At 43.8% G+C, this 144179-nt stretch overlaps 1 protein-coding gene across 1 annotated transcript; it reads left to right on the top strand.

Annotated features, from left to right (window-relative positions):
* Positions 1 to 23821: 23821 nt before the first annotated feature.
* Positions 23822 to 92057, top strand: DOK2 (docking protein 2). Its single transcript, XM_077469802.1, has 5 exons — positions 23822 to 24336; positions 49957 to 50244; positions 83177 to 83279; positions 86513 to 86682; positions 90449 to 92057. Exons 1-5 carry the CDS (start codon positions 24274 to 24276, stop codon positions 91106 to 91108), a joined length of 1284 nt encoding a protein of 427 aa, XP_077325928.1. The 5' UTR covers positions 23822 to 24273; the 3' UTR covers positions 91109 to 92057.
* The last annotated feature ends 52122 nt before the right edge of the window (positions 92058 to 144179 follow it).

Here is a 144179-nt window from a genome sequence, read left to right as displayed (position 1 = left end):
CAAGAACTGCAAATCCTAATAATCCTGGGTGGGATTATTAAGGAAGATTCCAAACTGAAATATAGATAAACATTTTCTCTTTTAAAATATTTTATTGTTTTGAGTTAAATATAGTTCAGGTTTACAAAGAAAGATACCGTAATAACATTCTTGCATATATAAGGTAACAGGCAATTGTAATGCATCACATAGGTGATTATGTTATGAAAAGTAACACAATATATCTTAAATATTTATATCATATAAAGTGAATACAGAAAACAAGAATTATACAAATTAAAGGTAAAGTATAGGAGGTATGAGGATGGAATAAGTTTATTAAAGCGGAGGTCCACCCTAAAGTGGAGCTTCCGCTCATTGGAACCCTCCCCCCCTCCGGCGCCACAATTGGCACCTTTCAGGGGGGAGGGGGTGCAGGTACCTGTACAGTACAGGTATCTGCACCCACTTCCGGCATAGATTCTGCAGAAGCTACGCCCCTTTCCACAGAATCGACGCCCCTTTCCGAAGGTCCCCCGCTGCCTGCTGGGAAACACACGGATCCCAGAGACAGCGGGGACCATCCTTATTGCGCAGCGCGACTCACGCATGCGCAGTAGGGAACCGGGAAATGAAGCCGCAAGGCTCCACTTCCTGATTCCCATACCCAAGATGGCGGCGGCAGCACCCGAGAGACGATCGAGAGATCGGCTTCGGGTGCCGACATCGCGGGCGCGCTGGGCGGGTAGGTGTCATTATTTAAAAAGTCAGCAGCTGCAGTATTTGTAGCTCCTGGCTTTAAAAAAAAAAAAAAACGGCGGACTCCCGCTTTAAGAAGTGTGGGGAAAAGTAAGGTGCAGGAAAGTAAGTATAATAGAGAAAAGGAAGTAAGATAGTTGGGGGAGAATCAGAAGATAGTTCCAGGGCCAAGTTCCTACAATATGGCTTGGCTTCATTTGGAGATTAAATAAGTCTTTCCAGCTATTTTTAGTTAATCACACTTCAAGAAAGTCAAGTAGTAACTGAAGGGGGTAGTAACTGCACAGTGTTGGGGGTAAGGAGATAAGGGGGTGGGACATGGGGGAATTTCCAGAGAGAACCACTAATTAAAGGTAATAGGTATAGTTTATAGTAGCATTATAGGTTGTCCATATAATGTCTTCAAAGAAGAAATAATGAATGATCGAATCCTGGAGGTAGGAAATGCTCAAACCATGGTCTCCACAAGGCTTTATACTTCGATAAATTGTCAAGTAAGATTGCTTCGGTCTTTGCATGGATCATGAACTGAGTTATTCTGTTCTTAAATGACAAAATACAGAGTGAGTCAGATTTCCATGCTTTTGCTATGGTCCGTTTGGCTGCTGTGGTTATGAAGAGCATAAGTTTAAACTGGCGGTGTAATAAAATATTTGGTTTATCATTTAGGAGTGCCGTGGCTGGATCAGGAAGCAAAGGTATATTAAACATAGTGGAAAGCATCTTAAACACCTCCAACCAAAAGGATTCAACTATTTTACATTCCCACCATATGTGCATGTGTGTTCCCAATGCTGAACATCCTCGGAAGCATTGGGGCGGGTATTGTGGAGAAAACTTGGAGATTCTGGCAGGGACTAGGTACCATCTAGTGAGATCTTTGTAATTAGTTTAGAGAGCAACAATATTAGGTAATGCTGATTTGGTATTAGGCCATATTTGGGACCAGTTTATTTGTTCTGGTTGTAATTGAAGGTCTGTTTCCCATTTTTTGGTATAAGTCAGTGGGGATGAAGAGTTGTGTGAGAGTAGTTGAGTGTATATATCTGAGATGAGTCCTCTTCTATGAGGATCATTATTGCAAGCTTTTTCAAATTTGGTGAGATTAGGAGACGTCGAGTCTGAAGGGGTATTAGTAGACAGGAAATTTTTGATTTGTAGGTACTTAAACATTTCTGAGGGAGGGATATTACATGTTTCGCGGAGTATTGAAAAGGGTGTGATAACCCGGGTTTTATAGAAATGATATGCCCTTGTTAATCCTGCTTTTGACCAAGCTAGGATAGATGTTGGGGAAGACCAGACTGGGTAGAATGATGGGTTATGTAAGAACGAGAGGAGAGGATTGTGTGAAGATTGGAGGCCAAATCGAGTTTTCAGTCTATCTCAGATTGAAAGGCTGTGTTTGGTAATTGGATTAGTAAGCTTCCGACGTGATAGAGAAAGCCATAAAAGATTTGCTGTAAAAAAGAGGATCACAGTCGACCAATTCCAATTCCACCCATAGTGGAATTTCAGATGTAGCATGGTATTTAGTTAATTGTGACAGTTGTGCTGCATAATAGTATTTGGTAAAGTCTGGTACACCCAGACCCCCTCGGATTCTGAGGGAATACAGGGTAGGTTTAGGTAATTGAGGTTTGGCATTGCCCTAAATGTATTGTAAAGTTTTCCATTGTAAAATACGTAAGAAATGTGATGGGATAGCAATAGGAAGAACCCTAAATAGATATAACATTTTTGGAAGGATAGACATTTTTATCGCTGCACTCTTACTCATTTATGACAGAGGTAAATTTGACCAGTTGGAGGGGAGTTTAGAGAGTTGTGATAGCATTGGCGGGTAGTTTGTAGCATATGGATCCATTGGGTTAGAAGTAAAGACTCCCAAGTAGGATATAGAAATTGGTGACCATACAAATGTTAAGGAATTAATTAATTGGGTGTGAAGATCAGGAGGTAGTGAAATATTTAGGGCTTTTGATTTGTGTAGATTAACTGAGAGGCCTGATATTCGTTCAAATTTTGAGAGGATATCAAGAAGAGTTGGTGCTGATATTATAGGGGATGTTAAAAATATTAGGACATCGTCCGCAAACATGCATAATTTATGATGGTAGCCGCCAAGTTCTAGACCTTTAATTATGGTATAAGGTAGTGATCCATCTGAGGAAATGTGGACCAAATCCCCATCGGTTAAGAATAGAATGTAGATAAGGCCATGATAGGGAGTCAAATGCCTTTTGTATGTCTAATAAAAGGAAACATGTAGGAATACGGCGGGAACGTGCTATATGAGCTAGAATTGTGGCTTGGCGTATATTGTCACCTGCTTGTCTTGAGGGAATAAGCCCAGTTTGATCCTTATGTATCAAAGAACCAATTATAGGATTGAGTCTGGAAGAGAGAATCTTGGCTAAAATTTTGATATCAATGTTAAGGATAGATATTGGTCTGTAATTAGTCCAAGAAGTGTCATCCGTATTGGGCTTAGGGATCATGGAGATGGAGGCGGTGAGTGATTCCGTACGCAAATAGTGATCATTAAGAAGAAGGTTAAAGGCATCAACCATGAGGGGTGACAATAGTGAAGTAAATCGTTTGTAGTAAGTGGCTGATAAACCATCAACACCAGGGCGTTTGCGTACTTTAAGTGATTTAATGGCAGTTTGTATTTCTATCTCAGTAATAGGTTTCTCTAGTAAGTCTTGTTGAGTTTGAGAGAGTGAAGGAAGGTGAATCGTAGATAAGAGATTGTTTAGGTGTGATTGGTTTAACATTTTATTTTCTTTGTATAGTTCTGTTAGTTTTTTCTTGAATTTGTTAAGGATTTTCAGTGGGTTGCTAGTACAGATATCTTTAGCCACTTTTAGGCGGATAGGTTTCGGGGTGTAATTCGTCTTTCGTAGTGCTAAAGCTAGAAATGTAGTTGACTTGTTAGCTTGCATGTAAAAGGTGTGTTTAGTTTTCTCGGCTGATTCTATTAAAAAAGGTCAAGTTCTATGTGTGATTTATCAAATATCAAATCAAAGTGTAGCGCTTAACAGAGTGATGAATGATCTAATTAGTACATCATCATACAATTTAACCCAGACACCTTAAGTGTGAAATTTCTCAATAATATATAAACATAAAAATAAAATTACAAATTCGAAAAAACTATAAATGAATTAAAGTCTCTATATGAAAAATTGATCCAGTCCAAACGTGAAATACGGGTCACCATCCACCTTCTTAGATGAGACTAGCATGCAGACACCCTGTGATATTCCCGTCACCTTTAGAAATAAAGGCTTACCGGATATTATGGATCCAAACGAATATACATTCGAAGGATCATGCAGGCTTATACATTTAGAAACCAAGATCATAGATGTAAATTTTCAGGGAAGTAACAGGTCAGACTCCTCATGTGGTTGTCCCAACTAGTTGTTAAATCCACATCGGTACACTCCAGCTCAAAATGTTGAACTCTGACTCCCGCCTCACACGCCGCACATCACTGTCTCCCTTGGAAACCCCAGCAGAGAGCACAGCAGCACACTCACCACTTCCGGGTATGGACGTCTCTGCCCCACTTCTGCTCCGGGATTGGTCACGTTTTCAAGAAAAAATAGTATAATGAGTTATTGCTATTCATGTATTACACACGTAAATACTTGAAAGAAAAAAAAACAAAAACGAAAATTTCGGTGTACTGTGGCGTTATTAGTTAATTCTGGTGTATAAGCCGACCTTCTATGTGTGATTTATCATAATTTAGTTTATTATGTGGGGATGGTGAAGCTTGAAAAGTTTCAGAAGCTTTGTAAAATGCTTCCTCCAGGCGTGTATGAAGTTGTTGTTTTTGCTTACGTATATGAGATGCTTGACTAATACAGACCCCTCTAACATAGGTTTTGAGAGCTTCCCACTGAGTTAAAGGATCTGTATCAGAGGCCTTCTTGTGAGTAAGATAGTCTTTTATGGCTTCCTCCAAGTTTAATCTAAATGTAGAATTCACTAAGAGCCTGTCATTTATGCACCATATTTTATGATTGGGTTTCGGAATCAATGAGGAGAGAGTGGGTTATGGTCTGACCAAGTACAAGGTATAATATTGGAGTTCAGAATGAATGCAGAGGTGCTAACTGGAACAAAAAGATGATCTATACGGGACAATTGTTTATGAGGATGAGAGTAATGTGTATACTGTCTTCTTGCAAGATTATGTTCTCACCAGGTGTCAAGTAGTGAGTGTTGGTTCAGTAGTCTCTGATAGGAAAGTTTAGGTGTGGTATAAGGGGTTGGGGATTTGTCAAGGAATGATGGGTATATTGTTTGATTTGAGTCTCCTTCAATAATAAGGGTACCTTGTTTATGCAAATCAATCACTGAAAAAAGGTGAGAGAGGAATAGTAGAGGATTATTATTAGGAGCGTAATAGGAGACTATAGTAAATTCATTATCCAATAACAATCCAGATAAGATTAGGTATCTCCCTTCAGGGTCTTTGAGCTCTTTGGTGAGGGTGAATGGTGTCGTGCGGTGGAATGCTATTAGAACTCCCCTTTGTTTAGTATTGGCTGATGCTGTATAAACTTGTGGGTATTTACGGCTGAAATATTTCAGTGTGGACTGTGGGATAAAATGTGTCTCTTGTAGGCACACCATATGTGCCAATTGTTTGGAGAAAAATTTAAAGGCTTTAGTGCGCTTTGTAGGAGAGTTGAGACCTTGTACATTAAGCGTTAATATATTCAGGGAAGACATTATTGAAGATGGTTATTTCTCTGGTGCAGAAGTGTTAGGGAATGTAGATTTATTCTATGGAACAGAAATACGAAAGAGAAGTTCAGTAAGAGTTGTGCAGTATTGATATACACTAGTATAAAATGTGTTAAAGAGAGACAAAAAAAGAGGAAAAAAAAAATTTAGAAAAAAGAAAAAAGGGCGCTCCGAAGTAGAGCTAATATCTAAGGGGTGGTGATAAATCACCAACCAATAAATACAGATGTTCCAAAGAGCATCCAATCAATCTATAGGATATTTTAGCTTAAAATTATTCCGAACACAATTCGGCTAAATAAACCTTTGCAAATTATGTAAATTAACTATTCAGAAGAGAAAGAGAAAATTTAAAGAGGTCAGCCAGTAGACCTATTTAACAGCTAACCTCTAAGGATGTATGCAAACTATATGATTTAAAACAGGACGTCTAGGATGCAGCTGCAGGGTATATTCCTTAGGCAACTGGTTAGAGATCAGCTAAAGATAGATCCATGAGAGTAGATCTAATGAAAGCAACCGATCCTAGTAATATCATAACAGATATAACAATTTAAAAAGAATTCGTATGAGAGAAGTATCCTATTGGTTTAACAACTTTCAGACCGGACCATTTTGCTGGTAAATGACCAGAGGTCTTTTTACAATTTGGCACTGCACTGCTTTAACTGGTAATTGCGCGGTCATGCAATGTTGTACCCAAACAAAATTTGCGTCCTTTTCTTCCCACAAATAGAGCTTTCTTTTGATGGTATTTGATTGCCTCTGCGATTTTAATTTTTTGCGATATAAACGTAAAAAGACCGAAAATTTTGAAAAAAAATGATATTTTCTACTTTTTGTTATTAGAAAAATCCAATAAACTCAATTTTAGTCATACATTTAGGCCAAAATGTATTCAGCCACATGTCTTTGGTAAAAAAAAAGTCAATAATTGTATATTTATTGGTTTGCGCAAAAGTTGTCACATCTACAAACTAAGGTACGTTTTCTGGAATTTACGCAGCTTTTAGTTTACGACTGCCTATCTCATTTCTTGAGGTGCTAAAATGGCAGGGCAGTACAAAACCCCCCCAAATGACCCCATTTTGGAAAGTAGACCCCCTAAGGAAATTGATAAAAGGCATGTTGAGCCCATTGAATATTTTATTTTTTTGCCTCAAGCGATTGAATAATGACAAAAAAATTTTTTTTTTTTTTTTTTACACAAAGTTGTCACTAAATGATATATTGCTCACACATGCTATGGGCATATGTGAAATGACACCCCAAAATAAATTCTGCTGCTTCTCCTGAGTACGGGGATACCACATATGTGGGACTTTTTGGGAGCCTAGCCGCGTACGGGGCCCCGAAAACCAAGCACCGCCTTCAGGCTTTCTAAGGGCGTAAATTTTTGATTTCACTTCTCACTACCTATTACAGTTTTGAAGGCCATAAAATGCCAAGATGGCACAAAACCCCCACAAATGACCCCATTTTAGAAAGTAGACACCCCAAGCTATTTGCTGAGAGGCATGTTGAGTCCATGGAATATTTTATATTTTGCCACAAGTTGCGGGAAAATTACAAACTTTTTTTTTTTTTTTTCACAAAGTTGTCACTAAATGATATATTGCTCACGCATGCCATGGGCATATGTGAAATGACACCCCAAAATAAATTCTGCTGCTTCTCCTGAGTACGGGGATACCACATATGTGGGACTTTTTGGGAGCCTAGCCGCGTACGGGGCCCCGAAAACCAAGCACCGCCTTCAGGCTTTCTAAGGGCGTTACAGTTTTGAAGGCCATAAAATGCCAAGATGGCACAAACCCCCCCCAAATGACCCCATTTTGGAAAGTAGACACCCCTAAATTTAGGGGTACACTAGTGAGACTAGGTAATAAATGGCGGGTGCCCTGAAACTATAAAAAAATAACTAACCAACCAGCGTCACCTGTAACAGTTATTTGGTGATCACTGGTGAAAGGGTTAACTAGGGGGCAATCAGGGGGCTTTATGCGGTAGTATATGGGGGTCCCTGGCGCTATAAAAAGCTGCGGCGAACCTAAATACCTACCTGCCTAACTAGCGTCACCTGTGACACTAATACAGCGATCAGAAAAACGATCGCTTATTAGGCTGGGTTCACACTGGAGCGATGCGGGAACGCCACGAATCCGCGGCGGGTTCCCGCATCACATGCCTCCCGGCGGCAGTTCACACTGCCCTATGCGAACTGCTGGGAGTGTCAGTGAAATGTTAATGACACCCCCAGATCAGTTCGCATATCGCAGTGCGATCTGCAAACTCGGATCGCATGGTGTGAACACCCATGCGATCCGATTCTGCTGCGGACCAAAAAAAGGGTCCCGTGCGAGTTTGCGGCGGGTGCGGCGGGTGCGACACGAATTCAGCCATACTATCTGTATGGCTGAACTCGAATCGCACAGAGATCGGATGTGATTTGCACTGCAGTGCGGTGCGAATCACATCCGTTCTCATAAACCGCTGCAATGTGAACCCAGCCATAGTGACACTGGCGACGGGGGGTGATCACGGGGTTAAACCTTTATTGGGGGGGTTAGGGGGGTACCTTAGAACTAAAGGGGGCTAACCCTAACTGCCCTAACAGTTATTACAGTCACAAATGACACCCGCCGGGTGATCAGGGGGTTAAACCTTTATTAGGTAATAAATGGCGGGTGCCCTGAAACTATAAAAAAATAACGAACCAACCAGCGTCACCTGTAACAGTTATATGGTGATCACTGGTGAAAGGGTTAACTAGGGGGCAATCAGGGGGCTTTATGCGGTAGTATATGGGGGTCCCTGGCGCTATAAAAAGTTGCGGCGAACCTAAATACCTACCTGCCTAACTAGCGTCACCTGTGACACTAATACAGCGATCAGAAAAATGATCGCTTATTAGGCTGGGTTCACACTGGAGCGATGCGGGAACGCCACGAATCCGCGGCGGGTTCCCGCATCGCATGCCTCCCGGCGGCAGTTCACACTGCCCTATGCGAACTGCTGGGAGTGTCAGTGAAATGTTAATGACACCCCCAGATCAGTTCGCATATCGCAGTGCGATCTGCAAACTCGGATCGCATGGTGTGAACACCCATGCGATCCGATTCTGCTGCGGGCCAAAAAAAGGGTCCCGTGCGAATTTGCGGCGGGTGCGGCGAGTGCGATGCGAATTCAGCCATACTATCTGTATGGCTGAACTCGAATCGCACAGAGATCGGATGTGATTTGCACTGCAGTGCGGTGCGAATCACATTCGTTCTCATAAACCGCTGCAATGTGAACCCAGCCTTAGTGACACTGGCGACGGGGGGTGATCGCGGGGTTAAACCTTTATTGGGGGGGTTAGGGGGGTACATTAGAACTAAAGGGGGGCTAACCCTAACTGCCCTAACAGTTATTACAGTCACAAATGAGACCAATGCAAAAAAATAAAAAATGACATTGGTGTCACTGTGACTGGGGGGCAGGGGTAATTGGGGGGGTGATCGGGGGGGTGTGAGTGTGCCTGGCATGTTCTACTGTGTAGTGTCGTGTTGGTGCAACTCACCGATCCTCTCTCCTCGGTGTCGGAACGAAAAATACCGACACGGAGGAGAGATTACATCACTTCCTCTCCTGTGTTTACATTACAGGAGAGGAAGTGATGTCACGGAGCATTTTCATTCGTCGGGAGCGATCGCGAGGGGGTGGCCATGAATGAATGGCCGTCCCCTCGTCCGGGATCGCTCCCGAACGAATACCGACCGCCGCAGGCACCGGGCGGGGGCCCGATCGGGCCCCCGACCCGCGGGCAGGCAAGGACGTACATGTAAGCCCTTATGCCTGCCCGTGCCATTCTGTCGACGTACATCGTCGTGCGGCGGTCGGGAAGTGGTTAACAGGTAACATTGAATACTACATTGTATTACTACAAAGGTATAACATGTGGTATGGTTGAGAGAGAGTATTGTATCGATAGTAAGAAAAAAGAAGTGAATAAATAGGTATCACCCATTTAGAGTTCAGCTGTCTGTAATATCTTCTTCAGCAGGAGGTGACAAAGTAAAGCGTCCTCTTTTATGGGGGTTGAGTGGAGCCTGAGTTGCTTGAGGTTCCTGAAGATCTTGGAGCTGTGGGGGAGGTAAAGATGATAGTCGACGTTTGCATCCATCTGTAGTTGCAGTTGGAGTGGACAGGCGGAGGGCTTTAATTACATTGAGAAGATCTTCCGCTGATTTGCATGTGTATAGAGTACCTTTGTATGAAAAACGAAGAGAAAAAGGAAAGCCCCAGCGATATGATATGCGGTGGTATTGAAGAACTTGCAGGTGTGGTTTCATTTCCTTGCACTTGAGAAGTGTAATTTGAGACAGATCTTGGAAGATTTGAGATCTGTGCCCCTGAAAAATAAAGGTGTCTTTGTTTCTTGCTGCCTCCATAAGTTGCTCTTTGGTACTAAAATAATGCATTTTCAGTATAACATCTCTAGGTGCTCCGTCTGCTTTGCGTGAAGTTAGGGCTCTGTGTATTCTGTCCATTTCTAGATGTTCGATCGGTATTGATGGGACGAGTTCTTGGAAGAGTACTGTTACAGTCGATTGTAAATCTTTAATTTCCTCAGGGATACCACGTATTCGTAGGTTAGATCTTCTAGCTCTGTTCTCAAAGTCTTCAAGGTGGGTTTGGAGATTAGTGTAATCTGCTTTAACCACCTCAATACAGTGCAGTTACACCCCCTTCCTGACCAGACCAATTTTCAGCTTTCAGCGCTCTCACACTTTGAATGACAATTACTCAGTCATCCAACACTGTATCCATATGAAACTTGCGTCCTTTTTTTCACACAAATAGAGCTTTCTTTTAGTGGTATTTAATCACTAGTGGGTTTTTTATTTTTTGTGCTATAAATAAAATAAAACGTAAATTTTGTGAAAAAAATGCCTTTTTCTTTGTTTCTGTCATAAATTTTTGCTAATTAGTAATTTTTCTTCATAAATTTTGGCCAAAATTTATACTGCTACATATCTTTGGTAAAAATAACCCACATTAGTATATATTATTTGGTCTTTGTGAAAGTTATAGAGTCTACAATCTATGGTGCCAATCACTGAAAATTGATCACATCTGATCAGGCCTTCAGTACATCAGGTGTACCTAATTTCTTGAGACTCTAACTAGTCAGGAAAGTACAAATACCCCCCAAATGACCCCTTTTTACAAAGTAGACATCCCAAGGTATTAAGTAAGTAGCATGGTGAGTTTTTTTAAGTTGTCATTTTTTCCCACAATTCTTTGCAAAATGAAGATTTTTTATTTTTTTTAATTTTTTTTTACTAAATTGTCATATTATCAGGTTATTTCTCACACACAGCATATGCATACAACAAATTACACCCCAAAATACATTCTGCTACTCTTCCCGAGTACGGTGATACCACATGTGTGAGACTTTTACACAGCCTATCCACATACAGAGCACCAACATTGATGTAGTACCTTCAGACGTTCTACGAGCAAAAATGACGCATCTCATTTCTCAACCACCTATTACACTTTTGAAGTCCCTGGAGTACCAGGACAATGGAATTTCCCATAAAATGACCCCATTTTGGAAAGCAAACACCCCAACGTATAATCTGTGAGGCATAATGAGTCTTTTGAATGGTTAATTTTTTTCCAGAAGTTTTTGGAATATGTGGAAAAAATTTAAAACACATTTTTTTTTACACAAAATTGTCAATTTATAAGATATTTCTAACACATAGCATGTATATAGCAAAAATTACACCCCAAAATACATTCTGCTACTCTTCCCGAGTACGGCGATACCACGTGTGTGAGACTTTTACACAGCCTGGCCACATACAGAGCACTAACATTGATGTAGTACCTTCAGACGTTCTATGAGCAAAAATTACGCATCTCATTTCTCAACCACCTATTACACTTTTGAAGGCCCTGGAGTACCAGCACAATGGAATTTCCCATAAAATTACCCCATTTTGGAAAGCAAACACCCCAACGTATAATCTGTGAGGCATAATGAGTCTTTTGAACGGTTCATTTTTTTCCAGAAGTTTTTGGAATATGGGGAAAAAAATTAAAACGCATTTTTTTTTACACAAAATTGTCAATTTATAAGATATTTCTAACACATAACATGTATATAGCAAAAATTACACCCCAAAATACATTCTGCTACTCCTTCCGAGTATGGCGATACCACATGTGTAGGACTTTTACACAGCCTGGCCACATAGAGAGGCCGAACATTGAAGTAGTACGTTCAGGCGTTCTAGGAGCATAAATCACACATCTCATTTCATTCCTACCCATCACACTTTTGAAGGTCCTGGAGCACCAGGACAGTGAAATTACCCACAAAATAACCCCATTTTGGAAAGTAAACACCCCAACGTATATTCTATGAGACATGGGCTGCAAATAGGTACTCGGGTACTCTGATGGGCTGGAGATAGGTACTTGGGTACTCTGATGGCCTGGTGACAGGTACTCGGGTACTCTGATGGCCTGGTGACAGGTACTCGGGTACTCTGATGGCCTGGTGACAGGTACTCGGGTACTCTGATGGCCTGGTGACAGGTACTCGGGTACTCTGATGGCCTGGTGACAGGTACTCGGGTACTCTGATGGCCTGGTGACAGGTACTCAGGTACTCTGATGGCCTGTGACAAGTACTCAGGTACTCTGATGGCCTGGTGACAAGTACTCAGGTACTCTACTCTGATGGCCTGGTGACAAGTACTCAGGTACTCTGATGGCCTGGTGACAGGTACTCTGATGGTTTGGTGACTGGTATTTGGGTACTCTGAAGGGCGGTGACAGGTACTCATATGGACTGTGACAGGTACTCGGGTACTCAGATGAACTGTGACAGGTACTCTGATGGTTTGGTGACTGGTATTTGGGTACTCTGAAGGGCGGTGACAGGTACTCTGATGGTTTGGTGACTGGTATTTGGGTACTCTGAAGGGCGGTGACAGGTACTCATATGGACTGTGACAGGTACTCGGGTACTCAGATGAACTGTGACAGGTACTCGGGTACTCAGATGGACTGTGACAGGTACTCAGATGGGCTGTGACAGGTACTCGGTACTCTAATGGACTGTGACAGGTACTCGGTACTCTAATGGACTGTGACAGGTACTCGGTACTCTAATGGACTGTGACAGGTACTCGGGTACCCTGATGGACTGTGACAGGTACTCGGGTACCCTGATGGGCCGTGACAGGTACTCGGGTACCCTGATGTGCCGTGACAGGTACTCGGGTACTCTGATGTGCCGTGACAGGTACTCGGGTACTCTGATGTGCCGTGACAGGTACTCGGGTACTCTGATGGGCTGTGACAGGTACTCAAATACTCTGATGGACTGTGACAGGTACTCTGATGGACTGTGAGTGACAGGTACTATGAGGGGTGGTGACAGGTCCTCTTTATTGGGGGGGGGGCAATCAGTATGTTTGGTGTACACTGTATGCGGTAACAAGATGTTACCGCAATCTCCTCCTCACACACGATCGGTGTGTGAGGAGGAGAACCCGGTAACATCCCGTTACCGCGGTTTGTTTACATTTTAGTGATCGGCTGTGAAAGGATCACAGCCGATCACGTGGGTAAACAGCCGGCCAATGGCACCGGTCCCGGGGAACACGCCGCCACCGACGTGCACGCGCAGCGCGCTCGCGCGCATGCGCCGTGCACGTTCGGGGTGTGACCATCTGTGATCGGCCGTGATGAAGTCACGAATGGCGAATGGCTGTTCACCTCCTTCGGTGGCGAGCGTTGTGTCTCCGTGACACGCCGCCACCGAAGAAACAGGGATGCGCGCGCACGATCGCGCGCATCCCTGTTTAAACGGGAGGCCGTCATATGACGGCCTCCCGCCACAATAGGTGCGCCGCCTGGCCGTCATTTGACGGCCGGCAGTCAGCTACTAGTTAAGAGACTCCAATTCTTCTGTGTGAACTGAAGTAGTGATATCAAATTCATCCACCCTTTGTTCTAGGATTGAAGTATGGCAGCCCACTTCACGAATTTCAGGAGTCAATTTGTCTGTAATGGCATCTGAGTTGTTCTGTAATGCCTTGTGTAAGACCCTTTCAAATTGAGCCAGTAGGTCAGGGCCAATAGTGGAGTTTTGTGGAATAAGAGGGGTCATTCCTAAGGTAAAATCAGTCTCACTGCGCTGTGCTGAGGAGGGAAACCCATAGTGTTTCTGTGAGGCAGGCTGTGAGGATGCTGCCACCATTCTAAAAGTGTTTTTAGTCAGCGAGTCCTGTGACTTTACTTGCCTCAGTTTAGCTTTTCGCCCACTGTACATAGTTCCAAAATATGCCCACTTACTCTGGGGATAGATTATATACTATACTGTGTCTTTTCAGTCTGGTTTGACTCCGGGAAAAAGGATGTTGAGTCCCAGTCTGTACAGAGCTCTAAGCTGACATGTCTAGCTTATACGGCTCCGTGCATGCTCTCCTTAGATAAACATTTTTGAGAAATGGTAACATTGTGGCAACTGCATTTAAATTCTTTGAAAAATCAAGATCGTATTTTGGTGCAAAATTAGCTGACAAAATCTTCAAAACTAACACATTCGTATATAAAGTGAAAAAAAAAACGAAAGAAAAAAATATATATGTGAATCAAATGGTCTTCCTCAGGGGGTACTTATATTACTACAAACACAACGGAAAAAACATTTTTGTTTTTCATAACCCCCTGAGGAAGACCATTGGGGTTTTTTCCAGCATCTGACAGTATAACCATAACCAATTTTGTGGGTGGCATATTTTGATGCATATTCCCCATAACAAAAACTTTTTATGATACCATTTACTGTTCAATCTACTATCCAATCCAAGTTGTCTCATATCATGTAAACCGGAGCTCATGTTTTAAACTTTTGTATTGTGTAAATCATGTCCAAAGTTTTTTGTCAATAAAATCTATTTTTATGGAAAATTTCTCTTTTTGACTTACTTTTGCTGCTAAAAAAACGCATGGGGACACCTCAATGTGTTTTTTTGCAAGATTTGTTTTTTTTTAAATAATTATAGGAGAGATAGGAACCTTCATAAGGACAGACGATGGATATCAAGTAAGGGTTGGCATATTCTACCAATCAATGGAAAAAAAGACCACAGCCCATTAAGGCTATCAATCCATTGAGTCAACAGGATCTGGATGTGGATCTGGGGATCTGAAACAATCTCTTTTATTTTGACTTTGATGTTCCTTCTTCCCTGCTGAGGTAGGTGACTTGTGTGCAGAAGAAGATGAAACAGGTCTACTATCTGAAGTTTCTGGATTCTGTGATGGATCCATCAGATGTATGTCTTGAAAGGTGTTTTGTAATTCAATCGCAGATTGACTAGTATATTTGGAACTACAATATAAGAACCGGATTGAAGAGGGAAAGCACCATTGGTAGGTTATTTGATTTTGTTGTAGTATTTGAAGCAGAGGTTTCAAGGCCCGGTCTTTTATTAATTGTTAACTTTGACAGGTCAGCAAAGAGTTAATAACTGTGACCTTGGAAAATTAGAGACTCTTTTCCTCTTGCTGTAGGCAGAAGCTGTTCCTTTGTGCGATAACAATGAAATTTACCAATGATATCCAGCGGGGGGGCTTCTGGTTTTTTTTGGGGGTCAAAGCTCTATGAACTCCATTTCAAGGTGAACAACTGGAAAGGCCGGTTGTAATTCCTGAAATAGTGCTAACATTGAGGCCTGTAAATTTATCACAGATTCAGGAATACCTCTTATGTGTCAATTTGAGAGTCTTGCCTGGTCTTCATTATCCTCCAAACGGGTCTGCAGTATTACATTTCCATCTTTGAGATTTTCAATCTCTGCTGTATATTTCAAAGTATAGTTTTCCATGTCATCAACACGCGTTTCAAGTTCTGACACGCGATGGCCCAGTTCCCTAATTTCTTTAGTGAGGCTAGTAGTTATGTGGTCAGAGGTGCGCTTTAAGGCCTTTTGAAGCATTTTTTAAATTTGTTTTAACATTGCTGGGATTATATGTTCGCTCTGAGAGGAATCTTCCCCACACACAGAATCCCATTTGTCTTCTTCTGAATTGTTCTGTACTTGTGTGTTTGCCTTTAAGGCTCTCACACCGCTGCTTGAGGTAGCTGAGGGGAATGGCGGTGGTGCCATTTTAGCTATAGAATGGGCTGGTGCGTTTTTGCTGTTTCTCTTCCTCATATCCCGCAAGGATCACATTTAGCCATACAGCTGACTCTCTTAACTCAATGGGCACAGGTAGGTAATAGTTGTGTGCGGGTGACTGCTGATACACACACACACACACACACACACACACACACACATATAGATATATATATATAATTTATTTATTTATTTATATTAAGCGGGTAAAATAAGTATTGAACACATCACCATTTTTCTAGGTAAATACCTTTCTAAAGGTGCTATTGATAATAAATTTTCACCACATGTCGGTAACAACCCATGCAATCCATACATACAGAGAGACCATAACAAATAAGTTCAGAAAATAAATTATGTGTAATAAAATGGAATGACACAGGGAAAAGTTTTGAACACATGAAGAAAGGGAGGTGCAAAAAGGTATGGAAAGCCAAGACACCAGCTTAAATCTATTAGTAATTAGAAAGCAATCCTGCCTCTTGGCAGTGCAAATTAATATCAGCTGGTTCAGTTTCAACTGATGGCCTTTAAAAAGGTGTCTCAATACCAAGGTGTCACACAAGAAACATCTCATGATGGATAAAGGCAAAGAGCTCTATCAAGACCTTCACAACCTTATTGTTGCAAAACAAACTTTGACATTGGTTACAGAGAGATTTCTAAACTTCTGAATGTTCCAGTGAGCACTGTTGGGGCCATAATCCAGAAGTGGAAAGAACAGCATTTCACCATTTCACCATAAACCGGCCATGACCAGGTGCTCCTCACGCGATTTCTGACAGAGGAGTGAAAAAGAATTATCAGAAGAGTTGTCCAAGAGCCAAGGACCACTTGTGGAGAGCTTCAGAAAGACCTGGAATTTGCAGGTACTATTGTTTCAAAGAAAACAATAAGTGATGCACTCAACTGCCATGGCTTGTATGCACACTCACCATGCAAGACTCCGTTGCTGAAGAAAAAGTATGTTGAAGCTTGTTAACCACTTTCAGACCGGACCATTTTGCTGGTAAATGACCAGAGGTCTTTTTACACTTTGGCACTGCGCTGCTTTAACTGGTAATTGCGCGGTCATGCAATGTTGTACCCAAACAAAATTTGCGTCCTTTTCTTCCCACAAATAGAGCTTTCTTTTGATGGTATTTGATTGCCTCTGCGATTTTTATTTTTTGCGATATAAACGTAAAAAGACCGCAAATTTTGAAAAAAAATGATATTTTCTACTTTTTGTTATTAGAAAAATCCAATAAACTCAATTTTAGTCATACATTTAGGCCAAAATGTATTCAGCCACATGTCTTTGGTAAAAAAAAAGTCAATAATTGTATATTTATTGGTTTGCGCAAAAGTTGTCACATCTACAAACTAAGGTACGTTTTCTGGAATTTACGCAGCTTTTAGTTTACGACTGTCTATCTCATTTCTTGAGGTGCTAAAATGACAGGGCAGTACAAAACCCCCCCAAATGACCCCATTTTGGAAAGTAGACCCCCTAAGGAAATTGATAAGAGGCATGTTGAGCCCATTGAATATTTTATTTTTTTGCCTCAAGCGATTGAATAATGACAAAAAAAAAATTTTTTTTTTTTTTTTACACAAAGTTGTCACTAAATGATATATTGCTCACACATGCTATGGGCGTATGTGAAATGACACCCCAAAATAAATTCTGCTGCTTCTCCTGAGTACGGGGATACCACATATGTGGGACTTTTTGGGAGCCTAGCCGCGTACAGGGCCCCGAAAACCAAGCACCGCCTTCAGGCTTTCTAAGGGCGTAAATTTTTGATTTCACGCCTCACTACCTATTACAGTTTTGAAGGCCATAAAATGCCAAGATGGCACAAAACCCCCACAAATGACCCCATTTTAGAAAGTAGACACCCCAAGCTATTTGCTGAGAGGCATGTTGAGTCCATGGAATATTTTATATTTTGCCACAAGTTGCGGGAAAATTACAAACTTTTTTTTTTTTTTTTTTTTTTCACAAAGTTGTCACTAAATGATATATTGCTCATGCATGCCATGGGCATATGTGAAATGACACCCCAAAATAAATTCTGCTGCTTCTCCTGAGTACGGGGATACCACATATGTGGGACTTTTTGGGAGCCTAGCCGCGTACGGGGCCCCGAAAACCAAGCACCGCCTTCAGGCTTTCTAAGGGCGTAATTTTTTGAGTTCACTTCTCACTACCTATTACAGTTTTGAAGGCCATAAAATGCCAAGATGGCACAAAACCCCCACAAATGACCCCATTTTAGAAAGTAGACACCCCAAGCTATTTGCTGAGAGGCATGTTGAGTCCATGGAATATTTTATATTTTGCCACAAGTTGCGGGAAAATTACAAACTTTTTTTTTTTTTCACAAAGTTGTCACTAAATGATATATTGCTCACGCATGCCATGGGCATATGTGAAATGACACCCCAAAATAAATTCTGCTGCTTCTCCTGAGTACGGGGATACCACATATGTGGGACTTTTTGGGAGCCTAGCCGCGTACGGGGCCCCAAAAACCAAGCACCGCCTTCAGGCTTTCTAAGGGCGTTACAGTTTTGAAGGCCATAAAATGCCAAGATGGCACAAACCCCCCCCCCCCAAATGACCCCATTTTAGAAAGTAGACACCCCTAAATTTAGGGGTACACTAGTGAGACTAGGTAATAAATGGCGGGTGCCCTGAAACTATAAAAAAATAACTAACCAACCAGCGTCACCTGTAACAGTTATATGGTGATCACTGGTGAAAGGGTTAACTAGGGGGCAATCAGGGGGCTTTATGCGGTAGTATATGGGGGTCCCTGGCGCTATAAAAAGCTGCGGCGAACCTAAATACCTACCTGCCTAACTAGCGTCACCTGTGACACTAATACAGCGATCAGAAAAACGATCGCTTATTAGGCTGGGTTCACACTGGAGCGATGCGGGAACGCCACGAATGCGCGGCGGGTTCCCGCATCGCATGCCTCCCGGCGGCAGTTCACACTGCCCTATGCGAACTGCTGGGAGTGTCAGTGAAATGTTAATGACACCCCCAGATCAGTTCGCATATCGCAGTGCGATCTGCAAACTTGGATCGCATGGTGTGAACACCCATGCGATCCGATTCTGCTGCGGACCAAAAAAAGGGTCCCGTGCGAGTTTGCGGCGGGTGCGGCGGGTGCGACACGAATTCAGCCATACTATCTGTATAGCTGAACTCGAATCGCACAGAGATCGGATGTGATTTGCACTGCAGTGCGGTGCGAATCACATCCGTTCTCATAAACCGCTGCAATGTGAACCCAGCCTTAGTGACACTGGCGACGGGGGGTGATCACGGGGTTAAACCTTTATTGGGGGGGTTAGGGGGGTACCTTAGAACTAAAGGGGGCTAACCCTAACTGCCCTAACAGTTATTAGTCACAAATGACACCTGCCGGGTGATCAGGGGGTTAAACCTTTATTAGGTAATAAATGGCGGGTGCCCTGAAACTATAAAAAAATAACTAACCAACCAGCGTCACCTGTAACAGTTATATGGTGATCACTGGTGAAAGGGTTAACTAGGGGGCAATCAGGGGGCTTTATGCGGTAGTATATGGGGGTCCCTAGCGCTATAAAAAGCTGCGGCGAACCTAAATACCTACCTGCCTAACTAGCGTCACCTGTGACACTAATACGGCGATCAGAAAAATGATCGCTTATTAGGCTGGGTTCACACTGGAGCGATGCGGAAACGCCGCGAATCCGCGGCGGGTTCCCGCATCGCATGCCTCCCGGCGGCAGTTCACACTGCCCTATGCGAACTGCTGGGAGTGTCAGTGAAATGTTACTGACACCCCCAGATCAGTTCGCATATCGCAGTGCGATCTGCAAACTCGGATCGCATGGTGTGAACACCCATGCGATCCGATTCTGCTGCGGGCCAAAAAAAGGGTCCCGTGCGAATTTGCGGCGGGTGCGGCGGGTGTGGCGGGTGCGGCGGGTGCGGCGAATGGCTGAACTCGAATCGCACAGAGATCGGATGTGATTTGCACTGCAGTGCGGTGCGAATCACATTCGTTCTCATAAACCGCTGCAATGTGAACCCAGCCTTAGTGACACTGGCGACGGGGGGTGATCACGGGGTTAAACCTTTATTGGGGGGGTTAGGGGGGTACATTAGAACTAAAGGGGGCTAACCCTAACTGCCCTAACAGTTATTACAGTCACAAATGACACCAATGCAAAAAAAAAAAAAAAAAAAAAAAAAATGACATTGGTGTCACTGTGACTGGGGGGCAGGGGTAATTGGGGGGGTGATCGGGGGGTAAAGGGGGGGTGTGAGTGTGCCTGGCATGTTCTACTGTGTGTGGGATGTGTTGGTGCAACTCACTGATCCGCTCTCCTCCGTGTCGGAACGAAAAATACCGACACGGAGGAGAGAATACATCACTTCCTCTCCTGTGTTTACATTACAGGAGAGGAAGTGATGTCACCGGGGATTTCCATTCGTCGGGAGCGATCGCGAGGGGGTGGCCATGAATGAATGGCCGTCCCCTCGTCCGGGATCGCTCCCGAACGAAAACCGACCGCCGCAGGCACCGGGCGGGGGCCCGATCGGGCCCCCGACCCGCGGGAGGCAAAGCACGTACATGTACGTGCTTATGCCTGCCCGTGCCATTCTGCCGACGTACATCGGCGTGAGGCGGTCGGCAAGTGGTTAAAGTTTGCTGCACAACATTTAGACAAGCCTGTGAAATACTTGGAGAATATAGTCTGCTCAGATGAGACCAAAATTGAACTCTTTGGATGCCATAATACACACCATGTTTGGAGGTCAAATGGCACTGCACATCACCCCAAAAACACCCCCATACCAACAGTGTAGTTTGGAGTTGGGAACATCATGGTGTGAGGCTGTTTTTCAGCATACAGTACTGGCAAACTTCATGTCACTGAAGGAAGGATGATAGGAAAAATGTACCAAGACATTCTTGTTAAAGTGGTTGTAAACCCTTACAAACCACTTTGACCTACAGGTAAGCCTAGATTAAGGCTTACCTGTAGGTTCAAGAAATATCTCCCAAACCTATACGGTTTAGGAGATATTTGCCCGAAGACGGGCACCGCTGTCTACGGCGCATGCGCTGTAGACAGCGGCGCGCAGGCGCACTGAGCGTGGCATCCTCGATAACGAAGATGCCGCGCAATGCCGCGCATCTCGGCTCCCGTGCGCAAGCGCGGGAGTGACGTCATTGCGGCTTCGCCGAATGACAGCGTCGGAGCTGCGAGACCCACCGAGAAGATGGATGCGGCAGACTACAGGGGACAGCGGTGACTTCGCTGGCTCCTGTGTCAGGTAAGTGACACATAATGGGCTACTATGCGATGCATAGTAGTCCATTATGCTTTGCCTTTGCAGGGAATGAAAGAGGAAGTAAACTCATCAGGGTTTACTTCCTCTTTAAATCTGCTGCCATCTACCAGGATGATGAAGATGAAATGAGGGTGGACATTTCAGCAAGACAATGATCCCAAAGACAAAGCCAGGGAAACTCTCAATTGGTTTCAAAGAAAGAAGATAAAACTGCTAGAATGGCCCAGCCAATCAGCTGACTTGAATCCAAAAGAAAATCTATGGAAAGAACTAAAGATCAGAGTTCATAGAAGAGGCCCACTGAACCTTCAAGATTTGAAGTCTGTGTGGAAGAATGGTCAACAATCACACCTGAGCAATGCATGCGACTAGTTTCTCCATACAAAAGGAGTCTGGAAGTTTTTATTACCAACAATGGATTTTGTATGAAGTATTAAATACATTTCGGGTTATGATGTCTATACTTTTTCCCTGTTTCATTCCATTTTACTACACATAATTTTGGTTCCTTAGTACGTAACCTTCTGATCTCAGCTTCATAAAAGGTGGGGGTTGAGACTGCAAGGGCCGTGCCAGCAGGAGTTGCTGGGATGGATGTGTTTCTATGCCTGGTATGGTCAGTATAAAATACAAAAGCAGGGGGACTGTCAGGATTACGAGGTATTTTAGAAGAAAATAGAAGAAATACAAAGAGAACAGGATAATTTTTAACAGAAGTACATGATACAATATAAACATATCAGGAATATGAAATGTTTGGGTAACAAACACTTTAAAGTCTTTATGATAATTTCAAGTGATTGTAAGCTCTTTTTTTGTTTTTAATAACAAACATGTTATACTTACCTGCTCTGTGCAATTGTATTGCACAGAGCAGCCCGGATCCTCCTCTTCTCGAGTCCCCTGGCTCCTCCACTAAACTGAGAGCCCACCATAGCAAGCCAATGCCAATGGCTCCGACTGCTGTGTCTGAACCTATGTGTCTTGGGAGAGAGCCAAGAAAGAGATTCATCTTGTGCACATTGCTTGATTAAGATCGGGCTCAGGCAAGTATAAGGGGGGGTTAGCCTTAAGAACCACTTTATTTAATGAGATTAGATATAGTTTAAAGCTGAACTCTAGGATACCTAAATATTTCCAAGATACTTTCGCCATATGTATTCTCATTTGAATCTTGGTGTGCTTTGTGTATTTCTTCCACATCTGTGCAGTGATCCAAAATGTTTCTTTGTGCAGGAGCTTCCTGTAATAAAGACCGGTCCCTGCTACTGTTTCCCCTTGTGCAGGGAGACTGGTCCTGTATTTGCCCCTATTCTGTAGCTTTCTGCAGGCAGCCTGTAGTGGGTGGAGCCTGCTGGGTCCCTCCAACAGCTCTTCTCTCTGCTCAGGGTTTGTAAAGCACAGTGGGGAGGTCATTGCTATTTTTGCAAGGTAATATCAGAGATTGCAAAGGCATTGGTGCACACAACACACAACATAGATGTATGTATATCCTTTGTGGCTATTGACAAATATATATAACTGAAAGGTGTCAGCAGTTCAGCTTTCTTAAAGGAGAAGCACAGGCAATGCTTGTTTGGCTGCACTTCTATGGCCTGTTTTCTGCAGGCAATGGGCTGAAGGCAGCTGTCGGCTTACGTCACAGAGGCTCGGGAAAGAACTAAGCTTGGGAAAGATCACAACCATATGGTTGGAATCCGCTCACATCCCGAGATCAACACCTGGCCTAGCCTCTCAGCAAGAGCTGGGAGCCTGAACTGGCTGCCCCCTCCACAGTCCAGCAAGGCTGGTGCAAGGATTTTTGACACCCTAGGTGAAACCTAATTTTTCTGCCCCTCTTGGTTCCACCCCCTTTGCCCTGCCCATGTAAACCCCACCTTTTTAATGAGGCACCCATCAAATTCAGCCTACCAACGCCCATCAAATTCAGCCTACCAGTGCCCATCAAATTCAGCCTTATCAGTGCCCATCAAATGCAGCCTCACCAGCGCCCATAAATGCAGTCTACCAGTACCCATCAATAAATGTTTGCTTGCTTCCATTCATTCGGGAGTCAGGACTTACTGCGGAGAGAAGAGAGTCGGAACACCAGTGACGGCGCCCTAGGTGGCTGTCTAGTTTACCTAGTGGTAGCCTTGCATCCCAGTGCTCCAGTGAGTTGGGGGGGGGGGGAGAGAAGACAGCAGTGACTGGCAGTGACCATCTCTTTGCTCAGGGAGCCCTGAGAACCGAATGTTTGGCAGTTTTTGATTGCTCGGTTCTCAGAAGTGCAGTTAGTCCTTACGTCAAAGAGCTGGTCAGAGCTCTGAAAAGATCCTGGCCATATGTTCCTAAGACAGCTGCTCTCACCCCTTGCATAGCCCAGCACTCCAGTGAGCACTGGAGGGGCAGAGCAGAGAGCCGGTGACCAACAGTCATCAGCTCTCTGCTCACTGAACACTAAGAACTGAGCAATCAATGGTATTTGATTTCTCTGTTCTCAGTCTAAGAGCAGGCGGGGGACAGATGCAGCATTGAACTGATGCTGCATCTACCTAGGTAAGTATAATTCAAGAAAAAAAAAAAAAATTATTTTAAAGTAGGTCATGCAGACAGGTGCATCACCGCTATGCGGTGTTCACACAAGTGTCACCAGATCTACATATACACTGTATACACTGAAATCACAAGATGAGGCAGATGTCTGCAACACAGCAACACACTCAAATAGACTTTTTCTCTTATGACATGGTGAGTTTCACAGCGGAAGCGTGTTAAAGATAGGGAGGAACTGAGAACTGCAAGACAGAGGGAGAACAAACAAAAATATTGAAGGGTAGAGGAAAGCTACAAATGACAGAATGCAACATAGGAGACTGCAAAGAGAGACATAGAAAAAGACAGACCTTGTAAGACTGAGAGTTTCCAGGATCGATCATAGAGAGTGACAGAATAGCAGAATGTAGAGTACATAAAAGGCTCAGACAGATGTTGAAGGGGAAGTTGATGGCAGGGTGACGAGAGTGTTTCTGCGCATTACAAAGCTGTTATTTAAAAAAAAAAAGAGATGAAGGGTGAGGACGGTGTTTGGATCTGCGGAAGTTAACTTTTGCTTTAATGCAGAAGAAAGCGTTCATGGTTCAGAGATTGCAGAGAGTGTTTTTTAGGGATACTGCACGGCGTGCCGCCACCAGTACTGTAGCAGGATAGGGGGACTGCGTCCTACGTGGGCAGGTGCAAGACAAAGCCATGGAAGGGGGATTAGTAAAACAGGGCTCTCTGTATCTTCAACATCAACAACGCTTTGGAAAGGTAAGTGCAACAAAATAACTTTGTTACCCGTCTGTCCAAACTTCTGATTGTTAGGCCTCATTCACACAAGTGCTGAGGTCTGCAGACTGCGAATGGGCAGTCTCTTTACACATCTTAAGCATCCAGCCTATGTAAGTGTATGGGGATGCCAAGGGAACACAGACACCGCCGCTTGTCCCAGTTTGACAGGTGTGCAAGTGCTCTGAACACAGACAATCAAATTGGGGCAAGCAGCTGGATTCCAACTTGCACAAACAACCCATTCACAATCTATGGGCCTCAGCCCCCCGTGTGAATGAGGCTTTAGCCAATATATGTTTTTATCTTGAAGTCCAATTGAAGTCTTGCTTTTTATCTTCGTTATGTAGTCAGGCTTCATAACAAATAAAGGATATATATATATATATATATATATATATATATATATATATATATATATATATATATATTTTTTATTTTTTTATTTATTATTATCCCTTTCATGCCTTAGCCTATTTCTGACATTTGTTGCTTACACGTTCAAATTCCGTATTTTTTGCTAGAAAATTACTTATGACACGTACACACAATCGGAAATTCGGCCAGCAAAAGACCCGATGAGAGCTTTTCATCGGAATTTCTGCCAGCAAAAGATTGAGAGCATGTTCTCAATTTTTCCGACGGAAAAAGTTTTGATCGGAAATTCAGATCGTCTGTAGCAATTCCGACGCGCAAAATTCCTACGCATGCTCAGAAACAATTAGACACATGCTCGGAAGCATTGGACTTAATTTTCTTGGCTTGTCGTAGTGTTCTAAGTCACTGCGTTCTTGACTGTCGGAATTTGGTGTGACCGCGTGTAGGCAACACAAGCTTGAGCGGAATTCTGTCGGAAAAACCATCCAAGGCTTTTCCAACGAGAATTCCGATCGTGTGTATGTGGCATTAGAACCCCTAAACATTATATATTTTTTTAGCAGAAACCCTAGAGAATAAAATGGCAATCGTTGCAATATTTTATGTCACACTGTATTTGCGCAGCAGTCTTTCAAACGCAATTTTTTTAGAAAAAAAGACACTTTCATGAATTAGAAAAAACAAAACAGTAAAGTTAGCTTTGAAAGATGATGTTACGCCGAGTAAATAGATACCTACCATGTCATGCTTTGAAATTGTGCACATTTGTGGAATGGCGACAAACTACGGTGCCTAAAAATCTCCATAGGCGGCGCTTTAAAAAGAATTAACGGTTACCAGGTGAGAGTTACAGAGGAGGTCCAGTGCTAGAATTATTGCTTACACTCTGATGATTGAGGCGATACCTCACATCATCCCGGTATAACTCCTTAAAGCTGAGGCTGCATATGTGCATACAATCGGCACTAAGGGGTTAAACACCATGTTACCAAAAGTATTGGGACACCTGCCTTTACATGTACATGAACTTTAATCACTTCAGCCCCGGAAGATTTGGCTGCTCAATGACCAAGCTATTTTTTGCGATACGGCACTGCTGTACTTTAACTGACAATTGTGTGGTCGTGCGACATTGTACCCAAACAAAATTGATGTCCTTTTTTCCCCCACAAATAGAGCTTTCTTTTGGTGGTATTTGATCACCTCTGTAGTTTTTATTTTTTTGCGCTATAAACAAAAGAAAAGCCACAATTTTGAAAAAAACAGAACATCTTTTACTTTTTGCTATAATAAATATCCCACTTTTGTTTTAAAAAAATATTTTTTTCTTCAGTTTAGGCTGATATGTATTCTTCTACATATTTTTGGTAAAAAAAATCACAATAAGCGTATATTGATATTGGTTTGCACAAAAGTTATAACGTCTACAAAATAGGGGATAGTTTTATGGCATTTTTATTTTTTTACTAGTAATGGCGGCGATCTGCGATTTTTATCAGGGCTGCGATATTGCGGCGGACAAATTGGATACTTTTGACACATTTTTGGAACCTTTGACAATTATACAGCGATCAGTGCTATAAAAATGCACTGATTACTGTATAAATGTTACCGGCAGGGAAGGGGTTAACACTAGGGGGCGATCAAGGCGTTAACTGTTCCCTCACTGTGTTCTAACTGAAGGGGGGATGGGACTTACTAGGGGAGATGACAAATCGCTGTTCATACTTTGTATGAACACATGTTAAGCCTCTTCTTCCCCGAAAGAACCATGATCTGTGTGATTGCGTCTCCCGAATTCCCGGGCATGATCGGTGCAGCAGGGATAAGCTGTGATCATGATCTCCTTTGTATAGATTTTTAGCTGACAGCTGCTTTTCGTTCTCTTCCTCCCGCTGCTGACGGCTAAAAAGCTATACAGGGAGATCGGTGATCACAGCTGTCCCTCCAGCCGCAGCGATCATTCCCAGCTGCACCCTGTGTGTTCCTTCTCCGCCCCCCTCGTCCCAGACAGCCGCTGCGTACTGCGGACACCATTTGATGGCCGGACTCTATACGGCAGAACACCGGCTCCCCTCCTCTCCTGCCAGCTGTGGGGGGAACTAGTAATAGGACACAGTGAGCGAGATCACTCCTGTGCCCTGTGATTTCTGGTGCTCAGTTTATGAATGAACAGGAGCCTATATCTCCTGTTCATTCATCTTTAGTGCTGAGAAAGGGACTGGGGAATCTGTGTCCTCAGTCCCTTTGTCTGTCTTAAATGGGAGAAGTCAGGGTTCTCTTTAGACCCCTGAAATCTCACCAAAGCCCCCCCAAAAATATTGTAAAAAAATTCTAAAAAATTAAAAAGTGTGAAAAAATAAAATAAACTACTGACACCACTCTGCCCTACCAACACTGTCCACTGCCCCAACCCCCTCCACCCAAAAAGCATTGTGAAAAAAAAATTAAAAACAAATGAAATTGTAAAAAAATCTATTATTAAAAATAAAAAAAAACGACTGACACCGTCCATTGGTACATACCACCCCGACCCCCTTCACCAGAAGCACTGCGAAATAATATTGAGAAAGTGATTTAAAAAATATTTTGCTGTGGGGGGGAGGGGTGTGGCTGGGCGTTTGTGGGCGACCTCCTTGAAATTAGTTTTTGCAGGTTGGGATGTCTGCAGTAATTTACATTTTGTGCAATGCATGAATTGCCACTTTCACACACATATATACAGAACCTTAGGAATTGCACATGATTGGCTTTATTATAGAATAGGCGTCAGGTCTTATTGCACATGTTTTCTGTGACAACATTTGGAGGTAAAATACATGTGAATATGATGATTTTCATTTTTTACCAATTTCTGTCTATATTGCGCTACAGCATCCAGTCACATTCAAACTTTTGATCAAAGTCAAAAATGATTTTGTAGCATACATTTGAGCCTCGGTTCACATATATGCGATGTTGGAAATGCAGCGAATCCTGTGCATTTCCCACACTACATTGAAATCGCATGACATTCGCGTGATCTGTGAAAACAGCTTGCAAAATGCAGTGCGATTGCCTGAATTGTCTATACCCATGCAATATGATCTGAGCAGGAATGCTGTGCGATTCCTGTCTAAATCACATGCAGTTCCCCGCACCGCACCAGTGTGAACCTAGGCTCAATCTGATCCTTGTGATAAAACACACATCATTTCTTTAGGCTGCCCATACATTATACAATTTCCTTGTACAATTTTCCTTTAGATTTACCAAATCCATATAATATGGAGCTCAAACCTAAACACTTTTAATTTGTATTCAATCAGGCAGGTCCTTGCACTACTTAGTTGAAGGTAAATCTAAAGGAATTTGAATGAAAACATTGTATAATGTATGGCCAGCTTTACACATGTAGGTAAATGAGACCTGCTGTTCACCTCTCTGTTTTTGAAAAGGCATCTCCAGCAATATCTATCAGTCTAGGCTTCAATGTGGTTCAATTAGTAAGCAAGTAAGGCCTACTTACTAAGGATGGCCATACACAGCACAAATTTCTTTCCATTGCAGGAAAGAATTTCACAGACAGTGTTGGCAGGGGAACCCGAATGTCAGCAATAGCAAAGCTATAGCAGCCACTGGCGATAAGTGCAAGGGAATCCGGCAAGCTGGTTGTACCCAAATTGATCGATTGATCAACATGGTAATTCAGTCTGCCCATTAACGGTTTGAATCTCGGATGGGTTCTGCAAGAACCGTGTATGGTCGGCCTTAGCTTTGCTGACTTCTACTGGCCAATCATGTGCAAGAAAAAATCGTGTTTTTTTATTTATCTTGCATGCAATAAGTATTCTTTGCAAAGTAAACTTTTACCACACTTACCAAAACAAAAGTTAAAATGTCCTTGCAAAGTGAAAATTGACTATGCAAAGTGACAGACTTTATTCCGTTAGTAAATCAGCCACAAATGTCTTTGTGACTTGAATTTATAGTAGTCTCTAAGTAGTAACCACAGAGATTGAGGCACACATGTATCTATATAGATATATTTATATAGACATAGTTATCTATCTATCTATCTATCTATATATATAGATCTATCTATCTATCTATCTATCTATCTATCTATCTATCTATCTATATATATATATATATATATATGTGTAGATATATATATATTTATATATATATATTAAGTTACAGGTGCTTCAGTGTATCTTGTTCAGAATTCTTTTAACTGCTTCAGCGCCGGAAGATTTGGCTGCTGAATGACAAGGCAATTTTTTGCAATTCGGCAATGCGTAGTTTTAACCACAACTGCACGGTTGAGCTTTCTTTTGGTGGTATTTGATCCTCTCTGCGTTTTTTTTTTTTTGCGTTAAAAACAAAAAAATGCCACAATTTTGAAAAAAACACCGATATGTATACTACATATTTCTGGTAATAAAAAATCGCAATAAGCGTATATTGATTGGTTTGCGCAAAAGTTATAGCATCTAAAAAATAGGGGATAGATTTATAGCATTTTTATTATTATTATTTTTTTTTACTAGTAATGGTGGCGATCTGCGATTTTTATTGGGACTGTGACATTATGATGGACACATTGGACACTTTTGACACATTTTTGGGACCAGTGGCATTTATACAGCGATCAGTGCTATAAAAATGCACTGATTACTGTAAAAATGTCACTGGCAGGGAAGGAGTTAACACTAGGGGGCAATCAAGTGGTTAACTGTGTTCCCTCTCTGTTTTCTAACTGAAGAGGGGAGGGGACTGTCTAGGAGGATGTCTCTTCTCCCCTCAGAGAACCGGAATCTGTGTGTTTACACACACAGATCCCGGTTCTCGGTGTGTAACGGAGCACAGTGCATATCGTGCCCACGGGGCACTCGCATTGGCTCTGGGGGCGAGCAGCATGGTCACTGTTGGGGATCTATTATTGCTTGTGGGGATCTGTTGTTTGCATGGGGGGTGTCTTATGGTGCTTGTAGGGATCTACTGTTGAGGGAGAGGTCTATTGTTGCTGGCTGCTGGAAGGTCTATTAATGCCGACCGCTGGGAGATCTGCTTATGCTGCTGGGGGAGGTCTAATGTTGCTGGGGTGGATCTTTTGTTGCTGAGGGTGGTATTTTGTTGCGGATGGTCCATTTCTCCTGTGTGGGGGGTCTATTGTTGTGTGGAGAACGATTGTTGCTGGGGGGGAGGGGGGGCTATTGTTGCTGGGGTCGAGATCATTGATGCTGGGGGAGTCTACTGTTGTGTGAGGGATCTTTTGTTGCTGGAGTGGGGTCTATTATTGGTGCAAGGGGAATCTATTGTTGCTTGGGAGGATCTAATATTACTGGGGTGGGGTCTATTGTTGCTGGATCCAGTGCATCTATTTGTACTGCTTTTCTTGTTATTAGACAAGAACTAATTCCATACAAATTATTTAGCAAATGATACTTGGGGCAGTACTGGGAGGTGGGTCGGGGTTGGAATCAAGGGGTGGTGCTTGGGGGGTGGGTAGGGGGCGGAGAAAGGGGTGTGGCATTGCTTGGGGGTGAGTAGGGGGCGGAGACAAAGGGGGTGGCAGTGCAAGTTACAGGTACTTTAGTGTATCTTCAGAATTCTTTAAAACCAAGTTGAAGTCATGATAATTGTGATAAATCATCAGGGGTGTGTAGGAGCAGGTACCCCCCACATGCTTGAACATTATCTAATCTTTTCTATTAACCTTCCTGTTGATCTTTTGGTGAGTGGGGGATTCTACCCAATGACCACAAATGTAAGGAGCATTCTTGCTACTAACCATCACACTAATGTACTAGTAGATATGGTAATTATTAGCAGGGGTTCCTTGAGCTCAGAAAGGTTTTATTTTTAGAATAAGATTTGTATTCATTTTGTGGTGCATGAAGAACCCGGAAAGTTAATTCAAGAGTTCCTCTGTGTTAAAAAGGTTGAGAAATGCTGTTCTACGGCATGTGACAGCATGATGCTCAAAATACACACATAACTTCCCTTTAGTGTTGTTTGTAGATATGAAATGAGACTAGGAACCAAAAAAATAGAGTTGCCAGGAGTTTGGTGTAATAAATTCACAAATAAACCAAGTTTTGACTTTGACAACTTTTTCTGTTTCAATCACATTTATTGATTTTTCAACAAAAGACGAGATACAAAACCAACTGTAATATCATCCCAGATAGCAAACAATTGAGCTGTAAGTTTAAAAGTGACTTGCTAAACTTTTCCTAGACTTGTCAGGCTTCACAAATTTGTTGCACAATTGCAGCAAGTCCACATTGCACGACTCCAGAGTTCTTTGCAAACATTCTGCAAGTTCTGGTTCAGTTATGTTGTGCAATAGTCCTCCCACCACAGGGGTCACTGTGACTGAATTTTAATGCTGTAGCCTTGCAGAGCTCTTGCTGTAGACTCACCACTGCAACTTTGCTTTTGCTAGACTAGAGAATTGCCATGCAAATTTGCAAAATTGAAAAAGTGTCAGCTAGAACTTGTGCTTCAAGTGCTCTGCAAGTGTACAACTTGCCATTGAAAACGTGCAGCAAGTTAACAGACTTACAATTCAATAATGCCACAAATTTGTGGCAGGTTTTCTATCTGGGATAATATACATCCATCACATTCAGGAAATATGGCTGGGAAAACTAGAAAAGTAAAGCAGGCCAGTTTTCCTATAGGTATGCATTACAGAATGAACGCCCAGTATCCATAGCTCCCAACTGTCCCTGATTTGGAACAATATCCCCCCGTCCCTCATTCCTCCTCATTTGTCCTTCATTTTGGTCTGATCTATATAGTTGTATATAAAATGCACTTTTTATCTTTCAAAAAGTGTTTCCCAGTGCTAAACCTTTCATCCAATTTCTAAATTGCTGCATTTGTACATTTTAAAAGCCAATATAAAGGAATAGTAGTGGTAAAAAAAAGTCCTTGTGGATTTACTTAAACTTTTTTTGTGGTCAATTCTCCTTTAAGGGGGTGTGGCAGGGGGCGTGTCCTATATACATACGTTTGTTAGTAGGTGTCCCTCCCTCCCACCTCAAAATGTTGGGAGGTATGCCAGTATCAAATAATAATAGGTAGGTGTATAACAGTCTACCATGACTCTAAACCTGTTGGTAAGACTTTGACAATTTCTTTGGCGATTCCCCAGTAAAACAGCTTGTACGATTCTTTGAAAAAATATAATATTTTATTACATCTATTTTTAGTATTCCTCTTAAAGAGGAGTTCTGTTAAAAAAAATAAAAATAAAAATCAGCAGCTACAAATACTGCAGCTGCTGATTTTTAATAATTGGACACTTACCTGTCCCAGGGTCCAGCGATGCGGGGGATCGAAGCCCCGCTCGTCTTCCCCTCCGCTCGGCGGCGTCGGCATTGTAACTGTGGGCGCCCGGCTGTGGCTTCACAGCCGGGCACCTACTGCACATGCACAAGCCATGCTGCGCACCGCGACTGCCTGTGCAATCATCTGGGACCTGTCACATGTCCTAGATGATTGCCTAGAGGGAGGGGAGAGAGCTGATCTCCCTTCCTGCGCCAAAGGAAGTGAGCCCAAGCGCTGAAGGAGGCAGATTATGAGGGACCCCCTAGCAACAGGCATTAAAGCAGTGAGTAAAAAAAAGATGTTTCTCCAAATGTTTTTTTTTTTTTTCATGCACATTAATGAATTTTTTTTTTTTTTTTTTGGGTGGAACGCCACTTTAAGAAATGTCATCATCCTAGGTATACACATGAGAATTCCAGAATATTTCTGATATTGACAATTTTGACCAACAGGTGCTAAAAAATATGGTCTATTTGGCTGTGTGGAATGTGATTTCACTTCTCTATAGTTTTTCACTCCGCACTTATTGGTAATGTAGTGTGGAAGGATTGGCCTCATGCACACTAGTAGTTTTTTTTTTTTGTTCAACTCAGCAGGGCTAAACAAAAAAAAACCTGACAGCTCAGGAGGAGCCCCTGTCCTAACTAATCAATGTTAGTATAGCAATCTCCCCTGCTGTTCTATTGTGTTCTGACAGCCAGAACACTCTGGTCAGCGATTGGCTGAGAGTGCTGATTGGGAGCTGATCAGCAGACCTTTTTCGATCATGCCCACTTCAGCCGGCTTCTGACGGACCGGCTGCAGTACACACGGGCCGAATGTTGGCCAATTTCTATTGAACTGGCCGATCCCACCAGGCATTCGTTCCGTGTGTATTAGGCTTAACTTAACTTAATGCAGCCCATTCAACTGTGTTCAACGTCTGCTGGAAAGAATGAATGAAGATTTATAGAAGGATTGAATATATTTTTGGAATACTCACTTCCATAGTAGGAGGAAGGGTGATAATATGCAAAAAATAAATAAAGCTACGATACACACAACCTGTTGAGTAGACTTCTCCAAAATATTTAATAGAAAATACTACATAAACTTACCAGTATCATGCCCAGATCCTCCCTTACCCCCACCCACTCCCTCCCTAACTAAGACAGAACCACACCCTAAAACCTACCTAACTGACTAAGTCCCCTCCCAACCATGTACCCTACCAATTGCACATATATACCCCAAGTAGGAGCTGGTGGATACCCTCCCAAAAGGGTCCCCCTCTCCCTGTTATATACCTGCACCACAAGTATATACACAACCTAATATAACCCCCGAGGAGCCAGCAACCCACCTTAAAGAGGACCTTCAGTCATCTTTTCAACTTTCCATCTATTAAATCTTCTGCCCTTGTTATTTTAACTTTGAATAGTAAAACTTTTTTTTCTGCCTGTAAATACATTATACTTCCTGTTTCTTGTCTGGTCATTAGCCTAGGTCAGTGATGGTGAACCTTGGCACACCAGATGTTTTGGAACTACATTTCCCATGATGCTCACTGCAGTTCCTCTTTAAAACCTCTGTGGGTGAATGGAGTGCTAAATTCCTCAGGGACAGATTCAACGTAATCCAGGCCAGAATCATAAAATCCTTCAGTGCCCAAAGGCACAGAAGTGGTGGAAAGTCCAGGGCTAGTGAGTCTGCTTAAGTCACAAACTCCTCAGCAAAAATATGAAAATAGTAATATGTAGAGGTTGCTGGACATATATTGGTAAAGCAGTATTAAATACCAACAAATGGCTACATACAGGCAGCTCGGGTAGATACCACTTGTGGCATCTTATATTGATTATGCTGCTGCTGGACTGCAAAAGCTATCACGATGATAAGACTGGAGTAGAGATTGCAGAGACAGTCCATACATCCCATCTAAATACTAAAGATAGGAGGTTTACCAAGCATATGAAGCGCGGCCTGCAGTGCAGGGATGATCCCATGGAGTTGGGTAACTTATCCCAGAATACCACCACAGCCGATATGACTGATGTTTCAATCAATTATGACAATAAGTACAGGCAGTCCAAGTAGTCCTCATGCTGGTAACTGATCCACAGTGTAGTGCTGGCTGGTTTCCGAAAGTGCTGGATTAAAAGCAGGTAAACAAAATCAAAGCATGTGGTGACATAGGGAGATGGGGACTCGTCCTTCCATCTACATGTTTCCTTCCGCCCACCAGAACTTTGTCAGGACGTGTTGCTTGGGGTGGTATGTTGTTGTGGGTGGTCCATTGTTGCTGTGCGGGAGGGTCTATTGTTGTGTGGGGGATCTATTGTCTCTGGGGTGGGGGTCTATTGTTGTGTGGGGTTTGTTGTTGCTGGGGTGGGGTCTATCTTTACTGCAGGGGGTCTATTGTTGTTGGCTGCAGGGGATCTATTTTCCTGCTTTTCTTGCTATCATTAACAAACTCCTTACAAATTATTTCGCACCACAAAATGAAACTTGGTTCTGTATTCTCTAAAAGGGCGGTACTGGGAGGTGGGTTGGGGGTGAGACCAAGGGATGGTGCTCAGAGGTGAGTAGGGGGTTGAGATAAGGGCGATAAGGGGTGAATCAGAAGGGGGAAGTTCCTGCACCTATTCTCTGAGAAAAAAAGCCCTGGTTGAACATATATTTACTACTTCATGTCAATTCTGACCTAAGCGAAGCCTTTTGGGTTTATTTTATATTTTTTAATAGACGAATTAGAAAACTGGGGGAGAGGGAGAATGTCTAATTTTAAAGGCTAATTCCACTTTAAAATACCATGTTTCATGTTACAACCATATTTAGGATGTAATAGGAAACATGGTGCCATTCTGTAGCCCCCACCTCCAGACCTCCTTCCTACCTGAATCTCAGGGTTCTTTCTCACACAGCATTCTGTATATTTTTAAATCAGAGTGGATATGCATGTTTCCGCACAGCTGTGTTATCCATTCATAGATCCGTTCACAGGATCTGTGAATGGAAAAACTATAAGTTCCATTTTGCACTGTGGAAGAGGGACTCATAATTTTCAATGGAACACAAGTGCAGTAATGCACCAGCTCTATAAATTAAGGTTTGTACCTCAGTAGACAGGAGCCTCTGCCTTTGGAGCTTTTGTAGACTGCATTGCAAATGTAGCAGGTGCTGGGCTACAGCATTATGGAAAAGGAGACACTGGGGCTGATTTACTAAAACTGGAGAGTGCAAAATCTGGTGCAGCTCTTCATAGAAACCAATAAGCTTCCAGCTTTCCTTTTTTGTCATAGCTTAATTGAACAAGCTGAATTTAGATGCTGATTGGCTACCATGCATAGCTGCACCAGATTTCACACTGTCCAGTTTAAGTAAATCAACCCGATTGTCTTTTATTCTTTTCTCCTTCTACTAAGATATTGTTATTATGCTCCACTATTCTCCTCTGGCCAGCAGGGGGAGAGCTAAAGCCAGGCAAACCCATAGACCTTTATGCAGAGTACTGAGAAACCCAGGAGTTGTAGTCTGAGACAGAAACCATATAATGGGTAGAAAAGACTCCTTGCACTACAGATCCCAATAGGTATTGTGCAGTAGGACAAGTGAAGAGATTATTTTTATTGTGCCCAGGAAAGTTCTTCCTCTTGGCACCCAGGGAGTGAGAGAGAGAGCACCTCTGTCTGGATATTTGCCTGCCAGCAGGAGACCATACCAGTAGAGATCCGAGCCTGAGACTGGGAGTGTGGACACCTGGGGGCAGGACAGCAGCACCCACATCACAATATGTGCACCGCTGCCACAGGGAGACTCTGCTTCCTACCACTGATCCTCTGAGACTTTTGGAGCGGGCCCCCAGAGGCCCCCTTTCTACAAGGAGAGGTCACCATAGCATTCCGGGGACTTGTGAGAGGGGTATTCATCCATTGCTGATACTACTAGCAGGGACTGAGCCACTCAGCAGGACAACAAGTGTACCCAATACATACTGCACCCATACTGCACTCTATAGCACACTTATTCCAAACTTAGACTACACCTATACCAACCCTTTACTGCATTACATCAAACCTTTACCCCATATGAACCACATCTACCTTGCACCTGTGCTAAGACTATATCATAACTATACTGTCCCTATATTGCATGCAGGTTAACTGGGACTGTTGTGCATCAACGCTTTTAAAGGCCCCAACGATAGCCCCAACGATAGCGACATAAGAACATCTCAAAGGACTGCCCCTCCTGTAATAATTATTCTGCAGTCCCCCTTGTTCCCCTGCTCCCTCCGTTGCCATCCTCCTTTTCATTTGGACAGTGTATTCCCAGTAAGTCTAGTACTAGCATTGCCACCATAAATGCTCTCTGGCAGATTTAACTTTACTATTGCTCACTGCTTCACTTGAGGCAGCCTTGCTACTGTTCACCTGAGCGCCAAATGTCATCTTATGCCTAGCCCCTACTAGTAATGCTAAATTGTGTTATTAATTCATTTTATGCTTGCCTACTCAGTGATTTCCTGTGATATTGTACTGTATGGTTGTACACTCAACCTGGTTTGACAGAATGGCTGAGGTTCTTGAGAAGGTCGAGGGAAAAAAAAAAGCGCTATTCTTATGTAAAATTATAGTGAACTATCCAAAAATCTTACTGAAATTCCATCTTAAACCATGATTGAATTCACAGTGTTCATAATATTGTGTATCTATGACAATTTAGAATAACATTTTCACATGCAGGTATCCAAATGCTATATAAATCATTTGCTATATGGTACAATACAATGTTTTGTACCAGCAACATAAAAAGGGACAAAATGCAGCACAAAAAATTGCACTTTTGAAGAGTTATAAACGACTTTAGTTGCCAGACGGAAGAACAAATGTTCTTTTTCGTAATAATAATATGTTTTAACATGCTAATTATCACAAAATTACACCCCCATCCTGTTTAATTGTGTTAACCCAAGGGCTGGTGTACAGTGGCTGTACCCTTCTGTTTGTTATAGATATTAAGGGGAATCCAAAAATTTGGGTCTGGCATGCATGGGGGGGCGGGGGGGGGGGGGGGGGGGATGGGGAGTGGGGAGACCCACACTGTTTTTTTCAAAATTTTTAATTGTTGGCTTTTTTTTTGCATTTAACTGTCATGGGGAAACTGTTGACAGCTGATCAATCATCAGCTTCCCAGCCTGCTCCTTAGCAACCAGCTTAATGCGGTAAATTACCACTAAATCAAATAAATACTGCATTGAATTGAACACTTGCACAATTGCTACCACATGCACTATTTTACCACATTTTATTAGCCATTTTTTAATTGCATCAATATACTGCAGCAAAGAAAAAGATGATGTTAGCCAGTTATCCATGCAAAGGGAATGTATTGATTCTCATTCATTAATTGCATTCAAATTGGCCATTATTTTTGTATATAACTTCTTTGAGCTGTTGCGTCTTTCCCAGTAATCTTTGATCTTGTTTTTATCATCATGTTTAGTTACATGTTTGACTATAAAGTTGACATTAAAAGTTGTTCCTCCTATTCTGAGTAAACATGTCCTTTTTTTCTCCGATTGACATGGCTGATGTTGGTAACTGATGATTATCAAACCTCACAGACTATATAATCTGTTTTAAATTTTCTCTCTTGAGCTTCCCCTTACAACATTGCGTATTTTGTTTTTATTATTCTCTGACATTTCTAGCTAATGTAATTCCAAAATGCTTTTCTTACATTTCTTCATTTTTTATTTTATTTCACTTTTCTCGGTGCATCTAGCTTTTTCTAAGACCCCTTTCACACAGCCGGCGCCTGGGCGTCAGCGGTAAAGCGCCGCTATTTTTAGCGCTGCTTTACTGTCGTTTTAGCTGTGCTATTTGGCCGCTAGTGGGGCGATTTTAACCCCCGCTAGCGGCCGAGAAAGGGTTTAGGAATTAGGAACGGCATATACACCGCTCCTTCACCGCTCTGAAGATGCTGCTTTTTTTTTAGTTTTCCTTGCATGTGATTGGGTATTCTTTGCAAAATGAAACTTTACCTCATTTACTAAGCTCTGGAGCAACTTTGCAAAGTGTACTGTCTATTTGGCTTTAGTAAATCGCCCCGACTGTTTCTGTTCTGGTAAAAAAAAAAGAAGAAAAATCTGATATCTTGAGTTGTCAGTAGACACGTGACTTGGCTCCTCTTCTTCCTTGGACCTCTCCTGGCAATGGGCAATTTTGGGTAATGACATGATGACATCAGCACTGCTTTTCAGACTTTATTTACTAAAGGCAAATAAGCCATTCACTTAGCAAGAGAATTTCCCTTAGCTTAGTGAACAAGGCAAAGCTCTGCTGACTTTCATCATCCAATCACGTGCACACGTGCAAGAAAAATAGTTTTTTTTTTTTTAAGTTCCTTGCATGTTATTGGGTATAGTTTGCACAGTAAAAAAAAAAAAGACGACTTTTTGAATTTTGTAAATAAACTCCTGGCACATACAAAAGTTAGCTCTGACACACTCAATGAGCATTAAGTTGTGCTAAAATCAGATTTATAGCAAGATATATCCACACAGGGGTTGTATGAGTCGTATAGGGACACCAGAGGGTACGTAACACAAAAATACATATATAAAGAACATGACTTGAAGAACAGAGGGATTACATTAGAGATGGGATACAGGGGAACCTGTAACCATATGTTTTAGTTTTTAGCCAGTGATATTGTACATTAAAGGTCAATAAGCTTAACTAATATGATAGATGGTAGCCAGATATTGTAGGTTCATGTGGCCATGGGTTTGCATTGGAGAGAAAAAAGAAAAGGAGACAGAAAAAGGGGGAAAGGGGTGGGTGGGGAAAGTGCCCCTCAAGTGGGAGGGGAAGGGTGGGGAAGAGACCCCAGGTGCAGGCAAGAGAGAAACAGATGAGAAAGTAGGGAAGGGAACTTTGCCATGGTGGACATCAGTTTGTTCCCACAAGCTAGGAGGAAGTGGGGAGGGTATATTGTAATCTCTCGGGGTACAATTGGAGTACCCATGTGGTGAATCGACAGCTGCCAATCAAGCCAGGGTTGCCATATAGAAAGGAATTCATCATGTTTATCCTCTGATATTGAGGTGAGTTTTTTATTTAAAAAAATGCCTTGTATTTTGGATTTAACCTCCTCAAAATTATGGGTACAGGATTTCCACACATGGGCTATGGTTTGCTTCGTTGCCATAAATATGAAAGGAAATTAAAGTGCGAGACTGGCATTGGCCTGTCTTTTATTGATATGTAGAGAAGAGGTTCCCAAGGGTTTTTCCGGATATTAATTTGCGTAAGTGATTGAACCATATTGCACACTCCAATCCACAAGCGACACGCTACTGGACAAGACCACCATATGTGAACCATGTCCCCATCAATCACACAGCCCCTTAAGCAAGAGGGTTTGTAATTAGGGACATATTTGGTGATGCTTGCCAGCGTGAAGTACCACCTGGAAGGAACTTTGTTTGAATTTCTGAGGGCTTGTATGTTATGGGAACATTGTTGAATTGGCTTGCCAAATTGCCGCTCAGTCTTCTGGTAGGAGGGTCTGTTTCAGATCACGTTCCGAGTGGGCGTGAATAAAGATGGCATACCATTGGAGATGTGGCCTCTAGTAGATGCATAAACCAGAGATAGGGCACTTTTGCTGGTTGCAGAGGATTTGCAGAGGGATTCTAAGAAAAACAATATCTAAACAGTCATTAGTTCAAGTGATACAGCATGCATGGAGGCTGTAATAGTCTAATTCATTCTCTGTTGCTAGGGCATGAAGCACTTTGGGGCTGCTATCCTCAGAGTTGGGCTAGCTCTCTAGAAATGACAGAAGAAAGAAGAAGGGGGGGTAGTGCCATCTGTGTGCAGTATCACACAAAAGTTTAATGGGCACACGGTTAAAAAACTTTTAAATGGTAAGAAGGTATAAGCTTATCATGTGTAGCAGGGTCTACCAAAGTACTCAATCCTGCATGGGCCACCGGGTTCCAGTGTGAACGCCTTCAGAAGGAGCAGAGAGCATGTAGCTTGCCTGCATGCCACAACATCTCTTCCTCTCCTGGTGACATCACGTCTATCCGAGTGTTCCACGCTGGCTGATGTGAATTTCCTGCACACCACAGCATGTCCATTTTCCATCACTGCTCTCCAACACTGGAACCCAGTGGCCAATGCACAATTGAGGACTTTGGTGGAACCTGCTACACATGATAAGCTTACACCTTCTTACATTTTGTAAATTACATTGCACTTAGGTGGTGCTCCCCCCCCCCCTTTTTCTGCAGAGGTATTCTAAGCTAGTTTTTTGGGAGAAGTAAGATTCCAAGTCATTGTTGACAAAGTGGCGTAGTTGAAGGTAGAGAAAAAACACATGTGAGGAAGATGATAAGATTCCCAGAGAACTTGCATTTTTTTAAATCACGTTTTTTATTGAAGAGGTTCTGAAAGAAGTTTCCAGAGCATAGGGCAGGGAGATTCAAATGATCAGTTGAATATGTACAGTATCATGCCCCATTTAATCCCTGGAAGGATGCATCCAGAAGGTCACAGAGGAGGTGATAAATGAGCAGAGGGTTCTTTTCCCTTTAGGGAGGATTGCAGTTCTCTTGTGGCTGCTTGTGGCTGCTACTTCTAGGGGCAGCTTTACTGAGATAAGGAAATGCAGTCTAGGCCTCAGCACAGGGCCTGGAGCAGATTGCCAAAGGATTATACTTGTTGGAGGACACTGTCTTTGAGTCCTAATCTGAAAAAGAACCTTGTTGTCTCCCTCACTGAGAATCTACCTGTGGATGCTAAGTGGCAAACAGCTCCTGGGACACTGTGAGACCCCTTTCCCACTGGGGCGCTTTGCAGGCGCTACAGCGCTAACAATAGCACCTGCAAATCACCCTGAAAGAGCAACTGCTGTGTCTCGAGTGTGAAAGCCCCTGGCAAGACGGTAAAAAAAAGTCCTGCTAGCAGCATCTTTGGAGTGGTGAAAGAGCGGTGTATACACTTGAAATCAATGGGGCAGCACGGCTATACTGCCGGCATAGCGCTGCTGCTGCAGCACTTTGTGGTGGTCTTAACACTTTCTCGGCCACTAGTGGGGGGTAAAAGCACCCCGCTAACGGGCGATTATCGCGAGAAATTAGCGGTAAATCAGCACTAAAAATAGAGGCATTTTACCGCCGATGCCACCCCCGCCCCAGTGTGAAAGGGGTCTTAGTAAAGACCACGCTGGGGACTATTAGTTGTACAAGTTCCAGAAGGGAACTTAGTGCGAGAGGTTGCTTTATAGACTGCTGCGCTAGGGTTCTAAATATACTGGTCATTCAGTTACTTTCAAAAAAGCTGCTATTGGAAGATTTTGGGTCTGGGTCAAGTTATCAAATATTTGTAGACTCAAGCTCACAATGGAACCAATTTTTGCAGTAATTGTAACAAAATTAGGAAGTGAGTTGCCAGGTTTGAGAAGAACAACCATCTATTCAACAATTTAACACATTTTTGAGAACAACCCCTTCGTTGGAAGATTAATTTGATCTAATGATTTTAGTCAGTCCCTAAAAGTTATTGGAGTGATACATTTTTTTTGCCTTCTCTACCTCTGTATTAATACACAATGAGTGTACACTGTATACAGCTGTATATGGGGCAGGGCCATGACATCCTGCATTCACAGTCTTTTCTCAGTCTTTCAGGTTGAGCAGCACTGGATGTCGATCAATCTGGAAGACTCAGATCTCACATCTTGTGGTGAAGAATAGATAGTGCTGGAGGACAACTCCAGTTTGAAGTTGATTATTGCAGCCAGAGTAGCTTTCTTTTTACCACTGCCCTAGGGATATAATAGCAAAAAAACTTTTACTCTTGCATGCTGGGGACTTAGTTGGGTACAATTCTTTGGTGACAGAGACTGCTTAGAAACGCGTATGTTATGTAGTTAAAATAGCTATAATATATGCAGTTACATGCTGGGGCCAAACTGTGTCCTTCAAATATATTTTAATAGTGCTAGCCAAGCATGTTTTTTATTTGACCTTTTTCTATTTGGTTAAAATTTTTGATCAGATCTGGTGTTTTTCTTTTGAACTCATGGCTGTTTTTGTGTTCTTTCAATTCAATTAAATCTTTTATCTAAAGTAAATTTTTACGTGTCTTATTTCGTGTTCTATCAACTGAAAGAAATCTTTTACCCAAAGTCATTTCTTTACACGTCTTATTGTGTGTTCTATCAATTCAATGACATCTTCTAACTAAAGTCACTTTTTTTACACATCTTATTTTGTGTTCTTTCAATTCAATGAAATCTTTTATCCAAAGACAATTTTTTTTTTCACTCATGTCTTTTTCGTGTTCCTTCAGTTCAACAAAATCTTTTATCCAAAGTCAAGAGAAAATCAATTGATGTGGTTGAAAATCCTATTCAGTTACCATGTGGTCAACCTCAGGTTAGGTCTGAGATGACAAATAGAAGAATCAAGTAATAAAAATGATAGATAAATCACAAATTTTAAAACCTTAATTAACCTTTTTCAAACCTGTTCAATCATGTGCTCTTTTGACAGGACCTGAGAAAAATCAAAAGTAAGTGTAAAGATCTTAGGCCAAATGATTGACTCAATGTGGTGTGTTAATAGGAATAAGAAATGTATACCACAAGCAAACACATTAATGCTTTCACATACCTTTGAGATTTTACAAAATGTACAGTATGTATACCTTCCAACTGTCCCTGATTTCGATTGACTGTCCCTGATTTGGAACAATGGCCCTCTGTCCCTCTTTCCTCCTCATTTGTCCCTCATTTTGGTCTGATCTATATAGAATGTACTTTTTATCTGTCAAAAAGTATTTCCAAATGCCAAACCATTCATCCAATTTCTAAATTGTTGCAGTTGAAAATTTCAAAAGCCAATATAAAGGAATATTAGTGGTAAAAAAAGCACTTGTGGGTTTAACTATTTTTTTTTTTGCATAATTTGTCTTTAAAGGGGCGTGGAAGGGGGTAGGCCTATGCCTACATACTTTTGCTAATAGGTGTCTCTTGTTCTCATCTGTAAAAGTTGGGAGGTAGGCAGTATGTAGCTTGAGCTTTTAGAATCTTACTAGTCCGAGATATATTTTCCCATTCCAAACATTCAAGGTGGGTGAAGGAATCCTTCCACAGTCCCCACCCGCTTCCCCCATCCTCTTCGCCCGCTCTGCCCATTCTCACCGCCCACACTCACGGGCACACTGCACAGTCCCCACCAGCTCGGCCCATCCTCTTCACCCACTCTGCCCATCCTCGCCGCAGTCCCACATGGTGGCTTAGTCCCCGCCCACTCCGCCCATCATCTTCGCCCAATGCGCTCATCCTCCCTGCACGCACTCACGGCGCACTGCACAGTCCCCGCCCGCCCATCCTCTCCGCCTGCTCCCACCACCTTTGACACTGATCCCATCCTCCCATCACCGCTGCCACTCATTTCATCCAATGCCCCCCACTGCTTCCACTCATGCCATCCCCCCAACCACCACCCTTGCCACTGATCCCATTTCTCCCACCACCTCTGCCACTAATCCAATTCAATCCCCCTAACACTGATCCCACCCCCCGAACCACTACCCTTGCCACTGTTCCCATCCCCCCTCACCGCTGCCACTCATCCCAGCCCCCCACCACCACCACCACTGCCACTGATCCTATCCCCACCCAACCACCATTGCTGCCACTGATCCCATCCCCCACCACCACCGCTACCACTCATCCCAGGGGCGTAACTACAGGGGTCACATTTGCCATAGTGCACATGTTGACACCTGGCTGGGGGAGCATATAGAGGAAAAAGACCCCTCCATTTTTCCTCCAGCAGCTGCTACAAGCCTGCTTTTCCTCCTCTCCCCCAAATAGTCTCTGTGTATATGTATTCCTCCTGGAGAAATGTTGGAACAATCATAATTTATACTTATATTGATATATACTATATTGAATACTTATACATGTACTCTCTTGTTTTTAAATATACCAGTACCTACCCAGTATCTGTCCTAAGGAAGCTAATATTTTAGTGAAACGCGTTGACGAGCACGTTTTTGGAGGCATTACTGGATCAGAAATTTTTCTTTCAGCTTGATACAGTATTAAATGAATCTTTTCACCATAGGTTCAGTCCTTTATAACTAGAGGTCGACCGATATATCGGCCGGCCGATATATCGGCCGATATTTGCCGTTTTTTAAATAATCGGCATCGGCCGATTGTGTTGATAAAAAGCCGATTCTACAGCGGGACTTTGAAATTACTCCTGTAAGAAGTCAGTGTGAGTTGCCTGAGTCGTCATAGCAACACTTTCCTCCTCTCTGGGCAGACTGCCAAGAAAAGAACTAAATGATACAAATGTTTACACTTCTGAATGAAGTCATCTCTGTGTGTAGAAGTTCTCAGTTTAACCATTTAAAGACTAAGGGCCGGTTCACACTGCGAGCCGCGGCGAGGCGTCTCCGACTTCCTCGCCGCGACTTGCAGGGGGGGTCAGCGGCGACTTGCAGAGGACTTCTGCATAGAAGTCAATGCAAGTCGCCCCCGAAGTCGCCCCGAAGTAGTACAGGAACCTTTTTTCTGAGTCGGAGCGACTCGAGTCGCTCCTCTCAGAACGGTTCCATAGCACTGAATGGGGGCGACTTGCGGGAGCGAGGCGAGGCGAGCCGTGTCGCCTCGCCTCGCGTCGCAGTGTGAACCGGCCCTTAATCTTTTCTGACACTTGTTGCTTACAAGTAAAAATCCTGTATTTTCTGCCAGAAAATACAGGGAATAAAATAGCGGTTGTTGCAATATTTTATGTCACACGGCATTTGCACAGAGGTCTTTCAAATGCATTTTTTTGGGAAAAAAATACACCATTTAAAAAATAAAAATAAAATAAAAACAGTAAAGTTAGCCCATTTTTTTTTTTTTGTCCAAAAGTTTTGACTACCCGTTTTTATTTAATATATATATATTTTTAAAATCTAGATCATACATACAAGTAAACTGATTGGAGGTTTGTTTTGTTTAATAAATGTTTAAAGTGGGAGTCCGCCGGGACTCCGCGTTTTTTTTTTTTTTTTTTTTTAAAGCCAGCAGCTACAAATACTGCAGCTGCTGACTTTTAAAATAGTGACACTTACCTGTCCAGCGCGCCCGCGATGTCGGCACCCGAAGCCGATCTCTAGATCGACACTCGAGTGCTGCCGCCGCCATCTTGGGTATGGGAATCAGGAAATGGAGCCTTTCGGCTTCATTTCCCGGTTCCCTACTGCGCATGCGCGAGCCGCGCTGCGCAATGAGGACGGTCCCCGCTGCCTCTGGGATCTGTGTGTTTCCCAGCAGGCAGCGGGGCACTTGCGGAAGGGGGCGGGCACTTGCAGAAAGGGGCGTAATGTACGCCCCTTTCCGCAGAGAGCTAGCCCGGAAGTGGGTGCAGTTACCTGGATTATCCAGGTAACTGCACCCCCCTCCCCCCTGAAAGGTGCCAATTGTGGCGCCGGAGGGGGGGAGGAATCTGATGAGCGGAAGGTCCATTTTAGGGTGGACCTCCGCTTTAAGTGTAAGAAATTTTCTGTATCACTTATGAAGGCTGCTTTCACACTGGAGCGGGGAGGCGTTGATGGTAAAACGCAAGTTTTAGCGGCTCTTTACCATCATTTTAGCGGTGCTATTTGGCTGCTAGTGGGGCACATATAACCCAGCTAGCGGCCAAGGAAGAGGTTAAATGCGCCCATGAAGCACCGCTGCCAAATCGCATTGCATGCGCTTCAGCAGTGGTGCCCATTCATATCAATAGGCAGGAGTGGTGGAGGAGCGGTATACACCACTCCAAACGTGCTGCTTGCAGAACTTTTTTTTTAAGATCTTGCCAGCGCATCGCCTCAGTGTGAAAGCACTCTGTCTTTCACACAGACTGCAGGGGAGCCATTTTGCAGGCACTTTACAGGCGCTATTTTTAGCCCAAAAGCGCCTTAAAAAACGCCCCAGTGGGAAAGGTGTGTTAGATCAAGGGGGATTAAAAATAAATAAATAAAATAAAATCGGCCTAACATATCGGCCCAAAAAAATCGGCATCATATATCGGCTATCGGCCGCCATGATTTCTAAATATCGGCATCGGCATCGGCCAGAGAAAAACCCATATCGGTCGACCTCTATTTATAACTGCATTATTGGGTAACTGGGTCCATATAGGGTGTTGTTTGTATGTTTATGTTTTTAACTATGTTGTAATAAAATGTATATTTTTTACTGATTCTCTCTCTCATTATGTGGCCACAAATTCCATTAACCTTTTGACTTGTCAATCGTTGAATATGTGTTGTGTTAAAAATGAAGCAGTGTGTCGATCTTCTAGATTGTAACCTCTAACAAGCAGGGCTCTCTGATTTCTCCTGTATTGAATTGTATTGTAACTGTACTGTCTGCCATCATGTAAAGCACTATGCAAGGAGGCAGCCTCCATTCATTTCAATTGTAGTTTGCTGTAACCTCACCTATAGTGTTAGCTGGGTACTGGGGATAGACAGTGTATGTTCCTGTATCCCAGAATGCACTGGGAAATAATAGACAACTAGGACAGAGCAGCTCCCTCCACTTCCTTTTTGTAGTGAGCAGTCCTTTGGTAACACCATTTGCTTCTGTGTGCAGGCAAAAGCATTAAGCCAGCCAGCAATGCTGAAATTGCCAGGTAGGAGCAGAGTTAAGGTAAAGAAAATTGTGCATAAAGTTTCAATGAGCTGCTGCCAACATAGCACTAGACATATAGTGTAAACAAAAAATAAAATAAAACAATAATGTGGCACACCACTAAGTGAAAAATAACAAATATACAAAGATGAACTAAGAAAGTCCAATAGGTTAATATAATTGTGATAAAATGAGCAATGATCAAAAAGGAATATTCCAAAATTCTTAAATAAGCAAACAATGAGCGAAAAAATCAAATCCTGTGCATGGAAAAGTTAGTTATTTTACACTTCTCTCTGTGATATCAGACTTGATCAGGTAAGTGCATACAGAAAGCAAGGTTGGCACGCTTACCAGAAATGGTGAACTCGTATACCGTACGACATAGGAGCCAATCAGGCATTCATTAAGGGAAACATCAACGGAACTCAACACATGGAGTCAGTGATCAGAAGTTGCACCCCATCCGGTAGTAGAAGAGGTTCCAACATCAAACAACGAACAAACAGGCTGGACTGACTCGATCAGTCACTGTGTGTAAGGGGGTGAAGATATGGGAGGAAGAATTTCCTTCCAGTGCCTGGCTTGAAAGAGGTGCTGGTGGACCCTGTCTTGGCCTGGGCTGCTGCCTCTGGATACAGCCTTATGGTCGATTCTGCATGAAATCTAGAAAAGTGGATATAAAGGAGCACCCAGTATCCATTAAATGTGGGTTTGGAAAGACACTTTATTTAAGATAGCAACAAATGAAATCAAGCCAACATGTTTTGAGGGAACAAAGACTCCCCCTTTTTTAGGGCTGTTGCTGCATGCTTATGGAGAAGATTCTTTAATTGGATATGCCTAAGGCGAAAAATTTGGTTGCAAAGATTTCTGAGTGTCGGCACTTTATTTTTATTTTTTAATTTTTTTTTTATGATCGTATCAAATGAGATAGCAGCTACACCATTTATGTATTTATTACGTTTTTGTGATACTGTGGCACAGTTCAGAATCATCATTATAATCATAGGTATGCACAGGTAGTGTGCCAGCTGTGCCTGGGCTCACCCTAATCATGACGTGTGGTGCAGATTCCCCCTAGTACAGGGGTGTCCAAACTTTTTTCAAAGAGGGCCAGAGTTGATGAAGTGAACATGTGTGAGGGCTGACCATTTTGCCTGACATTCTTAGAACCATTAAAATTCAGTCTGTGTGTTCGTCCGAGCACTAATACACGGCCCAACAAGAATTCTCTTGCCTTTGTCACGCTCGTTCCCGACACACAGACGAATGCTCTGCTCTTTAGGGGTACCATTAAGAATGAATTAATTCCACACATTGGAAAACGTGGGGTGCTTTTGGTGCAGTGCAATTTAAAAAAAAAAAAAGCTCGGGGACTTCTTTCCCTGCATTTTTGTTGGTAGGGAAGCCCATTGAAATTAATGGGCTGCCCTACACGCAGCACGCAGCCACACAGATGTGAACCAAGGGCTTGTTCACATGTCAGGTTGGAGAGGGGAAGTAAAACCGCATGGTTAAGCTGTTTTTACCACCCCCAACTTATCCCCCTTTAGCTGCAGAGGGAGCAGCTGGGGGTGTACACATGCTGTGGCTGCAGATGGAGGTATACCCAGGGTGAATGGGCCTGCACTTTAACTACCCCGCAACTGTGGGTATATCACACACAAGCCCTACAAAAGCAGTTCTGATGATACAGGAATGAGGGGGGGGGGGTCCGGATTAAAAGTAACATACATGCATACATGCACACACACATACAGACAAATACACGCACACACATACATACGCATACATACAGACATACATACATACAGACACATGCACATACATACATACAGACATACATACAGACACATGCACACACATACAGACACATGCACACGCACACACATACAGACACATGCACACACATACAGACACATGCATACACATACATACAGACAAATGCACACACATACAGACACATGCACACGCACACACATACAGACACATGCACACGCACACACATACAGACAGACATACATACATACACATACATACAGACATTCATACAGACACATGCATACACATACATACAGACACATGCACACACATACATACACATATACATACAGACACATGCATACACATAGAGACACATGCATACACATACATACAGGCATATATACAGACACATGCACACGCACACACATACAGACACATGCATACACATACATACAGACATATATACAGACACATGCATACACATACAGACACATACATACAGACACATAAGACACATGCACACACACACAGACACATGCACACACACAGACACATGCACAGACACATAAATAAAGCCCTTTTAAACCGAATCTAGGTTGTAGCACAGTACTGTACCTTTCCAGCTTCCTCATTCAGCTGGGTACTGCACTGTAGGGGGAAGCAGAGAGCACAGCACACTCCCCTGCACTTTACTTTCACTTTTGAAGCTGACGGAGCTTCTCACAGTGTCGGGGATCAGGCTCATCTGACAGCCCTCATCCCGCGGCACACTAGTTGAGAAAGGCTGGTTTAGATAGCCTGGCGGGCCGTTCAAAGCCATTTGCGGCCCGAGGTCCAGACTTTGGACATCCCTTCCCTAGTGTCCGGGCTTCCTTCCCCCGTGTTAGCCCTCTGCCCCGCAGTGCTGCTGGCTTCCCTCATCTCCTCCTGGTTGCTGCGGAGGATGTTTCAATTTGGAGAGCAGGGGAAGGGGCTAATAAATATGTAATTTACCGGCCCCTTCTTTTTCTAAATGAACACAATGAACACACTCTCTGTGTTCATTCATAACTGTGTAGTAAACGGTGTTTACTATGCTTCAGTTTGTGAATGAACAGGAAGCCGCTCAGCACAGAGCACTTCCAATTAATTTTCTGTCCCATGCAGCTGAGGTTGCAGAGGTGGGTATATGTTTGAGCTTTGGAGTGCACACCCTAATGCAATAGGCTGCGCACACCTATGTCTATAATTATGTGTAAACGCCAGTAGGCTGATTTGCCAAGTTCTAAAATCTTTTAGGTCCATGTCTATGAGACAAGAGGCATAAATATACTGTTTACTGTATAGTTTATGTGACTGTCATTTGGTCTGGTTACACATTTTGGTATTGTATATACAATATCCTATACCTTGTGTAATGTACTTTTGCTTTCTATGGAGAATAGAAATGACCACTCTCTTTTTTTGTTACAGAAGTGGAAGAAGGTATGGGGAGTTTTGTATGGAACTACGCCCACAGGATTGGCCCGCTTAGAGCTGTACGAGGGTTTTCTGCCCCCCGAGATTGGTCGCAAACAAGAGTGCTGGAAGTTACTTCAGCTCAGCGAATGTGTGAGCTTATCAGAGCGCTCTAATGAGAGCAGCCCAAAGGACACCCGGGTCTTCAGCATCGAAACCACCCAGAGGGTATACCTTATTGCCAGTGAGGCCTCCGAACAGCCAAATTGGGTGAAGGCACTATGCAGCTTGGCATTTCCTCAGGTGAGACGTAAACCCAGCAAGTATGTCAAAATGACTGATCTTAGGCAGCATGCAGCTTTTTCCTTTCTAATTTGTACATTCATGTTGTCGGTTTGCACATTTATTGTTCTTGTAGTGTCTTCTGAGAATGAAGTTCATTCTTATGCCGCGTACACATGATCAGACTATCCGGCAGACAAACCGCCGGACTTTGCAGCGGAGGTCCACTGGACTTTTTGAATGAGCGGACCTGCCCACACACGACCGGACTTTTCTGGCGGACAATCCAGTGGACTATGGCGGGAGTCCGTCAGACTTTTGAAATGAACAGACTTGCCCACACACGGAAATAAGTCCATTCATTTTGAACGCGGCTCCAGGTACACAGAACCAGCGAAGGAAGTCAATGTCGCCGCTTACATCAGCGAGCTTGACACCTCGTGAGTCCCGTCACCTGGTATGGAGTTAAAGGGGAAGCCCTACGCCGAAAAAACGGCGTGGGGGTCCCCCTAAAGGCCATATCAGACCCTTATTCGAGCACGTAGCCTGGCATGTAGCCTGACCGGTCAGGAAAGGGGGTGAGGGCTAGCGAGCACCCCCCGGCCCCCCCTTCGGGCCCCCCACCCCAAAGCAACTTGTCCCCATATTGATAAGGAAAAGGGCCTCTTCCCGACAAACCTGGCCGTTGGTTGTCGGGGTCTGCGGGCGAGGGGCTTATCGGAATCCGGGAGCCCCGTTTAACAAGGGGGCCCCCAGATACCGGCCCGCCATCCTATGTGAATGAGTATGGGGTACAATTTACCCCTACCCATTCACCTGGTGAAAAAAGTGTAAATAAAAAAACAACACAAGTTTTTAAAATAATTTATTAGACAGCTCTGGTGGTCTTCTGTCTTGGGGGGTCTTCTCGCCGGACTCCTCCGCTATCTTCTGCTCTTTTGCTAGCTCTTTTACTAGCGGAGGAGCCCGGCTTTCTTCTTCTTCGTCGTCGCCGCCACCGTCCGGGGGTCTTCTTCTGACTTCTGGGCCTCCGCTTCGAGCTCTTTTACTAGCGTTGGCCCGGTCTTCTGTTTCTGTCGCCTTCTTCTCTACTTCTCTTCTTCTTCCTTGCGATGGCAGGGACGCGTTGTGCAGAGACATATAGGGACAAGGGTCACTGGGCGATGTCACATGGGGACCCGCCCCTTATGATGTCACAGTCCCAGCATCCGCCGGATAGCCTGATCGTGTGTACGCGGCATTAGAGGTTCTGCGTTGTTGTCAGGTATTTTGTACTTTGTACTTTTGGTTTGCTGTAACAGTACCCTAAAGCTCACTACCATGCTTAACCATTAATCTATCCGCTAAACCTGGTCCTTAAATTGATGTTAAAACCTAATTTCAAAAATTTCAAGAATTACAATAACAAACATATCATACTTACCTGCTCTGTGCAATGATTTTGCACAGAGCAGCCCTGATCCTCCTCTCCTGTGGTCCTCTGCCAACTCCTCCTCTTCGGCGAGTGCTCTCATGGAAAGCGGCTTTCCATTGGGGCACCTGTGTAGGCACCTTCCCAAGCCACCCTGTCTGCGTCTATTGCCACAGAGCGGGCGGCTCAGGCCTGCCCCCCGCTCGGTCGGCACAGCATTTGATTGACAGCAATGGCTCCTTCTGCTATCAATCTGCCCAGGGAGGAGGAAGACAGTGGCGAGAGCCCCTGCTCTCGTGCACATCGCTGGATCAGATTGGGCTTAGGTAAGGATAATGGGGGGCTGGCAGGGATTCTGCAGCACAGAAGGTTTTTCTACTTAATGCATAGAATGCAGTCCTAACTTTATATTCATTTTGAGAGTCTCCCAAATTGGAGCACATATATTGCAGTTGGACAGTCTCCAGCGGGGACTGGAAAGCTCCTGATGCATACCTATCGATCATGTGACAGCCAATCACAGCAGTCACATCACCCGAATTCCCCCCTCCACCTCCCAGCATCTAGAAGTTCTTAAAGGGCCAGAAGGGCGAGACGGGGTTAAGGGCAGGTTTTGGCCATCAAGCCTTAATCATTGGCATTGGCTTTTTTGATTGTTATTCACCTTCAATAATAAAACAATGATTTAGCTGACTTCCATGGCACAAGCCTTTCTCCTTTTTGCATGGCTTTTACATGGAGGTTTGCAGAGACTTCCCAGGCTGAGTGCTGTGTTCTTGAGGCTTACCAGGCATTACATAGGAGGTAGTAGCTCGGATGCACCTGTTCCAGTTAAGGGCAGGTTTTCCTGAAGGGTGCAAATAACAACCACCCCAACCTAACCTTTAACCTGCCTTTGCTGCAAGCAGCACATAGAACGCACATAAAAAAAATAAACAAAAATTTCCAACTAGCCTGAAACAAGACCCAATTGACCCTGTCTATCAGGTCATTTAAAAAATAAAACTACTGAAGCAACCACATCTGCAATGTAATACATTTTTTGTTTTTGTTTTTAATACCACTTTAACGATAAATAACTCCACAATGCTTGCAGCTACAGATATCGGTGGGGACTTGTTTTAAAGTTTTATTAAGGGTTGCTGAGAAAATGATGTAAATATCTGACTGCCCATAGCCCCTAACAAGAGTTCTACTTTACAGCAACACTTTTGCTAGATTGAAAAGCACCAAAAAAAAAAATGTCTCTAAAAAAAGAGAATAAATGCTTATATATATATAATATAATATCCTGCCGTCCACTCCACTGTTCTATTGTAGAGCGAAGAATGGCTGAAAAATTTTCAGCATTTTCACACTTATGCTAATGTTAAAACTAACAAATTACTGTGAAAAGAAGGCACTTCCAAGACTTTAACCATTCTGGGAGGAATCTACTATATAAATCCAAGACACTAATATCCAGTCACACTTACTATGGTTGCCATCTCTCTGCATCCTTCTGAGCCCTAGGAATGGCCCATCACTCTGATGGGGGGGGGGCGGGGGGACTGGTGCCCATAGCAACAAGCTTCCATAGTAATTTCTGCAGCCCATAATAAAAATAGAAACAATCCTGTGAGCACGCCTTTCATGCATTAGTCCCTATATTTATTGCGATCTTGGAGATGGGCTAGTTAAACATCAGTGATCACATTTAGAACAAAGAAAAAGTGCATCCCCTGATGTCAAAGAAAAGTATAGCATTTATATTATAAAAACATTAGTCAAGATGAATACTGTTTTAATATGCTTTTAACAAGCATGTTTGAGTAGATAGCATGGCATGTGCTTAGGTGAAGGGTAATGTACACGGGACGTTTTTACAACCTCTCCTGAACGATTTAACTTGACAAATAGTAACCCACGTTTAAAATGTCCGTTTTGCTACATTTACATGGCACGTTTTGCTGTGTTTAGCAGTGTTTTGCCACGTTTGCATTTAGAAGCGTTTGGTAAAAAAAAAATATTATTATATATATTTTATTCAAAAAAGAAAAACGCCTGTAAAAAGCGTTTGGCACTTGAAATGCCTCTAATCTCAGCGTCTCAAAACTCAACTGCCTAGAAAGGACTATAAACGACCCTGTGTACTGATAACAGAGGAGAGTTCAGGAGCAGTTGAAAAAAATGCCCAACTGCTCCTAAACGTCCGTTTAGCAGCATCAGTGTATATGAGCATACCTCCCAACCATCCCGGATTCCCCATGAAAGTCTCGCTGTGGGACGTCTGTCCCATGTCCCAGTCACCTTCATTCCAGGACAATACAATGTAACGGAATTGCCCCCTTGGCCGATCTGATGCCCCCTAAAAAATGATGCCGCATCGCCGCTGTCCCTCACTGCCAGATGCTACCTGGCTAACTGTCAAAACAACTGGCTGCTAGACACGGCCTGGCGTCTAACAACCAGTGACGTCATGAGGAGGAGGAGAGCGGAGCCCCAGCATTTAGAAGGAGTTGGAGGAGGATTTCTCCTCCTCACGCCTAAGATTTGCCCGACTCCGCCCCTGACCCCGCCCCCAACTCGGGTCTTCCCTGAAGGCTGTTCCTGCCGCTAGAAGAAACGCTCCCTGTACTGCCCTGAGGACGCTCATGGTCACTCTGCTCCCTCCCATACACCGCCCCTCTCCAGTCATGCTGTATAGTCCCCCCATACTGCTCTCCACTACCCCCATTATACTGCCGCCCTCCCATTATACTGCGCTCCACTGCCCCCACTGCTCTACTGACCATGTCCACTGCACTGCTGACAATATCTACTACCCTACTGACCATGTCCACTACTCCACTGACAATATCCACCACCCTACTGACCACGTTCACTGCTTTACTGACCATGTCCACTGCCCTACTAACTGACACCACTGGCGTAACTACCAGCAAAGGTTGCACTTGTGACTGGGCCCTGTCCTTCTGCCACCATGGCGTGGCCCAAGACTGCAAGGAAGGGCTCTGGGCTCGGAGGGAATGGCCCAGGCTGGAGGTCAGGGGGCCCTTCATGGTTTCTTGCACCAGGGCCCTGAAGGTTCTAATTACTCTGCTGCACCCTGTATATCACTCATCTCAGAACCCTGCACTCTGTACATAGCTCATCCCAGAACCCTGCACTCTGTACATAGCTCACCCCAGAACCCTGAACCCAGAATGCACTCCAAACACTGCATGCTTTTAGACTTTTTTTTTAAATGAATGTACTGGGGTTTGTATGTATCCATGAGACTCTTGCTTGTGGAACAATAATAATAGCATATTTTATAGGTACATAGCTTATCCCAATACCCTGTACCCTGTATATAGCTCATCTCAGAACCCTGCACCCTGTATATACAGTGGTGTGAAAAAGTGTTTGCCCCCTTCCTCATTTCCTGTTCCTTTGCATGTTTGTCACACTTAAGTTTTTCGGAACATCAAACCAATTTAAACAATAGTCAAGGACAACACAAGTAAACACAAAATGCAATTTGTAAATGAAGGTGTTTATTATTAAAGGTGAAAAAAAATCCAAACCATCATGGCCCTGTGATTGCCCCCCTTGTTAAAACATACTATAACTGTGGTTGTCCACACCTGAGTTCAATTTCTCTAGCCACACCCAGGCCTGATTATTGCCACACCTGTTCACAATCAAGGCATTACTTAAATAGGAGCTGCTTGACACAGTAAGGTCCACCAGAAGATCCTTAAAAGCTACACATCATGCCGAGACCCAAAGAAATTCAGGAACAATTGAGAAAGAAAGTAATTGAGATCTATCAGTCTGGAAAGGGTTATAAAGCCATTTCCAAAGCTTTGGGAATCCAGCGAACCACAGTGAGAGCCATTATCCACAAATGGCAAAGACATGGAACAGTGGTGAACCTTCCCAGGAGTGGCCGGCCGCCCAAAATTACCCCAAGAGCGCAGCGACGACTCATCCAAGAGGTCACAAAAGACCCCACAACAACGTCCAAGGAACTGCAGGCCTCACTTGCCTCAGTTAAGGTCAGCGTTCATGCCTCCACCATCAGGAAAAGACTGGGCAAAAATGGCCTGCATGGCAGAGTTCCAAGGAGAAAACCACTGCTGAGCAAAAAGAACATCAAAGCTCGTCTCAATTTCTCCACAACACATCTTGATGATCCCCAAGACTTTTGGGACAACATTCTGTGGACCGATGAGACAAAAGTGGAACTCTTTGGAAGGTGTGTGTCCAAGTATATCTGGCGTAGAAGGAACACTGCATTTCATAAAAAGAACATTATACCAACAGTAAAATATGGTGGTGGTAGTGCGATGGTCTGGGGCTGTTTTGCTGCTTCAGGACCTGGAAGACTTGCCGTGATAAAAGGAACTATGAATTCTGCTGTCTACCAAGAGATCCTGAAGGAGAATGTCCGACCATCTGTTCGTGTACTCAAGCTGAAACGAACTTGGGTTCTGCAGCAGGACAATGATCCTAAACACACCAGCAAGTCCACCACCGAATGGCTGAAGAAAAACAAAATGAAGACTTTGGAGTGGCCTAGCCAAAGTCCTGACCTGAATCCTATTGAAATGTTGTGGTATGACCTTAAAAAGGCCGTTCATGCTCGAAAACCCTCTAATGTAACTGAATTAGGACAATTCTGCAAAGATGAGTGGGCCAAAATTCCTCCAGGACGCTGTAAAAGCCTCATTGCATGTTATCGCAAACGCTTGGTTGCAGTTGTTGCTGCTAAGGGTGGCCCAACCAGTTATTAGGTTTAGGGGGCAATCACTTTTTCACACAGGGCCATGATGGTTTGGATTTTTTTTCACCTTTAATAATAAACACCTTCATTTACAAATTGCATTTTGTGTTTACTTGTGTTGTCCTTGACTATTGTTTAAATTGGTTTGATGTTCCGAAACACTTAAGTGTGACAAACATGCAAAGGAACAGGAAAGGGGCAAACACTTTTTCACACCACTGTAGCTCATCTCAGAACCCTGCACCCTGTATATAGCTCATCTCAGAACCCTGGACCCTGTACATAGCTCATCCCAGAAACCTGCACCCTTTATATAGCTCACCCCAGAACCCTGCACTCTGTACATAGCTCATGCCAGAACCGTGTACTCTGTACATAGCTCATCCCAGAACCCTGCTCTCTGTACATAGCTCATTTTAGAACCCTGCACTCTGTACATAGCTCATTTTAAAACCCTGCACTCTGTACATAGCTCATTTTAGAACCCTGCACTTTGTACATAGCTCATCCCAGAACCCTGCACTCTGCATGCAGCTCATCCCGGAACCCTGCACTCTGTACATAGCTCATGTCAGAACCCTGCACTCTGTACATAGCTCATGCCAGCGACGCAGTGCCATATTACAAAAAATGGCCAGGTCATTACGGGGGCAAATCCTTCTGGGGCTGAAGTGGTTAAAAGATCCCTTATGTAATCTGTCACTAAACATATGCTATCACACAGAGGGCTATTGGCAATAAAGTTAAGTTAAAAAAAGTGTAAAAAATTAGGGTACATTCAAGCACAAACCCGCAAAGATTCCAGGAGAATTATTTATGATTAACTCTAAACTAATAGCCTTCAAAGTGTCCTCCCTGGGAAATTTTGGGTACTAAAGATTATTGCTTTTTCACAGGCATACGCAATTTTAAAGGTTGACATGCTGTTTACTTGGTAATACTTCATCTTTTATAGTTTACAAAAAAAATTGTAATATATTGTGTTTATGTGCACTAAAATAAACTTTATTGTAGGGCTGCAAAGATTAATCGATAAAATCGATAATGAAAATCGCTGTCAACAACTTTCATTATCATATAGTGAGTGCGCTTACCAGAGGGTATATGAGTTGGAGCGTTATAATTAGATCGTAGATCACACCAAAATAATCCTCCTTATAATGGGTCAGCACTCCGCATTACAACAGCATTCTTACGAGGATATTCTATTCCATGATCCCAAAAATGGTACTCAGTGGCTCCAAGAGAAAAGAAGGAACCAACATAGCGTAATATTGTTGAGACAATTTATTGTAGATAAAAAGTAGCGCACTTACATGTAAGTCGAATGTATACAGCATGTATAAAAAGAGCATAAAAGCCGGCCGGCAAACAGGAGCCCGTCCTCCTCTCCTACAACGTGGTGGCGTCACTGCATGCCTTCCCAGACGCGTTTCGTCATACCTGACGTTGTCAATGGGGAACGGGCAGCGCAGTGACGCTCCACCTAATATAGCTAATATTACACCCAAGCCTCGTTCTGAGATGCAAGACTTAGTCTCAAAACGCCATTTTGATTGATGGCAAATAGCCCTGAAACGTGTGCGGTCTATCTCATACTGACATATGCAGCAAACCCGCATATGATATGGACCACTATCGCGCATAGGCAATAACTTTATCCCACAAATGTTCCAAATGGTCAAATCGAGGATAAAGATAAAAATAAAAAAAACAGAATAATATATGTGTGTATTAATACCCTAATAGTGTGAGATGGGCAGTGCACCATCCCTACGTTACTTCGCATAGCACGCAGCAACACAAAAAGGATTCAACGTGAATGCGGTATCAGACAGCATCTAATCCATAAAGGAATAGATGCAAAAAACGTATACCCATATTTAATGTCACATAGCTATAATGTATACATTAAGGATGATCCAAAATGTATACCTAAAAAATATTTTAAAATTGTACACTTGACCTAAAACTTTAATAATAACCATTCTCTGGTATATAGAGGGAAATATGGGGAGTATGGAATATTCTATGCATATAAATCTAACAAATAGCCCAATCAAATGGTAGCATAAAATTAATATCCTTATCTATGCCCAATGTTCAGTAATGGCATATGAAAAATATATATATAAAAAATTTTTTTAAATAAAAAACCAAACAAAAAACAAAAAACAAAATATAAAAAATAAAAAATAAAAATAAAAATGAAAATAAAAATAAAAATAAAAATAAAAATTGTATATATATATATATATATATATATATATATATATAACTAAAAAATATATATACATATATATTCCATAGACAAATCCAGCATCTCAAAACCGGCGGGGCCAAAGAAAATTATTATACGTATGTAAAACAAATCTATCCCACAGACCTCAACCTCAACAGGTAATATTGAGACATGCATATGTTAGGTAATAAACAGGGATTTGAAAAATTAAGAATTATCAATGAAAGCATTGACATCGGTATCGATATTGAGCCCAAACGGGGCATAGGTTTTTAGGCAGTGGATCCAGGACATCTCGAGTTTTGAAATTTCTCTCACTAAAGAACTACCCCGCCAGTGAGGTTTATATTTATCAATTCCTAAGAAAAGAGTTTTAGAGGGGTCTTTATTGTGGAACCTCAAGTAGTGCTTAGACACTGAGTGGTTGGGGAAACCAGTAATAATATTAGTTATGTGTTCATTAAGTCTCACCTGTAAAGGACGCTTCGTGCGTCCTGCATATTGCAGCCCACAAGGGCACTGCAACATGTAGACCACCCCAGTAGTAGCACATGTAATGCATGGCTTAATACTGTGGTCCAATCCTGTGGCCGTACTCCGAAAGGTGGTAGTCCGTCTCTGAAGGCAAGAATTCAAAGAACAGACCCTACACTTTCTGCATTTATAAAACCCAGTAAGTTGGTAAAAAAAAACCCTACCTCTGGCCGGAGGATCAATGACATTCGGTGCTAGACGGTTTCGTACTGATGGTGCACCTCTAAACACCACTTGAGGTTTATCACTCACCACATTTTTCAATGTGGCATCGCTACTAACGATATGCCAGTGTTTATTTATCAGTCTTTTTACACTCTTCTGTTGAAGTGAATAGGTGGTTATGAAGGGGACCTTTCCCTGGATGTCATTTACACGTGGGCCCCTCTCAACCAACAGATCACGACGATCGATGTTAGTCACCTCATTAAGGGTCTTAGTCAGAAAATCTTGTTGATACCCCTTTTCTAAAAATCTCAAAGTAAGAACCTCGGCCTGTGCCAAGAACTCGTCAACCCTTGAGCAGTTACGCCTCAGTCTGATGTATTGACTCTTGGGGACTGCTCTAAGCCAGGGAGTGTGATGGCAACTATCGATAGGGATGAACGAGTTCCTATCTATGTCTTTAAAGAACGTTGAGGTGACAAAACGGTCCTCTATCACAGAGATGGTCAAATCTAAAAAATTAATTCTCACCTGGCTTATCTCGTAGCTGAGATGTATGCCCCTTTCATTTTTATTCAAAGACTCTAGAAAGTTCCTTAAATCTCCCTCTTGGCCATCCCATAGGCGGAGGATGTCATCTATATACCTAGCCCACAGGACAATCTGAGGTATATTGTGAGCATAGATGACATCCTCCTCCCACTTGGCCATAAAAAGATTGGCCAAACTGGGGGCATATTTTGCCCCCATGGCTACTCCCATAGTCTGTCTATAGTATTGACTCCCAAACCAAAAATAGTTATGGGAGGCAGCAAATTCAAAGAGGGACATAAGGAAAGTCACCTGCTGGGTAGAGAGTCCAGGAACTCTATCAAGATATAAATGGACCGCCTCAAAACCCAAGTTATGCGGAATGCTTGTATACAGGGAGGCCACATCTGCCGTGACCATCCATGTATCAGGTCCAGCAGACACATTCTCTAAAAGGTTAATAATATGCCTCGAATCTTTAACGTAGGAGGGGGTCTTTTGGACCAAAGGCTGTAAATATGAATCTATATATCTGCCCACCCGGGAAGTAATGGAATCAATACCACTAATAATAGGTCTTCCCGGGGGGCAGACAGGATTCTTATGTAGTTTAGGCAAATAGTACAGGATCGGTGTACGTGGAGCTCTGGGAATCAAAAATAGGCTCTCCTTGTGATTTAAAAAACCCGCCTCCTGACCTACCTTCACCAACTTTTCAAGTTCTTTTGTATAAACAAATTTTGGATCAGAAGGTAATTTGGTATAGGTATTGTATCACTCAAAAAATTGAGTGATACCAATACCTATACCAAATTACCTTCTGATCCAAAATATGGGTATACGTTTTTTGCATCTATTCCTTTATGGATTAGATGCTGTCTGATACCGCATTCACGTTGAATCCTTTTTGTGTTGCTGCGTGCTATGCGAAGTAACGTAGGGATGGTGCACTGCCCATCTCACACTATTAGGGTATTAATACACACATATATTATTCAGTTTTTTTTATTTTTATCTTTATCCTCGATTTGACCATTTGGAACATTTGTGGGATAAAGTTATTGCCTATGCGCCATAGTGGTCCATATCATATGCGGGTTTGCTGCATATGTCAGTATGAGATAGACCGCACACGTTTCAGGGCTATTTGCCATCAATCAAAATGGCGTTTTGAGACTAAGTCTTGCATCTCAGAACGAGGCTTGGGTGTAATATTAGCTATATTAGGTGGAGCGTCACTGCGCTGCCCGTTCCCCATTGACAACGTCAGGTATGACGAAACGCGTCTGGGAAGGCACGCAGTGACGCCACCACGTTGTAGGAGAGGAGGACGGGCTCCTGTTTGCCGGCCGGCTTTTTATGCTCTTTTTATACATGCTGTATACATTCGACTTACATGTAAGTGCGCTACTTTTTATCTACAATAAATTGTCTCAACAATATTACGCTATGTTGGTTCCTTCTTTTCTCTTGGAGCCACTGAGTACCATTTTTGGGATCATGGAATAGAATATCCTCGTAAGAATGCTGTTGTAATGCGGAGTGCTGACCCATTATAAGGAGGATTATTTTGGTGTGATCTACGATCTAATTATAACGCTCCAACTCATATACCCTCTGGTAAGCGCACTCACTATATGGTGACGGGCACTTGTGCGCATTTGAGTGTGTTCAATCACTGTGGTGTCTCCATTTAAGAATACAATTGCTGATCATATGGACTCATTCATGAACTTTCTATGAACGGATTTTTTTGAATTGTTATTTTTTATGCATTTTCTGATTTTTATGCACTTGAGGTGTTTTGATTATATCAATTATTTACATATTAATTATTTATATTTTATTTTCTTATTCCTTTTTTAGAATTGGTTAGAGGGTCGGCGCAGCTTTTTGTATTTTTGCATTATTGTTGGGTGTTTGTATCACATTTATTGCTGCTGCCTATACTACACATTGTTAGTTTGCTTTTTACTGTTTTCACCCAAGCGTGGTTTATCTTTTTCCTTTTAATTTTCATTATCGATTAGTTGGTCTAACGACACCTTCCTCCCTGCCAGTCCCGTCTCTTTCCCAATGAATCCTGTGTTCAAGGCGGCAGCGGTGCTGTTTTCTCATGAGAATACAGCGGCGCTCATGTGACCAGGCACGTCCACCTCTCTCCCCCTCGCTGATGTCAGCTCCCCCCTCAGCCCCTCCCGCTGCTGCTTCGAGGGAATAGACAGAGAGCCGAGAAGCAGCCATGAGCGCCGTGATATAAGGTAGCACTGTATACAATACTCAGTAGTAGTACATTGTGATGACAAGTTGACCAAGTGCCCCTTGATCATTGATCAAGTATTTCTGGGGGGAGAGGTATAGTGCCCCATCATTGGTGTTCGGGGGGGTGGGTGGAATAGTGCCCCATCATTGGTTTTCCTGGGGGGGAATAGTGCCCCATTGGTTTTGCTGGGAGGGGGATGGTGCCCCATTGGTGTTCCTGGGAGGGGAAGGGGGGAATAGTGCCCCATCATTGGGTTCCTGGGAGGAATAGTGCCCCATCATTGGTGCTTCCGGGAGGAATAGTGCCCCATCATTCGTTTTCCTGGAAGGGGGAATAGTAGTGCCCCGTCATTGATGTTCGGGGGGGGGGGGGAGTAGTGCCCTATCATTTGTGTTCCTGGGGAGTTTCTTCTACTATAAACCCCATCATGACAGGATGCCTGTATATGACCTGTGTGTACCTGTGTTTTTTTTTCAATATTATTTGAAATAAACAATTTTTTTATGTCTCACCTGCCTCCCCTGACTGCTTGTCCCTGGTACAGACAGTTGACACATGTCACACAAAGACGTTGTGCTTATTCATAACCCCTTGTGAATAAGCACAGCATCTTTTCTGTGAAACGTGTCAACCATCTGTACCTGTAATTGTCCTGTGTGTGTCACCTTGGGATGTTGTAATAAATTGACTCAGGATTAGGTATGGTGTGCAGCCATTTCTTTCTCTGATAGCAGATCTGCTAGTTTACAATCTGCATGCAATCTGCCAACACACAATGCAATTGCATACAGATTGACAGGTATGAGCCCTAGCTTATTACACAGTATTAATTTTACAATTTAATATCTTGAAAGTGGGCAGTGCATAAAGTAAATAAAAAAGAAAAAAAAAAAGAATTATGTAGCGCCGGCTCCTGACGAGCACGTGCTATATGTTTTTTTCAATTTAATACTCCTAAAATCACAGTTGGGTTTTGGGGTTAATTATGCCAAATTATGGTTTCAGTTCCAGTCTTGCTGGGTTGCACTGGGTTCTCCTTGGCTACAGGTGTTGCTGTCACCACTGGAAAGTGCAAGAACACAGGTTAGCTAGGTGTATTGAATGACATTCTTTCTCGGAACCAGCCCAGTGGGAGTGTCATCCTGCTGTGCATTCTGGGAGAGGGTATTTAAGGTACTGACATCACGTGCTTCTGGGTTCCGGTCCAGTAGATTCTTCTGTCTGTTTGGTCCTGGTCCTCCTGACCAGCTCCCAGGGGCCCTCATGGCCTGGGGTGCGGATCCATCCAATTCGGAGTCTTGGGGCTGGATAGCCCGAGGCGAAGTAACTGAAAGGAGAATTCATAGGTGGTCCGATGCCGTTTTACCTGTGGAGAGGCCCAGCAACTGGAGAAGAATCCAGAAAAGGACTCTTCGGGAGGAGGCTATGCATAAGGCTGGCTCTTTCAAAGGAGCCTGGAGGCTCAGTTGAAGGACACTAAATGGATTTACACTCATACGGTATCGTAGGACCAGCTGCGAGATACTGGTACCATATGATAGTTCTCTAAATTTACCTACGCTCCTCAGTTGCATTCAAGTCTGTGGCAGAGACTTTGTTCAAGTGTTCTACATTGAAGTCTGTGGTAGAGACTTTGTTCAAGTGTTCTACATTGAAGTCTGTGGTAGAGACTTTGTTCAAGTGTTCTACATTGAAGTCTGTGGTAGAGACTTTGTTCAAGTGTTCTACATTCAAGTCTGTGGCAGAGACTTTGTTCTACTTAAACACTCTATCGGCTGCTTGGCATAGTGAGAGGTCTATCCGGTAGCTGTGAGAATCCAGTTGTGAATGGTAATTCTCTGGATTTCTATCGTGAAAAACGTTCTACTTCTGCAGTTCTAAAAAAAGTACCTGAACTTCCTTCCTAACCCTCTACCCCTCATTTAAGAGACTGTGTTATCTTTTAAATAAATATCCTGAAAGGAGGATCCAGTGTTGGTTTCTGCAGTTCTTTGGGCCATCTACCACAGGAAACCCCTAGACGCATACGAGGTCAAGAAGGTAACGGTAAGCCCAACAAAACCAGCAGCTCCTTTGGGGGTCAGTGCTACAATTACAAAAAAGACAAAAAGACATACACAATTGGCTATTCACTATGAAAATAAAAAAGACTAAAAACAGAAATAAGTCTCTGAAGTCTCTCCTTTGACAGAAGCATGTTGAAAACCATGTGGACGTTCCCCAGTCAGAGGGATCGGCTTTGTAGGAATCACCCCGTTCATATCCCAAGCTTATAATATTTCCTCCCCCACGTGCCTCTTCCCCTGATTTATCTGTCAAGAGCAATGGTACAACCATCCACCCATCCCCACATACCAGGGTGTTAGGTGTTATCCTGGACTCTGAACTCTCTTTTTGGACCCACATCCAATCACTTTCCAAAGCTTGCCACTTTAACCTCCGCAACATCTCCAAACGTCTTCCCTTTCTAACCAATGAAACCACAAAGCTCCTGATTCACTCCTTGGTTATCTCTTGCCTCAACTACTGTAACTCCCTCCTCATTGGCTTACCTTTAAATAGACTATCGACCCTTCAGTCCATCAGGAATGCTGCTGCCAGACTCATCCCCCTTACAAACCACTCAGTGTCTGCTACCCCTCTATGCCAATCCCTCCATTGGCTGCCACTCGTCCAGCAAATTTAATTCAAAATACTAACAGTAAGTTACAAAGCCATCCACAACTCTGCCCCCAGCTACATCACTAGCCTAGTCTCAAAATACCAACCTAGTTGCCCTCTTCGTTCCTCCCAAGACCTCCTGCTCTCTAGCTCCCTCATCACCTCCTCCCATATCCACCTCCAGGACTTATCCCGAGCCTCGCCCATCCTCTGGAATTCGCTACCCCAATCTGTCAGACTGTCTCCAAATTTATCCACTTTTAGGCGATCCCTGAGAACTTTCCTCTTCAGAGAAGCCTATCCTGCCTCCATCTAACAACTGCACTATTTTCTCCATCAGCTCATCCCCCACAGGTATTACCCTTTTGTATAACCTGACCCTCCCTCCTAGATTGTAAGATCTAACGAGCAGGGCTCTCTGATTCTTCCTGTATTGAATTGTATTGTAATTGTACTGTCTGCCCTAAAGTTGTAAAGCGCTGTGCAAACTGTCAGTGCTATATAAATCCTATATAAGAATAATAATAATAATATCCCATGCTTCTCAGTTTATTGAAATATGGATGTGGGCTGGACATTAGCCCTTGGCCAATCAACCCTGGGAGGGGTTCCCTTCCCAGTCCACAGGGTGTTCTAATTTCCAAGTTACTATGTTTTCTAAGTTACCAGAGTTGAATTGGCCCAGAGCGACTCCAATCGCTGTTTCGGAAATAGGCTTTCCAACACCAGTGCTTTAGTCCGATCACGACAGTGCCAATCACTGTTCAGCTGCTGCAATCAGGCACTATATAACAGTTTTGTGGGTTTCTCCTGGATTCTAAATGCGCTACAAATACAGATTTACATGTACTTGTAGCCCAACATGTGTACCTTCAGAAGGAATTATTTTCATCTCTCTGCAACTAATATTTTAGCTTTTATGAGAGATAAAATAGATTCCTTAGATGTGTTGATATTAATCAAAGTTGGCAGACTGTTCGGGGCCTTGTGACTGTCCCCTGCTGTTTCTTCTAGCCAACATGCCTAGGCCTCTGCTTTTGAGGCTTCAGAAAGGTGGCAATCTATGTTAACTTGGATGGGATACTTTTACTGGCATCTAGGTGTCATCTCTAGCTTAAAAGCTGGCTCTGTCCTTTCAAACGCAAATTAAAGAATATATGTCTAATGACTGATTACTGAATACTGTGAATATTGTATCTCTAACACAGAATTAAACTATATCTACAATTACACTACGTCTGCGCATTACATCTCAGCTACTGGCACAATTGCCCTACTCTTATATTTATGTTACATCAACGTTCCTGTTTATGTTACAGCCGCGAAAGGGTTAACAGACCAAAAGTGAGCGGACAAGTGATTTTCATTGTAGGGTTTACAAACACTTAAACTTTCCCACTGCCTGCACTGTTGAAACCTGCCTTTCATTCTGAGAAATGAGCTACTGTATCCTGTATCAATGTGGAGGTCAGCAAGAGGCACCAGTAAGAGCTGCGGAAGTCTCCACTCTAATTCATCCCAAAGGTGTTCTATTGGGTTGAGTTCAGGACTATCAAGTTCTTCCAAAATCGCTCATCCACACTATATTGCCAGAAGTATTGGGCCGCCCCTCCAAACCATTAGGTGGAGGGGGAATTATGGTGTGGGGTTGTTTTCCAGGGGTTGGGCTTGGCCCCTTAGATCCACTGAAAGGAACTTTTCAGGCATTAGCATACCAAGACATTTTGGACAATTTCATGCTCCCAATTTTTTGGAACAGTTTGGGGATGGCCCCTTCTTGTTCCAACATGACTGCACACCAGTGCACAAAGCAAGGTCCATAAAGACATGGATGAGCGAGTTTGGGGTGGAGGAACTTGACCTAGCCTGCACAGAGTCCTGACCTCAACCTGATAGAGCACCTTCTATTCCTGCACAGGAATATAGGGAATGATTATCGACACTGACACATGTACACCTACATAGGCTGCACTGGATGGACTATTGTCTTTATTCAACCTTACCTACTATGTAACCAGAGTGGAGACTGCGAGCTAGGCCTTCTCGTCCAACATCAGTGCCTGACCTCACAAATGCACTTCTGGAACAACAGTCAAACATTCCCATAAACACACTCCGAAAACCTTGTGGACAGCCTTCCGAGAAGAGTTAAAGCTGTTATAGTTGCAATGGGTGGGCCAACTCAATGTTGAACCCTATGGACTGAGACTGGGATGCCATTAAAGTTCATGTGCGTGTTAAGGCGGACGTCCCAATACTTCTGGCAATATAGTGTGTGTGTGAACCTAGTCTAAATACCCTCTGTGCACCTCCCACCCCCCGCCTTTAAGTACTTTCTGACACTTGGACAGGAACTAACAGGAAATCTCTAGTGGGAACACAGACGACTGCAAAATGCTGACAAAGGATCTACTCTACAGCTGTATTCAGTTTACATTGCAAAGTGCAATTTCTATATCGGCCAGTCACTTAAATGAAGGCAGACAATTCTAAAACTGCACACAAGCAAGATTTTGTTCAAAACTTTTCATTTCAAGAAGGTTGGTAAGCGGGGTCAAATCATTGTTAATTAATGACTGTAGTGACATGAAAATCTGAAGGAGCAAAGGGACAATTCACTTTAAGGCCGGGTTCACACCGCTGCGATGCGGGAACGCCGCGAATCCGCGGCGTTTTCCCGCATCGCATTACTCCCGCCGGCAGTTCACACTGCCCTATGCGGATGGCTGGGAGTGTCAATGATATGTTAATGACACCCCCAGATCCGTCCGCATATCGCAGTGCGATCTGCCGACTCGCACAGGAATCGGATCACATGGTGTGAACCCCCATGCGATCCGATTCTGTTGCGGACCAAAAAAAGGGTCCCGTGCGAGTTTGCTGCGGGAGCGATGCGAATTCAGCCATACTATCTGTCTGAATAAACAAAGTAAAAAGTCCTGCGCAAATGGTGCACTAAAAAATAAATATATAAAGAAATATAAATGTATAAAAAAATATAATATAAAAAGTCAATAAATCAAGGTGAACACACCGATGTGTGAAAACAGTGAAAAATAGGAGAAAAGGCGGGACCAGCTGTTCCAAAATAGATAAATCCAGGCTCTCAGAACTCTCACCTCAAAGATGGAATAATCAGGCAGAGTAACATAACCCCAGAGGATTCTCCTTAATATTTCTCTATGTAATAACCAAGGAATTATAGATGAAGCCTGTAGTACATCCTTCTGCCACTAGAGGGCCATTTCCAATACTTGAATACAACACTGCAGCTTGTAATTCCGTGGTATAGAGCTTGAAAAAAACACAGAGGAGAGGGGGAGAGGGAGAAAGAGAGGGGACTCCAATAGTGTAGTAGTTGAATGAATGGACAAATTTATTAAAACATAAAAAATGGACTCTCACATAAGCAAAAAAAAGGTAACACAGAGAAGATAAAAATGAAGACCTGGCGTTTTCAGCCAGTCTTACGCTGTTTCCGGGTGGCCGTGGACAACCGGAAACAGCGTAAGACTGGCTGAAAACGCCAGGTCTTCATTTTTATCTTCTCTGTGTTACCTTTTTTTTGCTTATGTGAGAGTCCATTTTTTATGCTTTAATAAATTTGTCCATTCATTCAACTACTACACTATTGGAGTCCCCTCTCTTTCTCCCTCTCCCCCTCTCCTCTGTGTTTTTTTCAAGCTCTATACCACGGAATTACAAGCTGCAGTGTTGTATTCAAGTATTGGAAATGGCCCTCTAGTGGCAGAAGGATGTACTACAGGCTTCATCTATAATTCCTTGGTTATTACATAGAGAAATATTAAGGAGAATCCTCTGGGGTTATGTTACTCTGCCTGATTATTCCATCTTTGAGGTGAGAGTTCTGAGAGCCTGGATTTATCTATTTTGGAACAGCTGGTCCCGCCTTTTCTCCTATTTTTCACTGTTTTCACACATCGGTGTGTTCACCTTGATTTATTGACTTTTTATATTATATTTTTTTATACATTTATATTTCTTTATATATTTATTTTTTAGTGGCACCATTTGCGCAGGACTTTTTACTTTGTTTATTCTTATGTGATAGTTGGTGTTAACTATTTTGTCCCGCTGCATTTTTTAGCAACACTTGCACTTTTGTATCACTTTCACTGTGGATTTTGTATTGCTATATTTTTACTTTTCCATTTTTTGACACGTATTTAGTCATTTCTGCACGTTTGAGCACTTAATAGCGCGAGGGTCCATCTTTCACATTTATACTATCTGTATGGCTGTACTCGCATCGCTACGGAGATCGGATGTGATTTGCGGTGCGAATCACATCCGGATCTCCCCCCGCAGCAGTGTGAACCCAGCCTAAAGTGATTGAAAAGTCTCTTTTTTTTCTATTAAAACAATAAATATGTTATACTTACCTGCTCTGTGCAGTGGATTTGCACAGGGCAGCCTGGATCCTCCTCTTCTCACATCCCTCTTCGGTGCTCCTGGCCCCTCCTTCCAAGCTGCTTGCTGTAGGGGCACCTGAGCCGAGATATAGCTCCCTGTGACCAGTCTGACACAAAGCTGCAGTTTGGCCCCTCCCCTCTCTCTCCTGATTGGCTAACTGACTTTTATTGACAGCAGCAGGAGCCAATGGCGCAATTGCTGTGTCTTAGCCAATGAGGAAGGAAAGTCCAGGATGGCTGAGACACTCGTGGACATCGCTGGACAAAGATGAGGCTAAGGTAATAGGGGGGCCGAGGGGGCCGAGGGGGGCTGTTGCACACAGAAGGCTTTTTATCTTAATGCATAGAATGCTTTAAGATAAAACATCTTCTGACTTTACAAGTCCTTTAAATGAATGAATTACTAACAGTGTATGTAGCTTTCATTTGGGAAAGTCAATTTGTTCCGAAAATTTATGTTAAAAGCAAACAAAATTAAGAAGCACTTTCAAATGACATTCATCGAGTCATTAAATGTACTAACATTTTTTGTACAAATTCCTATACAAATATTTGTTCTAAAATCTACCAGCATATGGTCTTACATCAGCTATATATTATGAAAGTGGCTGCATACAGATAGGAGTGCCAACATGCCTGTGTAATACAACTGAACAACTCAAAGGAATAAATAGAACTTTACTGGCATTCCAAAACAGACATCTACATGAGTAAAATCAATATATTTATTGTTAAAGAACAGCATTTAATGAATAATTGCTCTCCTCTAAAGAAGGATTCAAATTGCATTAGAATATTCCACAACCCATTTGGACATTTCAATGGACCACTAAGTCATGTTTTAAGGTCTGTGGGATAATAGAGATGTATGATAAGATTTAGTGTTTGATATATGTCAGACAATTTTTCTTTTAAATGCTGTTCTTAAACTATTATAATAATAGATATCTTGATTTGTGAATGTGAATGCCTGTTTTGGAATGCCAGTAAACTCCTATTTATTCTTTTGGGTTGTTGAGTTGAATTCTTACATTGTCTTTGGGCTATTAAAAACAAAACAAAATGGGGGCGTGGTCTGGATATGGCCGAGTAAAGATGTGTGTCTTCTGAGCTCCTGGCCCTTTCCTATCTACCCCAGCCTATTTTGCTCAATTCTCAACATACTGTTCAGAATTGAGCTAAATTCTCAGCAAAGCGATGGAAGGCGAAGAGCAACACAAAGGCAACTCGGGCTATTAAAAACGGAGGGGAAATACAATGGTTTTCTCGAGTTCTCGGATGGCCTCTCCCGATACCAAGAAGGTCACTACATGAGGCTTTGGTCTCACAAGATCTTCCCACTTCCCCTGTTGTATCCTCTGCATCGGAAGCCTATTCAGACACCCCTGCCGCTTTCCGCTTGGATCCACGGGGCTCCTCTTCCCATCCTCTCACCCCATGAGCGGATGCAGAGCTGCGATCACTCTTCCAGGCCCTCCTAACTAAAGCTGACATAGAAACGCTCATCAACCGTCTGTAGGAAACTCACCGTCAGGAGTTTCAGGAGGTCAAACAGGATGTACAGTCCCTGTTGGATTGGCTTAAGTCAGGAGAATCCTCTGTGGCGACCCTGGAACAGCGGTTATATGCCCTGGAGTCTCTTCAGGACTCCCATGTTAATGCTGCTGTAGCCCTACAGCTGCACATTGAGGATATGGAGGACAGGAGCCGGTGCAACAACCTGCAGCTCCCGGGACTGCCAGAAGCAACGGGAAAGGAAGACCTTTCAGAGACAATGGCTGTAATCTTCCGTAAAGTCGTGGGCGATTTCCTCCCCACAAGCCTGGAATTTGACTGGATCCATCGGGCTCTGGGCCCCCACTCCACAGACCCCAACAGACTGCAAGATGTTTTCTGTCGGATAGACCCCTACACCCATAAGGAGAATATTCTACGCAGGGCATGAGAAATTGGAAACATTGATTTTTGATGGGGCATCTGTCAGGATTCTTCCGGACCTCTCCAGGGCAACCCTCCAATGCTGAGCCCTACTACGCCCTGTTTTGGATCTAGCCCGGCAGTTGGGTATTACCTACAGATGGGGTTTCCTCCTCTCCGCCATGTTCAGAAAAGATCAACGATCATTCACCCTGGAGACTTCCTGACTCTCTTCACATTCATGGAGACTGACCCTATATCAGTCCCGAACTGGCTGCTGTTTCTTCCGCAGGGAACTGGCCGTCTGGGTTCGACGGCACCCTGGAGGAATCCACTGCCTAGACTGCAGAGGACCCAGCGGCGATTTAGAGTTTTTATAATCGGAGGATTTACATGTCTTCTAAACAGCATATGCTATCTTCAAACCTATTCTCCTCACCACTTGCACTTACTGTGATTTACCCACCTAAGTGCCTCACCACTTCCACGCAGCTTTCTGGCACTTTACCATACTGACCCTGTCTGCTCTTTCCCCATTTGACTGTCCAAATGACCCTGAAGTGGCCATATGTATACAAATCGGTACTTTAAAGGGCTTTGTTCCCAAATATTTTCCTTCCTTGGGAAGGTGCGTGGAATCCCTGTCTGTTTTCCTATGAGGAGATAGGTAGTTTCACCAATCCTTATGCATCGCCTATTTGCTGCAGGACTGCCGTTTCTTTACCTAATTTCTAATGAAGACCGAAGGTCTTAGTGCCTTAATATTTTGGCTGTTGCTGTTCAGACTCACTTGATTGCAGTTCTGTTTCATGTCATTGTGGGTTTTTTTTTCAAGTTCCTGACTACATCCCCAACTTATGTCACCAGTGTGCAGTTTAAAATTAGAGCATACATTTGTATGAGAAATGACCATGCCTTAATATGATACTCCTGATAGCCTTGTGGGGGATGGGGTGTTCCTCTGCCTTCTCCTCCCTCCTGGATCCTCGGGGGGTTTGGACTGTCCTGGGCCATACGGGAACACTTGATCTGGGTACAGACCATGCCTTAAGGGTGAGCCGCCCTCTCTTTATAGTAGAGGGCTCTGATTCTTGGGTCCTCTCTACGCGGCACTCTCATTGCCCTGAGCCTCTTCTTATCTCTTTGCTAGCCATTCGGATAACGGTACCTCCCGAAATATGACTCGTGAGTGATAGGGGCAGTGGGTGGAGAGCTCCTGTGGAATATTCTCTTAATTTGACATATGCGGGGTTCTACTAATTCCTATGTCTATGGTAACGCATTTACTCTGTGCACATGTGATTTGAGTCAATATGATATATTATGTAACAAAAAACTCCCTTATGGGATAGCTGTTGAGATTTCCCACTCATATCGCCCTGTAATGACATGTGCCAACTGGCGTCCGTCTCACATTGCTCGGGGGCCCTCTCCTCCTTAAATATTGGGAGGGAGGAGCTTGTAGGGATAGGACATGGCCATCAGTGATTCTTGTTTATATGAAATGCATTGTTTGTTATTTTTCTTCTTAGCTGTTTGCTGTTTTATTCTTCTTTCATCCTTGCTGGGGTGGTTGGGATGGGTTATGAATGCTCTTCACAGGCTAATTCTAACCACTCCCCCACATAGGACTGTACACATCTTCCCGACTACAGTTGGTGTGTACTTTTGAAAATTTTATTTGCTACGTTTAGACCGAAGGGTAGTGATTGACGGTGATAGCCAGTCATTATTAAATTTTTTTCTTATCACAACCCCCCCCCCCCCCAAGGTGGCGATGGATAATGTAAAGATCATATCACTGAACGCAAAGGGCCTAACATACCTGAGAAAAAACTAATACTTTTAAATTATCTGAAAGACTTCTATGCTGATATAGCATTTATCCAAGAGAGATGATACACTTCCTATTCTCAGAAACAGATTTTATCCTCTGACCTATCATTCTACTAACAAAATCATTAACTCTAAAGGAGTCTCCATACTACTATCTAGTAGACTACCATGGACTTGCCACAACGCTTTGTGTTCGTTAAGGGTTTAATTGGTGACTTACAAGCGACATTAGCAACTATTTATGCACTCAATGATCATCAGGATATCTTTATTAACCTAATCTAGACAGACTTCTGGAATTTTCAGCAGGGTGAGCTGATTCCCGCTGTAGACACTTCTTCAGGCTCTTCGTCTGTCCCTCCTGGCTGCCACAAATAGATAGCACAATCCCTACATAGACCCCAACTAGTAAAAATTTGCCGATTGCAACACTTGGAAGAGAGAGATTACACGTTCTACTCTTCCCCCCATGAAGTCTACACAAGGATAGATTACTTCCTGGTAGGGATAGCCTTGCGGTTCGCCCGGCGGTCGGTTCGCGGCGAATTTTGCTCGCTCACGATCCGCCAAACCGACGGACTTCTGGCGCTGTTCGCGTGGCGGACATAGGCGTTTACATTGTGAAAGAACTTTGACCCATGATGACACATCCATCATGGGGTACAGGACAGCCAATTGAGACATTTCCGCACATGAACAATTGGACATTCCCCCTACCTTATAAATAGACCTGATCTGGCGGCCATTTTACATTCTGTCTTTTGTCAGTGTAGGGACAGGATGCTGTGTGGAGCAGGGACAGTCAGTTTAATCACTAGCTATTACTATTAGGTCCACAAAGGTCCTTTAAAGGACTGGTATAGGTGTATATTATATTATACTTGACTGCTGAGCTGATTGCTGCCTGATTCTGCAGCTGTCTTTTATCAGTGTAGGGGCTGAGGGACAGTTTGGTGTTTGGAGCAGGGATAGTCTGCAAATCACTAGCTACTAGGTCCACAAAGGTCCTTTAAGGACTGGTATAGGTGTACAGTATATAGGGTTCTGGTGCACTGCTGCTGACCGCTGTGCTGCTGATTGCTGAGTGCACTGCTGACCAATTCTGCAGTTGTCTTTTGTCAGTGTAGGGACAGGACGCTATGTGGAGCAAGGACAGTCAGTTTAATCACTAGCTATTACTATTAGGTCCACAAAGGTCCTTTTAAGGACTGGTATAGGTGTACAGTATATAGGGTTGTACACGTATAATATACTTTCTTTCAAATATAGAAAGCTTGACTGCTGAGCTGAGTGTTGACCGATTCTGCAGCTGTCTTTTATCGGTGTAGGGACTGAGGGACAGTCTGCAAATCACTAGCTACTAGGGCCACAAAGGTCCTTTTAAGGACTGGTATAGGTGTACAGTATATAGGGTTGTACACATATAATATACTTTCTTTCAAATATAGAAAGCATATTATACTTGACTGCTGAGCTGATTGCTGCCCGATTCTGCAGCTGTCTTTTATCAGTGTAGGGACTGAGGGACAGTTTGGTATTTGGAGCAGGGACAGTCTGCAAATCACTAGCTACTAGGTCCTAATCACTAGCTACTCGGTGCTGGTGTGGTGTCAGTGCTCTCTATCATGGTGCTGGTGTGGTGTCAGTGCTCTCTATCACGGTGCTGGTGTCAGTGCTCTCTAGCACAGTGCTGGTGTCAGTGCTCTCTATCTTGGTGCTGGTGTCAGTGCTCTCTATCTCGGTGCTGGTGTCAGTGCTCTCTATCATGGTGCTGGTGTCAGTGCTCAGTCTCTATTGTGGTGCTGGTTTCAGACAGTGAGGGAGATAGCAGCGGAGAAGCCAATCAGCAGGCAGTGCCAGCACCATGGCTGAGGATCAGCACTGGGCTGGCACCTCCGGACCACCGCAGTGGAGCCCTGCATAGGTGGGGGTAAGGGCCGGGAAGAGGGAGGGGCTCAAGCACAGGTTGGCACACTGGGACACTGGCACAGGACTGCACTGCCCTGGCTGTGGCACTGATCATCTCCTGCACCCCCTTGATAGCCTGCCCTGATCTTGCCTCTCCTCCATGGCCTTCATGCGCTCCTGAATTGTCAAAATTTCACAGATAAAAAAAGAATGCCGGTCGTTGTCGATCCCAGATTCACTTAACACTTTTGTTATGTCAGTGTCCATGTTGTGGGTTTATGTGTGCACAGCTAGTAAGTATTTTGTGGCTGAAAATATGACCTGGTGGTTTTTAAGGTTCGCCTGCCATTAAAGTCAATGGGGTCCGCCGCAAACTTGAAATAACGTGGTCTGACCACGCTCCCATTGTACTGACTTATGCGCTCTTGGACGTACCTTCCTCCTGGTCTCATTTTTGGAGATTGAATGAAAGTCTATAGGTACTAGAAGAGGTAACTAGAGAGTTTAACTTTTACTTCCAAATGAATGATCATTTGGATTGTGAGCCAGGGATTCTGTGGGAGGCCCATAAAGCAGTTATCAGATGGTATACTTATTAAGCATGGTTCACAAATTAAAAAGGAAAGGGAAACAGCTTGCTATGCTTCTCTCCAAAATTTACACTGTTGAATCCCAGCACAAACATGCCCCCACTCTCTCTCTAGAACTTATGTCCCTCCGTAGACAAATCACTGACCTATTATAATAAAAAGCCAAAGCAGCCTTGCAATTCTGTTGCAAAATGAGTTATGAATCCAGTGAAAAAGTGCTGGCCAGATCGACCAGAGAGTATAAACTGATGACAACGTGCATACCTCACATTGTACCACCGAATGGTCGAAAATCAGTATTGCCGAAACAGATTGTACAGGAATTCAGGGACTTTATAACCTACCAGGTCAATCTCCTCCCCAAACTCAAATAGAAGACTATATCTCATTGTCCCAGCTACCTAAGCTTCCATCCGAAATTCGGGAAGAATTGGAAGCCCCCATAAAGCTAGAAGAACTACAGCAGCAGTCAGCACAGCGAAAATGGGTAAAACCCCAGGCCTTGATGGCTTTAAAATACAATACTATAAAACTCTTCTTCCAATCCTTGGCCCGTATATGGTGAAACTATTTAATATGGTTGGGTCAGACACAGTCTTTCCTAGAGAAAACTTAAAAGCGCATATCTCTGTTATTCCCAAGGAAGGTAAGGATCCAACCTCCAGTGATAGCTACAGACCCATTTTGCTCCTAAACCTTGACATCAAGCTGTTCACTAAGCTCTTAGAAACCCGTTTAGCACAACACCAACAAGAGCTAGTTCACCTAGACCAAGTGGGATTCATCCCTTCTATGGAAGCAAGGAATAATATGGCCAAAGCACTCAATCTGCTTTATGTAGCCAACATGACTCATATACCTTATGTTTTTCTTGGTACAGATGCTGAGAGGGTGTTTGATCGTGTAAATTGGAATTTTATGTTCTCTGTTCTTCGACATACCGGCTTAGGGGAGACCATGATATAATGGATTGCCAAAATCTATTCCAACCCGACTGCTCAAGTCAAGGCCAACGGAATACTCTCCAACCCTTTCCCCATTACAAATAGAACAAGATAGGGGTGTCCACTATCCCCCCTTCTCTCTGCTTTATCTCTGAATCCCTTTCTCTGCAAAATCCAACTAAACCGGGGATTATCAGTTAGTGGTACCCAATACAAAATATCAGCGTACGCGGACGATTTAGTCTTCTCTTTGATGGATCCTACAGTGTCACTCCCAGACCTCTTCTGAGAATTTGAACTTTGTGGGGCCCTTTCAAATTTGGCAGATTGATGGCCTTCTATAACATCATTGGTAAGCGACACAGTCCCCTTTAAGTTTTCTTTTTGGAACGCCCTCCAGTTACACCATTTTCAAAATTCTATTCCAAATCCTCAGCTTTCTGGTCACCAGTTAACAACTTTTCAGGTGTACTGTTCGGATGATGGGACCCTACCACAAGTTTTATCTAAAACCTATAATCTTTTGAATACTCCCTCCGAACAGCCACATCTACCCTATATGAGAAAATGGGAAACGGATTTGGATGGTACATTCACGTCAGCCCAACAACAACATATTAACAGATTCTTCCTAAAATCATTGATCTGTACAAAAATCCAAGAGACCAATTATAACATTTTGACAAGATGGTACCTTACTCCTCATATGTTACATAAATGCTATCCGAAAAAAACTGACCATTGTTGGAGATGTCAGGAGGGCAGAGGAACGTTGCTCCACATATTTTGATCCTGCCCTAAGTTGACACATTTTTGGGCGTAAGCCTGAAAACAATTCAAAAAATTCACAGAATACAAGATTCATAATGATCCAACTTTCTTTCTGCTACACGTTTCTACCATTCCCGCAAAAATGTATAAAAAATCAATTGTATGACACCTCTTAAATGCCGCCAAGTCCTGTATCCCTCTTCAATGGAAAAAACAACTACCACCGACTATTGCTAGTTGGCTTCACAAGGTAGAGGATACCAATAAAATGGAGGACTTGATACGTACAGCACAACATAAACGTGAAAAATATTCTAAGACCTGGAGGCTCTGGAACCTGTTTGTCCTCTGTGAAGAGGGAACGGGCCTTTGCGGATCATAAGTCCTCTAACAAGCCCTGTTGAATGACTACCTCTGTTGTCATGAACGATCACCATCTCAAATCTCTCTCCCTCCCCCTTTCTCCCCCCCCCCCTTTTTTTCTTTCTCTTCTCTACTTACCCTCTCATGATCTAAGCACCTCTTCTCTACTCTGGTTCCTGAAAATTGGAAAATAGGATTGGGCAACCCTACACCTTACTCAGTAATTCAACCTTAAAGCAGTTGTATACCCGCACATCTATAAAAAAAAAAAAAACCTGTAAGGCAAAGTCATAATGAGCTAGTATGCACCGCATACTAGCTCAATATGAAATGCTTACCTTAGATCAAACCCCCATATCTCAGGCTGGTCCACGCTGAGGGAGCTGACATTTTGCCCTCGGCGATTCTTCCGAGTTCACAGCTCCGGCGCTGTGAGTGGCCAGAGCCGCAAAGACATCACTCCCACGTGAATGCTTCTTCTTCCCGGCAAGGTCCAGCAGCATCTGCCGGACCTTCAGCCGGACATTCAGAGCAGCTGCATACAAAGTGAATTTCTAGATTGTAAGCTCTAACGAGCAGGGCCCTGTGATCCCTCCTGTATTGATTTGTATTGGAGGTGTACTGTTTGCCCTCATATTGTAAAGCGCTGCACAAACTGTTGGCGCTATATAAATCCTGTATAATAATAATAATAATAATAATAATAATAATAATATCTCTTAAACCGTAGTAGATATTCATTTTACCTTTAAAACCATAGGAGATATTAATTTTACCTACAGGTAAGCCTTATTATAGGCTTACCTGTAGGTAAAAATTACAAAGGAGGGTATACAACCACCATTTTAAATTTTGTGATGAACTAACTAGAAGAAGATACTCTTTACTTTACTTGAGACCTATGTATTATTTGCTGGACGTGTAAGTTATATGATTGATGTTCCAATGTAATTTATGGATGTAATGACTTGGTTTTGCCCTTTCTGGGATTCACTAAAAATTATATTTGAAAAAAAGAAAAAAAATTATGTTTAATTGCCTATGCATCCAAACATACTACACTGTTATCTATTACACTTGACTATGCTGTGCAAAAATGTTCTCACATCTGTAAAATGTGATGTGATTATTTTATTCTTTCCTGGACCTTATCAATATTGCACGATTAATACAAAGTCAGACAATAAAAGTAAATCCTGTCTACATGTCTGCGCGCTTACATAGCAGATTTTTGCAAATATTATTTGTATTTTACTGCTAAAATCAGCAGGCAATTCCCTCCGGCCCCATGACAATCCCCCTGAATGACAAGATTGGACTACGCAGTTTAGACTGAATCAATATAACCTGATTTTTCTTTCCTGTAACAATAAGCGTTTACAGAATTTTGAAAGCTTAAATACAGATGATCAAAAGGAAACAATCTAAAAAAAATGCTGTAGTCTCGAAAAGCAAATATATTTAGAGATGCCAATAAAACCTTATTAAAGGGCGATTATATATATGTCTTTTAATGGTTGCTAATATAAAAATGAATGTGTCTAGAATAGTCCTAACTCTAATTTTATGCACACAATGATGGGACATAAATTAAATGCATCATCATGGTTAAACCCTTTCAAGTCCAGGAGTAAACAAAGCACCCGTGACCAGACCAAATTTTGAAGCTTTGGTATTTTTTAAACCTCTCAGCTTACCATAATGATTTTTGAACCCTTTTTTAGAACTTCTGGGGCCCTCATTTGGTCATTTGTTTTTTAATAAGCAGAAATGGGGACAAAAGTTAAAAAATGTTCAGTTTTAGTTTGCTTATTGCATAACACTGGGGATAGGTCAAGGCAGAGGCAGAAGAGGCAACTGCTTTGGGTACCATGTTGTAGGGGATGGAGCTGAGGCTGGAGCCTCTCCTGCCTCTGTATCGCCCAGCTGTGTTCTGTTCAAGGCTGAGTTCAGTCCTGCAGATTCTCTCCTTGTTTAGCCAGCATCACTCGCTGTTCGAACATGGGGCACTTGTACAAATTGTAGAATGGAAGGGGTAAAAAAAAATGTTCGGCAAAGATTGATGTGTTGGTCTAGACAGAGACCATTCCTGGGGTGAAAGCAGCAAATACTGCAAAATAGACCAGTCACTTAGTAGATCTGGGTACCAGGGTCAAGCAACAAACCTCTTACTAAAGCAACCTAATTTTTACTAGTGGGGATGGTGGCGTGTACCTCCTCCTGTGCAGCCTTATTTCTAGTAGTCTATTTTTTTATTTATTTTTAATCCGGTACGTTTTATTAACCACTTCAGCCCCGGAAGATTTGGCTGCTCAATGACCAGGCCATTTTTTGTGATACAGCACTGTGTCACTTTAACTGACAATTGCGCAGTCGTGCGATGCTGTACCGAAACAAAATTGACGTCCTTTTTTTCCCACAAATAGAGATTTCTTTTGGTGGTATTTGATCATCTCTGCAGTTTTTATTTTTTGCCCTATAAACAAAAAAAGAGAGACAATTGTGAAAAAACACATTATTTTGCACTTTTTGCTATAATAAATATCCCCATTTTTTTTTTAAAAAAAGCACATTTTTTTCCTCAGTTTAGGCCGATATATATTCTACATATTTTTGGTAATAAAAATCGCAATAAGCGTATATTGATTGCTTTGTTTAAAAGTTATAGCATCTTCAAAATAGGGGATAGATTAATGGCATTTTTATTTTTTTATTGATTTTTATCGGGACTGCGACATTATGGCGGATACATCGGACACTTTTGACACATTATTGGGACGATTGACAATTATATAGTGATCAGTGCTATAAAAATGCACTGATTACTGTATAAATGTCACTGGCAGGGAAGAGGTTAACACTAGGTGGCGATAAAGGGTTTAACTGTGTTCCCTATGTGTGTGTTCTAACTGTGGGGGGATGGGACTGACTATAGGAGATGGCAGATCATGGTTCCTAGCTAGTAGGAACTCAAGATCTGCCTCTCTTCTCCTCATAGAACAGGAGTTTGTGTGTCTGCACACACATGTCCTTATTTTGCCTCTCGGGCCCGCGAACACACGTGGCCGCCAGACATCGCGACCGCCATCCATGAGCATCGGCACCCCTGCAGTGCAGTGGGCGTGCGCCTGCTATCCCACTTAAAGGAGCCGACATACAGGTATGGTGGCTGTACGTCAGATCGTGGCAACCTGCCGCAGTATAATGACAGTGGCTGGTCGGCAAGCGGTTAAATAGGCGGCAATACAATACCATTGCCGGAAACAGCAAAATGTTTAAAAAAAACGGTATGGGCCCCTCCCCAATCCATACCAGGCCATTTGGGAACCCCATGTGAAATTTTTTTAAAAACTACTAAAACTACTCATCTATGGCAAGTTTTAGCTTTGATTTGAAATGCTGTTAGAGTCACAAACAACTATTTAAGCTTTTTGGAGAGTTTTGCTAGTTTGAACATTTTAATAATTTTACATTTTCAATAAACTTAATTATCTGATAGTTTGCATCTGATTAAATACCAACCAACTCTTTTTCTACATTTGATTTTTTTACATTTTTTTTTCTATAGCGCGTTTCTTTCCGGGGACTGAAAGCAAACTCAATGCGGGTAGTCTCCTGGATGGGATTCAACCAAGGATCCTAATGCTGCAAAGTGGAAGTGCTCAACACAAAGCCACTTTTCTGCCTGTTTGAAACAATGACAGCTTAGGACCCAATTCCAATGTGGGCCATGTGCATAGGTGTGCACACAGGGTGTACCAGGTGTGCCTGGGCACACCCTAATCACCCTATGCAATGCAGATTCCCCCTGCTTAACCCCCATGGCAGCTGAGGCTACAGAGAAAGGAACTGGGAAATCTCTGTCCTCACTCCCTTTCTCTGCTATTTCACCAATGCCCCTTAATGGGGTTCCTAACACATTGTAAAAAATATATATATTTTTGTTTTTATTATTGTATTTTGTTATTTTTTACAATTTTTTTTTTTTTTTTAATTTTCATAATTTTTTTTAATGCAAACAATATTTTAATTTAAAAAAATATATATATAAATAATGAAAAAAAACCTGACACCAACATGATCCACTGCTTTACTGCGCATGTGTGTTTGAACTTTGGGGTACACACCTTAATGCAATAGGCTGCGCACACCTATGGCAATGTGCATCAAAATACAACCCTCCAGCAGCTCATAAAAATAAAATGGCAATTCTAGCTGCAATATACACCCACCCAGAGGTACTGTGCCGCTCTGCTTTTGGGTTGAATGATGCCCAGCATCAATCAACCTGCTTCCTATGATCCCAGAGTGTCAAGGCTCTAAGCTTCGCTTTGCACCACCACTTTGTGCTGCATTTAAGATCTGCCTAAAGAAGCGGGTGAATAGGACCTGTGACCAGGGTCTTAACTAGAAATCACAGGGCCCCATAGCAAAATGCTGTATGCCCCCCCCCTGCAAACAGCCACCCCCCCACAACCGCCCTAGTGTCAATGCAGCGTGACTTGTGCCCCATACAGTGTGACCTGTGCCCAATGCAGCGTGAACTGTGGCCCATACAGAGTGACCTGTGCCCAATGCAATGTGACCTGTGGCCCATACAGGGTGACCTGTGCCCAATGCAGTGTGACCTGTGCCCAATGCAGCATGACCTGTACCCCAAACAGCATGACGTGTGCCCCATACAGCGTGACCTGTGCCCCATACACCATGACATGTGCCCCATACAGCATGACCTGTGCACCATACAGCGTGAAATGTGCCCCATAAAGCGTGAAATGTGCCCCATACAGTGTGACTTGTGCCCAATGCAGTATGACCTGTGCCCCATACAGCGTGACCTGTGCCCAATACAGAATAGCATGCCTGTGTCCAATGCAGCATGACCTGTGCCCAATACAGTGTTGCCTGTGCCCAATACAGCCTGGCCTGCCTGTGCCCCATACAGCCTCACCTGTGCAGAGGAAGAGGCAAGCCGCCATATCAGCAGAGAGCGAGATTGCCCGCTGTAATAGCTTTAATTTGAATTTCCCGTCTTCCCGGGGCTCATCGTCACATAGCCCCACCTCTTGGCCCGACGCCTTTGATGATGTCACAAGTCCCGCATTGGACCGGCATTCTGTCTATTAAAGGTACCGGGCCAAGAGGTGGAGCTATGTGACTTGAGCCCTGAGAACACTGGAAGTTCTAATGAAAGCTGTTACAGCGTGCAATTCCGCTCTCTGCTGATACGGACAGCTTGCCTCTTCCTCTCCTCTCTCTTTTCTTGGCTGGGAGACTGTGCTGGCAGTGCTCTCATCCTCACCGGGCCCCATTTGGCTGCAGGCCCCATAGCGCCCGTGTGGATCGCTATGGCGGTAGTTTCGCCCCTGCCTGTGACATAACTGGCTTGAAGACACCTGAAGAAAAAAAAAGTATGTATACTGATTTATGTAAGGGATGTGAGGGTGCTTCAAAGGGAGTGGGCTGCAAGCAAAGGGGAATCCAAGCCCAGAGTTGGGTTTAAATCCTCATTGGTGGGACAACACAGAAAGAACCCCAATTTTTAGTTATTACCATTGTGGAAAAACTTTTGTACTCAATGTGCAGTTAAACAAACAAAATTTTCTCCAGTTACATAGCTGTCTTTGATTCCAGGAACGGCGGATTCTTGAGAGATCAGGCAGTCAGCCCTTACCTTCAGAAGGACTACAGCTGCAGGAAAACTCCCTCTACAGCACAAGCCACGAGGCCACACCAGGTAAGAATGATTCCTTCTTATAGAAATGAGAGCTGGACACATCAAAGGAAAGCTTCACTTTCCTTACAAAATATAATTTATATTGCTACAAAAGTAATTTTGTAATTTAACGTTAGCTTTTCGTTTCAATTGAAGTCTGGAGTTTAAACTTCCTAAAGCTAACAAAATACAGTATATTTCAAAATCTTTTTTTCCCCACTATGGCAACATAAAATTTTTAAACTGAAGCTGGATCCACGTATTTGTGTAATTGGCACTTGGCTTCTCCCGCAAAACTGCACAAAGCTTTATGTCAAATTTTGCATTCTCCAGCAATGTCTTTAAATTTACTGCTATGAAATACTTGCCAAAGGGTGCTATGCCTTTAAAGCTAAGGATTATATTATATTTATATTATTTGTTGTCTTCCCTGATACCTTCTTTCCCCCTTTTTCAACATGATAATGAATTTTTCAAAGAAAACCTTTTTGTTTTTATTGCATACCTTATTTTTAGCTAGTGATATCATTGGGTCTTTGTGCTTTTCTGTGCAGAGAAGGCATATCATGGCGGGTGGGAGAGACTGGCAGGGTGCTGTACATGACTTGCTGAAAACATCACAGCACCCTGCCTCAGTACCAGGGGCGGACTGACTATTCGGCCACTCGGGCACTGCCCGTGAGCTCCGTGCCACTTGGGGGCCCCATCAGGGTTGCCAGCCTCAGTAAAACCAGGGACAGTATGTAAAAATCTGTGTTTTTTCTTACATTTGTCTCTGAAATATCCCTTACCGACATACTTTTGGTCTAAAAATCCAGAGATTATAGCTGCCCCACCTCTCCAGTACCTTCTCAATCAATAGAAACAAGTCTGTGTATACTGTGTGTACATGTATGTGTATACTGTGTGATTGTATACTGTGTGGCCCCATAATCTCTGATTGCCTGGGGGCGCCATAATCTCCTATTGCCGGGGGGCCCCATGAGTTGTCAGTCCACCCCTGCTGAGTACTCATGTCAGGAGCCCAAGGGTAATGCCCACTCGTGATGCTGAGCTTCCATGAATAAAAGCACAGAATTTCAATGAACGAAAAGGTTGGCCATACACAGTAAAGATTACCATACAGTGATAGATTTTTTCGTTCAGCCTGCATTGCTAAATAGAAAACAACGGATTCCTCAGATAAAAAATCCACAGTATTGGCTGCTATGTTCTGAGAGCCTGCATTGGCAGCTCTAAGAATACTCGAACAGGGGCAGCATTTGATTGGACAAAATTACAACAAAATTCTGTCCATCTCCTTTGATTAAAAATGTTAATTTTTTTCAATCAAAGGATGTTGGGAAGAGTGATGGCATGAAGTGAATTTCATCTGGGTTATCAGGAACAAAAATTCGCTCAGTGAATGGCTAGCTTAAAGAGGGGAGGAAAGGGCTAGATGATGCTGGACATCCTTGAGCCAGGAACAGGTGCATCCGAGCTAATACTGCCTGTGTAATGCCTGGTGAGCCTCAAGAACACAGCGCTCAGCCTGGGAAGTATGTGCGAACCTCCATGTATAATCCATGCACAAAAGGGAGAAAGGCTGGTGCCATGGAAGTCAGCTAAAACATTGTTTTATTATTGCAGGTGAACAACAGTCAAAAAAAGCCAATGCATTTTTGGCCATCAGGCCTTAACCGCTTAAGCCCCGGATCATTTGGCTGGCCAAAGACCAGAGCACTTTTTGCGATTCGGCACTGCGTCGCTTTAACTGACAATTGCACGGTCGTGCGACGTGACTCCCAAACAAAATTGACGTCCTTTTTTTCCACAAATAGAGCTTTCTTTTGGTGGTATTTGATCACCTCTGCATTTTTTTTTTTTTGCTATAATAAATATCCCCCAAAAAAATAAAAAAAAATTTTTTTCCCTCAGTTTAGGCCGATACGTATTCTTCTACATATTTTTGGTAAACAAAAAAACGCAATAAGCAAATGTTATAGCGTCTACAAAATAGGGGATAGTTTTATGACATTTTTATTAATAATTTTTTTATCACTAGTAATAGCGGCAATTTTTATCGTGACTGCGACATTATGGCAGACACGTCGGACAATTTTGACACATTTTTTGGGACCATTCACATTCATACATCGATCAGTGCATTGATTACTGTAAAAATCTCACTGGCAGTGAAGGGGTTAACACTAGGGGGCAGCGAAGGGGTTAATATGTATCCTAGGGAGTGTTCTAACTGAAGGCGGGATGGGACTGTGCAGGGAAACTAACAGATCGCTGTTCATACTCTGTATGAACAGACGATCTGTCAGTTCACTGCTCAGAGAACCGGAAACTGTTTGTTTACACACACAGCTCCTGGTTCTCCGTTTCCCCCGAGCGATTGCGGGAGCCCAGCGGTGATCGAGACCGCTGGGAACTGGCATCAGCAAGCACCCCCTAGTGGCCGTTTATGTTACCAACTTAGCATAACTGCGATTTGCGCAGCCGAGCCATGCTGCCGCAGTACAACTGCTGCGGCTGGTCGGCAAGTGGTTAATCATGGCTAACAAATAAGTGACACAAAACAGCTTGAATCGTGTAGACTAAATGACCCTCACATGGCCCAAAGAAGGGGTGGCAGCAAGTATCAAAACATACAAAAAATACAAAAAGAGCACTATCAGCATACAATTGTACATAAGAGTATATAAAAACATACATCACAATGTTTATCACAATGTTTTGTGTCACTTATTTGTTAGCCATAATTAAGTTCTGATGGCTGAAACGCGTTGGATTTTTTGACTGTTGTTCACCTGCAATAACAAAACAATGTTTTAGGCAACTTCCATGGCACAAGCCTTTCTCCTTTTTTTTGCATGGATACCTGACTTGCAGAACAGTGTGCAGTGAAATCAGAGTGAGCATTTTCAGTACAGGAGAGATGGCTGTACAACTCTATCCCTTTAAAGCTTGAGTTCAGCTTTAAGGGATGTTAGCATAGGGGACGCAAAATGTGCACTGATCATGATTACAGTAGACAGACCCTGATACTTAAAGTATTTAATCTTTAGAGACACTCAGTGCTCTTGAACATCCTATGTGCACATTATGGAGCACTTACATCCTAAAGTACCCTCCTCCAACGATATGACATCCAGCCTCCCAAATATTTCGTAATCATTATCAATATGATAAGTGCTGTGAATGTTTTTTATTGCTTTTTTATATAGGCTAACTTGAATTTACCCGCAAGCTTTCTGCTTTCACAGGTCAGTTTGCGGTGCGGGTGAGACAGACGGAAGCTTCCATTCGGTGTGGTCTGTCCGGTGTGTACACACTTGTAGCAGAAAGCAAATGCCTGTTGCTGCGAGATCGTCAGACGGGCAGTCTCCTTTTCAGCTGGCCTTATCCATATCTAAGAAGATTTGGGAGAGACAAGGTAAATAGTTCACTATTTTTAAAACAGCTACCCTCTTATTCTTTTTTTTTTTTTCGTTCAACCAGCAAGTTGAATGAAAAAAATTTGCTGATTCCCCCACCCACATCAAGTGTGTCCTTCCGGCTGATAAATGCCCCATACACACGGTCGGACATTCCGACAACAAATTCCGTCTTATTTTTTCCAACGGATTTTGGCCCAAACTTCTCTTGCATACACACGGTCGCACAAAGTTGTCGGAAAATCCGATCGTTCAGAACGAGGTAATGTAGAACACATATGACAGGACTAGCCAATAGCGTTCGTCACGTAATTTATTCTGAGCATACGTGACACTTTGTCCATCGGAATTGTCTACACATGATCTGAATTGAAACGATCAGATTTTGTTGTCGGAAAATTTTAGATCCTGCTCTCAAACTGTGTGTCGGAAATTCCAGCGGAATAAGTCAGATGGAGCCCACATGCGATTGGATTTTCCGACAACACAATCGGATTGCACATTTTCTGTCGGACAGTCCGACCGTGTGTACAGGGCATTATTGTATTGTGATAGCAAGGAGACTGTTGACAGGGTACAACTGGGAGGCACAGTGGTGTAGTGGGTAGCACTTTCACGTAGCAGTAAAAAGGTTCACTGGTTTGAATCCCAACCACAGCACCACCTGCCTGGAGTTTGCATGTTCTCCCTGTACCTGCGTGGGTTTACTCCGGTTTCCTCCCACACTGCAAAAGACATGCTGGTAGGTTAATTGGTTCCTGTCTAAATTGGCCCATCTATGCATGAATGTGAGTTGGGGACCTTAGATTGTAAGCTCCTTGAGGGTAGGGACTGATATGAACATATTATATATATATATATATATATATATATATATATATATATATAAGAACAAGAACATAGTGTGAGTACAGGGCATCATGTGATGGTCTCATTTGGGAGTGTCACCATTGTGCCATTCACTGTTTAATGGTGCAGAGATGTCCTCAGGTCAGTGTCACTGTTAAATATGATTATAGCCAATATCTAATTAACTTTGAGACATTCCTTTTAAAGGGGAACTTTACCCATAACAATTTAATCGAAAAAATGTTCTTTAACTAGTTGCCAACCAGCCGCCAACAGGTTGGCTCTTCTGCACGACGGCTGTACGGTGGCCACTTTAAGGGCTTTAGGGGGTGTGCACATGTCAAAGGTGTCTTATCTGTCTGTTGCAATGTCGCAGTAAAAAAAAAAAAAAAACTATAATAAAAATTCCATAAATATATCCCCTATTTTTTAGACGCTATAACTTTTGCACAAACCAATCAATATACACTTATCGCAATTTTTTTAACCAAAAATATGTAGAAGACTACATATTGGCCTAAACTGATAAAGACATTTGTTTTGTTTTGTTTTTTTGGATATTTACTATACCAAAAAGTAAAAAATATTGTTTTTTTTTTTTCAAAATTGTCACTCTTTTTTTGTTTATAGCACAAAAAATAAAAACCACAGAGGTGATCAAATACCACCAAAAGAAAGCTCTATTTGTGGGAAAAAAGGGACATCAATTTTGTTTGGGTACAGCATCGCACGACTTGTTAGTTAAAGCGACGCAGTGCCGTATCTCAAAAAATGGCCTGGTCATTAAGGGGGAAAATCTTCCAGTCTTTAAGGGGTTAACAAAGAGCATACATTCCACATAAATAATTATGCTACCAAAATTAGTGTGCACTGTAAATTGTCTCCAGCATTGCTCCTGTTTCTTCTTTCCAGAGACTGTCCTTTTGCTGAAGCCCAGAGACCCTGAGCAGTAGTAAATCTTTAGGCTGTCAGCAGATTGGCTTTTAGTGGCTCTGATTTTAGGCACAATGCCAAAGATGGAGAGCGACTGACCGTGAGCAGGGTAAGACAGTGTATTACTGGATTTTAAAAAGTGTAGGCACTTATTTTTAACCCCTTCCTGCTGCCTGGCCCTTTAGGAGGTTATAAATGTTAAGAGGCGGAGTCGAGAAATCCAATCATGTGACCACTGTGATTGACAGTTACAACAGTCACATGATTGGAAAGCTCCAAAGTATGCATTAGGAGCTTTCCAGTACCCACTTGTTACTGTGCTTGGTGCAAGCAGGTAGTGCATACTCAGCACAATAAAAGCATTTCCCTTTTTGCATAAAAAATCAAATATGGTCTTAATAAGAAAAAAAAATCCATTGCAGTTAAAAAAGAAAATGCAGATTATAAAATAATAATGTTAAAAAGTACACTTATTGTGTGTCTTGTGCAAGAATGTGTCTGGAATCAGCGGTGCCCTATGTAGTACAGGTCAGTTGTAACTTGAATTTTTTTGTGATGTCTAACTGACCAATAGAAGAAGAGAATAGGTGAGGGACTATTCCTTGCACCTTGATGCCCAACCTGCGGCCCTTTGGTATATGATGTGTGGGTGCCCTTAGACCTCAGCAGTATGTTGTGGCAAAATTGATTAGGGTAAAAGCATTGATCTCTACTAGCCTAATGTAAAATGATCCCATTCTGAAACCAATCCTCAGCCAAAAATGTAGCATGTCCACACTCTCTGACCCTTATTTCCTTTATTAGGCCTGCAGTTTCTGACAGTCTTCTCAAGCATTACATACATTGAACATTATGTGTGACCCTTTGGTGATGCAAGGTACCGCATTTGAGGCCCTCGATAGCTTACAAGTTGACAAACACTGAATTAGAATGTAACTTGAGGATCAAATTAATCAAACAATATTTTATACACCAATATAGTTATACATAATGTAATGTTCTTTTTTATATGAATGCCCTAATATAGAAATACTACAAAAAAAGATGTATTTATAATTTATATGCTTTATAAACCTTCTACTGCCCAGCTTTTTGCAACCTGCATATTTCAAATAATGAGAAAGAAATCAACAATTTTGTGAACAAATCCTATTTAGGCTTTTTGATATTTCAAGTTTCTTTTTCCTGAAGTCAAAAAAATGGGCGCAGTTTTAATATCAATAGGAATTATGGTGATGGTCCAAGATCAAATCCACTAATATTGGAATACCTCAAGAGGGTGGGATTAGGCAATGTCATTGGAAGTTATATAAAAACAATATATTTATTGATACAAAACAAACAATTTTTTCAAAATACATACAAAAATTTTACATAAATATTTAACACAATACACCATACATTATGTACAAAAATAGAGCAACAAAGAGCGGCTTTTTTTGCTCTATTTTTGTATATAATGTATGGTGTATTGTGTTAAATATTTATGTATCATTTTTGTATTTATTTTGAAAAAATGGTTTGTTTTGTATCAATAAATATATTGTTTTTATATAACTTCCAATGACATTGCCTTTAAAATCCCACCCTCTTGAGGTATTCCAATATTATGTATATTTTGGAATGATGGCAATAACATGCTACTCTAAGGCTCGGTTCACACCAGACGCGGCGCGACTTGCCGCGCCGCGACCTGACAAGTCGCCCCCGTTCTGTACTACGGAACCGTTCTAATAGGAGCGACTCGAGTCGCTCCGACTTAGAAAAAAGGTTCCTGTACTACTTTTGCGGCGACCTCGGGCGACTTGCATTGACTTCTATACAGAAGTCGTTTTGCAAGTCGCCGCTGAGGTCGCGGCAGGTCGCGGCGCGGCAAGTCGTGCCGCGTCTGGTGTGAACCGAGCCTAAATGAGTCTATATCCTTGTCGAAGATCAAATCCACTAGCAAGGTTCCTAAGCATATTCCTTTTTCTTCACCAACAGACTATGTTTTCATTTGAAGCTGGTCGTCGTTGTACTTCTGGAGAGGGAAACTTTGAATTTGAGACATCCTTTGGAAGTCAGATCTTCCAGGCCATTGAATGTGCTATTAAAGCTGGTCACAATGAGGCCTCCTCACCAACTGGCCATGAATACCATGAGGATCTTTCCGCCGTGCCAAGGCAACCTGTCCGTTCTACTTCTCTGACTATGCCTGCTTCACTCCAACCCCCGTGTCCTCAGAACAAGGTGACCACTAACCCTACAATTCCAGAGAGTGAGTACGCTATTCCTTTTGATAAAGTGGCTCAAAACCTCTTAGCTACAGGATTTGGTGGTCTTCTTGGTCCATCAGCACAGAAGAAGCCCAGAAAGCCTCAGAAGCTTGAGCATATCTATGATGAACCAGAAGTCCCTATTAATCCAGTGTATGATGAGCCAGAGGGCATTAGAGTGGATGCCTGGAAAATTCAAGGTACTGATCCTCATGAAATGGGCTATGAATTTCCCTATTTACCAGGATGGGATGATTATGCTGTGCCCAGAAGTGGAGGAAAAATGCAAGGTGGAAGAGGTCAGGATGATGAAGATGAATGGGGAACACAGGAAAGAGGTGAAAGGGAATATGACAACATTACATTACGTGGAGTTCTGGACAACTAAAGAGGAAAGACTTTTTTCCTGCTACAGAATGTTCTAGTCTCATGTATGGATTATCTCATTATTGACTGAACAAAGACTGCTGGTCGCTGACTCTGGTAATAGGACCACGATACAGAGGCACTTAAAGTGCATCTACACCAAAGAACACAAATGTAATATATTGGATTGCACCAGTCCTTGCTGCAATCATTTTCGTTCTACAGGCTTTCTTTTTGTTTATTTTTAGCTGGTGTTCCTGCCAGTAACACACTTCCTGTCCGAGTGACAACGCTCTCTCACTCTACTGTATGTATGAAGGAGCAACAGAGGACAGAAAGTGTTTAGGACTAGAGAACACCTCCCCCTTCTCTTCTTCATAACATAGGAGGACAGTGTTATATAGTCCACAGAGAGCTCGGAACAGGGTTAGCTGATAACAGACACCAGAGACAAAGTGCAGAGGAACATTTTTGCAATATAGATTTCAGCCAGTTGTTGAGTCTGACATTTGCTCAGTGGGTGACCATGCTGGCCTGACTAAGTTGATCATTAGAGCAACTTTTGTCAAAGTAGCCTGCTGGAAATTTTCCTACCGAACAGCGGCTGCATCTGATGTACAGGTACAATACCACAGTGGGAGATTTGTCCATCCGGAAGGTATAGCATGGATGGAGGAGTTGGTTAGTTTTACCGTGTATGGCCAGCTAAAGAGGAATTCATTGCTAGAGTTTATACACACACATGAATGTTTCTAGACTTCAAAAGGAACAGCTTAAGTATAATAGCCCCAGTTATCCTTCCATATGATATGAGATATTATAGACACATATGATTACTATTATGCTGAATTAGAAGAGCACCTAAGACCACCACTTATGCCATCACTGAATAATAATAATCATGCTTTACTATAATCATAACTATTTTCTTGTTATTACATTTCATCATTAAAATCTTGTGCAAAACCACATTTTGGTGGATAAACCTTAATGCTTTTATTTTATGTAATGAAAGAGAGTCTGAAAATGTAGTTTTATGGTAAGAGATGTCCTTCTCACTCAGGGCTTGTTCACACTGCACACCTTTTCATGCATGCTGTTGCTTTGTATGCATTGCATTCCCTGGAATCCCCCCTCATCGCACTGCTGTATATTATTCTGAAAGAAGTGGATGTTTTGTACATTCCAAGCAAAGTTTGTACAAAAAAAAGGAGCCATGTGATTCACTGAATCGTGCACCACACTGCCCCCTACACTAGCCGCGGGCAACTGACAGCAGTCAGAGTGGTAAAGCGCAATGGTAGATCTCAGTTCCCATGTTGTAAATTGCTGAATGACCCAGTTCCTAACAGGCCAAAGACCAGTACCAGTAACTGATAAACTGGCCAAAATTTGCTGGATGTGTGGCTGTAATGAGGATGGTTAGACAGTGAAGAGCAGGAAGGCAGAGGTGAATGTGTATGAATGGACAGTTCACCAATAACATACAACAAACAAATTAATTGTCCTGAGACAGTTTTGATCTTTTGGTGCATATTACTCAAAATAAGTGCGCATTAAGAAAATTGGTGCATTTATCTCCATGTGCCGATCTTTGGTAATCCCTCCATTTATATTGTAAAGGCCCCTTCCACTTCACTCCTTGTATAATGTAAACAATTCCTCTTAGCTGTCCAGCATCAGTGTTGAGAAGAATCCAGGATCCAGAAGAAAGTCTGCAGATAATGATGTTAGCCTTAGGGGACCTCCGGGGTGAGCACATCTGCAATACTGGTCCCCTGTACCCAGAAAGAGAACCAGTGATGGACTTTAACTATGAGCCCTGAAGGTGTGGTCTTGTTGCAGCCTTTGAGACCCAGTGCCTCTGGCATTATATCCTTCTCATTCTCATTCTCCACAATGCTATCCTTTCCATAGTGTGCTGTCCCCTGGCTGCCATACTCCATCACTCTGTTTTCATGCTACACCTTCATTTCCATAGCCATGATTGGTTTTTGCTCTACATCCTTCTCCTTGGCCCTTTGTTCCTAACCAATGCTCAGCCAACATCTACTTATTATCTCAATGGTCCACGATTAGTTCACATTCAGTCTCCTCTATCCCCTGGCCTTGATCATATCCTACTGTCTTTTCTCTCTTCCTCTTGGCCACCATCATCTACTTTTTGTTGTGTTGCTCTCAATCTCCCTTAAATGGCTCACATACTTCTCTCTTTCTTCCCTGGTCAACTCCTACTCTCTCTTCTTTGCTTCTTTTATGGACAGCTGTCTCTTCTTTTATCCTTCCACTCCATATAATAATCAGCTTCTTCTCTGCCTGCTCAAGGCCCACTGGTCCTCAGCCAGCCATTTTACTGCCTCCTCTATGTTCCTTTCTCACCTCTGTGTTCAACTGCAATGCTGCTTCCTCTTTCCACCCTCATGGTCCATGATTGGCTCCTGTCCTCTATCATAAATGTACTTAGATAACACCCCCAGACCAAATAGCATGTCTCGAGCTAGTGTCTGACAGGGCATTAACACATACCAACATGTTGACTAATTTAGAGACTATAAATGAAGAAAGGCAAAATAAAGGTCAATGACTTTGATGTGCTGTCTGGCCTGAATGTCAGGATCACATGACTGTCCGAATGCAATTACAAACCCCTTTGGCTGGTAGGGCAGCTAAATTATATATTTATCTGTTGGCCTCCAGTTCAGCTTTAAATGTATTCTAATATATTACTACAGCAACCTGTAGATAAGGATATGACTACAGCCAGCTCTGCTTGATGGACAGATTTATTTTGAGATTACACAAACTATTAAAGTGGTAGTAAACCGCAAAAAATTCTTCTCCCTGCAAGTTAACATCTTAATGTGTTAATATGCATCGCATACTAGCATATTATGAAAGACTTACCTGAAAACAAAGCCCACCAGCGGAGTGCTATAACTGCTTTCCTGGGGCTTCTGTTTTCACCTGGTCTTTCTTCCACGTTCTTGGGATGTGGCCGTTTGACTGGCCGAGCAGTGATGACGTCACTCACATGCATGTTCGCGGGAGTCACGGCCTCGGCACAGCTTTCTCTATGGAGGGCACGTTGTCCAGTCAGAGCATCACATCACCGGTGCTGCTAAAGTAATCATCCCCTAAATGGTGCGCGTTTAGATGTTTACTGTACCTACAGGTAAGCCTAATTACAAGTTTACTTGTAGGTAAAAATTATTACTAGGGCTTTACAACCACTTTAAACAAACCTGAGACCAAAAAAAAAAAGCCAGACAACGCAATCCTGTGTTACTTTGCTATAGCGCACCCAGAAACCTCTAAATTCTAGGCCACTGTTAATAATTACTGGCTTCTGTTTTTGGTGGCTCTGATGTATCCCTTTCTCCCCCATATCCTACTGCATTTCAAACCATTGGCCCATCATTGTGATGGGTGACCTCACTAGCCAATAAATGATGAAAAAAAGCAGGAAGGGGCAGATCAGGACTAATAATCATGAATGCTGGATCACTAAAGTATAGTAAATCTGGCCTACAGGGACCTGCTCCTTGTGTTGTTACATTTGTGTTTTTTGTTTTTTTGGGTCACATATTCACTTTGTTGTGTGCAAGGGTATAAAAAGCTTTGAAATACAACAGCAGGATTTTTAGAGTGAAACATAAGTATGGCTTGTGTGGTTGGTAACATTTTTTCGATGTGGGCCGAATCATCCCTTGGTTGGCCTGCAGAGGTTGAGTCTCTGAAGTTCTGTGAAACAGGCTTCCTTATGTTGCTGCCTCCTGTGCTTTCATCTTTGGTGTTTAGAGAATTTCATCAGAGTGTTCTGCACTACACGTGGATTTTGAACTTTTAAAGAGGTTACAGCAAAATAAATAATTCAAGCGGTTACAAAATACAAGTAAATATGCACCCTGCATTTTCCACACCCAACACTAGGGGGCTGTAGCTTCCTATCTTTCCTAACAGCTGTAAAGGAGTCCAAAATGTGTACACTATATGACATGAAATGAGGGGGCTTTTCTGGAAGTCCTAGTATATATATATATATATATATATATATATATATATATATATATATATATATATATACACACACATATATGTGTGTGTATAAAAAATGTAAAATAGAAACAGCTGTAAAGGCTCTTTATATCATTTATTTTTATGGTTTGTGAGAATGGAAACCAGGTACAATATACTGAGACCTTGTACAAAACAGTTAACACCTAGAGCAGAACATATGCATTACAAAATTAAATATAGTGACAAAAAGTGTTTTTTTATTTGTGTTGTAACATGCTACATTAAGATTATGATACATTTAGGGCCGGTTCACACAGCGAGGCGAGGCGAGGCGACACGGCTCGCCTCGCCTCGCTCCCGCAAGTCGCCCCCATTCAGTACTATGGAACCGTTCTGAGAGGAGCGACTCGAGTCGCTCCGACTCAGAAAAAAGGTTCCTGTACTACTTCGGGGCGACTTCGGGGGCGACTTGCATTGACTTCTATACAGAAGTCCTCTGCAAGTCGCCGCTGAGCTCCCCGCAGGTCGCGGCGAGGTAAGTCGGAGACGCCTCGCCGCGCCTCGCTGTGTGAACCGGCCCTAACCACTTAAGGACCAAGCCTATTTTTGACACTTGTTGTTTACAAGTTAAAATCAGCAGTTTTTGCTAGAAAATTACTTAGAAACCCCAAACATTATTTATATTTTTAGAGGAGACTCTGGAGAATAAAATGGCAGTCATTGCAATATTTTTTGTCACATGGTATTTGCACAAGAATGTTTCTCTAAGCCCTTGTACACACGGTCGAAGATTCTGACAACCAAATCCGTCGGAGTAATTCCGACGGATTAATTCCGGAAGAGGTCCAGAAGTGATGATGCATACGGCCGGACTAAATTGTCGGAAAATCCAATTGCACATAACGTGATGACGTTATTTCGTTATGACGGGACTACGTTCAGGCTAGTAGCCAATAGCTTTGGTCTAGGAATTTGATCTGAGCATGTGTGGCACTTTGTCTGTCGGAGTAGGCTACACATCAGGGCTGTTTTTAAGGCAGGGCAAAAGGGGCAGCTGCCCTGGGCCCTGTCATTGTTGTGGGGCCCAAAGCAGCTGCCACATACTTGCCAACTATCCTGGTTTAAATTCCCTTGTTCCTTGAAGTTTTAGTCCCGTGCTGTGTCCCAATATCTCATTGTGAAGTGTTGCTACTAATGCTGTCCAGCTCTGCCCTATTGTTGTGTACAGATGACTCACCTGCAGATCCTGTGTTTACATGTAAATAGTGGCGCCATTCATATGTATATCATGCCCCCCCAGGTCAAATCCACCATCACCTATACTAAATGCTGCCCACTGGGGAGCTAAAGGGGCATGCTTGAAAGTCCTGCCTACAACTGTGGTCATTAAGCCTAACATCAACCTGTTCTGCAAAGGCAAGCGAATAGGTGGGTCCAAAGATGAGCAGAGGAAGCAAGTAGAGTTAAAAAGGGTGGAGGGTTGGTGTGGAGAGGATGGGGGAGGTTTGGGGTGCAGAGGTTAGCAGGGGTTTTATGATGCAAAGGTGTACTGACCGGGTGGATAAAGATGTAGGTCGCGTGTGGGGCAGCCCATTCATTTCAATGGGCTGCTCTTTGTGCTAGAAATGCGGAAGACAGTCCCTAACCCTTTTTCAAAATCACACAGTGCCGAGGCACATGTCAGCGGATGTGTGAGGGTGTCATTAACAATTGATGGCATTACTGTGTATCTGCTAAAGAGCAACTGAAGATTTTGCATGCGTTCCTGACACACAAATGTGAACGCAGGATAAATGTCTCAGTTACATTGGTGGTCAGTGTAAATCTTCTCATTACATTGGGGCTTGGTGTAGAATCCTTTCATTCATGCCTGATCTGATACAGTAAACCGATTTTGAGTCTAGCTACTATTAATTGTATATCTCAGAGCAGGCGGAGAACGAAATTGCATGGGGGGGCAGGTTGGGCTTTGGCGTTGGGGGCCCCATGAGAATTTTTGCCCAGGGCCCAATCAATATTAAAGACAGCCCTACTACACATGATCGGAGTGTGTCCGATAGGAGCATTTTGTCTGAAAATTTTACCGGCAAGTTGGAAAACTTGGTCCGTCGGATATTCCGACGGAAACAGTCCGATGCAGACCACACACAGTTGGAATATTCGACAAAATGGTCCGATAGGACACATTCCGTCGGAATCTCCGACCGTGTGTGTACAAGGGCTAACGCAAATTTTGTTGAATAAAAAAAGGAAAAAACAAAAAAAAAAGTTAGCCCAATTTTTTTCTATAATGTGAAAGATAATGTTATGCCGAGTAAACTGATACCTAAAACGTCATGCTTAAAAATTACGAACGCTCGCGGAACGGCGACAAACGTTGGTACTTAGAAAATCTCCATAGGCAACGTTTAAAAATTGCTCCAGGTTACCAGTTTAGAGTTACAGAGGAAGTCTTGGGCTAGAAGAATTACACTCGCTTTAACGATCGTGGCGATACCTCAAATGTGCAGTTTGAACTCTGTTTACATATGTGAGCGCAACTTCCATATGCGTTCACTTCTGTGAAGCTTCGAGGGAGAGGGCCTCTTTAATGTGAGATCTGGGGTCGAAAAGACCTCAGATTTCAAATTTTTCGCTTAAAAGCAATGAAAAAAATGGTCCCTTTAAGGCTGGAGGGCGGAAGTAATGTTTGTCGTTGCTCTGGTCCTCCAAGGGCATTTTACCCTCACTCAACTTCCTCCCCATCCATCCCGGGGATCGGATCGTTTCTGTTGTTACTGACGGGTCCGGTAAGCGGCAGGGACCACCGGGATGCGGCGGGAGGGGCCACCTCTTCCGCCGATCATAAAAGTGATTTAGCGATAAATCCGCTGCTGAGGCCACTTTTATGTCAAAGTGGATCGCCCACCGTTAAAAAAAATACAAGGGTTATGGCAGCTATCTGCAGCCATAACCCCGGTATTTATAGGCAAAGTAGAGGCGTATATCCAAGTGGGCGGTCCGGAAATTGTAAGGATACATAGTGAACTGATATCACTGAATGTATAATATCTTTGTGAAAAATGAACAAGTATCCTTTTAGATATACACACTACATTTTTATGTGCATTACAGTACAGAAACTGGTAACAGGCCCCCTCTACGGAGCATTCCAACTCACATGCTATATGCCGTAGTGTGCTGCAGTCACCTTCTGTTGCCATGATCTAATTGAAAGGGCTGCCCTAATGTAATGCATATCAATGTTAACAATGTTTGGGATGAAACTGGACTTTAAGATGATTAGGTCCCATTCACACTATACTGTTCTATTGCACTGCATTATACCATGTATATTAGCATGCCATGCAGTAGGCGTAGCACCATGCAAGGCAAATATTAAGGGAATCTATTGTCTTTAACTCCATCACACGTGTTTTTTCTTAAAGTAGATGTAGCACCCTGGTTGAAGGCATGGTTGCTAACAAATTTAGTTTGCTAGGTAACTAGCCTGGCTACTTGTTATGGGGATCCACTGAATTTTCTCTAACTCTGGATTTGATGCACCTCTCTCTTCTGTCACTAGGTGGCATTGTTGCCTGTGGCAATAGAATGACAAGGGCATAGTGAATTCAGACTAGGAGTGGATGATTTGTCTCAGCCGATTTGCAGTTTTTTTCTTGGCCCCTTGGCCTGCTGGGTGAGCCTATTTATTCGAGAGTAGTCAGGCGATTGGGGTTCTGTGCCACCTGGATGGCTGTCTGGGTGGATGTGTGTCACAAGGCTCTGCTAGGCCAGAGGCTGGAGGCCTTTCCCATGAGCAGCTGGCTGCTAGGCTGTCTGAGGTCTAGGCAGGTTTGAGAGAAGCAGCGTGGGGTTGGGGCTTCAGGCCGGAAGCCCAACCAAGTTGCAGGGGTTGCACCGGATGGGAAACCGAATTGTTGCCAGCGGTGACACACAGATGCTGGGAGTTCTCCAAGGATGGGGCGGGAGGTGTCCATATAGAAGAAACGAATAATGAGGCCAGACACCGATAATCAGTACTCCGCTACATGCTCTGTACACGCCCATCTCTCCCACCGCTCTGGGAACTGCTCCTACCATTCTCTGCCACCATCGAGACTACAAACACCGATTATCATCACATAATTCTACAGGTGGGACGAAAGGGAGGCGGTAGAACAGAAGAGGTGGGAGGAGTCAAGAGAGGACTGAGCTCGAAATCACATGATCAAAGATGTGGGAGGAGTACAGGATCGGGGGGAGGAATTGGCTCTTTATTGTTGAACAGTTAGGATTGTGTATAGGCAGAAAAAGGGTGGAGAACCAACTGTCCAATTATAGACTTGGACTCCTCCCACTCAACTAATCAATTGACTAGTCCTTCCCATAATATGGCAGCCTGAACATTGTGTCCCCACCCCTTCTCTTCTAAGAGATCAAAGCACCTGTGCCAAAACAAGAAGGAACCACCTTCACCATAACTACCGAGAACAACATCTTCCTCCACCAATCCCGACACCCTCTGCAACCCCAACCGAGGAACCGGCAGGTACACTGACCAACCTACCGCCCTCCCCCCACTGAGAGACCAACCAACCTATCACCAACCGAGGCACCGACTGACTTACTGTCCCCCTCCATAGTATGCCCAGCGTGTGAGATCCAATTTCAGGGTGCAAGTAGCTGGTCTTGCCTAGGGCGCAAAATAGTCTAACACTGAATATAACAAAGTAAAAAACTTTCCCTGTGATGTTTATGATTGTGTAATAATAGTAGTCACATGAATAGGAATCACACCATCCCATTTTCTCTGCGGGACCTGTGGCTGCAAGTTGTATACCCTGCAATCCTACATTTATCTAGAATACACAGTGTGAATCAGCAGCGGCCCGTCCATAAGGGGCACAGGGGCACCACCCCCCTAGTCTCTATGCACTGGCCCCTAATCTCCATGCAGGATGCTGGACTCATATAGTTCAATGGGTTTATTTTTTTGTGAAGCACGTGATTAGAGCCGGAGGCTCTAATTGGCTTAAGAAATGGTGGACTCAGGGACAGAGCCCTGCGGCCTGAGTCCACCCAGTTGTGTGAAGTTAGCGAATTAATATTTGCTAATGTCTTCCTGCTTCTCCTCCCGGCCAATCAGGAAGCGGGTCTTGAAGGAGAGGTGACTGAATTGGCTGGGAGGAGAAGCTGGGAAAGTCGCCGAAGCCGCCTGCAACCTGGATGGGGTAAGTGCAGGGGCTGGTGGGCTTCCAAATGGGTGAGCGGGCGAGCAACCGAGTAGGTGGGATTGGGGAGAATGGGTGGTGAGTTTGTTTGCCGCCCTCCCCAAAAAAAGGAGCACCAGCCGCCACTGGTATGAATATAAAGAGAGAAGGTTTTCTACAGATACAGAATTTTCCTGGTTTAAAATGATTCCCATTATTGGTGTCCCTGTGCCCTGATCTCTTCCCCTGTACCAGAGGCTGCAGGTATCAGCGTAGCCACAAAGTGGTTAATGTGTTTGTAAAGCCAAAGCTTTTTTTTCTTTTTAGTACTGAATAGAGTAGGGAAGGATTAGAACTCCTGCCAAGTTTTTATTGCTCCAGAACAACATACTCAAAGAGGCTCTGGGAACTTTTAAACTTGCAAGTGTAGTCAGATGAAGGTAAACTTCAAACAAGCTCAATAGCTCTGATGAGGCGGCTCCCGCACCGCAAAGCTTCCATTGATAGGCACCCAACAGTAGCTCAAACCGTAAAAATACAGAAAGGAGCGCCAGACCAAAAACCAGATAAAAGAGTACAAGATAAATTTAATAGTTGAAATTTAAATTTAAATGTATCACCACAAGATGGCGTTGTGGATACAGATAGGTATGAGTGTGCCAACGTCCTAAATATATTGCAAAATGGATTCAAAAGAAGGATTTTAGAGGCACATCTGTAGCATTGAAATACAAAATGAACTTTTATTAATCTTTAAAATTATCATTATTGACATGACATTTTAAAAACAAAACATAATGTTTGGTCTAAGAGACAGATTTACTCTGTCTGGAGAGATACAGACGGTGGGTCTTCGTTACATTTACTGGCTCTGGCCTTAACACTGTTGGAGCTCTACTGGCCCCCTACACTTAAAGTGGACCTTACATAGGAATAGCCATATTGGGCTTCCCCTTTCCATGTGTATGGTACTAGTGCCTGGTTTAGTTTGGCTGTTGAGGATATGGTTATTACCCCCGTCCCACACAAGTTTTAAGGACCCTTCGAGCTCTATATTGCTTAAGGCATGAAAAAATGCAGATTGGTGGATGATCCCGCCAGGTTTGCCCACGTATATTGTTTCGTATTCTATGCACCACTGCAAGCTCCTGAAGAAGCGCTTAAGAGCGAGTAACATGTAGAGTTCTTTTCACTACGTCTCTACCACCAACCAGCTGCTCCTTCCATTTGACATCATCTCATTTTTAATCATTATTGATCGATCTGTTCCACGGTGGTAATAGTTGGTTGTGTTAGGTGGTGTGAGCGTCGTTTAGACCAAACACTATGTTTCGTTTTTTAACATGTCATGTCAATAATGTGAATTTTAAAGATTAATAAAAGCTCATTTTGTATTTCAACGCTACAGATGTGCCTCTAAAGTCCATGTTTCCTTCTTTTGAATACATTTTGCAACTTATAGTTGGTTAAAAAAGTTGTATAAAAGCATCCAATGTGTTTGGGGGGCAACACCACTACCCCTTTATCAGGGCTCAACACAGGATAAAACTTCAATGGGAAAGAAAACAATGACTTCACAGATCTATATTACAACCAGTACTGAACTATCCTCATGGAGAAACAACATGGCAGCAAATGCTGAGGGGGGGGAGTGGTGTTGCCCCCCGAAACTCGTTTGCTGTTTTAATATTACTTTTTTATCAACAGTTAAAATTATCTTAGATTCTTTTATAACATTTTGCTTATACCCTTAAAGAGGAACTTCATTCTTCCTAACACCACAAAAAAAAAAAAAAATCCCTGACACATCTCTGACTGTGCAACATCTTGCAAATGGCTTCTGGGACTACTATTTCACACATCTCATAAAGCTGTTTGTGAGATGTCATGCATGCACACGCGTCGTGGGGGATTTGCTTGAGAACTGGGCCATGGCGTGTCTGCATGTGCTGGGGGGGGGGTGGGTACTTTGGGGGTGGGGGGCGTGACATTATCCTGGCCTTGGACAAGATTTAGGACTCATGCATACAGTACGTTTTAAAAATGGCAAACGCCCCTTACAGCGGCTGTAAAGATGCATGAGCCCGTAGGGAATTAAATAAAATGTTTTTTTAATGCAGCAGCGCCCCGAGCCCCCCCCCCCTTAGTCTTACCTGAGCCCCGAAATTTGCACAACGGGAACGAGCACACCAGCTCCGGCCGGTGTCTTGTGCCTGATTGGATAGATTGATAGATTGAAAGCAGCGCAGCCATTGGCTCCCGCTGCTGTCAATCAAATCCAACCAGGCAAGAGACATCAGCCGGCGTGGTAGAGCCATACATTCGGTGGCTATGGCCTCCGAATGATGGACTCGGGAGTGAGCCCATAAGGTTACCCCCCCCTGGGAGAGCACTTCCCCTAGGGGGTTATCTGATGTCCGAAGACCAGATTCGGGGCCACTCTGTGCAAAACGAGCTGCACAGTGGAGGTAAATATGACATGTTTGTTATTTAAAAAAACCAAAAAACAAAACCTTACAATAACTTTAGCTGCTCATTTAGTGTAGAGGCATTTTACAACATACTTACCCTATTCTCCACCCCTCAATGCTCCAGGGGTGGACTGCCTGTCCAGCAAAGAGCTTTGGACTGGATGATCGGGTAAGTAAGTCTACTTTTCCACGCCCCCTAAGCATCAGACAGTGTTAGAATACATACAGCAATAAAGTGCAGTTTAGTAGTTTAGTTACCTTCTTAAAGTTTGGGTCTAATGATAAAGCACTGCAGATCTAAACATAAAAGAATTTGGATCTGTAGGAGTGTATTTCAGGCAGGTAAATAATGCTCAATAGTGATGCTGCAGCACTTTTCTAGAATACTTGTCCTTGGCTTTTCCTCTTGGTCAACCCTTGGTTCTAATGGTAATTTGACTTTGCCTCTCCTTAAAACACTGTAATGTGTTCTAACATAGCTCCCAACTGTCCCTGATATCGAGGGACTGTCCTTGATTTGGAGCAATGTCCCTCTGTCCCTCATTCTTTCTGATTTGTCCCTCATTTTGGTCTGATCTATATAGTTGTATATAAAATGCGCTTTTTATCTTTCAAAAAGTCTTTTCCAGTGCTAAACCTTTCATCCAATTTCTAAATTGCTGAATTTGTCAATTTTAAAAGCCAATATAAAGGAATAGTAGTGGTAAAAAAAGCACTTGTGGATTTAAATAAACCTTTTTTTTTTGTTTATGTCCCCTTTAGGGGGTGTGACAGGGGGCGTGTCCTATGCCTACTTATGTTTGCTAGTAGGTGTCTCTCATTCCCGTCTCAAAATGTTGGGAGGTATGTTCTAACACTGTTTTATACTCTCCTTCATAAGTCAAATGACTAGATCTAATCACTAAACTCACTAAAATCACATATACTGTAATTGTTAACATGTTAATGTAATTTCCAAAGTTGTTTTCACTCTTCCCAAATATGGTGATACCAGGTGATTCTACCATGAAGCTCCATGTTCAGGCACTTCCCGTAATAGTGTGACAGCTGGCTCCTGTGTTGTCACCTTTTCACAAGTACCCTTGGCTGAGACTACAAGCAGACATGCCAAAATACTTTGTAGGTATACTCCATTAGTGTCAGTACCAGGCAGCCAATCCATTGCAATGATGTACAACCAATGCTTGTGCAAGTGCAGATAGACAGGAAGTAGCTGAAAAAACATATGGAAAGTATGAATGGGAGAACGCTATTTTATGGGGAATATTGACAATGGCTAATGATGCCCAACACTTTAGCAAACAATGTCATCCAGTTGCAGTTTAGATCTGCTTTCAAAGTAAAATATTTACTGTACATGTGGGGAAATATACAGTACAGTACACTCACCGGCCACTCTGCTTGGTAACACAAATTGATAATCAGCCAATCACATGGCAGCAGCTCAATGGCATCTAGATGTGGTGAAGGCGACTTACTGAAGTTCCAACTGGTCATCATAATGGGGAAGAAAGGGGATTTAAGTGACTTTGAACGTGGCATGGTTGTTGATGCCAGATGGGCTGGTCTGAGAATTTCAAAATATGCTGTTCTACTGGGATTTTCACACACAAACTTCTCTAGGGTTTACAGAGAATGGTCTGAAAAAGAGAAAATATCAAGTGAGTGGCAGTTGTGTGGACAAAAATTCCCTTTTGAGGTCAGAGGTAAATGGGCCAACAATAACTCAAAAAGCAACAGTAACTTAATTAACCACTCGTTAAAACCAAGTTATGAAGAATACCATCTCTGAAGGCTACAGCAGCAGACCAAACCAGGTGGTACTCCTGTCAGCTATGAACAGGAAAGTGAGGATACAATTCTCACAGGCTCACCACAATTGGACAATAGAAGATTGGAAACATGTTGCCTGGTCTGGTGAGTCTCGATTTCAAATGCGACATTCAGATGGTAGGGTCAGAATTTGGTGTAAACAACATGAAAGCATCCTGCCTTGTATCAACAGTTCAGGCTGGTGGTGGGGGTGTAATGGTGTGGGGGCACACTTTAGGCCCCTTAGTACCAATTGAGCATCATTTAACCACTTGCCGACCAGCCGCCACAGTTTCACTGCGGCAGAATGGCACGGCTGGGCGAAACAACGTTACCTTGCGATGCTTCGCCTTTTGGCCACTAGGGGCACCTGCAGCGTGTGCCCGGAGCCGATGTGATTGCCCGGCGGGCACGATGACCGCTGGGCTCCCGCGAATGCTCATGACAGAGCGAGAACCGGGATCTGTGTGTGTAAACACACAGATCCCCGTTCTTTCAGGGGAGTAGAGACAGATCGCGTGTTCATACTATGTATGAACACCGATCTTACTCCTCCCCTAGTCAGTCCCATCCCCCACAGTTAGAACACACAGTCAGGGAACACAGATAACCCCTTGATTGCCCCCTAGTGTCAACTCCTTCCCTGCCAGTGATGTTTACACAGTAATCAGTGCCTTTTTATAGCACTGATCCCTGTACAATTGTCAATGGTCCTAAAAATGTGTAAAAGTGTCCAATTTGTTGCAATATCGCAGTCCTGATAAAAATCGCAGATCGCCGCCATTACTAGTAAAAAAAAGAAAAAGAAAAATGCCATAAATCTATCCCCTATTTTGTAGACGCTATAACTTTTGCGCAAATCAACCAATATACGTTTATTGAAATTTTTTTTAACAAAAATATGTAGAAGAGTACGTATCGGCCTAAACTGAGGAAAAAAAATATTTATTTTTGATAAAAAATGTGGGGTATTTATTAAAGCAAAAAGTAAAAGATATTGTGTTTTTTTTTTCAAAGTTGTCACTCTTCTTTTGTTTATAGCGCAAACAATAAAAACGCTCTATTTGTGGGGAAAAAAGGATGTAAATTTTGTTTGAGTACAACGTCACATGACCTTGCAATTGTCAGTTAAAGCGATGCAGTGCTGTATCGCAAAAAATGGCCTGGTCATTGAGCAGCCAAATCTTCCAGGGCTGAAGCGGTTAAATGCCACAGCCTACCTATTGTTGCTGACTATACCCATCCCTTTATGACTACAGTGTACCCATCTTCTGATGGCTCCTTCCAGCAGGATAATGCACCATGTCACAAAGCTCCAATCATCTCACCACTGGTTTCTTGAACATGACAATGAGGTCACTGTACTCAAATGGCCTCCACACTCCCTAGATCTCATCCAATAGAGAACCTTTGGAATGTGGTGGAATGGGACATTCACATCATGGATGTGCCGCCGACAAATCTACAGCAACTGTGTGATGCCATCATGTAAGTGTGGACCAAAATCTCTGAGGAATGTTTATAACACCTTGTTGAATCTATGTCGTGATGAAGAATGAAGGCAGCTCTGAAGGCAAAAGGGGGTCCAACCCGGTACTAGCAAGGTGTACCTAATAAAGTGTCCAGTGAGTGTATATTCAGTATAGTCCTCCTGCAAAAAGTCTAATGTATAATTTTCTATTTTACTATTCACTTTATGCCATTAATGAAAATGAAAGAAGGAATTAAAAAAAATGGTCAGTGAGCAAAAAAATGACATTTCCACGCATATAATAATAATAATAATATCCCTCCTAGATTGTAAGCAGGGCCCTCTGATCCCTCCTGTATTGATTTGTATTGTAAGTGTACTGTCTGCCCTCATGTTGTAAAGTGTTGTGTAAACTGTTGGCGCTATATAAAACCTGTATAATAATAATTATAATAATAATACTGGAGCTGCACTGACCATAGGGTCCCACTGACGAAATAATATGAGCTGCTGTCTAATATCTGTGCTTTAAGCTAGAGGCAATAACCATGGGACAACTCTGTGGTTTGTTGTGTACTATGTAGATGTATGGAGTCCATTAATTCTGCTGAGATTCTGGAGAAAGAAGCTGAGTATGGACTCTCAGAATACAGGGGAAGCCATATGTGGAAATATGCTGTCAGAATAAACGAATGCCCTTTCTTCCATTGCTCATTACCAGGGCTCTCTGTAAGAAACTAAGCAGCAGCAAGGATGTTACCATACATATTCATAGGAAGAAATGAATTTTGCAAGGCCATGTACTTGTGTATTGTGTATTTTGGAAGCTTTCCTCCTTAAAGCGGAGTTCCAGAATTTTTTTTTTAATTGATCCTAGCATTATTAATAATGAAATAAAAAAACAAGTATACACGGTTAATTTTGGATGTTGCAAAAATAAAAATGTCATACTTGCTATTTTATCCCTCCTGTTGTGGCCGTTGCCATCATGATTGTGTGCATGTGAAGCCCAATCGATACCTCTTCTTGGAGATATGCATGCTGGGTGACCAGCATGCACCTTTTGATCTTGTGCATGCACAATTTATCAGCGGCCATAGCGCAATTTTTGATCACAGTACTGCCTACAGACTCATGGGAAATGATGACACATCATTTCTCAGGAGCACAGGTGAGGGAGGAAATTATGAGGAGCACCGTGGACCAGGAAGTGGCAGATTATGTGGACTACATAGCAACATGGCGTTTCTGGTAAGTATAAAAAAAAATTCCTCCAAATGTTGTGGCCATTGCCATCATGATTGTGTGCATGTGAAGCCCAATTGATACCTCTTCCAGGAAAAGCTTTGGAGAGGTGCATGCTGGGTAACCAGCATGCACCTCTCGATCTCACGGATGCGCGATCCACCAGCGGCCGTATCACCGATTGTTTCTAAAGTTGCCATAACAACAGGCGGCGACGGAGGAAGGTCCCTCCTCGTTATGACAACATAGATAAACACATCTTGGCACTATGATCCGTCCTAAATTGCGTAATTTCCTGTCAGGAAATAACAGGATTTTTGATCACAATACTGCCCACAGAGTCATGGGAAATGATGACACATTATTTCCCAGGAGCACAGGTGAGGGAGGAAATGACGAGGAGCACCGCAGACCAGGAAGTGGCAGATTAGGGGGACTACATAGTAGACATGGGCGCCGTCAAAAAATTTGTTTCGTTCTGTTCCGTTTCGATTCGTAATAAAATTAATTCGTACTTCGTATTCGTGTCCGAAATTCCGTTCTTTTTCGTACGAAATACGAATTGTTCGTTAACATGTACGAACGTTCTTTACGATGAATTTAAAGGCAAAAACATTGCTCATTATGCTTATTATGACTTGCAAAAGACTTCTGTAATAGAAGTCAATGTAAGTTGCCTGAAGACATCAGTGAAGGACTTTCCTCCTCTCTGGGCAGGCTGCCAAGAAAAGATCAAAGTGATACAATGTTTCTTCTTCAATGGGCTGAACTCCATGTGTAGAAGTTCTCAGTTTAACCATTTAAAGACTAAATCTTTTCTGACACTTGTTGCTTACAAGTAAAAATCCAGTATTTTCTGCTAGAAAATCACTCAGAAGCAGCAAAAATTATATATATATTTTTAGCAGAGACCCTAGGAATAAAATAGCGGTTGTTGCAATATTTTATGTGACGCGGTATTTGTGCAGAGGTCTTTCAAAGAGCAAGTTAGCCCTTTTTTTTTCTCGGTCAACCTCTAGAGAGCACTGACATTAGTAGCGTGACATACAGCAATGACACCTGCACCGTGATAGAGTGATCTGACACCAGCACCGTGATAGAGAGCACTGACACCAGCAGCGTGACATAAAGCACTGACACCAGCACCGTGATATACAGCACTGACACTAGCACCGTGATATACAGCACTGACACCAGCACCGTGATATACAGCACTGACACCTGCACCGTAAGCAGCCCCAGGAGGAAGTCAGCATAGCACAGGGATGGTGGGAGCCCCTCATAATAAGCAGCCCCGGGAGGAAGTCAGCACATCACAGGGATGGTGAACTTTACAAACCTACAGGTCATATTTGCAGCCACAAATTAATTACTAGCTGTGCACACATAGTCCCACCACATGGCCAATGACATAACACATTGTATTGGACGCCGTGGCTGGGTCCTGGAAGGACGCTATATTTCCCCTCTGTTTGGGTTGTGCTCTCTTTAAGGGAATAAAATTGATTAACCCACCTGTTAAGGCAGTGTCTTTAAAAAGCAAGACAGGAAGTTGTAGATGGGTGTGGAGGAGTGGAGAACACATGGTGGATGGTGTTTGGTGTTTGTTCTGGGTTACAGCAACTGAAGTGGACAGCAGTGTCCTGTTTGGAAGGCTCCTGGCAGGGGAAGCTACCTGCCAGCAAGATCAAGCTCTGTTTGGATAGAGACAGCTATTCTGAACTGTGCAAGTCGGTGAGACTAAAAACTTTTTCCTTTGTGTTTTTGGCTGCTGTAAAGCGATTTAAGTTTAATAAACCCTTTGTTGTGAGCAAAGCCTGTGTCCTGCGATCTACCTGGTCCCCCGAACATTACAACATGTATGAGGTGAATCTGGGATCGACAACTACAAGCATTCTTTTTTTATATTCTTTGCCTGCCCTCACCTTCCCTCGCCTCCATTGTCTCAAGAGTCTTGAATTTTCAGAATTTCACATATAAAAAAAGAATGCTTGTAGTTGTCGATCCCAGATTCACCACATACATGTGTTATGTCACGGTGCTGGTGTCAGATCACTCTATCACGGTGCAGGTGTCAGTGCTCTATATCACGGTGCTGGTGCTGGTGATCATCTCCTGCACCCTCTTCTTTGCCTACCCTCACCTTCCCTCCCCTCCATTATCTCAAGAGTCCTGAATTTTCAGAATTTCACATATAAAAAAAGAATGCTTGTAGTTGTCGATCCCAGATTCACCTCATACATGTGTTATGTCATTGGCCATGTGGTGGGACTATGTGTGCACAGCTAGTAATTATTTTGTGGCTGCAAATATGACCTGTAGGTTTGTAAAGTTCACCATCCCTGCGATGTGCTGACTTCCTCCTGGGGCTGCTTATTATGAGGGGCTCCCACCATACCTGTGCTATGCTGACTTCCTCCTGGGGCTGCTTACAGTGCTGGTGTCAGTGCTGTATATCACAGTGCTGGTGTCAGTGCTTTATGTCACACTGCTGATGTCAGTGCTCTCTATCACGGTGCTGGTGTCAGATCACTCTATCACGGTGCAGGTGTCATTGCTGTATGTCACGCTGCTGATGTCAGTGCTCTCTATCACGGTGCTGGTGTCAGATCACTCTATCACGGTGCAGGTGTCATTGCTGTATGTCACGCTGCTAATGTCAGTGCTCTCTAGAGGTCGACCGAAAAAAAAAGGGCTAACTTGCGTTTGAAAGACCTCTGCGCAAATACCGCGTCACATAAAATTATGCAACAACCGCTATTTTATTCCCTAGGGTCTCTGCTAAAAAAATATATATAATTTTTGGTGCTTCTGAGTGATTTTCTAGCAGAAAATACTGGATTTTTACTTGTAAGCAACAAGTGTCAGAAAAGATTTAGTCTTTAAATGGTTAAACTGAGAACTTCTACACAGGGAGTTCAGCCCATTGAAGAAGAAACATTGTATCACTTTGATCTTTTCTTGGCAGCCTGCCCAGAGAGGAGGAAATCCTTCACTGATGTCTTCAGGCAACTTACATTGACTTCTATTACAGAAGTCTTTTTCAAGTCATAATAAGCATAATGACTGAGTCGTCGTCGATTCAACGACAACTGATCCGAAATCCATAATTCGTAAACAAAAGTTCGTATTCCGTACAGAATTCGGACGCACGGCAATTCGTATTTCGGATCCTCCCGAACATACAAATTTAGGGAAATTCGTACGAATTTGAGATTCGTACGAAACGAATCGCACATGTCTACTACATAGCACCAGGGCGTTTTTAGTAAGTATAAAATAAAATTTCCTCCAAATGTTGTGGCCGTTGCCATCATGACTGTGTGCATGTGAAGCCCAATCAATACCTCTTCCTGGAAAATCTTTGGAGAGGTGCATGCTGGTTAACCAGCATGCGCCTCTCGATTTTGCGCATGCGTGATTCACCAGCAGCTGTAGCGCCGACTTTTTCTAAAGTTGCCATAACAACGGAGCAGCAACGGAGGAAGGTCCCGCCTCGTTGTTATGGCAACATAGATAAACACATGTTGGCGCTGTGATCTGCCCTAAATTGCATAATTTCCTGTCAGGAAATAACACGATTTTTGATCACAGTACTGCCCACAGACTCATGGGAAATGATGACACCTCATTTCCCAGGAGCACAGGTGAGGGAGGAAATGACGAGGTGCACTGCGGACCAGGAAGTGGCAGATTAGGGGGACTACATAGCAACAGGGAATTTCTGGTAAGCATAAAAAAATATTCCTCCAAATGTTTCTTTATAGGTTTAAAGGAGTCTGGATATATATATAAAAAAAAATCGGGGTGGAACTCAATCTGAATGGTCGTCATCAATGTACTAGCCACAGTTCCATTTCATCCCTGGTTTTTAGCAACAGAACAATTAAATTGGGTGAAAATCTATTAACAATACCTTAGAATTGGCAGTGTTGTGGATTTGAATTGGTTTCCACTATTGTTTTGATCATTTAGTTCCGCAAAACTCGGAACAATTAAAATTGTGGATGGAAGATTGCAATGACTGAAAGCTGATGGAAAGCTTCCAAAATCGCTAAGTGTATTTTCAGAACTACAGCTGTGATGTAGGGTTATTGTTAAGATTAGGATTAAACCACATGAATGTTATTTATGCTGATCACTGTTAGTACAGCTTTATACTGTCCTAGTAGCTTGAAAGATGAAGATCTCCTCTTTAACCACTTCAATACCGGACATTTTCAGCTTTCAGTGCTTTCACAATTTGAATGACAAATTATGCAACAATGTACACAAATGAAATGTTTATAATTTTCTTCAAACAAATAGAGCTTTCTTTTGGTGTAGTTTAATCACCAATGGGGTTTTTATTTTTTGCTAAATAAATGGAAAACAAACACGCATTTTTCATTTCTGTTACAAAGTTTTTCAAAAAAATAATCTTTCTTTATAAATGTAGGCCATAATGTATTCTGCTACATTTATTTGGTAAAAATAACCCAAATAAGTGTATATTATTTAGTCTGTAGGAAAGTTATAGAATCCACAAACTAGTATATACAGTATATACTGTATATATAAATCCTGAAGTACTGATGTCCTCCTTCATTTGTCGAGAACCAAAATTTCAGGACAGTTCAAATATCCCCCAAATGCCCCATTTTTGGAAAGCAAACAGTGTAGCAACACTGTACCACTCTGGGGAAGTGATCAGGATTTTTTTTTTTTACACACTATAATTGCTTATAGCAGTGAATTCTCTTGCTGTAAGCAAACATTTTTTTACTGAATGGAAGTGTGTATTCACTGTGTATTGTTGTGATTAGTTGTGCTTGACCACAGCTAATCACATGGTACAGATGGGCTGTGATTGACCATGTCTGTACCATGTGATCAATGTGACCAATCACAGCTAGCAACACAATTAAACATAATGGACGGCAAGAATCAAAGCCTTTCATTGTTTATAACTGTCATGTGATCTGCTGTGATTGGTCATAGTGACCACATGGTATCGGGAAATGGGCAGGTTCATTGATCATTCATCCCCTGTGTTCACCCACCCATATGACGTCCACCCAGAACAAATAGGGTTCTCGTCTGGTGGCCCTCTTACAAAGGCCCGAATGAGAATGCAGTTAAAGATAAACTCCAGGCAAATATGAACGACCCAAATTAATGCAGCTATATATGTGTAGCACCTACTTACCCCCTAGAGCAGGGGTGTCCAAACTTTTAACCTTTCTGGGCTACATTGAAGAGGTCTTGGTTCACACATAAAATAATCTAAAGCCTCATATACACAATCTTGACGGGAAATGTTCAATGATAGGCTGTTGGTGGAAAATCCAACCATTTGTATGCTCCATTGGACAATTGTTGTTGGATTTTCTGCGAACAAATGTTGGCTACCAGGCTTTCAAATTTGCCACGGACAAATGTGTGTTGTTGGATTTTCTGAGCGTGTGTACACAAGTCCATCGGACAAAAGTACAAACACACGAGCCAGAAGCAGTCGGTCTTGTAAAATAGCGTTCGTGATGGAGAATTAACATTCGTGACGTGGCGAATTATGAAATCTCGAAATGCAGCGCACATTCTCTTCTTCTTTAATGGGATAATAATGAAGCTGCTTTGCTGGTGATACTGATGGAATTATTGCAAACTAATTTTCAAAGGCTTTTTTTTATAGTGATATCAAGAATAATATTATTATGCTTCTTTTTTGTTTTTTATTTGGGCAAGTTACCACAACACCATTATCCCGTCGATTTTAAGATTTTACATAGTATTTTTTAAAATGTAACTGCCTACTCCCAAACTGTCATTTGAAGTAAAACACATAGCCAAGTATTATTCTCCACAATTTTTCTATTGTGCATTAAAAAAAGAAAACAAATAAAATTAGACATGTTATCTGCCAATAGAACTTAACCAAAAATTGCATTCTATGCATCCAAAAATATAGAAAATATACCAAATCAAATCATTATTCAATCAAAAAAAATATTGTCAAAGCAATAACTCCAAGGCCAATAATAAATAACACATGTTGATTTGCGCTTTTCATTTCACACTTTTCATTTTGCGCTTTTCAGTTCGTGCTTTTCAGTTTGTTTCTGAATGGCCATTCATCAACCAGCCATGTTGCGGAATCGGAGGAGATAAGAAGTTTGGCGAGTGCTGATTCGCATTTTGAAATGAAAAGTGCGAAATGGAAAGAGTGTAATGAAAAGTGAGAATCAACACTCACCAAACTTCTTATCTCCTCCGATTCCGCAACATGGCTGGTTGACGAATGGTCGTTTAGAAACAAGCTGAAAAGCGCGAAATGAGAAAGTGCGAAATGAAAAGCGCGAATCAACACTCACCAAACTTCTACTAGAAATTAGCAGAAGGAGCCCAAAGGGTGGTGCTAAAGAGCTGAAAAACAATGTAGTACGTCACTACATTCGTATTTGTCGGCCAACAATTGTTTGGCCCTGTATATGCAAGACAAGTTTGGGCCAACGCCCTTTGGACAAAAGTGCATGGTTTTATTGGCCAATATTCCGATCGTGTGTACGAGGCTTTACAATCAGGATAGATGATGAGCAAAAAAAGTTAATGGTCACTGATATAGATAATGTACCTTTCTGAGCAATAAAACATAATTTTCTTGTAATATTTTGTATTATAAATGTAAAAGAGGGCAGCATGAAGTTAGTGTGATATTTGACACTGTTTTCGAAAAAACTAATGTCGCGTACACATGTATCAGACTCTTCGGCGGACTTAGTCTGGTGGACAAACCGCCGGACTGTCCGCCGGACTTTCCGAACTAGCTACCTGCCCACACACGGTACTTTTGCAGCGGACTAGGTCCGGTGGACTAAGTCCACCGGACTATCCGCCATACCGCCGGACTATCCGCCGCACTTTTGAAATGAACGGACTCGCCCACACACATGGAGGAAAGTCCGTTCATTTTGAGCGCGGCTCCAGGTAGCCGGGACCAGCAAAGGAAGCGTCGCTGGCCCCGTTACCTGGTATGGAGTTAAAGGGGAATCCCTATGCTGAAAAAACGGCGTGGGGGTCCCCCCCTACGTCCATATCAGACCCTTATCCGAGCACACTACCCGGCCGGCCAGGAAAGGGGGTGGGGACGAGCGAGCGCCCCCCCCCCCCCTCCTGAGCCATACCAGGCCGCGTAACCCTACGCATTCACCTGTGAAAAAAGTGTAAAAAAACACAACACACAAGGGTTAAAATAGTTTATTGCACAGCTCTGGGGGTCTTCTTCCGTCTTCGGGGATCTTCTCGCCGGACTCCTCCGCTATCTTCTGCTAGCTCTTTTACTAGCGGGGGAGCCCGGCTTTCTTCTTCGCCGCCGCCCTCTTCTTCCGACTTCAGGGATCTTGTTCATTTCATTTCAAAAGTACGGCGGACTAGCACACACAGGGCCGTATTGTCCGCCGGACTAGCACACACACGGCCGTATTGTCCGCCGAAATGCGAGTCCAGCGGACAGATTGATGTGCAAAACTACTTTCTTAGTCCGCTGGACTTTTTTTACCCACACCCACACACGGGCAGATTGTCCGGCGGACTTGAGTCCGTCTGACTTTTCCACCGGATTGTTTGATCGTGTGTACGCGGCTTAACTCATCAATATCTGTTTCAATGGATGTAGTAGCAATTCTCAATGAATTTTCAAGGTGCTCATCAGATAATCATTTTTGCACATCCTTGAAAATAGTTGCTTACAAATATAGGTGCTGCCGAAAACAAATGGCATGAATAAGGAGTGATTAAGGAGTGGGAGATTTTTCTTTGGGAAGATAAAACTTAAAAAGTCCAGTAAAGAGACACTGTCAAGTTTTTTATTAGCCGTATGTGTTTTCTAAGTGTAGACATATTTTGGACAAAAAAATCCCCACCCAAAAAAAATCAACTTTTTTAAAATAAGTTTAAGATTTTGTGTTTAGCTGCATTCATAGCCACCCTGGGCTGCAGGTTGGACACCCTTGCCCTAAAGCAGCCTTTCTCAACCTTTTCGACACAGAGGAACCCTTGAAATAGTTCTCCGGTCTCGGGGGGGGGAACCCCTGCTAAAAAAAATTGATATCTACAACTCGTGATATATTAGTGTGATGGTCAGTGGGAAGAATGCTCCTTACACTTGTGGTCATTGGAAAAGATTACCTCCTTACAAATAGCTAAAAAGATCAATGGTATGAGTGGGAACTTATCTGAGAGACAGAAATTGCTCAATGCTGAAGGAACCCTTAGCAACCTCTGGAGGAACCCTAGAGTTCCATGGAACACTGGTTGAGAATCACTGCCCTAGAGGCTATTAGGGATTCCTAATGATCTAGTCGGCTGACATTTCACCACATGGTTGAGTTCTTAACTTATAGTAAGGTTGTGGACAGATGGGGCACCAGTCATTTTAAAGTAAACATTTAGGGTTTATTTGCCCCCATGATCTCAGGCAGAGAGGGTTAGGGCGCAGGACACCCAAAGAACATGGCAGATGCCAAAATAACACAACAATCATAGTAAAAGGGACTTTAAGTCACACCAGGATCCTGTAATTCTCGAGAACTCGACTGCAGAGCAGATGTAGAATAGACTTTCTGAGACACCAGTCTTCTTGTGAGGTGCAGGCCAAGTTCCAGCATCTTGGGCACTTTCAGCCAAATTTTCTCCCTGGTGCTCCTTCCCAGGTGTGGCTTCACTTCTACAGAGAAAATACAGGAAATCGCCCGGGGACTTTAAATGAGGTGAATGCAGTTAGCCAACAATTGACAGAGTAAATGCAGTCTCAAAATTCATTAAAATGATCATCAAACATAAACAACATGAGTCATAGCCAAGCTACTGAAATCATACATACAGTAAAAAATGTCATTACACGTATAGTGGTATAAAATGAAAATGGCAAGGTACACAGGCATGAAAAGTATTGCAACGCGTTTCGCAAGACCATGCTCGCTTCATCAGGGGTAGATGCATGTGTCGTACATCTGTAGGGGTATAATACAAAGGCGTGGCTCAAAAAGAAGCACATTAAGGTCATGGAGTGGCCTATTCAGTCTCCAGACCTTAATCCTATAGAAAATGGCTAGAGGGAGCTGAAAATTTGAGTTGTCAAGCAACAGCCAATAAACCTTAAGGATTTAGAGAAGATCTGTAAAAAACAGTGGACCAAACTCTCTCTCCTGCGATGTGTGAAAACCTGGACACCAACTACAAGAAACATCTCTGTGCTTGCCAACATGGGTTTCTCCAAGTACTAAGTCATATTTTCTTGGGGATCAAATACTTATTTTACTCACTGAACTGCAGCTTAATTTTTAACATTTGTGTCATGAGTTTTTTCTGGACTTTTGGTTGATATTATAATTTAAAATACACCTATGATAACAATTATAGAGCCTTCATTTCTTTGTAAGTGGGTAAACTTACAAAATCTGCAGGGGATCAAATAATTATTTTCACCACTGTATTTAGTGAGATATGAGTTCCCATATATTTGCCAGGCTCCTTGGCCCCTTTATTTAAGTGGAATTAGACAAGCGGTATCGGCATACAATGCCAAGTAATTATTGTATTGTAGCAAGAATTGAAGCAAGAAATACAAATTTGTGTCTCAGCTTTACACGCTGCCTAGCATTTATTGTCAGCGAATGGACTTGTTCAGTGACATTAAACAGCAGAGCAGTATGTTCATTATCAGTGGATGGTGATCGTGTGCATTATACAGTGACAAGTTCATTATTACAGTTAGTATCACGCAGTATGATGACACAGAACAGTGTGTTCATTATCGCTACAAAGAGCGTTTGCTCTTCAGTATACAGCTCATTATCATTATCAGCTCAGCATCGCGCAGCTTTTCTAGCAGCTCCTGTAGATACTCAGCACAATGTACAGCCTGAGGTGAGGATAAGACACTGTCCTCGGGAAGAGGAGCAAAACAGATTGCTAGATGGTGAATATTTTACACCTTGTGAATATTTCAAGTGGTTTTTTCCTCTTGCATGTAAATAATTGACATTCAGGGGTTATGGTCCAACCAGCGAACCCTAGAGGCCAAACGAACGTGCAATGTATTGCGTAATATGCAGACTTGTGCGTCACGTCAGAAATAGAAGTGGCTTGGGAAAATGTAATATTGACTGAGGGAAATGCTCCACAAGCCGTGTTGGTTGTAGTAATGCTTTGCAGGCTGGGGTTGTAGCAATGCTATGCCGGCCCAGTTGGCAGTCTGTTTTAAATCGAGAGAAAAGAAAAGCATATTTGTAGCATAGGGAAAACAATTAGGTATAATTGTAGGTAGCGAAAATGAAGAAGAAAGCTAAATTATAATTGGATGCTGTAGCCAGGGCCGTCTTTAATATTGATTGGACCCTGGGCAAAAAAAATGTTGCCCCCCCCCCCCCCCCCATGCAGTTTCGCTCTCCACCTGCTTTGAAACATATAATAAAATGCAGCAAGACTCAAAATCAGTTTACTGAATGAGATCAGACAGCGATTGCGATTGGTTGCCCTACAATGCATCATTACCACTCACTGACCGGTTGCTGGAGGTTACAGAACATAATTTCTGCTCGTTGATTGGTTGCTAGAGTTTTCTGTACATCAATACTGCTCATTGATTGGTTGCTATAGGTTACTGCACATCAATACTGCTTACTGATTGGTTGCTAGAGGTTACAGCACATCATCTCCTCACTGCCTGCACACCATGAACTGGGGGAGATGAGACGGCCCATTAATAGACATTAAACTCCTAGGGATCTGAGGACTCCTAGGCTCAGTGGCAGTGCAGTGCAGACTTTCAAGCATGCCCCTTCACCTCCCCAGTGGGCAGCATTCAGTATAGGTGATGGTGGATACTACCTCAGGGGGGCATGAAATACATATGAATTACACCTGCCGGTCTGCCTCTATTTACATATGAATGTCATCACTATTTACATATCAATGTTGGTATTTACATATAAACACAGGGTCTGCGGGTGAGTCATCTGTACACAACAATAGGGCAGAGCTGGGCAGCATTAGTAACAGAACTTCACACTGAAATATCAGGACACAGCACTGGACTAAAACCTCAAGGAACAAGGGAATTTAAACTAGGATAGTTACCAAGTATGAGGCAGCTGCTTTGGGCCCCACAACAATGACAGGGCCCAGGGCAGCTGTCCCTTTTGCCCTGCCTTAAAAACGGCCCTGGCTATAGGCAACACAGACAACCCCTCTTAAATGCAGGCCCATATAACTATTGTGAATGAATGGGGACAGTCACCACTGGACCTGTGAGATGAGATGGGTCTCAGAAATACCTTCTGATCTCACAAAAGGATAACATTCTATTGTTGCTTTATGTAGAAGTCATAATTAGTGTTTTATATGTCTCTGTCCACTTTTCTATGACAGCCCAATCCTTTTTGGTGTAGGCAAATATCTGCAACAAACAGGAGGATTCGGACCACCAGCAACTTGATGTTTCCTCTGATCTCACAGTGTGTCAATCCTGGCCCTTAGAATGTTCCTCTGTACTATAAGCCTAGCACATACACTATTCACTTCTGTTGACTGACATTCAAGGTGCAGACTCAGCATATCTTCATCTCTATTATTGCCACTTTGCCTCACTTAGGCTGGGTTCACACTGCTGCGGGGGGAGATCCAGATGTGATTCGCACCGCAAATCACATCCGATCTCCGTAGCGATGCGAGTACAGCCATACAGATAGTATGGCTGAATTCGCATCGCTCCCGCAGCAAACTCGCACGGGACCCTTTTTTTGGTCCGCAACAGAATCGGATCGCATGGGTGTTCACACCATGCGATCCGATTCCTGTGCGAGTCGGCAGATCGCACTGCGATATGCGGACGGATCTGGGGGTGTCATTAACATATCATTGACACTCCCAGCCGTCCGCATAGGGCAGTGTGAACTGCCGGCGGGAGGTGTGCGATGCGGGAAAACGCCGCGGATTCGCGGCGTTCCCGCATCGCAGCGGTGTGAACCCGGCCTTAAAGGGCAGGGCCTGTTCTGTGTCAGAGAAGGCCATTTGCCATAGTTGCTTGTAGGCAGATGCAGTCCATTCTCCACTGCAGGTGGTGATTAACCACAGAGGCAATGCAGAGGGAGAGGAAAATAACATGGTTCCTCTATTGTTTCCTGGGTCAATAGGGCAGTGATCCAGTTGGATACTGATAGCCCATGTGACTGGGAGCCATCTTGGGTTAGGAAGAGTCTATTTGAGATAATTGAGATGAGTACTGAATGAGTACCGAATTGAGTCTCTGAATACCTATTAACTGAACATATACCACGGGGATTGAGGGTCAACAAGTTCCCTACGTTTGAACCATTTGACAAGTCTCTTAAAACTCAATGGGCAGATGCTAGGTAATGATTAAGCACAGGATTTATGTGTGAAACGCATCTGCGTGACTTTATGTTGGTGTCTTTGGTGTCACCACGGTGATCAATAAAAGGCGATTGGTACCTCTGGATGTGCAGCTGTTTCTTTTTCTCTTCAATTTACCACGGAGGTGGGCTGGGGCTGGCACTCTGAGAGAGGTTCCAGTCAGGCTTGATACATGCACCTGGACCAACGGTTCTTTCTCTCTAGAGTCTATTTGAGACCCTGGTTCCTGGGTTTGATGCACATTTAGTGCTTGGGTAGTGTAGGGACAGGTAACCCCTCTGTCAGGGATAATATTAGCGGCAGGGAAAGATTCCAGACAAGTAGGGAAAGCATAGGGACCCACCATTCTTCCTGTAAACTTCCCCATTAGGGCTCGGACCAGTTAGGCTGCATTCCACCCCTTAAGACAGATGCTGTCAGCTCTGCTGAGACCTGCTCCGCTACACACTGCTGTCATCCATGAGTGCAAAAAAAAACCAAAGGTTAACGCTGCGCTAGAAATACTAAAAAATATATTGAAAATAAATAAAAGCTGCCAGCACCAAAAGTATAAATACAAAAAACTCAAATGCAATGTGATAATTATAGATGCAGTGTTAATAATGTGAAACCAACATCAATAATAATAGAAATGAAACAATGATTAAAAGGTGATGGTGAAAAAACTCTCAAACTAAAAAAACTAAGGCAGATACTACAATGAATAATTTAAACTAAAAAGTGGTAAGTGATATACCGAATGAATCACATATAATGTAATAATGAAACCACTTATTAAATAGCGACACTAAACATATGTAAAGAATAGATAAAGTGAATTTAATTAATTTGCAAATCAGTGATGTGAACAGTGTAGTACCTCATAAATGTTGAAATTAGGGATTATGAGTCGGTATCCCCATCCTCATTAATTGGAACGAAAGAGAAAAAAAGGGGTTAACATGGACTACTCCAAATAAGTTACCATGTGACACCAGTGGAATTGAGGACTGTCTTGATACCAGAAATTAGGCAAAATAAGATAAAAATGACATCGATTTTATTCAAAAAAAGTTAATCATTAAAAACATTTGATAACCAACCATTTTACAGGTTTGTGGCACAAACAATGTTACAATTAAATAATGCCCAGCCCCCCCATTTAAAGGAGCCAGGAATCCAACAGCTTATGCCTAAGTTGATGGTATTTCTCTACTAGTTTTGCGACTAAGTTGCTTCTTCAGGAGATCTCTTGGCTCATCTAAGGTTAAACAAATACAATCTCATGATTAAAGTTATACAAAGATGAACTTTCTACAATAAGACATATTGTGGCCATACAAAATTAAAGGCATGGAGTAATTTTATAATCATAACAAAGGTAATGATAGCATGGCTTACCATCGAGGTCCCCAAGAGAAGCCTACATATAGGCACGAGTGGCTCTCTAAAAAGGAGTGTGCCACCCCCGGGGTGGACACGGAAGGCACGTTTAGACAGAGTAGGCTGTGGATAACAATAAAAAAAAACAGTATGTATAGATGCCCACACATGTGGTCTTTGCCCACACTTGTGACAAACATATAATTAAGGTCATAACAACAGTAAGGCCGCGTACACACGGGCGGATTGTCTGTCCAACTTAGTCCGCTGAACGGTGTTTCAGCGGACAATCCGCTCATGTGTGGGCTTCAGCGGACTTTTTCAGCGGACTGTCTGACGAACAAAGTCTTACGTAATTTCCGTAATTTTGTCCGTTCAAACTTGGTTTTGTCCGTCCAAACTTGGTTTCAGCGGACAGTCCGCTCGTGTGTAGGCAAGTTGGACGGACTAAGTATGGCGCATGCTCAGAAAGGATTTACACGGCCGAAGGTTGCATTGCAGTGTATAGGACGTCGTTTTTCTAGTCCCGTCGTACGTGCTGTACACGTCATCACGCACGCTTTCAGCGGACTGTCTGCTCATCGTGTGGTCAAGTCCGTTCATTCAAATTTTGAACGGACTGTCTGTCGGATTGTCTGACAAACTTAGTTGGGCAGACAATCCGCCCGTGTGTACGCGGCCTTAGAGTAGGCTAATGAAGGGAGAGATCACCAGTATGGACAACAAGAGGAAAGAAAAGAGGGGATCTTGAGAAGGGGAAAGGAAAAGGGATGAGAAAGGGAAAGAAGAGGATGAAAAGGGGGGGGGGGGGGAGGAGAGGAGGGGGAAAGGGAGGAAAAGAGAGGGAAGAAAGAGTGAATAAAGAGGTAAAGGGGGAGGGTAAAAATGGAAGGAAGGGGAGGGGAGGGGGAAAGGGAGAATGGGGACAGGAAATGGGAACTGAAAGAAGGGGGAAAGAAGGGGGGGACTGAAAAACGAGGAAAGAGGGAAAAGGGGGGGGGGAGGAGAAAAGGGGGGGGAGAAAGGGGAGAGGGGATGGGGAAAAAAGGATAGGGTAAGGAGATAAATAGTACAGTAAAAGAGTCAAAACACTCCCAAGTGCCTATGGTGAGGTATTAGAGTGGTAATATAAAAGGGAAAAGGAGAAACACAAGGGTATTTGAGGAGGAAACACCTACCCTGATCAAAAGTTATTACTAACGTAAGTAACCAATCTGGGGGCAGAAATGCCAAACAGCACCAACGAGGTGTCACAGACGGGGTAGGACCTGTGGGGTTTAATGATACAGAACTTTGGGGTTACTCATGGTCTCCACCCTCAGCCATCAATATAGAGCATGGAGGGCATCATAGTAAGAGTCCCTCCGTATTATTGCAGAATATTACCTGCGTGTGCTGTGATCATTTTCTTGGTCCCCGGATTGGATGCCGGCTCTGAACTGAAATCAGTGATACAAAAAAAACACAAAACAAAGTCACTCGGCCAATCCCCAGACGACGTCCTATCGTGACAAAACGCGTAGGATGGAGCCTGTGACAGGTGACATCATTACGTTTTCTCGTAGGAGATTGATGGGAAGCAAACAGCAAGCAGTAGGAAGCCTGTGGAGATGCCACGATCTCCATCTTTGATCCACATTGTTGTTATGCTTATGAAGGCTGAAATATCTTGTGCAATTCATTTGGCTCATTAAATTACCTTTTATTGAGTACTACACCATGGGAGCATTTTTTTGTTTCTGTCTTTCGAGTGCCACGATTATAGCCTCAACTTCAGACACCTGTATAGGTTTTTGGGAGACCGAATTCCCTGTGCCTGGTGAGACTGCCTTACGGTGGTCTTTTAGTCGGTAAGGAGATTTATTATTCACTTGGGTGTGAACTACCTTGGAAAAAAAAAAAAATCTTTCTTCACCAACCATCTTTTTTTGGAATACCATTTCCACATTTTATATGGAATTTTGTTGATTTCTTCTGCATGGATTTTCACTGGATTGGGACTTTGTTTTGTGTTTTTTTGCATCACTGATTTGCAAATTAATTAGATTCACTTTATCTAATTTTTACATATGTTTAGTGTCGCTATTTAATAAGTGGTTTCATTATTATATTATATATGATTCATTTGGTATATCACTTACCACTTGTTAGTTTTAATTATTCATTGTGGTATCTGCCTTTGTTTTTTAGTTTGAGAGTTTTTTTCACCATTACTTTTTATCATTGTTCCATTTAAATTATTATTGGTGTTGGTTTCACAATATTAGCGCTGCATCTATAATTATCACATGTCACCCTTAAGTGTTCCTGTTTGTTTTTTTTCCTCTGCTGGGCTTGTTATGAACTGTTTTACTTTGACTTCAATACAAGTTCTTCCAATTGCATCTGGACTGAGTGTGTGTTATTGCTGCCGCACCACACTGTACTGACCCACATGCTAATTGCCATACTACAAAGGGAAACCCTTACGGTTTCTTACATTATACATAATAGTGCCAAGACCAATCAGAGTCAACAACCCAGTGCACCCTCTAATGAGATGCTACAGTCTTTAAAGAAAAACTTCTTCTGTGTCACAGTCTAAGAGAAGAAATCTTTTTTGTTTTCTATGCAGCCAGTAGGGGTGGGCGAACAGTTTGTCCGGAGCTTTCGCTGTTCAGACATTTGGCGAACAGCCGAACAAACTGGTTGTTCGGCCCCCCGAACTGACCACAATGCATTGCGGTGCTGAACAGTGCATTGCAAGCCCTGATTGGCTGAAGCAGTGAAAGCTTCAGCCAATCAGGGCACAGAGTACTGTCAGAGTCATGATTGGACACTGTCATCATGACTTTTTCCAATCATGGCTCATTCTCACCCCACAGTATAAAAGTATTCTTTCAATGGCGGCCATTTTCAATGTGATTTTGGCGTGGAAAGAGATAGAACAGGGCTCTGTTCACTGATATTAGTTAGTTATTGTGCTATACTGTGCTATTTTGCTTCAATTGTCAGTGTAGAATATTATTAGTGTCAGACTAGAGATAGTGTGAGTGTAGTGAGGAGGACCATCATTCAGCTTTGCATAGTGTGCAGCTAGAGTAGGGACAGCTCAGACAGTTTCACTGTAGTGTAGTAAGACCGTGACATTCATACACACATTAGTGAAGAGTAGGGACAGCTCAGATAGTTTCAGTGTAGTGTAGTGAGACTGTGTCAGTAATCTTTACATTAGTGTATAGCTAGAGTAGGGATAGTTCAGATAGTGTCAGTGTAGTGACGGTTGAACAACGTCCATTTGATTGCGTTACTGCCAATTTAACGCCATTTACTTCTGTGTGCGTTACTTACAGTTTAAGGCCATATAGTTTTGTGTGCGTTACTGCCAGTTTAACGTCATATAGTTCTGTGTGCGTTACTGGCAGGTTAACTCCATATAGTTCTGTGTGCGTTACTGCCAGTTTACTGCCATTTACTTTTGTGTGCGTTACTACTAGTTCACAAGCATTACGAAAGGCTCTGTATTTGCTACGTTCACCCGTAAATCTTTTGGGCATGGGTAGCCTTGGTTCTGGTGGTAACATCACTACCGAAGGTGCGGATGAGGTACCAGCTGAGGTTGCGCTTTGAGGGTTGGTGGGAGATGGCCGAATTTGAACTCGTTCTTCCAGCCAAGTATATCCCTCTTGTAAATCTTTAACAGCTTGTGTCAAATAATGTTTAAATAAGGCAGCCTGTTGCCAATCACTGAAATCAGCCTGGACAAAGTTAACACTTAGGTGGCAGATCCATGACACCCTGCCACCCACATGCCCAGCGTCTAAATGCAAGCTTGTCAAAGCTGTTGGCTCTCCAACTTCTGCCTTGTAACCTGGTGGATTCTGCCCCCTTCCGTGAATTCACACAATGGGCTGTACCACAATGGCAGGTTCCCAGTTGCTACTACTTTTCACGTCAGGCTATTCCATCTCTCTACCATCACGTGGAAGGGAATGTTCTGCCATTGTTGGGCAAGGCAGTCAGCCGTAAAATCCACCTTACTGATGACAGGTGGTCCAGCAAGCATGGACAGGGATGATATATTTTGTTTACAGCACACTGAGCAACGCTGCTTGCAACTCAAAAGGATGAATGATAGGGCTCGGTGCTGCAGCTTGTTGTGCCCCCATGTCTCCATACAGCTGGTGGTGATGATGCCAGACCTGTGAGCTCTACACCCTCCTCCTCCTTCTCCGCCACCTCCATGCCCTGCTCTGCAGAATGGTCCTATGAACACCAGGTACCCCCTAAGCGTTCAAAGGGCTATTCCAGAGTCAGGCTAAAAGGTGTCATGCAGTGCTTCAGTTGGTGTGTTTAGGGGACGGGAACCAAAATGGAGCAGAGATTCTTGCAGCTCTGCAGGGACAGGCCCAGAGGTGGTTCACACCATGCCAGCTGGAACTAGGAATGGTGGTGTGCGATAATGGTTCAAACCTCCTGTCCACCCTTAGACAGGGAAAGTTTGCACATGTGCCATGCCTGGCACATGTCCTCAATTTGGTGGAGCAGTGTTTCCTAAATATGTACCCAGGGTTGCAAGATGTGCTAAAGCTGACTAGAAGAGTCTGTAGCCATTTCAAGCGGTCATACACAGCCAGTGCTCGGTTGGCTGAAACTCAGCGGGAAATCCACCTGCCCGTAAACCGCCTAATTTGTGACATACCCACCAGGTGGAACTCGACTTTCCCAATGCTTCAGTGGCTATACATGCAGCAGAGGGCCGTCAACGAGTACCTGTGCGAATACGACGCGACGACAGGCTCAGGTCGTCTAGGCTTTTTTTTCCCCACGCCAATGGCAGATCATTAAGGATGCATGCACTATATTGTCACCATTAGAGGAGGCCACAAGGATGGTGAGCCGTGACAGTGCATTCATCAGTGACACAATCCCTGTTGTGTTCCTGCTGGAGCAGACTCTGTGTGGCATTATGGACAGGGCACTGGAGGCAGAGCAGTAGGAGGAAGACTTCCTTTCCTCTCAAGGCCCACTTTATCCAGACGTCATTCCAATTTCACAGAACACACAGGAGGGGAGATGGGAGGAGGATGAGGAGGAGGATTCTGGCACTTTCATAGGCTTCGAAGAAGAGGAAGACATGTGTCAATCTGTAAGCGATGGCTTTCCATCCCCAGGACCCTTGGGAGTAGTACGTGGCTGGGAGGAAGAAGTTCCAGATGCTGTCATCCTGAGTGACTCCGAGGAGTCTGCTTCTCAAGCCTCAAGCAAATTTGAGGGCATGGGCAACCTCATGCTTCAAAGCCTGCGAAAGGACCCAAGAATATGTGGCATAAAGGAGAAGGATGATGACTGGTTGGCAACCCTCCTTGACCACCGTTATAAGGTCTCAGAACTCATCCCGTCCCCTCAGAGAGTGCAGAAGATAAAATCTCTTGAGGACATGTTAAAGAGGATTTTATTGAACATTTTTCCTGACTCCAGTAGGATACAGTGTCGTGGAAATAGTCTTTTTGAGTCTTCTGTTGGTCAAGATAGGAGAGTTGGAGAAGGCATTTCGGAATTTCTTTAGTCCTCGCCGACCCAGGGCTGTCAGCTTCCACATCCCATCGGCAGCGTCTGCATCACATGGTGGATGATTACCTCGGGGCCAAAAACAGAGATGGAGAGCTTTCTAGCTGACGATCCACTGACTTACTGGGTCATGCTATTGCTATTGAGTTGTTGGGCTGCCCTACATCCAGCATGCTTTCAGAACAGGCATTCAGAGCTGCTGGAGGTTGACAGGTGCATATCATTGCAATTTTACAGCAAGGCCAATTCTTGCTTTCGCCAAGAGTACCTCTATAGGGTTATAGTTGGAAGGCACCACTGACCAAATTTAAAGGGACGTACAGGTACGCCCATTTGCCTGCCTGTGCAATTCTGCCGACGTACATCGGCGTGCGCTGGTCGGCAAGTGGTTAAATAACAAACATGCATGGGCGTCCGCAGGTAGAGGCAAGGGGGGTCAAGTGCCCCCTCCTGGAATTGGCAATGTGTCTGCACACACACTGGTATCCGTGAGCAGTCCTTGCAGGCACAGCGGGGAGGAGAGGGGGAGCCAAATTGTGAGCTGCACTATGCTCATAACACTCAGGAGAAGCTCTTCAGCAACTTGCCCAGCTGTCACACTGCCCCTGCTTTGACCTCTGATACAGCCGCACACTGAACTGAGGCTGTGTTTGCCTCCTTCTCTGTAGCTGCAGCCGTACCAGACAGGAGAAGAAAGATCCTCCCAGGTTTGGCTGCTGTCCAAGTCAGAGAGATCTCAGTCAGAGCAGCAGTGAGGGTGGGCGGAGCAGCAGTGAGGGTGGGCGGGGCAGCAGCGAGGGTGGGCGGAGCAGGAAGATAAAGTTCACTCAGCAGCCACTGTCCAGCCCAACAGTCACCAGAGCTCACCCCAGGCCAGCTTATGCCGCGTACACACGAGCGGACTGTATGGCATACTTAGTTCGTCATACAATCCGACGGACAGTCCGTCGTACTTTCCACTGAACGGACTTGACCACACACGGATGCACAAACAGTCCGTCGAAAGCTTGCGCGATGACGTGTATAGCACGTACGACGGGACTAGAAATAGGAAGTCCAAGACACAGCAAAGCACCCTTCCGCCGTGTAAATCCTTTCTGGGCATGCGCCATTCTTAGTCCGTCGAACTAGCATACTGACGACCGTACTGTCCGCTGAAACCAAAGTACGACGGACAGAATTTCGAAAAAACCAAAATACTTAGTACGCCAGACTGCACGCTGAAAAAGTCCGCTGAAGCCCACACACGAGCGGATTGTCCGCTGAAATGTGTTTTGACGGACTAAGTACGCCATACAGTCCACTCGTGTGTACGCGGCATTAGAAGATCCTGAATAAAGCCATGGAAGCTGCCATTGGGTGAAGTGCTAAATGATATTTGTAGAAGAAGCTGGGTTAGTGTGAGCTTCTTCTGTGTCATGGTCTGTATGTAATCAGTGCTTGCAGATTACTGTTTAGTTATTATCCAGCAACTCTGATAAGACCCCAGACCAGGACAATTCTACTACATCCCAGGCTCATTACAAATCTGTAATGGACATATTTATGGCTACATGTTTTGATTGCAAAGGAGATGAGCATCTGCAAGAATGAATTTCTGACTAAGCATGTGATCGGTTACATATTCTTTAAGGTCAGTTACATATGTCTAAAAATCTCTCACTCACTTTAGACCCCTTTCACACCAGGGCGTTTTGCAGGCGCTGTAGCGTTAGAAATAGCGCTTGCAAAACGCCCTAAAGAAGCTGCACCATTGTCTGTAGTGTGAAAGCCCGAGGACTTTCACACTGCAGCAGTACGCTGGCAGGACGTCAGAAAAAAGTCCTGCCAGCAGCTTCTTTGGAGTGGTGGAAGGAGCGGTGTGTTTACCGCTCCTCAACAGCTGCTCCCCAGTGAAATCAATGGGGCAGTGCTGTAATACTGCTGGCAAAACGCCGCTATTGCGGCGTATTGCCGGCGGTTTTAACCCTTTCACGGCCGCTAGCGGGGGTAAAAGCGCCCCACTAGCGGCCAAAATCCGCCCCAAATCCGACCCACGCTATCGGCGGTGTGGTGTGAAAGGGGTCTAAATCATTTTGGGCATTCTGTATGTAGCTGTTAATATTTTACAAGAAATCTGTATTTTAGGCTAATTAAATACCCAAAATTTAGCGCAGTTTGGCATCTTCGCTCTGGTCACCAGATAACTTGTCCCGGCACTGGCAGGGCTGCAAGGTCTGTGTCACTGGGCATAATAGGAAACAGTAGCATTTGTATGGCCACAATAGTAGTTTTAGGCCTCTTTCACCTGGCCGATTCGTTCAGGTCCGCCTGTCAGTTTTTCAGGCGGAACTGAACGGATGCTCCATAGAAGTCTATGGAGCATCGAAAAAGTGGGACTGAGGAAAAACGTACTTTTCCATCAGTCTGCTGATCAGATCTGGTGACGATAGACTCTACGGTCCGCCATCATCCGATCTCCCATAGGGGAGAGCGGCGCTCTGACAGGTCCATCCCTGTGCAGTGTGCGGAGACGGACATGTCCTCTGCCTGCTCAGCAGAGATCGCTCCGGCGATCCCTCTGAGAAAGCTGATATCCACGGGGCGGATCAGCACTGATCCGCCCCGTATGAAAGAGGCCATACAGTATGGACAGAATATCATCTTTATGATATTGTGCCCATAGAACTGCTATTGTGCCTATATAGATGCTATTGCACCCATATAGAGGCACACCAGCATCTATATGGGCACAAAAGCAGCTATATGGGCACAACAGCCTAAAGATGCTATTGTATCCATATAGATTTTTAAAATCTCCACTGGCTTAAGCCAATGCTGCACCATGCAGGTGTAGTTTTTTTTTGTGATTGATTTATTGCCTAATTGTATGTTTATTTATACCTTCACTTGCTGTGGTCGCTTGCAGCATATTTTGCATGGTTTTGCATGTGCCTCAGATCACCATGGCAAAACCAGGTACACTCTTTCCCCCAAAAAGTGCCAAATGTGGCAGTGGAATGGGGGAGGGTGCAAACAAGTGGAGCTTCTCCTTTCGGGTGGAGCTCTGCTTTAACACTGCCAAAAGCCACCAATAGGGAGGGTAGATTGAAAGTAGAATTCCAGCTTGCGCTACCTTTAAAAACTGCCCCCCTACCCTTACACCTAACACCTATGTGGACTAAACTATTTTCAGACTGTTCTAATCTGGTCATGTTATCTCACCTGTGTGATCCAGCAGCGTATGCAGGGGAGAGGAGGGAGCAACAATAACAACTGTGACATGGGAACCTATGGGTGACATCACCTCCTCAGGCTTTATCAGCTGTCGCCAAGTGCTTTCTCCCCTGCAGCCACTGTTGACTGACACAGGTAAGATCACACTACCAGACCTTAAAATTATGCCCCCCCCCTGAAAAATGTTCTGCGGACGCCCATGCAAACATGTTATACTTACCTGCCCTGTGCAGTGGATTTGCACAGAGCAGCCCAAAATCCTCCTCTTCTTGGGTCCCTCTTTGGTGCTCCTGGCTCCTGCCTCCTGTTGAGTGCCTCCACAGCACTGCATACAATAGAAGTCAATGTGGAACAAATTATCTTTGTTTCCATTGGGAAACTCACATTGATATGCAAGTGCTTTGGATTACAAGCATTCTCCTGGAATGGATTATGCTCGTAATCCAAGGTTCCACTGTATAGCACACATAGTCTGAGCTTCTTTCCCTCTATAGATAACACTTGAATTAAATGTATAGCCAACATGTTTTACTTTTAGTTTGGAATAGATTAGGGAAGGGTAAACACCTATGTCAGTTTATTTTTAGCTGTCTGTGTCCCATTGGGGAAAATTCCCTTCACTTCCTGTCTAGAAAAATCAGTGGGAAGTGAAAAGGAAACTCTACAAAGTGGGAATTCTACCCTTGGACAATTGAGCCCAAAAGATCACAGAGAATGTCCCCTTTTTATTCTGGTAATTAAAAGATACAATAATAAAACCATCTTTTTCTACAATTTTCATCTGAAATCCAGAGGTTTCCTCTGTCGTATGTTTACCTTCCATTAGATGTTCTTATTCTGATGTTAGGCATCATTCAACCCACCTTTTCTGAGTGCAAGTTACTCAGGCCCCCCAGGCTGTGGCTGGACAGTGAAAGGAGAAGCAGCACAGTGTTGAGCTAATCTCCCTGTCACTCTGCTTTCTCCTCCTACCCCTTCTGGTCCACCATGGCACAATGTGAGTATACATATCGTATACTCGGTGCACCGCTGGGGAAGCTAACAATCACTCCGATACTACAGTGATGGCCTCAAATATCTGGATTCTGCTCAAGTTCTGTGTAATCGGCTTCCCCTCTGCACACTGACCACAGGGGGTCGCTCGCTCAGCACTGCACCATTCACAGAATGCTGTGTATTTTTTTTTTATATTAATACAAGACATTCTCTGATTGAATGTGGTGGAGTGGAGGGGCAGTGATGTCACAACCTTCACCTCATCCAATCAGAGAACGTCTACATGGTGTTTTATGAATGGCAGCGTTGCCAGGTGAGCAACTCCCTTTGTGCAGAATGTGCAGAGAGGAAGCCACTTGCACAGAACTCAAGCAGGACTCAGAAGTTTGCAGCTATCATTGTGGTAGGAACCAGAAAATTGCAGCTATCAATGTAGTAGCGCCAACTACTACTAGTGATTTACAGCTTCCCCAGTGCCTCACCAGGTATGAGATATGCATACATACATACATACATTGTGCCAAGCTGGACCAATGTAAGTATGCAATACAGATAATTCCTGGAGTTCAGCTTTAAAAGTTAAGTTAAAGTGATTGTAAACATCCACCTTGCAAAATAACCCATTCAGTTTAAAGCATTTGTTAGCCCAACACTTCATATTCCTGATATGTGCCTTCTGTACCATGTACTTGTATAAAACAGTATCCTGTTCTATTTGTATTGTTTCCTTTATGTGAAATCCCTGGTGTTCCTGCTAGTCCCCTTGCTTTTGTATTAACAACTGACCACACTAAGCATGGGAACACACCATGGTCAGTTCTATAGCTATGCTGGGAACTCAGGCTGCTCTCCTCCAATGATCAGACTTGTCCTGACATGCCCCCGCTGCACCGCCATTCACTGGGAAGCTCACTCTGCTGCTGCTTCTCCTCCCCCAGCTCTTATGAAGCTGAGAACAGAGGGAACAGAGTGAATGTGATCGCTTATAGAAAAGGGAAAAAAGGTATTTATCATTTTTTTTTCTTGTATCTATACAAAAATGTTTTGCCTTTCATTTCTATTTTAAAGCAATGCAGTAGATGAGCTATATATGTAATTTATCATATTACTGTATAAATTGTTTTACTGTCTTAAAACAACACTTTTTTACAAGAAAGAAAAATAAGCTATCCCTGCAGAGAAAGCTCTTCCTTCCTTCTGCCTATGCCCACTAAACTTTGTGGCATACAAGCATACAATCTACGCATGCTGGATGTCTAGCGCCCTGCTGTGATTTGTGGTTCCTTTTCCTGAACCCTACATCATACAGTGCCTTATAGTAACATAGGGTCTGATGGGGGAAACCACAGAGCATAGCATGAGAAGACAACATCCTACTCTAATGGAAGTGTCATGAATGCCAAACATTCTTAAGCAAACTTGGATCTCCAATGCAGCGGAGTTTGGCAGTACAGGAAGGAAGTTAGGTAAGAATTATTTGCTTTCTTTGCACAGAGAGTTTTATTTTGTTGCTTTGTTCTTTTCAAATAGCAACAGACTCACTTTAAGGCTCCATCCACACCTATGCATATGTGATGGAGCATGCTTTGTGTAAATCCACGCATTGTGTTTACCCTGATTTTAATGGACCACTCTACGTACAAAAAAATGCGCCATTGAAGTGCATGACCTTATTGAAAAATCTCACTGCACCAAAACGCATTGCACTTTGTATGCGCATGTTAGAAAGATGCGTAGGGGTGCCAATAAGAATGAATATCATCGCTACATGTCTGCAAAAGGGCTGTGCGTTTTTGTGCATTGTGGAAAAGCACATGACAATGCACAAATGTGAACCTGGCCTAAATTTTATTTGTGAAATACATATCCCTGTTAAATAATAAGAAGTGGCTGCTTTGAATTTGCAATAGACCATATTCCAAGAAAGAGGTGTTTATTTGTATGTGTCTATGTATGGGGGCTCTAGGGATGGATAAGGAGGTGGCACACTGAAAAAAGTGTGGATGAATAGTATTTATATGCCCTCTTCCTAGTATTTTTGTGTTCTGCACCCTCTAGAGCGGGGGTCCCCAACCAGCAGGCTGCGGCCCGTTACCAGGCCGTGGCCTCTCTGCTGCCAGGCTGCGAGTGGGGCGGGTGAGAGAGCCAGCGAGCGGGCGGCATGAGAGGAGCAGGCACTGCAGTTCTACCCTCACTGTGCAGCCACGGACAGCAGAGAGATTACATCATCTCCCACTGCCTGCCCTCACTCTTGGACCCAGCCAATGCACGTGTGCTGAAAAGCTGGGGAGAGAAGCCTCGTTCTCTGCTGTTACTGTTGCCTGCCACCAAATTGCCTTTATATTTAAAAAGTGATTAACTGTATCTGGTATTTTTTTGGTGGCAGGCAACAGTGGGAGGCTTCAGCTGGTGGCAGGTAAGTGACAACCTGCATCTGGTGGCAGGCGACGTGGCAAGGGACAATCCGCATCTGGTGGCAGTTAACATGACAAGCTGCATCTGGTGGCAAGTGTCAAGCTACATCTGGCGGCAGGTGGTGTGGCAAGTGACAATCCACATCTGGTGACAGGCAACGTGGCAAGTGACATTCCGCATCTGGTAACAGGTGACATGACAAGCTGCATCTGGTGGCAGGTGACGTGGCAAGTGACAGTTGGCATCTAGTGGCAGGCGACGTAGCAAGTGACAATCCGCATCGGGTGGCAGGTGACATGACAAGTGTCAAGTTGGCAGACATCTGGTGGCAGGCAACGGTGGCAAGGGACACACTCAGAGCTCCCACTAATTATGCATTATGGTCAGTTGAACTTTTTCATTTTATATTACAATGTAATAATAGAAATAATGCGCTTCAATCATCCTGACACCATATCAACCATGGTGCTGTGATGATTGAAGCGATTACATCAGCCATTTTTCCAAAAATTGCCCACAAAAAAAAATTATCGACCCCCCCTCCCCCGGGCCTTGGCATAATTTTCTTTCACACAGCCAGTCCCTGGTGCCAAAAATGTTAGGGACCGCTGCTCTAGAGGACTCTCTATTGTAACTTATTAGGAACACAAAGGCTGGTGACAAAATTTAGTGTAGCAGGATTGACTTCCCAGCTAAGCACAGCTTGGGACCTTGATGAGATAGCAAAATGCTTAGCAGCCCTTCTGGCTGGGAACCTCTCCCCCTGGGGAAGAACACTGCTCACTGGGATTCCATATGCTGGAGCTGCAAAAATGTTCAGAATGTTTATTTAACTCTCCCACCCACTATGTTCAGACATGTACGGAGCTGTATAGAAAAGGAAGCGCAGGACATACATGACAGGGTGCAAGGGAATTACTGGGCAAAAGTAAAAGCAGCGTGGGGGTGGTTTAAGATGCAGGCGTACTTACCCTATTGGTGGAAGATCACAAGGGGGGAGGAGCGTGGGTCTTTCGTCCATGTGCCAGGGTGGGACAAGCCAGCAGTTGGAGGTCAGCAAGCGAGGAGAGACGTTGTCCTGCAATCAGATAGAGAGAGGTTAGGTAGGATGAGCGGGTTGCAGGATCTTTGGGCACAGCTTAGGGAAGCAGCAGAGGCGCATGGCACGGAGTGGCTTCAGGGCCAGATTGCTGCCACGCTGCAGGGGGTAGGACAGGGTCCTTCCACGGCCGGGCCTGTCCAGCTGCGTGCTCGGAGGTCTAGACCCCCGGAGCGCCTGAGCCCAGATAATACCCCCCGGACTCGACGCCGTTATGGGAGCCCCAGCCGGGACCCTTCAGCCACCCCCGCCGAGCGGACACTCCGGCCAGCCAGCGGGGGGCCTGGAAGGAATCCTCGTCCACGGCAAAGTCCCAGGGGGGGGGGAAGTTCGGGGGGCCGGCGGGCCCCCACCCCCTCCTTCCACCTCAGTGACTCGGATCCGTTCGGCTGCTGCCTCCGGCGAGGTTCCGGTCGGGGGGGCGGTCCGCCATGGGAGACACAGCAGAGCGGGCACCAGTGCGGGAGTTGAGGCAGCTGGGGGCTTACCTCGTGGAGTCGCCATCTTGGATGCGGGCAGTGCGCAGGATCGCGCCATTGCCGCTCGTCGGTCGGGAGGCCCCACCTCCAGGCTCAGTGTGGGTCCTGGGAGGGCTGGCCAGAGGAATGCCTGCGCGCTGGACGTGCTTCCGGCGCGGCTTGATGACGTCACCGGCTCGGCGCCGAATTTGAATCTGGAAAGGCACACTGTGAGGAATCCCAGCTTTTCTCCTTTGCCCAGCGCTGCAGTGCCCAGGGATGGAGGAGGACCTGACGGACATCAGCGATATTCGATGGCGGTGGACCGGGCTGGCAGCAGCGGTGAGGAGGGAGAGTTGCATGAAGATCCCCAGGAGGCTGCAGGAGTATCCGGTGGGGCGGCTGGAGGTTCGCATCGCCTGGGACAGCCTGGTGAGTGTGCACATTTTGCTTTGTCTGGCGGGGTGGGGGAGGGTTGTCGGGGGGGGGAGCGGGGGCGGGGGGGCCTCTGGGGGGGGGAGCGTGGCAGTGACAGGGGGGTGGGGGAGAGTAGTGCTCTGTCCAGGCAGGGGGTGGGGGAGGGGTCGCAGGGGTTATTGGAGTCCCTCAGGGAGCTGCTACGGCGATTGGACGGGGGGGAGGTAAGACCCCCGACTCCGGTGACGCCGTGGGTTTGTCCGCCGGCGGTGGTGGGGGGGCAGTCGGGTGGGGGGGGACGGCTCAGAAGACATCGGTGACGACGGAGACGCAGACGGACAAGGACGCCGGGGGTACTAAGCCTGGATCGGAGACGGGGGACAAGGAGGTGGACAAGGTGCGTTTGGCGGATGCAGCGCGCTGTGAGGTATATGTATGTTTTGAGGGTCCATTGGGGGCACACTTGAAGAAGGAGGTGCGGGAAAAGATTTGGAAGGATGAGTTTGTGGAAATTTTTTCCCTGCTCCCCTTGGAGAAATTTAATTTAGATCGGGTGAAGCCGGATGAGAGTAAAAAGGATGAGGAGGAGAAGAGGAGGTATAGGTTAATCCCGCGCACATTTGCAAACTGGCTGCAGGCATTTGCGATTTTTGCAAGTGTGATCGGGGAGAAGGCCCCGGAAAATTGCTCCGCACTGTTCTGCTACTTGGAGGCGATCAGTGAGGCTCATAGGGTTTATGGGGGCTTGGCATGGCTTCGGTATGACGAGCAGTTTCGTCAGCGGAAGGCTGTTCGCCCCTCCATCAGATGGGATCACAAAGACATTAGTCTTTGGATGAAGTTGATGACATCGTCGAGGGGGTCGGGGCAGTTTTTTCCAGGGGGGGCCGGCGGCGCTTCCTCCGCAGGATCGCCGGCCCCTAAAAAGAAAGGGGTCTGCTGGCAGTTCAATGAAGGAACTTGCCGTTTCGGCTCGACGTGCAGATACAAGCACGAGTGCTCAGGCTGTAGCGGGAGCCACCCCTTCCTGCGTTGCTTTAAGCAGGGCAAGGGTCGGCCAGGGGACAACGCTGGAAAAAGGGATGACGCCGGTGAGTCTGGTAAGGATGCTTCCTTTTCTAAGTAGGTATCCGGACAGGGCGGCGGCGCTGTTTTTGGAGGTTGGTTTTAGGGAGGGGTTTAGGATTCCGAGCATGGTGCGTGAAGTGCCACCGCTCTCGGAGAACTTGAGGTCGGCACGTCTCCATCAGGAGGTGGTGTCGGCTAAATTGGCCAAGGAGGTGGCGTTGGGGCGGATGGCGGGCCCGTTCGTGGATCCCCCGCTGCCGGGTTTAGTTGTTTTCCCGTTGGGAGTTGTGCCAAAAAAGGAACCGGGTCAGTACAGGATGATTCATCATCTGTCCTACCCTAAGGGCGGCTCGGTTAATGATGGTATTGACCCGCAGGCTTGTGCGGTTACCTATACATCATTTGATGCGGCGGTAGCGTGGGTTCGCAGATATGGTAAGGGATCTCTGATGGCGAAAACCGATGTGGAATCGGCCTTTCGTTTGTTGCCTGTACACCCCGAGAGCATGTGTTTGTTGGGTTGTTGCTGGCTGGGGGAGTACTTCGTGGATAGGTGTCTCCCGATGGGGTGTTCCATTTCTTGTGCGTATTTTGAACAGTTCAGCTCATTTTTTGAATGGGCAGTTAGGGAGGTTGCGGGGGTGAGTTCTGTTATCCACTATTTGGATGATTTTTTATGCATAGGCCCCCCAGATTCTCGTTGTTGCGGCATTTTGCTCGGGACGGTTCAACATTTAGCGCACAGATTTGGGATCCCTCTGGCGGCGGACAAGACCGAAGGCCCCACATCAGCCTTGGTTTTCCTGGGCATCACGATTGATTCGATGGCCATGGAGTGTAGGTTGCCGGAGGACAAATTGGTGGCATTGCGGCAGGAGGTGTGTGCGGCCAGCGGCAAGCATAAGCTTCGCTTGAAGGAAGTGCAGTCCTTGCTTGGCAAATTGAATTTTGCTTGCAGGATTATCCCTATGGGGCGTATTTTCTGTAGACGATTGGCGGCGGCGACTGCGGGGGTACGCATGCCGAATCATTTCGTGCGGTTGACGAGGGAGTTACAGGAGGACATGAAGATTTGGGATTCCTTTCTGGCGGAATTCAATGGGCGGGCCATCTGGCAGGTTGGACCGGTCGGCAATGCTGATCTGGTCCTGTTCACGGATGCGGCCGGTTCGGGTGGCTATGGAGCGTATTGCCAGGGTAGATGGAGCGCGGGTCCGTGGCCGGAGAGTTGGAGGGAAGCGGGTTTTCTCAAAAATTTAGTCTTGCTGGAGTTGTTCCCCATTGTTTTAGCTGTGGAGTTGTGGGGGGAGGTCTTTGAGAACAGGAAGGTGCGATTCAATTGCGACAACATGGGGGTGGTGATGGCCATTAACAACATCTCGGCCTCTTCCCCCCCAGTGATCAGGTTGTTGCGCCACTTGGTGCTTAGCTGTTTGCGAATAAATGCGTTTATATATGCTGTGCATATCCCTGGGGTCGACAATGGCTTAGCGGATGCTTTGTCTCGTTTCCAGTGGGACACGTTTCGCAATTTGGCACCGGAGGCGCGTCAGGAAGGGGAACTGTGCCCGCAGGAGCTGTGGACGGTTGCATTGGAGTCGCCGCAGGATTGATCAGACAGTCTCTCAGCGCAGGAACGTGGAAGGCTTATCAGAAAGTTTGGCACGAATGGTTGGACTTGGTGAAGGAGGTAGGAGGTATGGGGGGCCCGGATAGGCTGGAGATGCTGATGTTGATGTTTATATGTGCTAATCATGCAAAGGGAGTGTCCGGGGCAGCCATCGGACGGAAGATGGCTGCGTTGGCCTTCTGGTTTCAGATGGAAGGTAGGGTGGATGTCACAAAGACATTTTTGGTTCGCAGGGCTCTGCGGGGGTACAGAAGGGGTTCGCAAACACGCGATTCCAGGCGCCCTGTTTCTTTTGCGGTGCTGGGGTCAGTTCTGTCAGTGTTGGGGGAGGTGTGTTCCACGGGTTACGAGGTAGTACTGTTTACGGCGGCGTTTGTGCTGGCGTTCTTTGGGGCCTTTCGGATTGGAGAGCTGGTCTCGCCGTCCAGGAGGATGGCTGGTGGACTGCGGTGGAGTGATGTCCAATGCTCGGGAGACAAGGTGAGGATCTGGATTAGGAAGTCGAAGATGGATCAGGAAGGAAGGGGGGCCTGGGTGGAGTTGTTTCCGGGGGTGGAGAAACAGCTTTGTCCGGTACTGGCTCTGCAGCGGTTTTTGGCACTCCGCCCGCCAGGGGAAGGGGCGCTGCTGGTGCATCGGGATGGATCCTGCCTGTCCAGGTTCCAATTTTCTGCGGTTTTTCGGAGGTGTCTGGTGGCAGCTGGTCTTCCTTCGGGTGAGTATGCTTCCCACTCTTTTCGGATAGGGGCGGCTACTGAGGCAGCTAGATGGGGTCTTCCGTCGGAAGTCATTAAGAGGATTGGTCGGTGGGAATCGGCTAGGTACCGGTTATATGTTAGGCCACACCTGTTGTGCTGAATTGTTTTGTTGATTTTATATGTTACTGCTGTTGATGGGTTTGCATGGTTTTTCCTTTCTTTTCAGATCCCCCACGATGTCTCGTTTGGATAATGGGACATTCTTTTGTTTTTTGGGGGGCCAGGAGGGCGGATGTCAGGCCTGAAGGTAGACAACTCAGGGTGGCCAGGGAGGAAGGCACGGTCAGGTGGATTGGGATCCCGGGTATGATGTGGCACAAGGTGGTCCCCGAGGTACATCGTTTTGCTGCCTTGGATCGGTCCCCGGATATTTTGGTGCTCCATGTTGGGGGCAATGATCTGGGGATCCGACCGATGCGACAAGTGATTAAAGATATACAGTGGGATTTCTTGAGGCTCCGTACCGCTTTCCCGGACATGACGGTGGTGTGGTCGGACATAGTGGCCCGCATGTCGTGGAGAGGGGCTCGATCCTGGGAAAAACTGAACAAAACCAGGATTAAGGTCAATAAGGAGGTGGGAAGGTTTGTGGCCCGGAATGGGGGGGTGGTCATTCGTCATTGGGAGCTAGAAGTGGACACCTGGAGGTATTTGAGGGGCGATGGGGTTCATTTGAACCCTGTGGGCATTGACCTGTGGGCCCTAGGGCTGGAAGATGGTGTGCACCGGGCTTTGCTGGCGTGGCGGCGGTCACAAGTGTAAGGTTTCACACTTGTTCCGCGGTGGCGGTGGGTCCTTGGCGACTTCTATATATATATATGAATATATATATGTAGAAATGCATGGGTCAATTGAAAAAGGTTGGGACCCATGCCAGAGATGGAGTCATTGTGTTTGGGCTGGTGTCAGTCCAGATTAATGGCTAACATATTTGGGGGTCTGTGGTCAGTTAGTGAGTCCTCGAGGCAAGTTTGGTGGCTGGGGACAGATGCTGACGAAGTGGGGATCACAGGCTCAAAACAATAAGGGGTCGTCAGGGACCAGCCAAAAAGCACTTAGGGTTTTTGGGTAACTGGAAGTTGTTACAAGTTTTGTATTATTAAAATATTTAAAATAAAGTTTAAATTTTATTGTTATTTAAATAAAGGCCGTTGAGGCCATTTTCATCCAAGCAGGTGTCCGGGTATTTATTTTAAGAGTAACGGTTAAGGTTAACATGTATTGTTGGGGAAGTAAGTTATCTGGCTACCCTAGTCAAGACATGTACGGAGCTGTATAGAAAAGGAAGCGCAGGACATACATGACAGGGTGCAAGGGAATTACTGGGCAAAAGTAAAAGCAGCGTGGGGGTGGTTTAAGATGCAGGCGTACTTACCCTATTGGTGGAAGGTCACAAGGGGGGAGGAGCGTGGGTCTTTCGTCCATGTGGCAGGGTGGGACAAGCCAGCAGTTGGAGGTCAGCAAGCAAGGAGAGACGTTCCCGCCCGCCCTCCCTAATAATGGATAGTGGTTGGGTTGAAGGGTTGTCATTCCGAAGGTGGCGTTGGGTCCTTGGCGACTTCTATATATATATATGAATATATATATGTAGAAATGCATGGGTCAATTGAAAAAGGTTGGGACCCATGCCAGAGATGGAGTCATTGTGTTTGGGCTGGTGTCAGTCCAGATTAATGGCTAACATATTTGGGGGTCTGTGGTCAGTTAGTGAGTCCTCGAGGCAAGTTTGGCGGCTGGGGACAGATGCTGACGAAGTGGGGATCACAGGCTCAAAACAATAAGGGGTCGTCAGGGACCAGCCAAAAAGCACTTAGGGTTTTTGGGTAACTGGAAGTTGTTACAAGTTTTGTATTATTAAAATATTTAAAATAAAGTTTAAATTTTATTGTTATTTAAATAAAGGCCGTTGAGGCCATTTTCATCCAAGCAGGTGTCCGGGTATTTATTTTAAGAGTAACGGTTAAGGTTTACATGTATTGTTGGGGAAGTAAGTTATCTGGCTACCCTAGTCATGGAAATCTCCAGAAAACAGGGGTAAGCAATCAAACTTGCAGCCTGTAGAACTCAGAGCAGCCTAAAGCAATACCACACTGCTGTTGATTACAAGAGAGCCCCAGAACTAAATTTGCCTGACCAAACCAAGCAGCCTATCTGGGAGGGTGCTACAGTAGCTTGACTGAAAAGCTTGGTTTGGTCTGTTGCAGCCAACCTGGTCATGGAGAACATCATGTAATGGGGTGTCTCCTTCCTTTCCCTCTAGTGAGATTTTGGTATTGATCTCACTTTTCACCACTAGATGCCCACACCTGTCTTTTAGTTTTCGGAATTGGATTTTTTTGCACTATCAAGGTGGGAAGCTAGGCATTGCACTAGTGTGTCCTCTGCCATGGCTTCTGGGGGCCATCCGGGGAGAACCTGTGTCTGATTGGACAGCCATCTTTGAAACAGAAGGGTTATATATAGCCTCTGCTGTGTCATTCTGAAGGGCCAGATGTGGGGGAAGTTTCAGGTAGGGACAGAGACCTGTTGCAAAGGTAAGATAGGTCTAGCATTAGGTACAGGTTCCTGGCAAGGATGGACAGTTTAGGGACCCTCACGGACAACCTTGGCACCTGGCATCTGGGCAATATACGCTTACCTGTGTTGCAGCTTATTTGGTCAACACTTTTATTTTACTGCTCAGCTAGGACAGAATTCCTTTGTGAAGGTCAACACGTAGAGGTATTAGGGGTACACACTCATTACGCAGCCTCCTATGTGTAACCACTGCCCTACTGTTCCGCCTTAAGACAAATACACAGAAGTGCCTGGTAGCACAGTCTAGAAAATAACTTTAGTGGGGCTTTTACATTGTCAACATAGGTGCAAAATGAAATCTAAAACACAACTCATTTCAATTAAAAAAATCCTTTCCTCCACCTCCTTATACATGGGACTCGATATATGATACACTGTCCTGTATTATAAGCTGCCTTGCCTTCATCTGGCAAATTCACATTAAATTAGTAACACAGCCATGACGTCATTTTAAGACAACACACAATATCATAGTATTAAATGGAATTATGAGATCAGAAAACAGCTTTACAATGCTGATATATTGAGTCACAGAGGGGGGCGATGAATTATGTCACTGGATTGTCAGCCCCTGTGGCCTAAACAAAGTTGCTTTGCCAGGATCTGTTTCCCTTGTTCAGCATTAAGTCCATTAAATAAGAATAACACATAAATAATAATACAACAGTCCACTCAGCTTTCCCTGGGGACCACTCAGAAAAATGCGATGAGAGCCCACGTTACTGCGACGTCGGCTGATTGATAGGTGGAACTGGCCATTAATCCAGGGATCAGCTCTTCGGAAATCAATTAGAAAGAAAGGGCTGCCAGAGAGAGAAGGGAGTGATGCTCTGCACATCTCTTGGGGAGTTCTGCTGTCTGCAACTTTGCAGGAAAGGGGTTAACGGTGCAGAGCTCTGCATTTATGGTCGTAGGCCAAATAAGGATAGCTATAGGCTGGCAAAAGTCTCCTCAGAACAGTAGATGTTGACATATCTGCTGGTCCTCAAGACACTTGTAACAATTCCACCTCCAATTTCTTGAGAAACATGTTGTTATCCTCCAGCACAAAGATAATCACAGGCGATACTTGAATTTGGAAATGGTTGATTTTATCAAGATTTTGTTGTCTATGGTCAGCCTCACTTCAGTCCAGGAATGGATATTTTGTAGACATGTGCAATTCGTTTAGTTCCGAATTAGTTTTTTAACGAATTTCAACAAATTCGTTAATTCGGAGATGTCCGAATTAGTAAAAACCCATGACAAGGGACGTTTTGGACATTCAGCGGGGCTTAGAACCGGAGATTGCGGCGGTCCAGGTCAGCGGGATGGAGGGGCGAGGAGGGGGACCTGAGAAAGTTCACCTTACAGAGTTTTCTGTAAAGGTGAACTTACCCTTTAATAGTTTTTAATAGTTAAATTATTATTAGTTAGTTATTGTTATAGATTTCAGATTTTTTCCCAATTTCAGAATTTTTCACATTTACGAATTTGAAAATTTGTCCAGGATGCTCACTGTAGACCACCAAGGATGCCCACTGGAAACCACAAGGTTTTTGAATACATTTATATACTTCCCTTCCTCAGCAGCTGAGAGAGGCGACACCTGATGAGGGAGAGGCAGCTGGTCATTGATCAACAGCCAGTGACACTTCAAGAGTCTGGAGCCTGAAGTCCGATTCCATTTAGATGTGATAAGGAAAGAAACACATCAAGTAGAGATCACCAGTCTACATACCTGTGTAAGACTTTTTACCTATATTATTGAGGTGAGAGTTCTAAGGGCACTGAGCTGTGTGGTGATGAAGTCACTGTCATTGGTGGAAGCACAATTAAGAAGGACTATATTCAGTGTTTTGGCTGACTGATACTTGGACATGTTTGTTTCAACATTTGTTCGCTCACTAAGATGTTATATTTTGATTGTTTATGTTATGATACACAATTTTTATTATAAAGCTATACACCAGAGAAATTGCGCAAGATCACTATATTTTATCTGTATCTCTGCAATGGTGTCAAAACGGTGACCTTTGAGCTGGATCTTCATCTTTGGGTTGAGGGCTCAGTCCCCAGCAGTCAAATCTGGAGAGTAGGGTGGGTGTGGAAGTGAGATCATGTTGTTTCTGGCGAGAAACTCACGTTTGTTCCAACTTTCTGTCGTGGTAACGCACGTGGTCAGAATAGCACCTGTTGCACAGCTCACGATGTGCACAGTATGATGTCTTTAGCCACACTGACTTATGAAGGTCAGTGCTCCCTGTGATCTCAGAATGGCATCTGTGCCAAGTGGCCAACCTCCTATGTTCACTGCAGCATGGCAGTCACTCAACATGGGACCTGGAAGTTAGTGGAGAGATCACTGGAGTAGCAGATTCTAGAGGGATCTCACAGGTGTGGTTAATGCATAGTTACATTGATCCAGAGGCGGCTCTCTAATTAGGCAAATTAGGCAGCAGCCTAAGGCCTCGCGCTCCTAGGGGCCTCGCAAGTGCTGCCTAATTCGCCTAAGTTGTGTGTGGAAATGGGAGGGAATGTCCCTGGTCGGTGTCCCCGAACCGTCTTTAACATGGGGGAACGCGGTGCAACTACTTTTCCCAGTCGTGGGCGGACTGACCACTTGAGAACAGCTTGATGTTCCGGGTCAGTGGGTAGCTGTATGTATTTCCCTCCTCCGACTCCTCCCCCTTCCGCTGCGCTCTGCATGTAGCAGCTGAGTAGCTCCCTGCTCTACTCTCCGGGATGGCTCGACCAGCAATGGAGGACTTGCCACGTCATCGAGGAGCCAGTCTGTCAAAGCCTTAAGGTACAACTACCCAACACTGACAGACTGAAAGCATCCCGTGATATCACCTCCTGACTGAGTGCACCACGAAAATCAAGGCTGCCAGCCACCCGCCCGTGACCTCACAGCCCTGAGTGCTGTGATGCATGCCATCTGGTATA

Source organism: Lithobates pipiens, unplaced genomic scaffold (assembly GCF_037356315.1).
Source record: "Lithobates pipiens isolate NorthernLeopardFrog02 unplaced genomic scaffold, aLitPip1_a1.2 Scaffold_8, whole genome shotgun sequence".
Taxonomy (NCBI): Eukaryota; Metazoa; Chordata; class Amphibia; order Anura; family Ranidae; genus Lithobates; species Lithobates pipiens.
The sequence above is the reverse complement of the archived record's forward strand: the minus strand, read 5'-3'. Positions and strand labels throughout refer to the sequence as shown.

What these genes read in the sequence shown, in the direction of transcription:
- DOK2 (XM_077469802.1), top strand. Translation starts at nt 24,274, where the DNA reads ATGGAAGGGGGATTAGTAAAACAGGGCTCTCTGTATCTTCAACATCAA. An exon ending in AAGCCACGAGGCCACACCAG is followed by an intron (nt 83,280 to 86,512) that starts GTAAGAATGATT and finishes CTGCTTTCACAG; the next exon opens with GTCAGTTTGCGGTGCGGGTG. An exon ending in GAAGATTTGGGAGAGACAAG is followed by an intron (nt 86,683 to 90,448) that starts GTAAATAGTTCA and finishes CTTCACCAACAG; the next exon opens with ACTATGTTTTCATTTGAAGC.